Genomic DNA, 116352 nt, shown 5'->3' on the forward strand with positions numbered 1-116352 from the left:
AAACCAAACTTAAAGCATAGAAGAAATTCATGGTCTTTTTTTAATTGGAAAATTTCAAGAACCTTCATAAACACTTTGACTCCTAGAAAAGTTTTTATTCTAAAATAGTTTCATAACTGAAGAAACACTTAATCACATGAATTTTTCTCAAAGGAATGTTTTGCTTAAGAGTTCGTTCATATAATAAATATCTCTAAGAAATCACTTTGTAAAAAGAAAAAAAGTCTATACAACTTCAAATGGTATCCATTAAATTTTAAATAAACATTTTAAAGTTTATTTAAAATATAATAATTTAAATAATTAATAAATTAAAATAATTAAATTTTGTAATAAAGATATATTTTGTACAAAGAATAATTAAAGGATTAAAGGAAAGCATTTATGTATATTAATATTATTTCTAGTTTAAAAAAATTCAAACAAAAATTATTATAAAAAACTTTTTACAACAAGCACATCATATGATATATAAAAAGGGGCAAAGATTCACTTGAAAATATCACACCAAAAGGAAGCATGGGAAGAATAGCATGTCTTAAAGGCAAAACTGTACATCATATTAATAAGCAAAACGAATAATCCAAAAATCATTCATCTAATCTAATTACAATGTGAAAATCTCTCATGACATAACCTTTGAGGATTGACAACTATTACTATATAGCTGCCACTATCTTCACATTTGAATCATTTACACACAAAATGTGTACTAAGACTCAAGATTTATTTTTAAAACATGGAAGGGGTACCATTGGGTCAAAGGCAATATTAAATATATTGCATAGTTCTCACTCTATTACGAATTTCTTTTGCAAAGCAGGTGTAAATGACATCAAAATTCTAGAGTATCCAAAAAGCTAAAACAACATACATCTCATTCTATAACAGGAATAATTCAGACACTCATTGAAAAACACTATATAAATTAAGATGCAGAGCTCTCTACATTATCAACATGTGAATTTGGCGCACACTCTAATTCCACTGAAGGTTGGCATAGCTTGCTAACAACAATATTTATATGAGTGCTAGTCTTGTTTTCTGCTGCAGAACTTACTGAGATTGAGGATTCACATCTGTCTTCGACAGCTATTTCATCGTCCTTGTAGCTGGAGCAATTTGCTGTAGAATCCCTAGCAGCTGAGTTAGAAAGAGTTTCATCAGTATTACCAGAAGCACCATTATTTTCTATCTCCTGAAAGTCAGGAGGTAATGAATGAGCAGAAGCAATATCTGGGTCAACATCATATAGTGTTGTAGTTATTAAAGCACACCACATAGAAGTTCGAGCTTGCCGAGATGCCTTTGTTAATTCCATAATACTTGCCGCCAATGCAACGACATCTGAAGAAAGAATATAAATTATACAAAGAATAAAGAAATCTTAAAAGCTAAAAATAAGTAATTTTATAGCTTATCAGAAATTTGATTTCATAGATTCTTAATTGAAAAAAAATTAATGTTTCTAAGTTTTTGCTAATGATTTTAAGAGAGTAAATTTTAAACTGGAAAAAATGTAAATAATTAATTTCATGCTTTTATTTTTGCAATACTTTTAATCTAGTTATCTGATAAGGTCATCCAACTAATAAACAACAGCAAAGCATACACGATCATCATCAGATTTTAAATAAATTTAAAAACATTAAAATTCAACAACAAAATACATTTAATGATTTTTAACTTTGTTACAAAACTTTTTCCACTAATATAAAAATTGCCACCAAAATTAGAATTTATCTTATACAATCTGCACTCGGTTCTTGTTAATTACATATTACAAAATACAGTGTTCTTAGTAATTTGTAACAGATTTATAACAATTTTTTAATTTATGAATACAAAGAATTCTTTCAAATATTAATTATTTAAAATCAATGAAAGTTTATGTTCTTAAAAGAGAAATTAAATGTTTATAAATTTAAAAATCTGCAATCTGCATAAGGGAAAAATAATGACAAAAAAGAGGAAATAAAGAACTTAAGCATTAAAAGTTTTTCAAGAATTAAAATTTCAATTAAAAATTTTACTAAAAAAAACTATATTCTACTAATTTAAAACACGAAAATTGCTTCTTTCAAATTTTACCTTTATCCTCTTGAATTCTACTAGCAGAAGTTCGTTGACGATTTGCAACATTAATTATTTCATCCCGTCTGCGTGCTTGGACATTTCTTATGGCTTCTAACCACTTTTCCATTGAAACATGAATGTTTGGGTGAACAGGGCTTTTCCTTAGTTGTTCCATTTTGGCTACTAGAGTAATTACCTAGAAGTTAAGAAAAAAATTATTAAAATCATATTATATATATATATATATATATATATATATATTTAATAAATGATTTTTACATTATAGGACTATAAAGATACCTTAATATAAATGGCACCAAGAATTATTGATTAAAAAATATAGATACAATCATACTAATAATCATTTTTTCATTAGTTTTCCGTAATTTAAAAATACCACTAAATCTGGAACTATAGTTTCCCTACAAAATGGAAGATTCTTAGTAAATATTCATAAGATAATATATAAAATTTTATAAGCACATTAAAAAAATAATGTTTTTCATGTTAATAAGAAACTTAATACATCACGGAATAAATTACAGATACACATCATAAAATACCTTAGCATGTTCTCGCAGTTCATCTATAATCAAACGATCAACTCGAGATGGATTTGCTGTTAAGCGAGGAATTGGTATAGTGTTTGTACTGGAGACTTTTTTACCAGGGTTTTGGCGAGCAAGTTCGGCTTCCGTCTGTTAATGGTGCATAACACAACCAATTAATAAAACAAATATTTTGTAGAAATATTAATATTTTAAAATAATTGAATCACTAAAAATGATAAACGTGCATTTGTTATGCAGTAAAGTAATCCATAAATTAAAAAAAAATACATAAGTAAAATGAAAAACTGTACATTCTAAGCAAAACAAAATTACAGAGAGATGGAAATAACTCTATGAGTGATGTATATAAGGATTACCTTTTTCCTTTCCTTTTCAAGATGCCTGAATTGTTCATAACATTCTTCTAAACGGAGATGCAATTCATTAGATGGTCCACTGCGTCTGGGAAAAAATGTAGTGTTAATAAAATCGGTTGTAATAAAGTTATTTTTGTGAAAATATTAATGCAATGGAGCTAAAAACAAAAATAATTGCCCTTTCTTACCGCAAGGGACGCATTCCAATGAAAGTAGGAGGAACAGAAAAAAATGATGAAGATGCAGGGTCAAAGAATACATCATTAGCTCCATAAACTGAAGATGCTCCTCTTCTATGAACAAATTCATATGGATGATAAACTTCAAAAACTGAATCAGAAATTGGAGAATTAAACAAGTGTGATGGATACTTCATTCCAGGAGATAGAGATACTGAGCCACCATCGCAATCTGCATGTAGCATATCATGATATAAACCAAATGCATACAACCCAGCAATAGTACGAGCAGATAAGTGCTGTAGAACTTCAGGAGATATCGGTAGTCTGTTTGAATTAATTGTACCCAGTACAGATTTTTCATATTCTGAGAGAACTGAATTCTTTTCCAAACAAGAAAAATTATTTCCACGGATGTAATGCTTTAACAGTTCTGGTTGTTTCATACAACAAAATCCTGGGTTAGCATTAGTTTGTGTTTGATGTGATCTTTGGCATGGTAATTTATTTAATGTATGTCCGTTTCTAACCGAGGATGAGCCCTCAAAACTGTAAGAGTTAGCAGCATTATCATACAGAGGACAAATACAATCGTTATCAGAAACAGTTTGTGATGTTGTAATTGTTTTTTGAAGATTGTGATAGCGTGAACTGAGATTTCGAGGAAAATTTTGATAAGCCTGAGAAACTTGATTAGAATGACCATTACGATTTATCTGCAATACAGAACTTTTCATGGCTGAACAAGAATTTATTCCAGAATTACAATGAGAGGAAGCAGGAAATGATTCATGACCTTCCGATATATTTGCAATGTTTAAAATGTTTTGACTTAATGTTGATGTCATAACATCTCCTTGAGACTCTGAACTTGAACTTGATGAAGAAGAAACTGGCCTAAATCCCCTATTATTCTGATTTCCAGCATCTTTGTCATATTGGCTTTCATTCGACAATATCATTTGCGCATCTCCATTAACAGAGTTCTCTCTCTCCTAATGAAGGGGGAAAAAAATACATATTTCAGTGATCTCAATTTTCAACAAAAGTAACTAAATGCAATAGACAAATAATTAAACAAGCTTTCACAACATCAAATAACAAAATCTTAAAATAAAGTGTAGCCAATTTTAAAACTGTAAATGTCTTATCTTTTATATTGTTTATCAAATTATATTAATAGAAATAAATGAAATATGTTAAGCAGTCATGTTTGAATAAAATCAAAATGAATTCCAACAGAAAACGATAATGTTTTAAAAATACAATAAGGCTCTTTGAAGTGCCAATCTAGATTGGCTGCTATCGTGTTAACGACATCTGATTTAATATCTGTTGGCATTTTCTCTCCCTCTATCATGCAATTCTCTGTGTTTCCTTGCAGGAGAATCTTTCCTATACATAACGTTCATGACACTCAAATCAAAACTAATTATTAAAGTCGAATTGAAGGAAGTAACGAATCTAGTAACAGAAAAAAATACAGTGCCAAACACAAAATTTAAATGAAATGTTGAAAGAAATAACAAAAACTTCGAATTGGTCCGTTAAGTGAGAATATAATGAATCAGCATACATACAACAAAAATTGCAGGTCTCGGCTCTTACTTTTGCTACAACCCAGCATAAAAAAAAGGAAATGAGAAGTTTACGATCCCATTAATTTTAGTTCATGAATAAAAAGTTAGTTACGGGATCGTAAGCTTTATGGGAATTTTGATAAACAGCCAATCTAAGCATGTATATTCATAAGACATTAAAATGCGTGGCACATAAATCGTTCCTATTACTTATTACCAAATGGCAACAGCCAAACGTAAACAAACCACTATACAAATGGTTTAAACCGGTTTAAAGAACTTTTATAGAGCTGCACTTAATTCAATGCTTTGCTTCGCTAATATTAATGAAGCCTGCAAAATATCATTAGAAATGCCTGTAGAACAAATGTACAGATTATCGAATGATAGCTGCTCATCAAACATTTAACTTCTCTGTTAAAAAAGTTCATACAATTTCACAGATTAAGCGGCCCGATTTAAGATTAATATCCGGTCAACAAACTGAATTACTTGGGACGAGTTTTCTTTAAATGTGGTAGCCTAGCAATTTTTATTGCAATTCTAATGCCATTTTTATTATTTTTTCTAGCCTTCCTAGATGGCAGACTCTTGGAGAGTTCTTGGACGGTTGGCAAGATTTTGCCGTCCTTGGCGACAGAACGGACACTAACTTGAGTTTCACTATACTTGATTAAACAAATATTTTAATAGCTTACATATATTAATTCTTCCTTTTCATGTGTACGATTTTAAACATACAATATTTATTTCAGGATTTGATTTATAATGTAATATATATAGTAACAGCTCGTCAATTATGAATTTCACAAAGCCCGAAATTATTTTCACATTTCATTTTTTTAAATCAAATCTGTTTATTTTCCCACTCTGAGATTTGATGTTCCCAATTTTCTTTTTCAACCTGAGGGTTCGATGAGCTACAAAAAAAAAACGTAAAAGCAAATGAATCTAAAAGTAGGTAAAACGCAGATCGGAGCGTTTCGTCGTGGAGCCCATATAAAGTCCATTGTATACGCAATCTATTGAAGATTTTTTTTTTTAAATCAACCTTTTTCTCCCTTTAAATTTAGAAACATGAGAGCTACAGATAAGAAAACCGTCTCGGAGTACAGTAAAACTTATCCATTTTTCTTTATTTTTATACCTGAAAATTCGCCTTTGTTCTTTTTATCTTTCTTCCACTGGCTGTTAATGAGCTTCGGTTTCGATAATTAATGCCTCAGCCGAATCTCGCGATTTATATTGACTATTCATTTTTCTTTTGTTAGAGGTTATTCTGCAAAAAAGGTATGTCAGTTATTCACTAAAATGTTATTCGGATGGAAATTTCAATGAGGGATCAGTTACTAATTATAACAAGTGAAAACGATTAATGCTACAGATAAATTACTGCACCTCACTTGACACTAATTTTTGGACAAACGTTGTCGACTGTTTGAGCGAGGATGGAAGTGTGTACAGAGAAAGAGGCATTTATAATTTTCTCTGCTGAATTATCCCTTCAATATTCAAATATATTTAATTAAAACTATAAGAAATTTATATCATTTACTAGGCATTTAATATGTTTGAAATGCACCAAATTTCATTTGTGGCTTTAAAATTTAAGATTTCAGGTTACATATGGGCACAGAAGTTTTAAAAAAAAATACAATCTCTTGATAAATGTTTTTAACAGCACTCCTACTTTCTACTGCTGACAAACCATCATTGGATGCATATAATTTGTACATGAGAAGTACTGATGGTTTTCATAACTTTAAACCGCATTAATATAATATATAAATTACTTAAAGCCAAAACGAAATTTGGGATTTGTAAATCCGATACCACCGCAGATCACAGGAGTGAGGAGCTATTTGTTACAGATGTTGTTGGAATTTGGCATTATTATTAAATTCATATATAATAATTTATCTATAACTGCCAATCAGAAATATAAAGACAAAATAATATCAAATTTACAAGAAATCATTTGCAATCTAAAATGAAATTACCTGTTTCCTTGATAACTCAGTATACTGTGTTTGACTAGATATAGAAGGATTTGCTTGACTAGATGTTTGCTGAGGAAATGGTAATGGGGCAGGAAGAGGAGACCATGAAGCAGCATTAGTAGCCATGTTTAATGCTTCTGATACTTGTTTACCAAAATCTTGAGTCCAAAAGCACTAAAATTATTAAGTAATTAAAAAAGATTCAGAGTTCAACTGAACATTCTTTTTTATTGAGCAAAGTTTCAACTGCATACCTGTTGATCTATAGGCTCACAAGCTGGATTGCTATCCAAATCTGGGAATCTAAATTCCGATTCATTAAAGAGATCATTTAGCTGGCCGTCTGACTTTTGTAAAGCATTAAATGCTTCCCAGTCTTCATAATTACAATTATTTCCATCAGTAGGAGTGAAAATTTCACCGGCATGTTGTGGAATCTAAAAACAACCCAAAAATAAATAAATGTATTAAAAATTATTCATGACAGATAACTTTTATAAAAACAGTTTTGAATTTTACAGCTAAAAACTAAATTTTAAAGTGCTTTAGAAAAACCAGTTTGGTAAAATAATCCAATGCAAAATCAAAAATATTGTATTCTTATTAATGAAATTCAACTAAACCTCAACGTTTTCCAAAAACGTGAATAATAATATAATGGTAATGGAAATAGTAAGCTCAGAATCAGTAATATTTAAAAAAAATAGCAACTGGTATAGATTAATAAGGAATTTTGTCCATTCTAATATATTTTTAAAAAAATAATTACATAGGTAAAAGAATGACTCGGATTTGTTTTATTTTTGTCTCATTAAAGGGTTTTTTTTTTAAATATTTTTTTCCCTAAGCAACAGAGAAATTCTTTTCAAAATAAAACCAAGTGTACATAATTTCCTTTAAAATTGAGCTTCTCTCATGCATATTCATTCAGTAAATGAGATATTTGTTACTTTTCCAGGGAAGCTCTACAAACTGCTGCATCACCAACCAATATAACAGTTAAGAAACCATTTAGAGACTGGACAAGAAGTCCAGTAGTCGTTTTCATTCTCAGAATATTCAGTTAACACATATTTGTTGGATAGTCAGAAGTTATAGATAGTTTCCAAGATAAAATGACACAGAAATATTTGAAAATCCACAATGAATGTTTAATGGGTTTGAAACTATGTTTCATGAAGATATGCATAAGACTTTTTTTTTTTTTTTCTTTTTTCAAAATAATGGGCATGTAGATATTCTTTTTATTACCCTCTAAAAATGTAAGTTTCCTGAAAAACTAGACATTTTCCATAATTATATGCACAGTACTATATCTTCCATTTTAAAACAACTATATATTGTACTGATATAAATATATTTACAAAATGTCACCGATCTTTAACATCACTCAACTGCGCATACAAAACTCTAAAATTAGCATATTTTATATCTTGTCTGCTTCACGTTTTAACAATGTGACTTAATCCAAATATTCTTCGTATCTGTATATTTTTTACCATAATAATTCTGATAGTAGATACATTGTCAACAGGATACAACTTCAATCAACAGATCTGCATGTATGAATCGAATATTACATGTATATCAAAAAATAATTGAATCAAGAAAATGTAACGTCAGAAATTCAACAACTATTCGCATATAATTTCCAAAGCCATATAATTGAGCTAAATAAATGCTCCAGTAATTTAACTACAACCAATTTCCTCAGGTATCAAAAGCTGAGCCTTCAGGCAAGTGAGTAGCTATGAAACCAAGCGAATGCATGGCTATGAAATTTTTTCCATAATGTTCTATTTTGATGAATTATTTTAAATTTAATATTTGTCTTCATGTAAGTTAGCTCGTAATAAACAATTACTGATGCTATTGCCATTCTAATTATTTCAAATGAGTCCATAACGATCTCCAACACAAATGACCCTCCGAAAAAAACCTTGATTTCAATCCATTTTTCGCTTTTTTTTTTTTAATTCTTATTTTTTCAGCACATAAAAGAGTTTCCCGTCATATTTCACACCACTGGAAAATTCGTGCATTCTGGAACCAATATCCGTTTGCGGATATTGGCTCCAAAATACACGAATAAAAGTTTTAAACAGCAAGTATAAAAGTTTCATGAGCGCTTTATAAAAACATTTTGAAAATTCTTACTCAGTTTTATGTTTATGATAATGAATAAAAGGAAGGGATGAGAAATGATATGATAAAACATTTTATAATATAGATTACAGATCTTCTACTTTAGTATTTAATAATTACTAAGTACAAATGCCAAAAGCAATTGCCAGTGCTTTCGTTTAAATAAAGTATGAGCCACCTGCCGATAGCTTAGTATGGCTTCGAAAGGATATTATGATAATCATACATTTTTGCGGCTGAAATGTGAATGTGCATTAAAATTCAGAGATAGTTTTGATTAGGGTTTGACGGTTTTTCAAACCCGGTTTTAAAAAACCGGTTTTTTTAAAGTAAGTTTGTCACGTTTGAAAACCGGTTTTTAAATTAAGAAAACCGGTTTTCCGGAACGCCTGGACATTCCTCTTCTTCAATAAAAACAAATATTTTGAATTTTATAGGTTGTGACCGATTCTGAAGGCTTAAGGCGACGAGATGCCAATATATTGCCAAGTGAAGGTATATTTGAATTTCTGTTAAATGAATTAAAAAATTTAAACACTGAAATAAGTTTGAAATTATTATATGCTTTAGAAGAACGAATTCAAAAAAGTAGAATTGGCAGCTCTTTTGCTGTATTTGCAAAATCCACAAAACATTTCTAGTTCAGCTAAGAAATCGAGTGTACTTTCTTTAACTTCAAAAACCGATATTATCAAGTTATCTGGAAAGATATTGTCTAGAATATTTCCAAATTCTTACGTGGAAAACGATTCTGATGAAGAGTAAATCGAAGAAACTACTCATCAGAGTAATGCTTTTTTAAAAGAAGCCCTAGAAAAATCAGCTCAGAAGTTTTTTGAAGACCCTGAAGAAAAACTTACAAATCCAAAGACACTGAAAGATGAATTTTCATTATTTGAGGTAACGAATGAAAGAACAAAATAAATAAATTAATTAAATAAAATAAAAAATAGACTTGTTATTTGATGCTATAAAAACTATAAAATCAAGCTTAGCAGCTAGTGAACGAGTATTTTCCATTTCAGGCAATATTGTGTCCAAAATAAGAACAAGAACTTAGCCACCGTTCAGTGGATATTTTATGTTTCTTAAAATCCTATTTTCTTAGGAGAAATTAAAATTAGTGAAAATAATATAAATATTTGAAATTTTTGTTTGAGTTTTCGTTATTTTATGAATATGAATCCTTAATTTTTTTTTTATATTTTAACTTTGACTTTGATAATGATTTCGTTTTTTGTTATTTTACATAAATTAAATAAAATATTTTTCCTTATTCTATTTTTTTTAAACAAAAATTCGAAAACCGGTTAAAAGCGGTTTTTTGGAAATATTGAATTAGAAAACCGGTTTTTAAAAAATCGGTTTTTGTATAAACCCTAGTTTTGATCCTCTTTTTGCTAATTAACAAGAAATATATTGAAAAAAAAAAGATAAGAAAAGAAATATACCACTTTTGCTTGTGCCATAAATCTGGCTGAAAATTAATGAATGCGTTTTGTGTGAATACTTTTTATAGTATTATGTAAACATTCCCTCAAATATATTTTTTGTTTTAACCTATTCAATAAATGCTGCTAAATATTATTCGATTGAAAAGTAAAATGTATGACTATATTATTTTTAAAGTTGTGCGTTTAAAATAAAAGTGAAATAGTATTTTCTAATTTTATAATAGTAAATTTTATAGTAATGATTCTGTTCATAGTTAAATGTGAGTTTTAAAAGTGTTTAATGGTGAAAAGTGGAAAAAATATATTTCATAAAGCAATGAAATGTAGTAACTATTTCATTAAGTAACAAAAAAAAAAAAAAAAAAAAAGACTTTAAATTGAGTATTCTGGGTAAAGGGGAAAATCGAACCTCATGATTTAGCTAAAGATATGGGAATCGAAATTCTTGGTGATGCACATGTTCTTGATATCAAAGAATTAACTATAAAATATGAAAAATATGATGAGAATTTTTTGCGTGAATATTTAATACAGTTATCTAAAGAAAAGCATTTGAACTGCAGAAACATCTTCTGTACATAGTAGCTTAGAAACTTATGTCACCGTCCAATGGTACCAATGTTACTTTTAGCAACCAACCAAATTTACAATTAAAGGATTTGATTCCCAAACTCTGATCCAGAAGAAGATTACATGCCATTATTTCTTAATTTATTTCAACGATAACTCAAGTTTTTTAAAGTCGGTAAAAAAAAAACTGGGTCGCATATATGCTTGGGGTATTCGTATAATTAATAAGGCAACTCTACGATAAAATTCAAGATTTCGACAATATTAAAGATATGCTTTTGCAAAGACTTAAACAGAGCGCTGAGAAATTAGTCCGTTTTTTGCTACTCATAGAAAAATATCAGACAAAAAATGGAACGATTTCCACTTCGAGCTCTGAAACTACTTTGAACAATCAGGACTTTGACGAATTGAAAAAATTGAGGATACTAGACCAAATTTAAAAAAAAAAAAAAAAAAAAAAAAAAAAAAAGTTTCCCTCCAGACATAAATGGTCATTTTCTCGCTCAGTGTTGCAACTGAGTTACCTCTGATGAGCCAGTAGAGCAATCAGATAATTGCGAATAAGCAAGAAAGAACCACAAATGTCAAGCGTGGCTTCTAAAACGAAATCTCAGTCGAAACAAACTGAAAAGAGACCCAATAATCACAAAAGAATTTTTTATTCAAAAGGAACTTAAGTACAATATGAATAAAAGTACGGCCGACAACCTCTGTTTGAGGTTCCCGAAAAGAGTAGGTGGAATTCTGGAGTTCCAGTAAAAGTAAGCGGGATTCAATTACGATGACAGAGGCCACAAAAGAAGCACTGACAAATTTAATGAAAATAGATCTTCATTGATGTGTTATGGTAGTTTAAAATCGATTTACCAAAAAAAGTGCCTTACCTGTTCCTCATACAAGGGACAGAAGTGAAATCAGCGTTAAAACAACACTGAAATTCCCTTCAACATTATTACTTTTCTTCCTATCCGAGTCAATCAGATTAATGGAATCGTTTATGTTGATTCAGAAACTACACGCTTCATTGTGTGAGAAAGTTTCTACAAAATTTTTTAAATACAAGATACTTAATTTATCAAAAAATTGATTAGTTTGACTTTTGCTGATGGAAGATTTTCTATTGCTGAGGTCGTCACCGCCCAAGTGAATGTTCAAATAAAGAACAAATCTGTATCAACTGAATTCATAGCTCTGTTTCACACCAGAGGTAACAGAACATTGTTAAGCCTTGATTTAAATCAAGATGCAAATTTGGTCCTTGACTTAAAGAGACACATGGCATTTTTATGATACCATTTTGATAAAGATATCCATGCATATTCAACGCCAACCGGTATGGCGGTAGTCTCGGTAGTTCTTTCGAAGAAACGAAGGAAATGTGCTTGCCAATCTGCGGAGAATGAGAATATGAATATGAAGAAATGGAAGACTAAGAAGAAAACCTTAAACCTTATCTGGAACATCTTACTGATATATAAAATGTTCAATAATGTGAAGCAATTATTAATTTACCCTCCTGTGCTGAAGCAGTGTGATCCTACCAAACCATAAATAATTTGCACGGAAACGAGCAATTTTATTCTGGGAATAGCAGTTTCTCAGGGTGAAATTCCATATTAACATCCGCTTGCCTTTGCAAACCATCTCCTGAGCTCCATAGAAAAGAATTATAATACAAAGAAACGAGAAGCCTTAACTGCGGTGTAGGCTCTTCAGAAATTTCGTGGTTCCATAAAAAGTGTCAAAATTATTCTAGCATTAGATCACCAACCTCTACGCTGATTGACGAATTTGAAAATCCCCTTCAGGTCGACTAGCGTGATAAATGGAATGTTAAGAATATGTGTCCAGTCACAGAGATTTGGGATTCTATCTATTGAAATGTTCAGCGCTTTAACCAAAGGGACAAATGACAAATATTGAATACTTACAACTGAAAGTGACTGAGCCATTCGATGAACAGAATTTTTCGTTCTCGAATCAACTACTACAAAAAAGTATGTCAACACGCTTGTGGAAGAATTATTTATCAAACATGGCTATCCCAAATGAATGACAACGATAACAGTCAACAATTTATAAGCCCTGTCACGCATCGGGTTCGTTTCATCTTTAAAATCAATAAGTGTCTAATGATTGTTTATAACTGTCAAGCTAATCCCAAGGGATGCAACAATTAATTGACAATTCTCGTAAGCAATAAACAGGAAATTCAGAAAAAAAAAGAAAAAAAAAAAAACTAGTGTATTTGATTTGAAATGAATACACATAAATGTAAAACCACAGGATATACTCCTTTCTTGCACCTTTACAATTCGCTCGTGAGCTACGTACCATTAATGATGTTGTTAATGACTTAATCTGCGCTATAAAAACATTCCTGAAATGATGGCATACCCAAAGAGTTTCTCGAAACTCTCAAACGGAATCCGAGATACATCTGAGAAGAAACAGGATCAAACAAAATAACAGTGTAATTGGCAAAGAGGACTTTTGTACTTTTCTCCTGCAGGGAACGGGTTAACACAGATCTTGTTAGCAAAGTGTATTCAAAACATACTGTTAAATTTATACCAAAAACAAATGGTCCATATTTGATCTTTACACCCACCACCAACATATATAGTGTCGACTTGATTCACCTGAAGATTATCTTCGTAACTATTATATATCTGCCTCATATTTTGTTCAAAACTTACTCAATCATTGATTCTGCTAAAACATCGAGGACGTCCAACAAAAACTCATCATATCCCTCGTTGTTACAATCGTATAAATTCAACACTATATATAATTTCTAAAACCGCATACAAGTGCTAATAATTACTAAAGATAATTTAATTGCAACTGATTTCTCCAGGTATCAAAAACAGCACCTTTGGGGTTTAAAAAAAACAATGAAAACCAAACAAAAAGCGAATGCGAGGCTATGGAGCTTTTCTTAGCAATGTTTTGGTATCTTTTCTTTAATTTAATATTTGTGCTTGAGTAATGTAATTTGTAATAAATAATTGTTACACTCATTGGATTATTTCAAATGAACACTAAACCATTCCCACACCAAATACATAAATTTCAATGCTAATGAAAAAAAAAGATTCTTTTAATACAATGAATTCAAGTTTTACATTAAAATGCCAGAATTAGTTTCTATATATTTACTCACCTGAAACATTTTGTTTTGACAATTCAATGATAATGCATCACCATTTTCATGATCAAATGATGAACTGAAAAAATTTGGACCCAATGGTTGAGATTGCCCGCCTTTATCAGAGTAATCCATGGTGTCATTACACACTGTATTACAATGATTTATATATTCGTGATTGTTCCTTTTGCTGTTAATGCACTTATTTTGAGGCCAGACATTATTTGGGGGTGAAGCCAAATTGCTGCAATAGACAAAATTCCAAATTAGAGATGTATAGTAGATGATATACAGGAAATATTTCCTTACAATTTCACATGATTATACAAATATTTCTCAGATACAAAATTTTAAGAACTGAATTAAAAAGAAATTAAATTATTTTGAAAATTAATAGGTCATAGGTCGTTATATACCTTATTGACACAGGGATAATACATAAGCAAAGAGGAATGAAATCAGATTGTACCAGTCAGTAATATATTTTTTTAATTACCCGGCACCTATGCCAAGGACTATAGATACAGGGTAACTAAAATTAAACTGGCGGTACTCAAAGACTCATAGCTCAGTTTCTACCAAACGGATCTGAATGAAACTTCACATATTTGTTACTTAGACAATGGGACCGAGGTTTCCATCGGGAAAAATAGTTTGAAATTTTGACGTTGTAACGAAATCATATGAAAGATAGCAGTTCAAAAATAAAAGAATATTTTATGTATTTTCACACCTATGCGCTCCACGTGCATACTTTGTAAGTCAGCAATATGCTGAAAGCGAAGAAGGAGGCATTTCGAACGATGATGGCTATAAAGTTCCCTTCATTAGTTACACGTCCTTGATAAACGCGTTCTTTGAGAAAATCCCACACCCAGATGTCGCAAGAGTTCAGATCTAGTAACCAGGTCAGGCAGGTGGGAAAGTAAGCGCGATGACACTTTCATCAGACAATGAGCTTGAATACATTCGTCACACGTCTTGCCATATGAGCAGCTGCATCGTCTTACATTTGCATTGTGATGGCCAAACAGCTTCTTTGCCGTCACGCCGGGGCAATATTATCTTCCAGGAGTGTGTTGTTTCAGTCACTGGTGACTGTACACCTAACAAATTTATTCACTGTGATATCCTCGAAGAAATGCGAGCGAACAATAAGTTCACTGCACCATCTAAATGAAAATGAGCCTCTTCTGTGCATAGAGTATGCGATGATTAGTACTCATTCTCATCAGAAAATACAAGACGCACAGAGTAATCTTGCGATTTCAACAGTTGCACAAAATGCATCTTGTTAAGGGTAAAACTTCAGAATTTTGCGTAAAATCATGTGCACGGTTTCCCATGGTATGTTCAGTGTTCATTCTATTGATCGACCGCTTACAGCAGTATTCGAAGAACTTGCAGATACTTCAGCTGTTACAACTGCAACTCCTTCCACAAATGCCTTCTTGCTACCTCCTGTTGCACACTATCTTTTTCCTCATGCAACATCCAGAGTACCGCTCAAACTTACGCATCAACTCTTTAACTAACTTTACGGCCATGGGTTCTTTCTTTAAAGTTTTTCATCTGCCAGTAAGTACGGAGTACTGCTGAAGCATTGCTCGCATTCTGTTAAAGGAGTTTTACGATCAAAATGCGCTCATTCATGGGCAGTGACATGTTCACAGCGAGTGAATGCTTTCTTTGAATCATACACATAGCTTTTATAACGAAAGTAAGATGAGTTACTCATTAGCGAATGATTTTAAGCAGTAGAGCGTAATCAACTAGCCAAATTATAAACCATTCTTTTTTCCGAGAGAAAAATCGCCCTATGGTTTAAGTAACAAATACATGAAGTTTTATTCAGATCCATTTAGTAGATATAGAGCTGCGAGTCTCTTCAGTTCAGAGTACAGTCAATTTAATTTTAACCACTCTGTATTTAAAAGTCGAATGACATGAAGAAGATGCCTTATATACACAAACTTTTTTAAAAACCATAAAATGTGTAACTTAAAAAAAAAAAAAAAAAAAAAAAAAAAACTTGATTCACAACATTTAAAAACTTTAATAAGGAAAGAATAAAAAAACTTTTATCAGGGAATTTTCAACAAGTTCTATCAGAAATTTTTAAATGCAAGGAAAGATTAACAAATTTCCTTTTTCTGTAATTTTCAAATTCCTATTATTCTAGTAATCAATATCGTTTCAATTTTTGATTTCGTTATGGGGCTGGTAAAAAAAAGATGAAATTTGTTAATAAGACTATTTGTCTTTTGTATTACATTCTAATTCTGAATGAGCTAAGCAGCCTGAAATAAAAATATCAGTGCGCAATCATTCAAGTGGTGCACAGAACAAAGCGAATTGTGTTCGATCCATTTTAAAGTATGTCATTTAAAACAAAAATAAAATCTAGCAAGAAAAACAATGGGATAGGCAAAAACATTAATAGGATTCGCTTCGTTTCACATTCTTCAATATTTTTAATCAAAAAAATTTTTAATTAAAAAATTTGAAAAAAAAATGCATAAATACCAACTTTTTACTAAGTTTTAATTTATGATAAAAATTCTTTTTTTTAAAAAAATTATTTCCCCCCTTCAGATTACGATTAAAAGAAATTCAGCAGAAAGTTCAGATGGGAAAAGGTTAAGAAATCCTGGTCACAAAATTTAATTTATGGTCTAACAATACAATAAATAGACAAAAATTAATAACCAATAGTAATATTATTAACTAATACCATACCACTAGTAAATTCAAAGAGTGAAAAAAAAAAGTATACGCACTGCAAATAAAACTAATAAAATAACAAGTCTTTAGAACTAAATATTTTCTCTACTATATTTTATGAAATACAAAAATTAATTAGAATCTTTGTGATTCTCAAACATTTTACAGCAATCTTCAAAATATTGTCAAAGTGAATATTTAAAATTCGCTAATAAAAGTGTTCAAGTATTTAATTAAATTATGTTTATTAATAAAGATACTTTACATCAGAAAAACAGGCATAAATGATTTTCCTCAGGCATATATTATTCAATACGATGACAAGAAAATAATTTTCAATTTCATAGTATCTCCCAGGTGGCTAATACAACAAAAGCACACAAGGGTTCGAATCTCACATTTATTACGTTAAACATAACAGCGATAATAAATTTATAGTTAAGTTGCAGGAGCGCGGTTAACAGTTAAAAGTGGTAACTGATTTATCAAAATGAGATAAGCAGATTTCAGACAATGATAGAAGAACCTCGCCTGTTCACACCGATCTCATCTGATCACTGCGCATACGATCGATTTTGTTACCATCTTCTTTTTGATAAATACATCGTTTTCTCGTAAACCGTTCGGAACAAGCAACTCTTGAACTCTGCAGGGCTGAGCTGCAGCCGGAATTAAAATTTTTTTTGTTCATTTATTTGCTTTTAATTCTTTGAGCTGATACTCTGCTTCCCTTTTCTCTATCCAAATTTTCACACATTTTTTTCTTTTCTTTATATTTTTCATATTTGTCTCATGAATCCTTCACACTTAAAATGAATTGTTTTTAAACTTTAAAATTACTTATTCCACTATTTGTTTGAAAGCTGTCATAAACAATTCTTTTTGCAATAAGCTTTTGTTCTTTTATATTCTCCATAAACAATGAAATCATAAACCACTCTCAAAAATGTTGCTTCCATGAGAAAATATCATTATATTATTTACTAAATATATGGCGTCATTGCAAGGTTTTAAGTTGATCAATCTACAATTTACTCTCACTAATTATTTTTGAAAAGGAAAAACCGATCTTTTTTAAAGTTTCATTAAGGTTGCTGCTAGCAATATTCATCAGATTATCGCTCTTTTTATAATGAAATTTTAAAGAATTTTATCATGAAAGGAAGCTATCCTGGATTACTGCTGATACGATATTTTTGGCCATACAAGACTTCGGATCTAATGAAATGATAAACACGAAACTCCCTGCTTTTTAGATGTTTTTATGAATTTCTCTGATTTTTCCATATCGATAAAAATCCTCGACTTTACCCTAAAATTTCTGATTTCCCGGTTCCGTCACAACTATGTAGCATCTTTAAAAGGTTGGATAAAGAAATATGGAAAGAAAGTGGAAAATATGGACTTGTTTTAATATGGCATATGTTTTTATTTATTTTACAATTATTTGTAACTCGTTAGAAAAAAAGGAAACTGCCATTCTCAGGAACTACAGTTAAGATAAATAGCTATCGTATTGCTTCGATTGTTTTTCTGGTATTTATTCAAAATTCTTCAGGCCATTTCGAATGTGCGTAAACAGCAATGAAATACAAAGAATTCATAAGTGTTTTCATGGCTTCAAAACGGCCATTCTCAAAAATAGACAATTGTTTTAAGATATATTTTTGCGCATCTAGAACACAAATTGCTGGTGCGATTTTAAAGCTCTAAATCGTTGTCAGTTATTAGTCCTTAGCAGTTATCGATACAGTATCAATTGGAATAATTTCGAACAGATCACCAATGTGGGTAACAATATCGGAAGTTGCTATTAAAGACAATCGCGATAAAGCATCTGCATTCCAATGTTTTTTCAGTTTCCTGATATAAAATATAATTAAATTCATTAAGGAAAATCGTAAAATGCAATAGTATGTTGATCGAAAATAGTTAAACATTGTTTAGGGCAAAAAATATGAATTAAGGGTTCATGATCCGCTAATATAGTTTTTTATCTCAACTATAGATAAAATGTTCTATTTCCCAAATCATTGTAAACACCTCTATTTAGTTGTCTGCAATTATGTTACGTTTTTCAGAAAGTTCTAGATGTAAAAATAATTGTTGGTCTCCATCAAAAATATACGAAACTATAGTCCCAATCCTACAAGGTGAAGCGTTCTTCATGATAACATCACATAATTCTGAATCATAAAGAATAGAAATCCATTTAAATCCAAAGCCATTTTTAAGAAATTTACTTAAAAGATGCAATGCTGTAGAAATTTATTTAAAAACTTAGTATAATAGTTAATCAACCCTAGGAAAGATTTTAACTGAATAACAGTTCCCGACTGAGTTGCTTCTAAAATAACATTTCTTTTTGGTCAGAAGTAAAACCGTCTTTAATAAATAAACTACTGCAGTAATCGATTTTATCAATTAAGAAGTGACTTTTGATCAAATTCACATAAACTCCACGCTGATGAATGTATTTAATACAGTAGGTTTTCCAACTATATAGAACTTTAATAATATTTAAAACAAGAGCAAGTTTTGGTCTTGTTCCATGAGCAAATATGTTTGAGGTAAATCAAAAGGGGGAAAAACTGAAAGTTTAGCACAAATATCCTCCGTTAGAGATAATGAGTAATTTAAAACTACTAAAACAGTTTTATTATCTGATTAAAGTCTCCACAAATTTTTATAGCACCATCGAATTTTATAACTAGAACAAGTGATGCAGCCCAATCACTTTTCTTTAGGAGTTTTAAATTCCCTTGTGTATTAGTATCTTATTTTCGACTTCAGCGCGAGATTAAAAAGCATAAGGGATACGACTTGGTTAAAAAATAAGGTCTACAGTTTTCTTTACTGTAAACCATAATTTAAAACCCTCTCATTTTGCCAGAATTATCTTCAAAAATATCGGAACATTCAGATAGCATAGAAACAATCTTCTCATTAAAAGGTTTACCATTAAATCTTTTACTTATAACCGTTGATCTAATACTCGATTTTTTCCCCCAGTCGAACTGAAAATCGCGAAGTTAATCAACACCAAACAAAGTTTCACATTCCCTATCACATAAATGGGGTCTTTATCTGATCTATATATTTCCATTGGTTTAATCAATTCACAATAATGTAATAGCTTTTCAAGGTTCTCAATTTTAACTGGAGGGGATATTTTGCCAAAATGTTTCATTGACACAACAGAAATATAAGTATGTATATCTAACTGTATTTTATTTTCATTAAGACAATTTTTTAAGTATCATTGCTTTTGACGACACAAACAGCATAAATCAAATACTTGATGCAAGTGTTTCCTTATTTTCGTTTTACAAAAACTTCGGAATGCCTTTTAAATTTGCATTTTTTTTATAGGTTTTATCCTTATCAGGACATGCATTAACAAAAATGAAATTGACTATTAAATTGGAAAAACTTCTTTCAAAATGTTTAATTAGGTTTTATAATACTGATTTCGGTTCACGGTTTTGTTGACATTTTGCAGAAATTCAGACACGATTATACTTATGTAGATATTTAAAATCACTTGTGGCATGCAGTTATCTGCATCCCTTGCAGCAGTTTCCATAACGAAAGCAATATTTCCTACCTTTTCGTAGGCGATGCCTGTTTCCGACAATACTACCTCTTGGTTGGCTTCATTGTCTACGCTATCCATGAATATATCTCTAAACTAACATTAATGAATTGTTCGTACTCATAAATCGTTGTGAATTTCTTCACAAAAGACGTTACAATTTTCTTTTCCATTTGGTACCGTCTGTAAAAACGAAATTGCTCCCAAATAACAAGTGGTTCCAAGTTCACGTGCTTTTTCAGAATGTCAGTTATCTTGAAAGTTTTTATATCCAAATTCCCAAATAAAAAAAATATGCAGATTTTGGCTGACAAAAGTGTAATCATAGCGGTACTTGCTTCGCTTCAGTTAAATAATTTGCTTAATTTTTTTTAGATAATCTAAGTAAGAAGTAGTAGTTTCCAATTCTTCCTTAAACGTTTCCATCGGTAACATCTGTGATAGAGGGAAAGCAATAGACATCCTTGTCATCAGTAATATATCTCTCAGTTGAGGCTAATCAAGGATGGGAATCATATATTTATTTTGTTGCCGGTGATAAAATAACGGTGAATAATGGCGGTGACAAATTAACAGTAAAGTTGCAGGCGCGCGGTCAACAGTTAAAAGCTGCAATTGATTTAATTAACATATTGACAATAACATATAGGTATATATTGTGACAATATACAACAAAAAAATACATATATTTACACAAGAATAGAGAGCAGAAGGATATAACAAATACCAAAGAAAAAAATGTATAGATAATGCTTACTTATTAGATGTGGTGAACATTCCGCCATTTAAATTCAAACCCAAAAGTTCAGCATGTTCTTGTAGTAATGATGTATTTATATTATCATCATCAATGATTTTTGATACTAAGTCATCAAACCCACATCCCTCATTTCCAATACGAGGAGCCGTAAAGCCCTCAGTCATACCATAAGGAACAGTTGTTCGAAGTGCCATATCAGTACTTTTGCAGTTGTCAGATATCTAAAAAGAGGGGAAGAATTACACATTTACACACAAAAATAAAGAATTTTCAATTAGTTTTTAAATAATCATTGAATGATTTAATTCATTATAAAAGTTACTTAGAGCGTCAATGAAATATAGATTAATAAAACACATAATAGATGAAAATTATAAACAAAATTATCCATCTTTTAATCTCAGATAAAAAGGATCTATATAAGTAGATATGTCATGAGACGGATCAAGTAATCCATTAAAAAAAAGAGCTACAGTGAAGAATTTTCCCCTGCGCTTTTAAATCTGAAAAATTATGAATTATTAAACTGATTTATTAATTTCAAAACTGACTATTTTCAGAATAGTCAAATTAATTCAAATTTGACTATTTTCAGAATAATCAAATTTGAAGTAATTTATCAGGGTGGATCTAAAACTTCGTGAAGAATAAAATCGAAAAACTATTTTTTTTTCTTTATTCAATAAAAAAATGTTATATAGTTAACTAAAATGATTTCATTTGATTTTTGTTGTTTGTTGTGTCAACTGCACAAATTAATTCTTATGTGTTTAACAGTCCTTGCTTGCCTTTTAATTACTTTATTTTAACATTGCAAAAAGTTCTCGAACACAGAAAGACATGGATTCAAAATATATTAACATTAATTACATGAAGATAACCACTGATCCATTTTGTTCTTTTAAATCGGCCATTTAACGATTCCACACTTCCTCGGCCATATTCTTATCCAGACTGGCTAAATTCCCCATCAGATAGGGAAGAGATGCGCTAAAATTTCTTTTTCTAAGGATTATTCTCAAACTGCGGCTTGTTATAAAGTTTCAACCTCTTCACAAGATTGATATTTAGTCGCGGTCAATTACTTCGAATATTTCTTACAAAATACGTCGTTCTTATTTTCAACAATGCCTTTCCTGTCTTTATAAATGTTAGCCAGATCTAACCCATTGAGTTGCGTTAATAAATCTTAAGAGTTTAAAGGGGAAAAAAAAATGAAAGAACATTAAAACTTCAAATCCAAAACATTTGCGCATCATAATTCTATACGTTGATTCGTCTTTAAAACAGGTTATTCTAGGCCATCATCTAGCATGATTGCATCAGCTGTGCATTGCTAGTTTTACCGTACACAATTTGCAGAAAGAATGCTAGCCTAAAAATTTTACTAAGTTAAAAAATATTTTAAATTGTAATAAAGTATTATTATCAATACTTTATTAGAAATAAATTGAAAAACCAAATACCTGTTTTCGCTTAAACATGAGACAGCTATTAAGGATGCTTTTCACAATCTTATTATTTTGTCAAATTCGAAATGTTAAAAAAAAAAAAAAAAATTACGTTTAATACTAACTTTGAAAAAATTGCTAAAATCTAAAGAAATGTACGGAAATAAAATTGAAATTGCTGAAATATTAAATTTTGAATATTAAATTAGTGTAAAAATGGTTTTTGTACGATAATAAGCACCAAACTTAGTGAGGAAACATAATTAAAAAGTGATTTAAATTTCTAGTTAGAAATACCATTGCAATGCAATATTTTTGGCTTGATTCGTGTAACCTTTAATTTCGTTAAAAATTGCTTTTAATTATTTGTCAGGAATAACTTAGACGCATTCACAAACTAATGTATTGAATATTGTAGCAAAACGTGTGAATTTCAAACCAGTCACTAAAACAATAAAAAGTATGTAATAATATATATTTTAACTTTATTAAAATAAGAGAAAGCGAAAGCATTTCATATTAATGCCCAATTTATTTAATGAAGCTTTGCAATTTGAAGTATATGTCTAGGCGCAATATTTAGGAAAATAAAAGCATGTTATATTTTTTAGGGACATCTATGTATCTCAAGAATACAGTGCCCAGTCTCTTTTAACAGATAGGATTAAAAATTACAATCAGAAGTTTTGGCCAAAAATCTGAGCAAAATTAGTTGAAGTGGAGTAAATTCAGGGAAAGCTTCCAAAAAACGAATTCTCTATGATTAGATATATAATTTCCCGTAACTATCACAGGAAATATAAAAACTATTTCGTATCCTACATCAAATAAAAGAACCGACAGACCACAAAAAATAAAAAATAGGCCTTTGTAAATTGCGACACCAAAACTAAAAGACAGCGAATTCAATACATCCAAGAAATATTGAACAAGGAAGAAGTATCGATGATGGCTGAAGTGCAGCGTTGCAAAGAAGGCGAAAGAGATTGTACAGTAATTGTAAAAAAACTGTGGTATTTTTCCTTTCAGAAGCGATACTATTATAAACTAGCAGGAGTAGTCTCCCCAAAGTTTTCTCGCATACACCAACAAAGTTGAAGGATAACGATAAACAATTATAATACCCCCCCCCCTCGCATAAAATTGTGAACCTTGGATAAGGCCCTGAATGCCTTGAATAGCACTGGCGAACAACGGATACGAAATAAGATCTTTGGCATGAATTTCGCATTTTTACTGATTCTAGCGTGCGATTTTTTTTTTCGATTAACCCCTGATATGTGATTAATATACAAATACCCGAAAATCGATTATGTATTTTGGAGCCGTTTTTACAACCAATTTAAATCATAATTTCACAGAGAATTACAATTGTAGTCAAAAGATCAAATATTAAATTTCTTTTATGCAAGTCATTGTGTTTTTAAGTTATTCGTTTACGTACATGCGAACATGCAGACTTATAAACAGCAAGGAAAAATTCACAAAATTTCAAGCAGATCTATATTTTAGATGCCAAACTTATGCATCAAATTTCATCTATTTAGCTCTTAACGTTTCGTATGTATAGTGTTCACTTGTACTTACAGACTTTCTTGAATGGATTTCATTCAAAATTTGATAGAAATCTACAAATTTGGTGTAAAGTTCATATATCAAATTTCATCCACAGTAACTCAAATCATTTCTGAGTTTTCGTGTTCACAGACAGACAGACATAATTCCAAAAATGTGTTTTTCGAATTCAGGGATGTCAGAAAAAAGATTCGTTAAAATCTCGAGTTCGACTTTTTTGACGATCGCAATGCTTTTGCTTTGTGTCCTTCGTATACGAAAAAGTGAAAAAGCGAGAAATCATTTTTCAAGCTGAAATAAAAGTCTTTCGGAAGACCAAGCCCCAGCTGCGACTATGCACACATAAGATCAGAAAGCTTTGGTACTGTTTGGAATCACGGTAGTACATACACAATTTTTTAACAATTCGCAAATGTTCTGAAACTTGTTTCACATGCACAGGTTGACACTGGTAGAATGCATGCAAATCTTATCAATCTATTCATCTCGAAAAAGGCGTCAGCAACACATGAAGTATACCGTTAAAGCTTTAATAATGTTTTCGGTTAAGAGGCATCATGCTTCCATCCAAAAACATGACGTAATTTCAAAAGATCGGTTTTTAAATCTTATGATTTATTCCAAAAGCAACGATAATTTCTGTTCTCAATAATGTTTTTGAAAGTGATACCAAGGCTTTCATGCCTAACAGTATCCAAGATTTAGCCATCCATGTGTGAAATTCATCCAATCTCGTAATATCTCTGGTGAAATGAAAAAAAGTTGTTTATAGGGAGAAAATCGTAAAAAAGTCACAAGAAATTTTTACAAGATATAGGGGCACATCATTCTCGTCTGAGGAATGGGGGGGGGGGGTCCCTCATTAGATACATTTCTGCCCAATGGACAGGAATCGGTAAACATTATTCGTGAAGAGTCCTTCTTAGAATTGTGTTTATCAAAATAATATGGCCCTGCAAGCCAACAACTTGAGTTATAAAATATATTTACGAAATTTGAACCTACAGTTTTTGTTACTAAAATGAGTTGATTTCTGCTTTGCTTAAAACTACTGTAATAAATTTCAAGGCAAATTTATTATTTATTCTCTGTGTTAAGAAAGTCATAATTATAAAGAAAAATTGTTAAAGTAAAAATTAAGCGACTTTATATATTCGCACACATAAATTATCATGTTTCTTCTGTCAAACATTTTGATCAAATATTTATAATCATGATCAAAAATTAATATTTAACTTACACAAATAATAAAATTACAATATATGCTTCACAAAATATATAGCTTCTAATGAGATTTCTGTTGTTGAAGTTAGTCAAAATTCTGAAAAAAATGATATTACTTTCAATTTAAAATTAAGGCTCTTAATCCGATTTCTTAAAAGATTTATGTTTAAACATGTCCGTTCCCAAGAATATGTCGATCCGAAAAAGACAAAAAGCAAAAGTTTTTTATTGAATGTAAAATTACAAAGAGCCATAAATATACCTTAAAAGGTTCTGCATGTGATTCCGAGAAAGGGTTGTGATGTGAGGGCGAGTTCTGCAGTGAGCTAAATTTTCGGAAAAGGCACAGGAAATCAGAAATAAGAATAGAAAATTTAAAGAACTATTCACTAAGAAAACATCAATGAGTGATAAGAATACAAATTTAATTAATAAATCCTCATTAACTTCAGACCTTCTTCAAACATTAAACGTGAATATGGAAGTGGAGATGAGAAATCCAGCTCCAACTGATCAGGTTCTTTTGATTCAGAAGAAAATGAAAGCGATCTAATGTTGATTCTGAATAATCATGTAGTTCACATAATACACATAATATATATTTTCTTTCTTTCTTTTTACTTATTTTGTAAAACTTTATTTTAATGTGCACTGAATCTCAATCGTGATGCCCTTTTATCATTATGCTCCAATGTGTCTTAAACCTTAATCGTGCTTTTATATTTCAGTCGAAACCGTTAGTCTATCGAGTTTACGCTACATAATTAGGCTCTTTTAGATGATGAAAATGTAGCACTGTTGAAAAGGTAATTTGTTGAATTTTAACACAATGTAAAAAATAATTTATCTGCAATATTTTCGGAAGTTATTAACGAAAACTGCCAAAATTTTGCTTAGTTTTAACAGAAATTTCGATTTCAATTCAAATTTCACAATTCTTCCGCAGTCGCTTCAGCTTCGTTCATTTTTCTGCAGTTAGTATATTTGTATGGTAAATGAATCCAAAACGGTTGCTGCGATGTGATTTAAGTTCCAAAACTTCATATACTTAGGTTTAGTGGTACATTATTAGTTAACTAACTCTTAATGTATTTGCTAGCTAGTTAAAAATTGATAAACTAAACAAGAAAAGTAAGTCTGCGTAGCAAATAAAAAAAAATTATATATCAAGTGAATTACAACAGTTTTCATTACATATAAAACGGGATAAAAAAAATTCAGTAACAAAATTAAAATGTATAAAATCTTACAAGTGCTACCATTAACTATCTTAAAATTTTAATAATTCTGAAAATTATTTGACTTTGTTTGTAACAAACTCATTACAGCAGGCACATTTTTTTTGTCCCAAAACGAATCAAATTATTTCCACGTAGAATTTCTACGCGGGAAAACAAAGTGCATAAAATAAGATAGGACAAGATCACGGATAAAGAATCTTCAGTTCACAAGCATTTATGTTATTTCAATATCAACACTTGGAGAGAAAAAAAATTTAATAAGTAAATAGCTTTTTACTTACCGCATACGAAAGCGTTTTAATCGGCAAATAATTCAACTAAGATTCTCAATCTTTAAAAACTTATTAGTTAAGTGTAAAAAAAAAAAAAAACTATTGACTAAAACGACTATTGAAACTGCAAAAAATTGGATACATGAAATTTGATATGTAATCTATACACCAAAATGACAGATTTTTGTCAAATTTATGAAGAAATCTCTCTGTCCGTCCATGCATAAATAAACACCATAATTCAAAATCGTGATCGCAAGATAAAACTTGGAATATAGTTAGTTCTATTGGTACATAAAGAACTATTCGGTTTGAGAGTAAATATGTTCGTTTGTACACGCCGTAATTAAAACACGCAACACGCTCTATGGGTTAATTTTAGTATATGATTTTTACACTAAATTGCACATTGGTATCCAATTTCAAATTAAATCCGTTCATAGTCTGTTTGTACGAGCACAATAACTCAAAAACGCAACAATAAAATTCGGTGTGAGGATCTACAACTGTATATAAAAGAGTAAAGATCTGAAACGACTATCTTCTCTATGCCGTTCATAGTCTGTTTGTACGAGCACAATAACTCAAAAACGCAACAATAAAATTCGGTGTGAGGATCTACAACTGTATATAAAAGAGTAAAGATCCGAAACGACTATCTTCTCTATGCCAAAAAGCTGAACAATCCACTGGTACATTTATTTTCTTTTATTTTGCAGTGAATGCAAAGAAATCTCGAGTAAACGAAAGTTCAGAATATACCTATAATTTATTCTGAGAGAGAAATTCAAACTTCTGCAACGAATATTGCATTATTTCAAATCAAAAGTCCAAGATATTATTTGTTGGTTGCGTGCTTTCCTATCATTTATTTTTAATGAAACTGTTAATGATACTTCTTCAGGCAAAAGGTAATATTCGGATCTCATTTTCAAAATTGAATTCAATACATGTTTCCAAGAAAAGCTTTCCGTTGCTTAAATTATTTTTATTAAATACTCTACTTCCTTGAAGTACTGTTCGTTTTAGTATTCTGAGATGGCAAATTTTCGACGATTCTATATCATTAAGGGGTGACACATGGAAAGATGTGCACCATTTCCAGAATTTACTTTATTGTTAAATGTAAACTTCTCCTCCTTTCCTCTCACCCCTATATTGTCGTATTAAACCCATACTAACGCATGCGCAAAAGCGCGGAGGATTTTAGAATTCGTTGGCAAATAATATATGTTTTGCTTTTATTTTGTGAAAGTATTTTTTCAAAATATTTGAATGGAACTGATCTAGAAATTAAGGATAATTAGTCTTCAAAAAAAAGTTTTCATCCACTTAGACATAGATTTTTTAAATCATTTGTTATCGATTACTTTATTCATTATTCTAATCTTTCACAAAGAAAGTTATTTTCATTCTTCTTTTCGTTTCTTTAATCATTCAAATTGATCGATTTTAATTTACATACTAATGTATTAATAAGATACATGTTTAAACAATAAAATAATTTCAAATTATAGTAAAATTTCAAATCACTTACACTAAATCTAATATATAAAAATTAATTTTTGTTTGTACGTACCTTATGCGCTGCCGTACCGTTCAACCGATCGTGATATAAACTTTGCCAACTTATTGCTCGCACTTGCGCTAAGGTTATATTTTAAAATTGGCAAAAGACAAACGGCATATGTCATTCGGAGTTAATCACACACATATCAAACAAAATAAAATTATTATGATTGATGCCAATCAATGTGAGTGAGATGAAATCGAAAATATATAATGAAAGCGGTAATTTTTTTCTTCTCATTAATGAATAGTCATTGACACAGGATGGTGTCATTCAGCGTGCACAATATTTTGTATGCGGCAAACCACACATATTATTCAGAGTTTATCTCACACATACAAAATAGAATTATTATCGATGCCGATCAAGTTAAGTTATATATAATGGAAATTTTCCAGTACAAACAGTAATTTTTCTATTTAGTCAGTGAATCGAAAAACGATATTTCGCTTGTATAAGCGTATATCGTGTTGATTGCTTCGACAAAAAATATGTTCCCAAACGTTCGTCATTTAATAAATCTACTAGAGCAGCACGCAGTCATAAGCCAATTCGAGCTTCTCATACAAACGAGGAAAGACAAGCGAGCAATAAAGAGGATTGTTTACGAATTGCAAATTCACGTGCTTCAGAATCTCAAGATCAACATGCAGCAAGAATCGAAAAACGACGTTTATATGCTACCTGATCACGCGCATCAGAATCAAAAGACAATATGCGACAATAAGCGAGGCAACTATTCTTAACGGAAAATCGATTAGAGAAGATGTGCTCATTCCACGTATTCCCATCGACGTGCCTTTTGATTTCAAACGACTGCAATTACCCATTCGACTTGCATTATCGATGACCATCAACAAGACGCAAGGTAAATCACTTCAAGTGTGCAGACTGAACTTAGAAAAATTCATGATTTCCACATGGCCACTTGTATGTTGGTTGGACATGAGTCGGACAGCCAAGAAATTTGTTTTTGCTCAAGACGGGCAAACAAAAAATATTGCTTACGCTAAAGCACTTGAATAATAAAGTTCAAAAAAAAAAATAATAATAAAAATAGAATAAATATTTTTTTGTACTTCTCCTTTATATATCATTAAATTTCAATGAACGTATTCATTGCTGATAAGAAAATAAATATCATTTTTTCATCATTCCTATTTAAACAAGATAGCTATTTCAAATTTCAAACGATATTTCCAACATTATTTCTTATGCGGCAGCAACGCAGTTTTAAATAATAAACGCTACATAATCTACTATTATTTATAAAAAGTAATTTATCTTATTTTTACATTCATTTTCAATCGTGAAATTCATTTTATTTTTACATTATCTGTTTTCCATAGGTCCAATCTCTATTTTCTAATCTTTTTAAGTACATATAATACAATATAAATATCCAGGGAGCATTGAATACATCACACGGTCATGACAAAAAGCATTGAGTCTCATTCATCACTTTTTACGTTCTTAGAAGACTGCAACAAACAATTTATATAAATAGGAAATAATTATGCTTACAAGAACTTCTCAAAATTAGATATATTTTTAAATAAATAAAAATAGAATTGTTTTAAATTCATGTTACTGAATTTCGACCATTGCTTCATAGTGCTATGGGTATTGAAAATTAATACCACTAACCCCTAATTTTTCCAATAAAATTCCTAAAATGTACTATGAATTACTCCAATTCCTAACTCGGCAAATGAGTTCAGTTTTAAGAAAATTTCTTCAACAAACAGAAAAACGTTGAAGTATTTTCGATTAATATTTCTAGGGAAAAAATATTCTAAAAGATTATTTCTTCAAAATATTTACTTTCTACATCTTCCATTTTCTTCATATGCAGAGATGTAAAAAGAAGTGAAGGGTAGCAGTATCCTTCACAAAATTTCTTCTGGGTCAATCAACTGTCTTGAATATTTAAAGGGATATGGGAACGTGACATTTCATTATGCATATCGATGACATTTAGATATATACACTGGAAACTGACAGTAAAATGGAAAATAAAAACTCAACTGGACTGGAATACGACGGAAAATGAAATTCCATTATCAAGAAGAAATCATTTTATAGGAATGAAATTTAGGTAAAGCATTTGTCTTGGTATTTATTAAAATTTTAAAATCCTTCGTTATAAAGTATGTCCGAGAAGAGCCATTTCAAAGGGAAATAATGACACATTAATAATCATTGTGTAGCCACAATTTTGTTTGAAAGATTTTAAACGCATTGTGTCGTACATGGACTATATATCATTTTGTGGAAAGAAATTCCATGCCTACTGCATTGGTCAATCAAATCAGCAACAGTCCTTGCCAGTTGTGGATAGTACTGGACTTGTTGTCCATTAATGTCCCAGATGAGCTAGATGGGAGAAAGATCTAGTGATCTCGTAGGCTAAAGGAGCATGTCAACATTCTGTAGAGCACGTTGGGCAACAGCAGCGTTATCCTGATAGAAAATGTCCCCTGGAATGGTGGTCAAAAATGGCAGTACAACCGCTTCTGTCAAAATTTAATATACAAATTTGCTACCAATTTGCGTGGGATAATGACAAAATTGTTTTTGTCTTAGAAAATTACTCTCAAAAACCATATCTTCTAATATAGGTGCCCAGTGAGTCTACTCCGTAGACAACTTAGTTCCAAGCACGCGTTTCGTCTCTTTCTAAGAAACATACAACTATCAATGACAATAAGATAGATGATTTTCATATGAGGCGGTGAAAAAGATCTCCAATGAGTTCTAGCTGAATACCACTGAAGTCACAGTTGGAGTTAGTGCATTCCCATCAGTGCAATAAAATAAAAACTACGAATTTCCGGATATTAAATTTCAGTTCGAAATAAACGCACATAAATTGCACAACTTCAATACAAGTTATAAACGCAATGTGAATAAATGCTAATTCGTGGCTAACAAAACAGATTACACTGTCGGTTAGAGGAGGTACTGATGTTCCTGGTTGCCAGTTTTTAAAGGTGATGAGAGGGAAATGCTTTTATTTAGTATTATTAACATCAGAAAACAAAAATGCCACTGATATTACCTTCAGAGTTAAAAAAAAAAAAATGCTTAGGCATCTTTCATTTCCTACAAATTATATACAATTTAAAGTGATACTTGGCTAAAATAGAAAGTAACTCAGTTCGTTGGTACTTTGATTTTTTTTTTTTTTTTTTCTGATGCGTTGAATTTCTTATTTAAATGTTAAAATGTTGTCCATTATTCACAAATAATGTTAAGGGAATGTAACCCAAAAAGTAGGGTACCTAAAATATTTTTTCTACAATTTAGGTCAAATTTGCTTTGTTATGTAGTGATTCAATGTAAACTGAGCAGAAACTGAAATTTTAAAATTTGTAACGTTTAAAATATTTTTAAGTTAATTTTTTTTTAAATCTAAGCTTTTAAATTTCAAAAATTTTACAATCAAACAGGCTTCTATTAAGCAATTATTTTCCACAATATATATAAGACAGAAGATAACAATTAATATGTGGTTATCATTTCCATAATTAATAATAGCTCTATTTCAATTTAGCAATAATTAGAAAATTTTTGGAAAAAAAAATTCAACCTTTTTTTATTTATTAATGTTTTTCTACTTAACACATTTAAGAAATAGTGCTACATTCAGTTAAAGCTCATTAATACATAGAAATAATTGTTAACCATTTAAGTAAAATAAAAAAAGAAAAGACATCTTGAAACAAATTTTCCAGGAAAACTAACTGAATAAAAGAGGTTTAAAAGCATCTGTACAAAAAATTTTTAATCTCAATTTTTTATATTAAACAAAAGTATATTGTTAAAAGCAATTTTAAATGTTAAAAAGTTTGTGAAATTAAAATGTTCAAGTGGCATTCACAGAGTCATTAATTTCGGTTTCACTGACGAATTTGACAGTCTAATTAATAGTGGTATTCGAAACGGTTTCGTTTAGCACATTCGATTTTCGCACATTCCATCCCTTGCTATTCACTAAGTTTGTGCGGCTCTCTGCTAAATCGTGATATGTTCAAATGTATTAAAATTAAGGCAAGCATAAAAAGCATCAGTGCCTAAAAAAGTCACAAACTTGAGAACTAAAAATTACAAACAAAAAGTGTTTCGATTAATTTCACAGAAAAAAAAAATTTAAATTTAAGTAAGCAGTCGAAGAGGATGCGAGTCGGGAAAAACGTGTTTATCAAAATGATGTCATATACAAAATTTCAGAGATAATTTTGACCTCAAAATTCAGAAACTGACATTTTCATCTAATTTACGGAATCAAGTGCCCATTGTCTAAATTTCGAATATAGTTTTATTAATTCAACATATAAATTAAAAATTGTACTCATTTTTAATTGTTTTTTATTATTTAAATATCGTTCATACATTATATTCTTGGTGACTGAAAGAGAATCATTTTGAATTTACTTGAAAGATCGCAAAAGCGACCAGCGAGATCAAAGATTCAATGACAGTCAAATTTCTCTCTTTCACTTCCAATCATCACCTATGAACTGTAATGATTAGAATTCGATTTTGCTCAATCCGTTCAACTAAAACTTGTGTAGTCATTTTTTATATGTTATTTCATGCTGCATTATTTCTGAAACATGATATTCGAAGAAGCTATGAATTGCTTTGGAATTGAAAAGAGTTCATTCTTATAGAATCAACAGGTATGAAATAAAATCATAAAATGATTCTGGAAATATTATTCTTGAATTGGTTTTCTTTGAAATGTAAAAACATTTCTAGTTACAACCTCGATTTAAAATTAAACAGAATAAATATAAAGAATAAAATAAGATTTACAATTTAAATAATGGAGTGCATCTCGCACGTTCTTTTACATTTGCAGAAAATTTATACAAATAAAATATATGTTCAAGTAAAGTCACAATTTCGTCTTTATTACACTTTTCCTTATTTAGATATTTCAATAAAAGTTAAGTATATGCGATTGTCAAGATTTTATCGCCATTAATTCTCTCTTTATCCACTACAATTAGGAAATTTTTAATACATAAAGTTGATAACCAAAAAAAGAAGAGAAAAATCATTGTTAATGAAAATCTACTTTCACCCGTCTTATTTCTTACTATTTTCTAATATAATTCGAAAATTTTATTTACATTATTATTTGAAAAACAAAAATGCTTACATTTCCTAGGTATTTTAAAAACAGCATTTTAATTACAAAATTCTTCTACCTTCAACTTTCAAAATCATTCATACCGTTCTAACGTTACCTTTATCTTTAGAATCTTGTGAAAATGCATTGAAGTTGGCTTTCAACAATGTTCAAAGGAGCATAAGCAATGAATGTTTGGATTAATTAATGCTGAACTTTTTTTACATTGATATTCTTTAAACAACATTCATGATGCAGTAAACAAATGGCATTAAAATTTCGTAAAATAATGGTTTAGACCGAAATTTGCTTTAAAGAAAAACTTCAATAATCTATATATTGATAGATTTTTTAATTATACAATTTTCTAAATGCTTTTCACATTCTTTTGGTCTAGTTACTTTCAAAGTTCTTTGAGCGTACAGCTACAGAAACAAATGGCACGCAAAAGAACCAGTAAATTAAAAAAACCATAAAAATATGTGCTTCCTAATTCCGCAACATTCATCATTAAAATCGGCATTTTTATTGTCTCACCCTCTCCCCCCCCCAAAAAAAAAGAAAAGAGATAGTCGTCATGTCCCTGCTCAAATTTTAAAAGCTTATTTGATTTTGAGCTGCACAGCTTTTATCACGATTTCGAAATTTTTTTAGGTGTATCTCATATTCTCTATGTTTTATGCATAATATCAAAATTATTTTTAATAATTTCTTACTAAGAACTACATGTACCCACATCGCAACACAATGCTGTGGCTCAATTTGGTTAAATGAAAAAGAAAGCGCACGTTTCCAATATGTTAAATTTTACAATGCTTGTGGGTACACGATATTTCTGTTGCCCCTTGTCTATACATACAGAGATTTTCTAGCTTGCTGACTCAAGAATGTGCAACATATAATTGTGAATGTGAAAAACTTCTACACCGCACAGTTCTAAAGACTGGTCCTGACCTTTACTGATGCGATTGTAAACTCTAATCGAAACAGGAAATGCAATATCTTAAATTGAATTGGCATATCTGTTCGAATCATAGGAATAAACACATCTTTACCTTTAAAAGGTCCCAAAGGTTGTTGCTTCAAAGACGTTGCTCCTTAATTTTTCTTTACGGCAAGCCGCGTGGCATTGCAAAGCTTTGGTGGTTGTTATTTCGTAACACGATAATTGGAATGCCGGTTCTCAGTTGCAGTATCTGCGGTGGCATCTGGCAGATTGAATAATATCAAATTTGTCGGATAATTCACAGCTTCACCTTCTTTCACAATAGTGTCCACAGACTTGCATACTTGCTTGTGACTGCCTCACTCGGAATGTTTAGACTAAATTATATTGTCACCTTCGTAGACGTCTTTGTCCTGGGCCACAAAAATAACAATCACACAACCAATCTCGATTCTTATAATTGGCTTCAGTATTGGTGAATAATTTTTTTAAATCAATTCTACTTTTAACGTTACCTAATTGCAGAAGTTATACAATTGAGGCATTAATTAAATTCGCCCTGAGGTCAGACCAACTGTCACCTTTCCTTTCCTCGTTTCCAGCAGTTGATGTAAGAATATCTAAGCTGATCGATCGTTTCGCAGCTAGACATGTATACCTGTAGTTAATTTCAGTGCCTTTACGTGTCGCCCCAAAATAGAGTATTTCAGGCAAACATTTATTTCGTTCGCTGATGTCGATCGAAAAGTTACTGATAATATTTGAAATCTCCTGCAAGCAATATTAATGCATTTCCAAATGACCTGATGTTCCCACGCAAATCTAACAACGATCGATCAAGAGCCTCGAGCGATTTCTGTGTGTGTGTTTGCGTGCGTCATTGTGTATTTCTCTTACACAATGAGTTTGCCTTATTGCAATACCTTTTACAATGCCGGAAGCTTTGATAATGTTGCACGTGAGAGTTTCCATGTATGTTCAATGGCAATTTCAAAGCGGAATTAGCAGTTCTTCCACCTGATAGCAATGACGCATCTACTCTGGACGACGCAAGAGCTAAAGCTATGTCATTTTGAGATCGAATGGCTACCAGAATTAATCTAATTGAGAACATTTCACCAGTTTCTTCTGGAGCATTTACGATTTCTCCAACTCCGTTACTGACAGTTCGCATTATTCGATGGTAAAGGTCTTTTTTCCTCAAGCGTTTGTTTAGGAATATTTGATTGCACGTATGACAAAAAATCACCTGTGTTGTAATTTTGTTCGCGAAGCAATTCTTTATCGAAGAAAGCAGTAACAGATCGATTCGGTTCGCGATTTCAAAGTACAAACCTTCAACCATATCCAACGCTTTCTTGTAGATTTCTGCTGTGAAATCCATGTTCATATTTGAATTTTCCTTGCGTATTAAACGAAAAATACTTTCAGCCATGCGCGACTTATATTTCACCCATAACTCGGTTGGAGATGAATGAGAACAGGCAGGCAATATATTTGCAAATAATGCTCGAATTTGATTTAGATGTGATGCGTTGCGAAGCATATTAATGTAAACATCCCAATGTCGGTCGTTCTCCAATAAATTCAGAGATGGGCATGCACTGCGGAAAGTGGCATGTGTAAAGCTGTAGACAATTCTCATTCGCTGGAAAGGCATTGCGCCAGGCACATTTACCGACAACATACGAGGAATGAAATCTTCATCTTGGTGGGATAAACGGTGGGTCTACGTATCATCTTGGTGGGATAAACGGTGGGTCTACGTATCATTTTGGTGGGATAAACGGTGGGTCTACGTATCATTTTGGTAGGATAAACGGTGGGTCTACGTATCATTTTGGTGGGATAAACGGTGGGTCTACGTATCTTTTTTTTTAAATATGGCAGGTTGCAACATATAAAAGTGCAAAAATTAAAGAAAAACTAAAAACTAAAAAACAAAGCTAATACAAAAAATAAAAATACTACCGAGGCATTTCAATTTAAACGCAGATCAATTCCAACGCACAAAGAAACAAAGTATTTCAACCCGATTGATTTTTTTGCACCCTGATTTGCCGAAATTTGAATTCAAATGAAAATTAGTCAACAGAACTTAATCCCATCGTGAAATCGCATTGCAAAATAAGGAAAACAATTTTTAAAAAAATGAAAAAAAAAAAAAAAACTATACTCTGGAAATGAACGCTATGATAAATGGCAGCTCATTTCCAATGCAATGCCATACTAAATAATTAAATCAAAATATATCGAAATCTATGGAAATTAAAATTAAAAATGCAATCGGAATTTGAAATGGAATCATAAACTGGGAAATTGGAAATACTGAAACGGAATCGCAAAATATTTAATATAACACGCGTTGCTTTTACGTCCAATAGATAGCGTTATTTCTTAAAGCATTTTTTTTTTTTTTTTTTTTTTTTTACCTGCCACAAGTGTGATATCTATTTAACAAGTATATAAAAATACGCATATATTCGAATGCAACATTATTTCATAGCAATCAGTGAAAAACTTTCGGAGATTTAAAATTTTGAAAAACGAACATTTACATTTTTATTTATAAAGATTTACAATGAAACATTACTAAAAAAAATGTATTTTGTATTTATGAATTTTCTCCACATTTCATTGTTTATTAAAAAATTCCCATTTTGTTTTATGTAGTAAAAATTCGAACGTCAGCTTAAAACATAAAATGTGAAAAGTATCCTTTTTCATAAATATTATAACAAGAAAAACTATTACATTTTTAGAGAATAATATTGGATTTATTAATTGATTTTATGCAATAAAAAGTTTAATTTAAATAATATTTGGACAAAATTAAGAATTTTTTCTAACATAGCTGAAACTTATTTAAATTAATATAACAAAGAGTCATAGATTTAAGTAGATTGATCTAGCTCAGTTTAATTAGATTAATCCACGAAATCTGATGCTACATAAGGGCCTTTCTCAGATGAAATTCGTAATTTTGAGCCGCGATGAGATGTCGAGGATTACATTTGAACCGGCACCCCCCACCCCACCGCCTCCAATCTTCTATGCCGTACCATTGAGAGTACGTTTGATTGTAGACGGTAGTTATGGCGTGCACCAAGTCCACATATATGGAGAATCTTCAGTGAAATTGTATCTTGAACCTGCGGTCTTCCAGCTCAGACCTTAACATTTGGGATCTATATCGTCATACTATCAATATCCAAGCCCTATTCTGCATATATTATTCAGCTAAAATCCGAAAAATTATATACATGCCTTTTTTTTTTTAAGCAGAGAGAAATATATCAGCTAAACAAGAGCATCGAAAATACATAAGTTATAAATTACTTTTGATTACTGATTTAGAAATTTAAAAAAAAAAGACTATTTCAAATTTATAAGAATATTAATTCAACTAATATTTAAAATATTACCATATTGAAATAATTTTCTTAGTACAATAATCTATCAGGTATCAGAACTTTGGGAGAAATGATTAGTTGAAATTCATTTTCATAGCAGAACCTATGTTTATGACGCAATATATATTAATTTCAATTAATAATACAAGCGAATGCGTGTCTGTTGACAGTCTAGGACAGGCTGTTAAACATAAGATATCAAATTCTGCAAAGATATACTTTTGAGGATGGAAAAGCACCTCTTCGAAATTATCATTGATGTTTAGTTAGTTTAGAAATATATTAACATCCCATTTTAAAGCAACACTAGGGCTATTTTGGAACAGACCTCGAAATTTTGAACCGCGGCCAGAAGACGAGGACGACACCTGAGCTGCCCCTCTTTCCCTCCAAACTTCTACACCACACCAGCGGGAAAACTTTTGGTCCCGACGTATTTAACGTGCACCAGACCCGCTTACACGGCTGTTCTTCGGTGGAATCGGGTCTCGAACATGAAACCCTCCGGTTCCGAAGCCGAGACCTTACCACGAGGCCACCACGGCCCTAAATTATCATTGAAATTATAATTGAATTAAAACTGAGGCAAAATTTGGGCGTTTCTTGTCCATAACTTCCAAAAATATGACACAAAAATCATCTTAACACAATTTTAAAATTTAAAAAAAAAACTATTTAAAGATACTAGTTATTCGATTTTTAAAATTAATTTGAATAAATTTTTAAAAATACTTTTAACCATAATTGCTGCGATAAAATGCAAAGCATTTTCATTTATATAAATATTTGGTCGACGGAAATAGCTAGTTTATAATAAATATTACAAAAAATAATTTGAAATTTTACTGTTTACGTCGCACTAAAATCACTAGGCTGGGTTCACTGCTTATTTTAAAGAATTTAGGATAATGATGGTTGTAATTCAACAAGAAAATATTGCTTTGGTTGGTTTAATTCAGGTATATTAACGTCCTGTTAACACAAGGTTTATTTTGGAATGAGATTCGTAAATTTGAATTCCGGTTAGATGATGGGGGCGTCATCTGAGTTGGTAGTCCCACTCTCCAAAGTTCCGCATCATACCAATGGCAAAACATTTAATCCATGACATACGATTTGTTAACGTGTACTAGACTTGCATACAGGATGGATATTTAGTGAAGTCAGGTTTTGAACTTGGGGCCCTGAAATCGAAGATCACTAGGCCACCGAAGTCCAGGGAAATGTTGGCTATTAATATTCTTATTAATTGAATTTATTCGTTATACTCGAATCGAATTTTAACTAAGAACTAAAAATTTTGATTCACATGTCTTATTGTTGATATTCCAATAAGAATCATTTTTACCAGTGTGATCAAAACTATAAATTAAAACCTAGACCACACGGCGGACAAACACATTTAATATATGAAAACTCTCAAACAAGGAAGTAAACATATTGATTCATGCGAAACAATACATCATTCTGATTTATCAAAATGGGCAATAATTTAAATAACTATTATGGGGATTTTCCTATTAGTTAAAAATATAAAATATATATAATAAAGCATTTTTTTAAAAAAAAGAATTTTCTCTCTACTGATTACGCAAATTATTCTGTTCGTGTAAAGCTACTTTCACAAACGGCTTACTTATAAAAATTGTCTCTTGTGATGACAATGCCATATGCAAGAAAATAAAAATTTATTTAATATTAGAATTCAATGGAATATCTACACATACACATTGTTTTAAAAATAAATATAATTTTTTTTATGTAAAATATTTTTATCTTCTATATTATTTCAGATGTCAATTTCTTTTTCTCGACTAATATAAAGCTAAAGTGAAGAACAAATATTAATGGACAGTTACCCCGCCCCCACCCCCTTTTTTTAAACTAAATTCTATCATAGCACAGTGTTTAGTCAAATAATTATTCATTTAAAATGTAAGTTAACAGAAGAACATGGTGTCCCCAAGTGGCCCCACTGCCAATATGTAACTGAGGTGATTGAATGAAAACTGGTACAGAGTCGCATGCGTATCGCGCCCAAAAAACCTACAAGCTTCCCTTTCTTTTAACCAATGAATAAGGAACTAGTAAATAAGAAATTTTTTTATCGACTTTTGATGCTACACATTGTTACTGAATGTGAAAAAGTTCTTCACGTTTACTGGCATGAAATAATAATAATTTTAAATAAAATTATAGAACATGAAATCATCTTATTTTCTGCAGCTAACATCTTCCAATCAATTCACGTAATATTATCATTTGCACTAAACAATTTCTAAAATCAGCCTCAAATTATAATTTTATAGGTATTAATAAACTTTAAGATGACAAACATTGGCAATGGCAATTTGGAGGCAAGCAATTAAATTAATTAAAAATTTTAATAATTTTCCTGTTTAATAGCAAATGGAACCATACGATAAAATATTATTTACGTGAATAAGAGTTTTAAAAAATAAACATTGAATTATTTAATGATTGGAACAAACTAAGCTCTTGAATGGTTAAAATTAAATCATTTATAAGAGCAGTACATTGGGAAGTAAATGACTCATTCTTAGTTTTTTTATAAAAATAAAAATCGAATAGAAGTACAGTTTTCTAAATTTCTTGAATTATCCACTTGAAATTATAAGCATATCGATTCAAAAATAAAGATCCTCAGACAATGAAAAATAAAATAAATGTATTGATTGTTGCAAAACTCAATCATTATAATTGGTAGAAATTAAATTAATCATATGTACGTTCAGAAAAGAATTACCTCTAATGAAAATGCAAATAGTTTTCTCTATGTAACACAATGTTACTTCAATAAGCATTCACTTATTAAAAGAAGTAGTCAAGATCATGTGAAACGATTCATTCTATAATTTCCATATATCATTATCTCTTGAATCATATATTATCTTATGAATAATTTTTTATGATATTTTAGTCCTTATGCTTATGTTATCAGGGTTTTTCCCCCTAAGTTTTGGATCTCATGTATTGGCAATTTCAACAAGTAAGCAAGATATAAAAGAGAACTTTTTATATATATTTCATTAATAAAGTAATATAATTTATGTTTTATTAAATAATTTCCTAAATATTCTTAATGAATTATTATGATAGTTCTACTTAAAGAATAAGTAACAAGGTAACAGTAATTAATTGAATTCTCTTTTAAAAGCCATTATAAAAGTTACATCATAAAAGGTTTTTTTAAAAAAATTATTAAAACTTACTCATTCTGTACAAAAAAATGCTTTAAATAAATAAGATTTCAAATTAATTGAAGCTTCGACAGTCTTTAAAAAATTCCAACTAAAATAAAACATTTTTTTCAATTTCAATATTCTGAAAAAATATATAACATAAAGCCAAATGTATCACCATTGTTCAAAGGATCTTTTACAGTAGCAGTTTAAATTCCTTAGAAAATCATCAGTACACTAAATGTTAAAACAGCTAACAAGTTTTTGAACATTTCGTAACACATAAGCTTCATCTCATAAAACTACAAAGCTGTCTCCTATGAGACAAGCTAGTGCAGAGTGTTCGAATTAATTTTTGCAATGTATTCACCAATGTTGCTTCGATTGCCATTCACAAAGCAAGAGACTGCTGAGTTATTACGACGGTCAAATCAATAACCAAAACAGTGAAGAACCTGAAAACTGATGAACTTGGCATTTCAGGCAATATATATATATACACACTGATGGCAGATTTAAAATATTAATTTTTTCCTAATAATACCAAATTATGCTGCTTGACACAACAATAATACTTCTAAAGGATGAGTCAAATGATTTAGATCAATAAAATTATAATCCTAGATTTTTTTTACAAAAATGTTATCTGATAAATGAACATCACAAAATCTGATCTCCAGGACTCAAATACTTTTGGACAAACTACAACCATTTAATGATATTAATAAGTTCTCCTTATAGCGCAATTTGAAAAATTTTTTCATTATGTAGATGGCATTCTCCAAGTCACAATTCATACAGTACACCAGCTACCACATTATCATGTTAAAAGTCCTCACTGCTGTGTTTGCTGCCAGAGGAATCATTCAAAATATTTTTTAAACTGCCATAGTTGTACCTATTGCACTTTTCAGCAATTAATTCTAGTTTCCTAACAAATACATTTTCATTTTATTCACCACATTTCAAACCTTAATTTTAACTGAATTTAGAATTTTTAAGAAAAATGCTTCAAAGTTGCTTGAATAATATTATAATTACTGTTGTGGGTCGCATTCTTTGAAGATAGAAATAATACTTTCAAGAGGTAACATCCAAATAAGTTTCAGCGAAGCCTTACCTCTAATTTGCAAATCAAATGATCAACTATAGAGATACATCTGAAATAATTCTTCAGTACTGCCTACATAAAGAATCACTAAACCTGCAAGCAATACTGAAGAATTTATTACTAATATCATTAGACACTTTTTACATAAATTAAAATATTCACAAATTATAAAACTGTATATCTTCTTATGCTTTTTTAAAACCTCAATCATAATTTTTATGTGGATCAATGAAGATGAAAAATCCAACTTAAGATTTTATAGCATTTCATCAAATATCAGTGTTGAAATAAGCAATACTTGATTACTTCAAAGCATAGATTCTCTTGTTTGCAAAGCTAAACCATACATACATGCTTCAGTTCATGTTTCACAGTCTGTTGCTTTTATTACCAACCATCGCTTCAGATAAGGTCATGACCAAGAAGAATATTTCTTTAAAAATAAGAAGAGTATCTTACCTCTCAACCCATCTTGTTAGGAACATTTCTTTTCTGTGTTTTGCGATTCAGAAATAACTTTTTAAAAAGCATTTGACCCATTAGCTGAAGCAGACAGAATAAGGGAGGATTCATCCACCCATCGCTTTCTATCGTCTTAAATATAGATTTGAATATAATCTTTTACTATATTATAATTACCTTTTTGGAAAGACTAGATAAGTTTTTACTTAAAAAAAACCACAGATAGCATTCCAGACAATGTAAGTTTTCGGATTTGAAGAGGTGGGGTTTTTTCATCTCTCTTAGATGCACCCTGCCCAAAACCAGTGTTTATGCAAAAATACCTATATTATATTAAAGTATTGAATTTTTACTACTAACAATTTTTATTGAAAATATTATTCTGATTTAAGAATATTTAAATGAAAATTAATCCATATGCCAACTAGTAAAAATGCACAATATACTGCATATATTGATTTCATTCCTAAAATAGAAATGAATTTTAAAATCGCAAGATGATAAACACACTATCCAGTTCTAAAGTCATCATCCATATAATCCAAATTTAAAACATGGCATAGTTCACAAAATACATAAATAAAATGTTCGTTTTTACTTTCCACAAAATTTAAATGTAAATCTTATTTAAAGTACTCTGTAATATTCCGATATTAAAAATAAATCTTTTGCATATCTTGGAAATGTTCATAAAATTCCTCTCAAAAGATTAATACATTTTGCAACAAAGGAACATATAAACAGCAAATTATGTACATCAGTACGCACAAATTAAAACTTTCATACAATTGTGTTTCATTGTACACTTAGTTGAACAAGAAAGCAAGTTTTTCGTACTGAAAATGACTATCTGTCCAATTTAATTTCTATTAATCCTCAACTGGAGAGATGCAGTCTGACAGACCACTAAGGATAGTTTTCCCATCTCCTTTCTCTATACTTGGATCAAATGAATGGATTCAGCCTATAGCTTCTCAATTTGTGGCCTTAGCTATAGGTATACATTTTCTTTAAGTCCCTTTGCTTGCTTTTTTTTATATATATTCCAATTGTTTGCTTTCACATAGTTGCACATCTTCCTGCTAGTGATCTAATAATGACCAAGCCTTAGAAATTGGTACTGAAACATGGTCTTCCAAATAGAATCGAAACTTCTGATCTTCATTATGATGGAAAACTTAAAAGGCATCTAAACAAATTAGGAAGTGATTTAGTAATGGAAAATAAATATAAAATAGATAGTAATAAATAGATTTCTTTTATAAAAGTCTCTTAGATTTATTTTGAATTGCTTACATTTGAAGGAGAAAATCAACAAGAAAGTGAACCATTTTTATCCAAAAATTATTATTCCAGATAAAAAAAAGTTTTAAATGATCATTTATTGAATTAAATTCTGCATATCCATGCAAAAGATGAATAAGGTGATGGCCCTTGACTATTTTCTATAAACTAGTGGTTATGCATATTCAAAGTCACCCTATAAATCTAGTTATGAAAAGAAAGTCATTTTCAAAAGCCCTCAAAAGAGAATTAATTATCTATAAACTAAGAAGAATCAAATACCCTTGAATATATCAAGAATTGTTCATAGTAATTTGACAAATTTTAGAAAGTGATGTAGAGATTCATGAAAGGTAGATAATTCCAGAAGAAACCAAGATTTAAAGCATGCTATTTTTGTGGACCAGAAAAAAAGGAATTCTACATATTTATACAGATATTGTAAAATTCAGCATTTTCAAAATTGATTGGAAATTACGTTATATATGCACAAAAGAATGTAATCTGAAAATATTTCAGCTAAAAATAGGATTGTTTTATCCAATGCCAATTTTTTTCCTTCTTATAATGGAAAATTTTTACAATCTGTGACCTTACTAGATAAATTTTAATTACACTATGTTTTTAGTGTAAGTGTTCTTGTGTTTTATTGTATCCATTAAAGTCAACTACCAAAAAAAAATTTATATTGCAAATTAATTCATTTTTTCCTAGAAATATTTTGTAAAATTAAAAAAAAAATATATTTTTTTTTATAGTGATAGAAGTATTACAGAATATATAAGCAGAATCCCATAATAGTACTTTTATTAGAGAATTTTATTTGAATCCTCAAAAAGAATAATGGTCTTGTAAACAGTACCTCTTAAATCCAGAATTTTCACCTTCCCAGTAAAGAGTTAAATTGCTGCTTTTTATTTCTCTAAGAGTCACAGAACAAACTATAGCATTTATAAAAAAAAGCTGTGAAAGGGGGGAAAAGAATGCCTAATTATAATTTTAAAAAACGCTATAATTTACCGATTGATCATAAAATGTAGATGACTGTCTTTGGGCAAATGCTGAATGACTCCATGATGTGTAGGTATTTCTATCACAGTTATCATACTCAGAATTAGTTAAGTATTTTCCATTTGGTTGCCCTTGATGATTGCCAGATACAGAACTTGACACCACCACATGGCTATTATGAATTTGATGAGATATACATTCTTCATTAGTCACTAAATTGTTCTCAAATATATAATGAGAACTATTTGAAACATCATCATCATTATTTGATACTTTAATTTTATGAGAGGATTCAGAAGGCTCGAAAACATTCAACACTCCAGATTGCGGAACATTACTACTGTTGCTAAACTGATGAGAAATGGAATTGGCTCTTTGAAGCACAGAAGCCTGAAAATAAACAAAAAGCATATTAAACAGCTTAGTATTAAAGTGAGAAATTGATACATAAGTCAAAAATGACATAAAAACTTGTCATATGACCTCAAAACATAAATGATGAAAAAATAAAAAAATATATATTAAGCATTTCAATCTTCTGACATATTAATTTTTATGCAATCATACATGCACCAACAATAATTGAGTAATGTTCTCATATATATATGTGTGTGTGTGTGCAAGTTTTAAAATAAGTCTGAATCTACAATCATGTATGCATTAATAATATTTTAATAATTTGCTGATATATATGCATATAAAGACATTTCTTAATTTAAATCCTAATTAATTTCCTATTTTTATCTTAAATTAGCCCATGTTACTTTATCCTAAAATTTCTCTTATTTCCAGTTCCAAATCACACTTTATTTCATTACTTTTAACACATCCTCTATGCGCAAAAAGGTGAAAATCCCTAATACCTAAGCATTCCTTTCAAAAATACCCAACATTCCCTTTCCTAAATCAACATGTGTCAAAGAAATCCTTGTCAAAATCTCTAAGTAAAACCACTAAAGCGAAAAATTTCTATCCCTTTTCTCTTGTGTTCTGGTGTGAACAATTGTGTTCAATCTCTCATTCCTTGTACAAATAAATTCATATTTAATTGATGTTCATGATAAAATAAATTTAAGTTCATTACAAAAGTTTCTTCTTTTCACCCAAGCATTTGCAAAGTTGTGTTTATATATATATATATATATATATATTGCAATTTTTTTTGTAAAGATTTTATATTTTTGTATTTCTAAATATATTTTGATAATAAAATTTCTTAATGCTTTTGGAATTTCAAAACTAAAGACTGGATTTGCAATTATAAAATCTTCTGCTTCTTATCCATAAATGGAGCATTGAATAGTCATGATTATAACAGCTTTTATTCTTTATTGCAATTATTTAAGCACTGGTTGATGAGCTGGCACTGCACATTTCAGCTGCTGCCAAAAAAATAGTTTCAAGTATTTAAAAATAGTTTCAAGTATTTATTGGGTAACAATAAATAAATAGAGGAATGGAGCTCATTTGGCAAATATAAAAATTATAGAATCCCTAAATTTCAAATAATGCAAATGCAAAAACATAGTCTGTATTTTATTAAATAATTAAAAATATAAAGAATCTATAAATTCACAACACAAAAAAACTGAAAAAAAATGTACATATTACCTAAGTACAAGAATAAAAAGGCTGAGCATGATATTTTGAATAGGATCAAATGTAAATGAAGAAATTGAGCAGTATGTACAAGAGTAATTTGAAGAGTTCGTAAAGACATCCGAGGTTAGCTTTACTGAAAATGAAAGCCCAAATAGAAAATTCTATCAAATGTAAAGACTCTATGGGGAATGCATGCAAAATCTTTCAGCAGCTGGGATTTCTTATCAATTATATAACTTTCATAGATTTAATTCAGCCATTTAAAACAAAATCTAGGGAATTCTGAGTTTTGGTCTGGTTTTTGGATCACCATTATGTTTGCACACAAGAAGTTTTGTTGGAATATCTCCGATGGTAATACCTTTATACATCAGATTTTATGCTAAAAATCTTTCACTTCTTCAAGTGCATGAAACTGTGGCTTGTGTCACATTGCTTTCACGATGAGAAGCAATCCACAATATGTCAAATATTTTTAGGAAAAAATTTTAAATCTTGAAAAATGGCATGACAAGTTCCTCCATTTGAATGATAATTATGTCATGAAGAATGTAGTTTTCAAATTTATATCATAAATAATCCATATCTACAGGTATGATAGTGATCACAACAAAATACCATTTTTCAAAATGACTAAGTAATAAGATCCAAAATTAAGTATACAAACATTCCTTATAAAGATTATCCACAAACATGGCTAATTTTCTTCTTAAATACAAAAATTAATAAATAGCATTTCCACAAATAAAATATTGGGTTATGAAATCCAAATTATATTTCTAAAGATATTTTAAAGCACAATATAATAAATGTAATACACAAAGTTAATGGCAAAATACCTTAAGCAGAAAAGTAAATACTAATTTTAATTTCAAACATTACTGATTTAATAATACCAATTAATCAACATCAATTTAATTTCAAAACATTCTTAGCTAATAGGCATAAGCATATTTATATCATCCTTTAAGGTGCAAGATCCAAAATGAAAAACCCTCCAGCTTAACTGCATTTTAATAGAACATCATTTATCATGCATTATAATAAGTGGCAATTTGTTAGTGCCAAAACCATATTTCACAAGAGAATATAAACAAAATGCAAATCTTTCAAAACAGCTTTATTTATAAATTGCTCAAAATTTTTAGTATATTAGAAAAGATTAGCATATTAGATTGCATTTTAGAAAAATATTGCCAATCTTTTTTTCTTCTGATGAGTGACTTCTAGTAAAAGAAAACAAATAAATATAAAAGCAGACGAGTTTTGGCAGAAGACAACATGAAAGCAACACCAGAACCAAAGCGAAACAAGAAAGAAAGAAAAGAAAAAAGAGAAGGAAAACAAAAGCAAGTCTTGCCTGAAGGATAGATAATAATAAGAACAAACGGCATCGCACAATTGCTTATATATATATATATATATATATATATATATATATAGAGAGAGAGAGAGAGAGAGAGAGAAAGAAAGATTAATCAATTGTGTGTGTATATATACACACATACATAAATATATATAAATATACACTTAATTAATAAACAAAAATCCAAAGCAGCCAAAAAATTAATAGTAAAATATTTTGGAAGGAAAAATTCATTTCATTAAATAGATTTGAGAAAATCACAATTTTCAAAAGAGAAGTCAGACAAAAAGTTCATTTTCCAGAATTTACAAGTGATGAAAGAATAGGAAAGGTTAAAAATAAATAAATAAAAATGAATTTTCAAACCACACATGCACATATATTACACATCATCATTAAAACTAAAGGAATTAAAGTTAAACCTTGAACTCTGAACACCTTTATCAAGAAAATAAAATTTTCTGGTAATATTTAAATAATAAAATTGCAGATATTAACAGAAAGACAGGAATACGTTTGAGAGAATTTTATTTTAAATTAGTTCTAAAAAATAACATTTTTAAATTTAAAAAATTATAAAAATGCTACTAGAATTAAACAGCTATTAGTTAATAAATGTTTTAGAAGGCAGCTACTTTATACCTATATCAATTACAACTAACCAAGATATATGTTGAATGGCAATAAAATCTATTACAAAAAAAATTTAATCGCCCTACAGTTAGTTCTTATTAATTTATTAGATTTGAATAATATACTCCACTCTATTCACATCAATGTCAAAAAGTATTTCTGAAAACATGGAATTTACATGAGTTAGAATTTCAATTATATATATATATATATATATATATATATATATATATATATTAATGATATTCATTTGATTGGGAAAAAATTCCATTAACTATAATGATTTTAAAATACTGAGAATAATATTTTTATTTTAGGAATACAATTATAATTTTGACTGCTTAAACTTTCTTTAATCCTAGCAGCTGTGTGATAAATAAGATGCAATAGTTTTTTAAGTATATTTTCTAAGTAATGGCTAAAAAGTAGACTTTTTTTTAACACTAAATGCACTGCTACTTTAATGATATATTGAAGTTGCCAAAGGAAAATAATTTGATCAGTTGCGACGAGTTTAGTGTTAATTTCGTCTTAATAGGAAAGATTAAAATGCGTAATTTTTTTTCTGTTCAAACAATTTCTATTTTTAATAAGATTTTTTAAAGGTTAAACCAAGAAAATATTTAACCTATTTCACTTTGCATAGGGTCATTCAAAGAGAATCATTTTCTTTATAGAAGATGACACAAAGAAAAAAATAGAAACGTAATTATTAATTAAATGGTAAAAGAAATTTTCTTTTCTTCAGTGCCTCCCAAAATTACTACGTCAATGAATTTTAACATAAACCCCACAGATGCATCATTATAATAATTATAAGCCAATCAGTTGGCAAGAATGTTTTCTGAAGCATTCCCTCAAGAAGTCAAATTATCTTCAACATGTAATTTATAACGCAAGACTTAATTATATTAGATGTAACTTGACCTTATAGCAAGACTGCATGTTTATAATTTTAATATTTAATAATTTTTAGTTACACTTAATTATAATTATCACTGTATTTATTTTTTTCTATGCTATCTCAAATGCATGCATACATATTGTTTGCCAAGATACTAAAACCTTTTGTGCATGCATTAGGATGGGTTTAATTTGTCAAAATAAGGTTGAGAGGAAAGATGAAAGATGGAGATGTACATTTAACAATAAAGATGTACATTAACAATGGAGATGTACATTTAACAATAAAAATGTACATTAACAATGGGGATGTACATTTAACAATAAAAATGTACATTAACAATGGAGATGTACATTTAACAATAAAAATGTACATTTAACAATGGAGATGTACATTTAACAATAAAAATGTACATTTAACAATAAAAATGTACATTAACAATGGAGATGTACATTTAACAATAAAGTAAATTCGAATTACTCGCGGATTGAATAAAAATAAAATAATACAATCAGGAACGACACGATACTGACATACACATGCAAAAAAATAAAAAAAATTAACAAAGAAGTATTTAATAGGACAGAATCAAGGCAAAAGAATGATGAAGAATTCCGGAAATGCTCTCATTCTTCTGCATTTCACCTCTTAGTGAGATAGAATCTTCGAAAAGTAATCGTCTTGGGAAACTGAAACGAATAGTAAATATATTTATTTTCATCTATATGACCTTTTGAATATTATAATATTAGTAGGATAATTTCATATTAGATAATGTTTAGGGACAAATTAATTCCTAGTAAATGAAAATTAAAAGAAATGCATGTGTATTCTGGCACAGGCATGACTTTAAATCCAGATAGAATTTGCTCATTGAGACTCTTATAGGTTAGAACTACTGCAAACCAATTTTGACCATTATAAAGATACGAGTTGTAGAGTTGACAAGTTTCTGAGGTTCTATTATTAATCAATTAGATAATTATTTAAGAAAGTTTAATGAAAAATTCTTCAGGAGTTTCTAGTTTGATGTCATTTCAGATATTTCACTGTGTTAATAAACCAAAGTGTTTACAACTTAATCAAATAAAAATTTATTACTGATTGCCCAATCAATAAAAATCTTTTCCAATGCATTTTATCAAAATACTTTTTTTTTTATCTCTCTTTCATACATACATAACCAATAAATCAATATTTACCTTCAAAATTCGCACATCCTACAAAATAATACTCTTTAAAAAACCATTTTGCAAGGTTAGTTGAATACCAGAGGTAATTTTGGACATAACATTTTTTTTTTTTTTTTTTTGCCTCTTTTTAAAATTTTTCTTTATAAAAAATGGCATAAATGAACTAATGTTTTGGCACTACCTAAGTGTAGAGTTCAGGACATTTATGTCTTCCCTTGTCCCTGTTCACAAGACATATGCTAAAACTCATAAGAATGATTTTTAAAAAATACTATTAAATTTATCAGTATATTAAAAAATAATTGCATATTCTTTGCCTTTTGAAGACCTGCAGTAAACATATCCAAATTAAAGATAAGTTTTAATAAGCCTAGATAGGTTTTTTTTTTTTTTTTTTTTTTTTTTTTACTCAAGGATTAAAAAAAAAACTTGATTTTTTACAAAAATATTCAATATATAATGTGAATTACAAAAGACTGCATTTACCACTTTGTTATAAATAAAAGTAAGATGAAGCTTTTAACAGATAACAAATAACTCTCTTCAGCTTAAAAAAGTTATTGCTTATCAATACTGCACAATACAGAAAAAGTATTTATTTTGAATTTTGTGTTGAAAAGTAATTATAATCAGAATATTTGTTGACTTCAATTAAATTCAACATTACAAGATTAAGATTTAATATATATAGATTCTTCCACTGGAATTTAAACTTTTTCTATATGGCTAGATGACAAAAAAAAAAAAAAAAAAAAACTTTTACTAATACTTGGTAACTATGATAAACCATAAAGCCATTAACACCTCATTCTTCGTACAAAACTGATTTGTTAGGTTCCTAATCACTTTCTATATAAATGTTTTTTCCTAGCTTGTTTGTAATTTTGCATTCATAGTGAACAGATTTACTGCTAATAAGGACAAATAAAAAATCCACAAATCTTATCTTGCAGTGACTTGAAGAAAAATTATTAAAAATACTTCCTTGTTTTTCTAACAAAATTCCTACCTTAAGAAGAGACCTTGGATTTAAAAGTTATAGAGAATTAAGAAAACAGAAGCAAAAGAACTAAGATAAACAAGATTTCACGTCAGTTTTTAAAAATGAATATAAATCTCAACATATTAGAATATTTTGCATATTTTAAAATAGCATATAACTTAAATCAGCGGCATAATAAATATAACTTTGAAAAGAAAACTTAGAAGAAAAAAATTAGCAGATAATAGTTTTGAGATTCATTTTTAAAATTACACAAAAATTAAATTTACAATAAAATAGATCTGATAAATAAATTCATATGTCTTACAGCAAATAAAAGAATTTTAGTTAATGCATAGTTTATTCAATAATGTTAAATATCATGTTTATTACAATATTATAAGATGCAAATATTTGTCATGAATAACAATGTTGACAAAAGAATATATGAAATTGCACTTTGTTTTTCTGACAGAATTTTTTGAATGTTTTAATGAAATTGCTGATAAATTAGAGTAACAATTTCTATAAAGCAATCAATATGTTACCAAATATGATGTTTGATGTGTATAATGAATTTTTTTCAAGAACTATCCTTTTAAAATTAATAATACAGATCTACTTTAATACAAATCATAAATATAGCATATTTGATACTGTAAAAAAATTTTAATATTTAAATATGCTATCGCTATGAAAACATGTTTTAGTAAAAATGCTTCTTAAAATGTTAAAAAGTTTTTGCAATTTACTTTTTTAAGTACATTTTTAATAAACAAAATATATTTTAGTGATGATGAACCACTATATTAAGGCATTTGACGGTAAAACGGCTTGTACCACTAATATGACGGCTAGAGGTTACAGCATTAATTTTAAATTTTACAAAAAAAAAAAAAAAAAAAAAAAAGTCACTACTATCTTGAAAATTCTACAGAGAATGCAAAGAAAATTTTGCTAAGCTGAATTACCACAATAGCCTTTCCTATGGATGAAGAAAATGTGCATTTGCTTAACCTTCAGATTGATTGTTCTTATAAATGTACTTTTTCTTCATATAATTATTGTATTCAAGAAATGTAATATACAACAAAATCTAATAGGATTTTCAATGCTCTTCAAGAATATGTGTTGAATTTTGCCAGAGCATCTTCTGATCCTGATATGAATTGCAACAGATTTCATAAAGCTAATTATAAAAAAAAAAAAAAAAAAAAAATAGACCTTAAAGACTGTACCTGCATTCTACTATTCCTTTAAATTTAATAACTTACGGACAGAAGTATTTAACAGCAAATATCAATTATCTTGTTTTTTACAATAGTTTAAAACTTTATTTAAATTTTTGGTTATGTTTAGGAAATTTATTGTTTATTCAGAAAGTAATTTTTACTTCTATTTGAATTATTTTAAAAAGAATATATATATAAGCTTTCTTTATAAAAATTAAAAAAAAAAAAACTATAATTTTTTTCATTAGAGCTTTTTGCTTGAGATAAAACTCAGTAAAAAAAAAAAAAAAAAAAAAAAAATAACTAGGAAAGTAGCTGAATTGCCTTTCACATATCATATTGCCTTCAAAGAAAGGTGTTCTACAAAATTTTAAACAGAAAACAGAAGTAGATGAAAAAATCTTTTAAAAACTTGAACAGATGAGAAAACACTAATAAAAAAAATGTTCTACAATATAGCTCCAAGTAACACAACTTTAGTTTGAAATAAGAATTACCCACAGGAATCTTAATTTTAGAGAGTATTGAATTAGTATATCTCTTAAAAACTCGAATGCTCAAAAACAAGTAAACAATCATCATAATTCTAAAATGGAAATAAACAACATATATTTTTTTTTTCCAAAATCTATTTCACAGCTAAGACAATAAATCAGCTAAAATAATGCCACATCAATCGTGATTCAAATGCCTTCAGCAGCTTTAACCTATTTATTCAAGTAACAGGTGCAATTACAAACTTCAAAATCAATAAAATAATTAATATTATTTAAATTTAGAAATGAATCTTTTAGATTTAATTCATAATCATATCAAAAAGAAATAAATTACTAGTTTCCATTCAAAGAATCAAGCTTTAAATACTCACTAGGACAGAAAACAAGAACATATAATATTAAATTAATTGTTTCAAATATAATACTTAAATTAATTATTCCAAAAAAAAAATTATCTGCTTTTTTATACCATAAATTAAACCCAATCTAAAATGTTTCCCGATCTGACTGTTAAAATATGTATTGCACAAAATTATTCAGATTTTCCCAGCTCAATCATTTATTTGGGTATTTAAAAAAAAATAAAAATTGTCCTCATTGTATGAAAATTATGTATTTTAACTAAAAACCTCCATATACCAGTTAGGAAATGATTTTCGTAAAAAGTTATACATACATCACTTGTTTACGAATCCCAGATGAAAAATATAAACGATACATTATTTGGCAATTTAAGAGCTCCTTTTAAATAGATGATATTATTAGACATTCACCAAAGGAAATTACTTAAAAACTGTTAGTTATAGATACATCACTTGTTTACGAATTCCAGATGAAAAATATAAACGATACATTATTTGGCAATTTAAGAGCTCCTTTTTAAAATAGATGATATTATTAGACATTCACCAAAGGAAATTACTTAAAAATTGTTAAGTCAGATTATAAATTGAAAAAAAAAATATTATTAGTTTCATAAAACGAGACAAAAAAAAGACAATCCTCTTTAAAAAATAAGCATGTAAAAAAAAATATATTGACAGTTTACGCACGGGAATCTAACTTATAATACTGAAATATTACAGACACAAATATTACATAAATAATAGAAATCATTCAAAAGAAACATGTCATAATATACCAATTAAACTAAATACAAGGCGTTTAAAAACATGACGAAATGTCACACTACTATTTCTTCCATATTAATATTTAGAAGCAAGACGGATCATGGCGGTGCGCGTTTGACATTAGATAGGAAGAGTACCATAATTAATGTTAAAAAGAATGATAACGAACAAATAAGACAGATAGTAAATCTATTATTTACCGAGCTTTCGGATCTTTTCTCATCGAAATTGTAACGATCGTCACAACAATGATTATAATTTTTGCCAGTCACGGATGGCGAAAGAGCCATAGAAATACATTATGCGCGGAAACCTGAAGATATGGTATCATCCAGGATTCCCATTCAAATGCGCATGCGCTCAAAACAAATTTGAGACGCGCCGATTGCCGGTATGGGAAATATAAAGAAAACAGCTTCAATCTGTAGTTAATTTGTCTCATAATTTACTATCAGTTTTATATTCATATCCTTTACTAATCATGTGACAGCTGAATTAATTTTCTTCTTATGTTTCAGTAAATTCTAAACAACAAAAAAATTGTCAATATAAATACAGATATCCAAGTAAGGAACGAAACCAAAACTATATTCGCATCTCTCATGTTGATGCCAACACGAAAATCTTAGATTGCAAACTGAGTGGGAGATAGTAATTCCAAAGTTAAACAATTTTTTTAAATGAGAACATTGATTCACATAAAAGAAAAGAAGAAATACAATTTGCATACATATTCAAATACCTACAATGCTTTTTTCAGAGCGAAATATGACCCTTCTCTGACTATCAATCTCAAAATAGCACTAACAGCTCTAGTATGATATTTAAATGAGAGTTGCATACTTATGATTTTTAAAATAAGAAATATTTTTGATTTTAATATTATTAAACAACTGTGCAAGATAAATATAAATTTCAACGCCGTCTTTAATCTTATTTTGTTTAAGTCTTGTTAAGTATAAGTGAAATGTTTTATGAAAAAAATAAAATAAAAAAGTGCTATATCTTTTATTGCACCTTCTAGAGATGCATAATCCGCGATTTTTTTAATAACAAATAATTTTGCTATTGTTATTTTTAAATATTTGTTCCAAATATCTGTTATTTCAATCATGTTATTAATTAAAAATTATTACTAATATTAAATATAAAATTTATTAATTGTAATTAATACTTAATTTACTAATTTAAGTAACGTGTGATTGAATTAATTTATCTATTTCAGCTTGTTTCTTAAATTTTATTTTTTTCTCAAAACTATATATTTAATTTATTTATTGTAGTAAACCATTTTCTGAAAAAGTTGAATTAAAAATATATGTCATTTCTTTAAAATGTTCACTTTAGTTCTATATTCTACCAATAGATGGCGCCAGTAGTAAACAGAAATATGCAATCAAAGTCAATCATGTCACAAGCAATTAAAAATGATCTGTATGGAATAGTGCATCGTCAAATGCAAATATCGGAAAGTCAAGGTCACTTCCATAAAGTGGAGCGGTGATTCGCACTTTCCAGTGAAGCCTCACCCTTTCTGGTAAAGTCACCGCTCCGATAAATTTCAGTGATATGCAATTCAATGATACGATAATTCCAATAACCGGTCAGTTTACTTTTTAATCCATTCACAGATTTCTCCTTTTCTGTTTTGTTCGAGAGCTTCCATCGGACAGATCGTATCGATTATTACTTTCCAGTGAAGTCACCGCTCCGGCAAATTTCAGTGATATCGTATCGATTGTTACTTTCTGTCGTGATCCAAAACCTGTAATCGAAATATAACCAGTAAGATCGTATCAAGGGTTTGAATCACACCTCTCTTTGAAAAGTATTGACCACTGGTATTTGTGACTTTTTGATATTTGTTACGTAATAACCGCTCGTAAAATATTCGTCATCCCTAGCACCTTCTACAATATTTGAGCTTTTCAGTATGTATAAACTTAAGAGTAGATAAAGTTCATTAACTTCTACTTTGTAATGTTATAAACTACAAACATAGAAACCGAATCATCTGTATCAAAGATGAATTACGACTTTCGTAGTTTCAAATAGGGATGACGAATTTTTTAAGAACTGCTATTATGTAATTAAAATCAAAAGGTCACCTATACCAGGGATCAATATTCTTCACGAAGAGGAGTGTTCAAATAATTGATATGATCTTAAAGGGATCTTTTCCATTACTGGTCTTGAATAATTTCGATAGAAAGTAACAATCGATTCGATCTGTCCAACCTATTGATGTTCGAGAACGAGAATCCACTCATGCATAAGATCCTTTACATATTTAGCCACATTCCAGGGAAACGACATCCTAATAGTAGCAGACAAGCCAGTTTGCCAATTTACCCAGTGGTGGTTTTTTACATGCGTTGGAGGTGGTCGACTCGAGACCTTGCAGGGCCTGAAAATCTATATCGCAATGCTGAGTTAACAGCCTTTTTTTTTCTTTTTCGTTGTTTACTTGTTCCCACTAATTTTTCCCTTATTCTTAAAAGATGGGGGGAATGGAAATGAAATGACGATATAACGATATATATCTTAAAGAAATGACGACATATATCCTTTTCTCCATTCAACAGAGAAAAGGGTGTAACATTGACCTCCCCCCCCCCTCCTTTGACCTCATTACGAGGGGATGACACTGTTCTGACATTTCGGTGAAATTTCGTTTCCTATCTGTACACATTTTCATTATCCATGAACAAGATATTGGCACTTTTTTAGCTGAATTTTTGTAGGTAATCAGCTTCTAGATATCTTTTAAAGGCGACAAACAAATGCAGTTTTTCTCAGTTTTAATAAATATAAGTAATTTGATTTTTCGAATGATTTAAAGAAAATTCATTCGATATTTTCGATTTTAAATTTTTTTTGAGGAAAATTGAATATAATTTATGACAAAATGTAATGAATAATAGCTAAATGATGAAATTATAATTTTAATGTTGATGTTTGCCCTCAACTTACTTTAATATTAAATTAATACTTTTAAATGAAGGAAAACATGCGAATTATTTTTTTTAATTCCTTATTAAACAAGGAATATATAATTATTTAAATTCTTCTAGTATGAGATCCCACTAAAAACAAAAGACCGTGAGACATATCATTCTTAGAACTTATATAATGGATTCTTACGATTGATTCCCACATAAAATCATTAAAAATAAGTTTGGTGAAAAAGTTTTCATGAAAATATATATTAAGAAAATGTCATTATTTTGATGTAAAAATTACATGGACGGTATTTATTATTCAACAGAAAAAAAGAATTACCTTTAACTAAATAGTTGAGATTTTATTAAAGTGGATCTATTTATTTAAACCCTAACATTTATTAAAACCAATTATAGGCACTTAGAAGCCGTTTATTTAACCTTTTCTTTCTTGGGCTTTTTTTAATACCTTCCTCCCCCCCCTCACTAACTAGCTTATGACTTTTTTCTTTTGTTTTATAGAAATAGTATTTATATTCAAAAGAAAAATTGAGAAGGATTTAAGTTCAGTAAGTTGCATCTAAACAATAAAGCATCTTAATTAGAAAAATTTTGAAGTATTAGTCTAGTCTTTTTAAATATAAATATACGTTCTAAATCAATACATATTGTGTATAACATGTTAGTGATTACAATATTCAAATCATAAATTGTTTCGGAAAATTTAAGAACTGTCACATAATTTAGCATGAATACTTCATTCCTTGAAAAAAAAAATATGAACAGAAATACGGAAAAAAAATTATGGAACTTTTTGTGTCTTAGTATATGGGCATTTTTTTAATAGTTTTATCAGCATTAAATATCTTGAAAGCACACTAAAACGCTTCAGAAAAATTGCATATTTAAAAAGGGAGGTTAAATATTTTTAAAGAACTACATATATATATATATATATATATATCAATCTGTGTCAAAATTTAATATTTTTTTGGTATGTCTAATGTTAGAAAAAAATTATGCTGTCTTTTCTTTTCTGGAAATCCTCTTAAGTAAAATGTGCGTATTTCTCGAATAAAATTATGATAACTATTTTCGGAAGGATTGACAATAAGCCACTGAGGCAACGAAAGCAATTTCTACTTTCTGCCCTGAAACTGACTGAAAGGATCTTGTAATTTTATGATGACTCTACATCTGTGAAAAAGGAAAATGTTGACTCTGAAAGACTGTGGAAAGGAAAAAACAGATTAGGCGGATTCACAGAAAATGGGGGAGGAGAAAGGACCCTTGTAAATTTATGGCCGAGGAAGAATGCAACAGCAACGGCAACGTCGTGAAGTTTCGGAGTTCCGCGGTGTGACAAAGTGGTCACGAGCACCTCCACATCATAATTTGGAATAGTTACTTTAATTTGTAAGTTTAAGGAAATATTAAAATTAATTGAACTAGTTTGGACGAGCGCGTAATGCTCTAACGTCATGAAATTTGGTAAAATTGTTAGATTTGAATTTTTATGATATAATTATTAATTTAAAATAATATTTAAATTATTTGCGGGGGAAATAGAACTTTAATGGAATTAGTTACACGTGCCTTATACAATGGGGCCTGATTTAACTATGGATGCACGATTTAATGTAGATTCAAATTTATTTATTAATACTTTTTGTGTAGATATTGGTAATGTCATAAAAAATATGCGAAAGAAAATAAAAAGAAACGAGTTCACATAGAGTCTTTTGCTCCAAACCGGAACTTTTTCAAATGCTTTCAATCAATAACAAATGAATGGAATATTCCTTAGCACATGTAATAATCAAAGAATCGGACTAGGTCTGAAACAAAAGTTTGACAGTGTCTCAAAGAATCTGTGAAGTACAGGAGTTTAAGTATGAAATACTTCTTCTTTTTTAAATCTTTAGATTGTTTAAAATCTTAAAAGCTGAACAAATAATAATCTTAGCACCTTGAAATAATAATAATAATAAATTGAACTCCAAATTAGATGTCACATTTTGGACCTTTATTGCTATTTATCTGCATAAAAGAGCGCAGAGGATGGGTTGGACCATGTACAAGTAATATCAAATTTTAAAATAATCTTTAACATGAAGATTTAAAGACTGAAAATTCTATAATTCGATGCACGAGTCATTTCAGTGCAAGGGGTTAACACAGATATTTGGTTCATTTCTTAGTATTTCAAATAAAGCATATGCGGAAGTGCATGCAAATATTTTAAACTGTATTTCATTTATCATTTATTATGCTAGCAAATAAAAGAAAGCTTATATGGAAAACTAAAAAAAACTATATATCAAAGGACTTAAAGTAATTTTAAATTATTTTTAATGGAGGATATAAAAAAAATCTATAACGTAAAAGAAATATATAAAAGTAAAAAAAAATTGCAATCATTGATATTTTCGATGTAGAAAAATATGTTCTCTCTATAAATCTTCCTACATAGATACAGGGTGATTCAAATTAAAGTATCCCTGCTTGGGACGCCTTGGCGAGAGAACCATTCAACGTAATGCCATTATATTTGGGCGATATACATTTCAGGATATGGAAAATTGATTAATTCAATTTAAAAAATTAGTTCAAAAATGGCCGTTAGGTGAAATGTAGCGCTACGATCGATTTTAGGTAATGAATATGAAACATGACTCCAGCAATAGAATACAAGGTATCTGTAATAAACTCAATTATTGCATTACTAACTCACAAATATCACTAGCCAGATGAAAATTCGAATATTCGACATTGCGAACTGCACTGGAGAACAAAATTTGTGTAATAGGAAAATAAAAGGACGTTCGTACCTTTATTCTCCTATTACCAATAAGGTAAAGATAAAAAGCTTTGCGTACAGGCTCCGAGCCTTCTTAAGCCAAGCACGATGGTTCTCTCTTTGTCGGAACGTGCGATCCTACTAAATTTATTTTACCAAATCAGCAATAAAGTTGCCAAAGCGCTTCGCTTACACCGATGGCAGAAATTCTTGCGTACGGTTACAATAACACCTTGCGCTCTGCGGCGAATCACCAAACGTTTCCAGAAAACAGACAAATTTGCTGTTAAACCAGACCGTGGACGCAAAACAAAGATACCACAAGTGATCGAAGACGTCACCACCGCTATCGTTAAGCAAGCCAATTCGAAAACAGCAGGGATATTTAGGGCTCGCACCGTATCAAGGCAACTGGAGTTGTCATACAATACAGTTTGGAGGTGCATGCAGAGAGTACTCTAAGCCTACCCGTATAAGATTCACCGCTTGCATTTGTTAAAACCAGCCGATGCAGATGAGCGCGAAACGTTCGTTTTAACTTTCTTAGCACAGATGGAGCTGGAATAGAATTGGCTGTAGAACATCCTATGGATTGATGAGGCTCACTTCCATATGTGCGGAACAGTGGACACCTAAAACTTCCGTATCTGGTCCATTGCGAATTCTCACCAGGTTAAAAAAATGCCCTTGCTTTCACCGCATGTTACTGCTTCGATCGGCTGCACTGCGACCTTTTTGCGTGGACCATTTTTCTTTGAGGAAATCATTCCGCAGGGACCAACAACCTGTTCCGTAACCGCAGCACGTTATCGGGACATGTTGCAAACTTTTGTCATTCCAGGATTCCAGCAGCATGGATGCTTCACTACAACAATATTCCAACACGATGGTGCTCCTCCTTATATAGCATGTGTGGTTCAACAATTTTTGCAACATCATTTTATTCAGGATCACATTATCATTAACGCATTTCCTATAAGATGGCCTCTACATTCACCTGACCTAAACCTTATGAATTTTGGCGTTTTGCTTAACTCAAAGATAACGTTTATCGAGGAAGCATAGGTTTGGTTTGGTTGTATTAACGTCCCGTTTGAAGCAACACTTGGGCTATTTTAGGACGGACCTCGTAATTTTGAACCGCGGTCAGATGACGAGGACGACACCTGAGCTGGCACCCCCCTCTCCACACCACACCACATCAACGGGAGGACATTTGGTCAGGACGGATTTAACGTGCAACTGACCCCCTTACACGACGGTTCTTCGGTGGAATCGGGTCTCGAACCTGAAACCCTCCGGTTCCGAAGCCGAGACCTTACCACCAGGCCACCGCGGCCCAGGAAACATAGGAGCTGGCGGATTTGAAGAACCAGATCCTCTTGCACGGACGAAATATCGAACCCAATCTGTTACATTCCGCTGTGAATCATGTTATAACACGGAGTAACATGTTATCCCTGAAGCAAGGTGGGCATATTGAAAACCCTCTGTGAAACTTTTGTTTGCTGTTTTTGCTGTTTTTTGTTTGTTATTATCATTGAAATTTCTGTAGTAACGAAAGTTTGTGTTGTATAGCAAAGTTTATGATAATTTTACCTCGTATTCTGTCCTTTATTGTTGGTGTCATGTTTCATATTCATTACCTTAAACCGATTGCAGCGCCACATTTAATCTAGCGGCCTTTTTGAACAAATTCTTTTTATTGCACCAATCAATTCCCCATTGTCTGAAATGCATATCCTCCAAATAGATTGTCATACGTTGACTAGTTCTCTCGCCAGGGCGTCCCAAACAGTGATACTTTAATTCGAATCATCCTGTGTTTAAATACATCTTGATTAATGCAGGGAAATTCAACCAAATGTAAATAGTTTTTAAAAAGCATAACAGAAAAACTGAAAGGATGGTATAAAGTGCAGGTCAACAATTTTTATATATTTTTCATTATATAATTAGCAGTGTGGTGAAGAAAACTGTTCTGTTTATTAAAATTTCTAACTTTTTATTATAATATCAATTTCATTTTGAATATGTTATGGATATCTTCTTAAGGGAAAGAAAATTATGGTACTTGCCTTATTTATTTTTACAACTCTCTTTTTTTCTTCTAGTAAACAAATTTCTTATCAGAGATGCAAATAAATAAATTGCTACTTTAATATTATGTTTCTTTTGCTTTTTTTAAACAACAAAGTTTAGAATTAAAATTTTAAGTAAATGATAGTAGTATTTTAATGTGCTAGTAGTGTTAAGTGCCTGCAGTCAATGGCTGAGAAGTGAACGGATCGATTAATATTCGAATTCACATATTACTTATCCTTCGAACCCGCATATCACTATAATTGTTGGCATTCGCTGGAAAGTGAGAATAAATGTGAAGTCATTGCCATAACCGATGTCAATGGCTTCTTGAAACGATGAATACTTGGGAAAAGTTCGTTAACCAAGTACTAATATCTTGACTCCTAATTGCCTATCATGTCACCTTCTATATGAATTCATTCTACTGGCGGCATCTTTTGACAGAATATAGAACTAAAACAAAAGCTTTAAAGTCATGCATTTTTTATTTTAATTTTACACAAGTCTTTACTTTAATAAATAAATTATGCCAATCACATTTTACTCAAAATAATAAATTAAATATTAATTATTAGTAATAAAAATTATTAAAAATAATTAATAATTTTTTGAAATTAATAGCATGTTTGAAATAGTAATTATTTTTATCAAATATTTAAAAATAATAATAGCAAAAATATTTGTTATTTAAAAAAGGGAGGGTTGTGCATCTCTCATTTCTAAAAGGGATGACGAATATTTTGGCAAACTGTTATTTTTTTAACCAATATCAAAGATTTACAAATACCAGTTATCATTTTTATTCGAAAAATATATAGTATAGTTATTTAAGCTAAATATAGTTCAACTTTGAAAACTTTGCTTTTGAAAAGTTCTCTATTTCATCTTTCACTATAGATAAAACATGCTAAAATTATAAAATTATTACGTTTAAGTAAAATCTTAAAAGCTTTGATGAGCAAACCCTATTTAATGTTTGGGTGGTGAAAGTTCGTGGTATGGATGAGATTATTCTCAATATTCCAACAGCAATATTCCAATGAGAATATCGAGAATAGTTATTCCTTTTGGTAAGAATTAGGCACTAAAAATCGTCGATAAATCGAATTCTTTCATTTGTATTATAAAGCTGATTTTCAAAGGTGGATAAATTGTCTTTAATGAAAATTTAGATTCAAACACTATTGTAATTGTTAAAAAATATGGAATTCGAGATTTTGATGAATATTTTTGTTTTAAACTATGCTTATATTTTTTATTTTTGGTATTTTTAATTTTTTTTTTTTTTTTTTTTGGTTGCCTGAGAAAATATTGCGATTGTCAAAAAATCCAAAATCAAGATTTTGATGAATTTCCACGTTTCAGACCTGTATGATTCCGAAAAACACATTTTTGAAATTATATTAGACTGTCTGTGAACTCGATAACAGATAAATCCAAAAATGCTTTGAAACTAGACGGTTGGAATTTGGTATATATACTGTTACGAAATTTCCGGGGTTCATTTGGATAGTGGGAGTTGTATGGTGTGGAGAACACTCAATCAGCAGGTGGCAGTAGAAAATGAAACAACGACGTTTATATACACGAAGACACACAGGACAGCACAAAGACGACAACTATATACAGCACAGAAGACAATTATCTTCAGCCGAGACGTGCAGCATACAACAAGACTCTACTGCATACAGTAGCGCACAGCTTAGTTCAGCACTAGCTTGACTCCGTCGCTGCTCGCTTATCCCTGGAAGACCAGTTCTTCGCCGTCGATTCCGACTACTCTCCTCTGTCGCTTCCGACTCCTCTTCAATTCACGACGACCCCGGCAGCTGCAGGCTGCTCCTTTTATAGGTCTCAGGAGGCGGGGCTAGAAGCCTCTCAACCAATCAGGAACGTTCGAGGCGTATCTCGGTTCCTACTGGACGGGTCGGGAAAATTCTCTATGTTTCGGGTATAATCTATTTTGGCTCCAAAGTCGCCAAATTCGTCGCCAAGTCGCCAAATGGTCACCAAGTTTGTCGCCAACCACCGGGACCTCCTATGGAACCAACTATGCTGGGAAGCCACATCACAGATTCGTAACAATACTTTACACCAAATTTGTAGATTTCCATCGAATTTTGAACGAAATCGATTCAAAGGAAGTCTGTCTATTCCGCTGTCCGAGTACATGTGAACACGATTACTTCAAAATATAAAATAAAATTTAGTACACATATTTAGCATCCAAAATGTAGATTTTTATAAAATTTTGAACCAAACCCGCCAAAAATTGGACATCTGTTCGTCGGTACTTTCGTATGCATGTAAATACAATTGCTCAAAAACGTAATGATTTAAATAAAAGAACTTTGTATGTGATCTAGTGATTACAATTGTAACTCTGCATCAAATTTGGTTTGAACCGGTTGGGAAAAAAGTTGTCCAAAATGCAAATTCAATTTTGGGGAACGCGTGTATTAGCAGCATGCCAGGAATTAACTGCCAAAAGAATAATCAAAGATCATATGATAGATTCACGCTAATTTTGTACCTATTGTTCGTCTGTGTCCTAAATTTGTCGCCTTGCCCTAAGTACGCAATTTTTTGGACATTACATAGATAAACATTTTATAGACAATGGATTTCATGCGGGGGAGGGAATGTCATCTTTATTAGAGAGTATGCGAGATCGTTTTGAGAGCACTCCCGTTGGTTCGTATTATGTCTTGTCTGTTAACATGATAACAAAAAATTGCATTGAGCTAGGTGGATGAAATTTTTTATATGATCTTAGTGCCTATATTGTAGATTTTTATTAAAATTTGGACCTAATATATCAAAAGAACCTCTGGTTGTCTGTCCGTGTGCATGTGAATATCATAACTAAAAAATGAAAAGTGTTATTTAGATGAAATTTGGTTTTTTTTATCTTTAGAAATGTAGATATGCTTCAAAATTTGTTTAAATGGTAGGACCATTTATCGGTTTATAAATACGAATGTACGTGAAATCATAATTTGAAAAACAACTTAAATAAATGGCATTTCGAATAATGCGGTTTTGTGAATAAAATTAAGATATGTATTAAAATTTATGATCAAATTGGAATAAAAATCCGAAAATTCGTACTCAGTATTCTTCATTATATTAAAGAAAACTTTTCCAAAGGAACGCATCAAAAGTGGTAAACAGAAGAATTCGGCAGGGTGATTGTTTGTCGCAGCTCTGGTAGGTACAGAAATGATGTAGAAGTTGGCTATCAACTACGTGCCGTGGTGTTGATGGAACCATGGCTGTTGATGGTTCTCAGCACTCAACTATAGTTGCCGTCTATGCTGTCGCGGCGTCTGATCATTCAATTTATCCGAATGCCTATGGGTGGGTGGAGTAGCCGTTTTGTGGCTATACTACAGAACACAAAACGCGCTATGTTAAGTCACTACCCGAGGAAGTCGAAGGAGAGAAGACACTACTGCTTCAGACTATTCCGTAAATTTCGAATGTTTGCCATCTGCCTCTCCAAGCCTCTCGACATACATTCCATGAGAAAGGCGAGGGAAGAATACTCCCGCTAGTAAAAAAACGTCTCTTGTGTATGATTGACCATAAAATTTAATGCTTCAAAGAGATATTTTTCACTTCAGAATTGCAGTTTTCCAGAATACAAAAAGAAAAAAAAAAGAAAAAAAGAAATGAAAGCAGAACTTACATATATATAATTCTTGATAGCTTGATTCAGTATATATATATATTTATTTAAGTACCGAAGCAAAACACTGCTTTTTCTTCTACAGTTTTTCAATTTATGAAAATAATATTACATATTTAAAAAATAAGGGATGAATATATTATACTGAACTTGGGAGTTGGGTACATATTTATAGGTCTCTAAAAATTGTATTAATAATGAAATAATCATAAAAGGGTAAGAAAGATATTACCTTAAATGAACTTAAAATAAAACGCAAAATTAGCAGAAATGCATAAATTCCTATTCTGCTTTTAAAACTTATTTTTATTTTATTATTTTGACTATGTAAAATCGAAGAAAAGAGAAAACGTGTTTAAAAAGAAATCATGGACGCTAATTTGCACAGACGGAATTGCAGTAAGTAGGGGCATTTAAACATATGGTTTCAATTTCATGCGTAATGTGCATTATTTTTATTTATATTTTAAAACGCTTTTGATGCAATCACATATTGGTAGATCTTTCTTATTTCTTCGTTTATGGTCCATTTTAAAGCTCTAGTATGATACTGATTCAATAATGCATCTTATATACTTCAATAATTGCCATTTAGATTTTCTGAAATAAAAAGAAATCAATGGAGTTAATTGCATTTCAGAGTCAGTTAAAAACAGGTTATATTGCATTCTTTCAGAACTTCAATATCTGCTTGAATGATGAGTATGTCTGCTGGAATATTTGAAAATAAGAAAGGTATATTTTAATTTTTTTTTTTTTTTGTTTCGTTTTGAGTGTTTTGCAAACCCTCTTTTAAAATGTGTATGTCTTTTCATTTGCTGAAGGTTTTCGCTAAGATTTCTTTTGCATTTTGTTGTCGGGCTCATGGGAAGATACTTGAATATGGAAGTTTGTGTATTTCTATAGGTTTTATTGGTTCAAGAGACGAGATGCTTTAATTATCCTGTTATGAAATTGGTTTTTGTATGTCGTTCAAATCTACATTTTAAAGTGAAATTCTGTATATTTAACTCAAATAATCTTTTAAATTCGCAATCTGATATATATGTTATCATAAGGTGCTGTCCCTTTCTTGGATCAGTTTCTGTACCCGTTTTCCCTGTTCTTGGTTTAATCAGACGGACACTACAAAATGCAGTTTCTTTTTATACACATAAAACACATTTTCGTAAGACGGTAGAAGCTGTAAATACATGCATCTTCTGATGCACAAAATTCGTCTTTATTTCCGCCCAAATTTCTTTCCTCATTTAATTAACTAAAGTTATGAATCGCTTCCAGCATCTTTAAATACCTCTAAAAGGATTTTGTTCGATCTTCTTAATGTTACAAAATCGTAAAAGCGGCAAGAAGACTGTTTAAACTTGATTAAGAATCGGTGACCTAAACTTGTTTTTATTGCTATTTACATGAACTATGGAAAACTTCAACATTGTTCATTGGTGGAATTTTGCTACCTCTATCAATTATGCATTTTTTTTTTTTTTGTTGATTAACTGATCTGGTTGTCCAGATATTAAAACCCCCCTCTCCTTGGGAGTCTAAATACTGGCCCAAGATCGAATATTTAATCTTGCGAGTGGCTAATACAGGTGGGGTTTCTCTCCCCTCCCATAAAGATCATTTTCTCTCAACTTTTCTTTTCCTTCCAGATTTCCTTGGTATGAAAGCTCTCTTGTTTGCCTTTTTGCTAATCAGTTTCGTTTCACAAAACGGCTCCACTATATTAGCGGCAAAAGGATATATTGCATCTACATCGCCTATAAGACGCTTTCTTGTTTCTTCTGGTTTCGGCAACTTGGTGAGAGATAGTGGTACCTCGCTTTATGATGCAAGTGGCTTCAGATTCATAAGCGACCAGGGGACAAATGTCAGAAAAGCGACTATGAAGAATTACACTCTGGTTGAGGTTGAGTCGGATGGATCTTTCATGGAAAGAAAGGGTGAAAATTTGGCCTTCAGCAAAGGAATGTTGGACGAAAGGCGTATCAACTCGGAGCGTTTATTTGGCGTTTTGAATAAAATGGATAAGAACACGTGCATTTCTAAGTTGCTGTGTGAAATTGGTGCCAATCCAGCATCCTTCGGAGCTGTAGGATTCAAGATTAATACTTATATTACGTAAGTACACTTTAATAACATTTTCACTCGCAGGTAAGAGAATTTCTACGAATAAATGTCTTGAAATCCTAGTTCTCTTGACTCTATTTCCAAGAGCGCACCAATTTTTGCATTGCATTGAGTTATTTCTTTAATGTAGAATAAAACCGTCCGCAAAATTGATTTGCGATCCATTTTAAACTTCCGATTAAACACAACATGAAGCCGCTGAAATAAAACGTGACCTGTATCGGATCCTTCTCGCTCAACTAAAATTTTAGATGAGCCATCCTCTATGCAAAGAAAGACCAGCGCCGTCATTCTCGATGCGTTTTTAATAGACGAAATCTGCCTTTTCCCAATTTGGATCAAACTTGAGTGTCGTCAAAATAAAAATGTGTTCAGAATTTACTGAATGGATTTTCTAAAAATCGTTTCGGGAAAACTATTACAATCAAGAGGATATTAAGGTTTCCATGTCTGTACGATTGCTTTATGTAACCAACGTTTTAATATTTAGAAATCTTTTTAATCTACAAACTTGACCTAAAATCTCGCTACTTTCTAAAAATTCTTTTTTCTATGCAGCTTGGTTATGCTTTTCTGAAACTTCGAAGTTGCTTTTTACTACAGTTATTTCTAACAATCTCAAGTGATTTTTATTGTCAATTAGTTGACTCGTGCTGAGGATATAATTTCTAGCTTTTAACGACTCGAGAGAAAGCTGGAATAAAATTTAAATACTGATAAATAATTTTTCAATTCATTTATTGGCTTAATTTCTATTTTGATTCAGAGAACTAGAACCGTATTCAAGTTTATCAAATCTTCGCAATGTTTTAAAATACCTGAAGAGGAGTGTTCAGACAATCGATATGAATTCTGGCGCAAGCAAACAATAGTAATATAATTATTCCCGCTTTGTCGTATGTACACAGGCAATGCAGTACTATGCAGAACAAAAAACGGTTATTTTTCCTTTGTAAATGATCATTAACACAAATTATTCGTTTATTTTAGATCTGTGCCTCCGGTGACATGGAACAGTGCAACTTTTCCATACATAGAAGCATTTCAAGCAGGTTCTACTGAAGGAGTTAACGTATGCCGACATTACTCGGACTGTATTTACGATCTTCATCGGATTGTGTATTTTCTATGGAGTATTATTAATCCTATTCATGTTTGAGTGCTGCTCTATGACGATTTCTTGTATTCCATTTTGGCTTCGAGGAAGAAACTGCCTACAATTTTTGGGCACTAAACAAACTTTACTTTTAAAGTAGCTATGTAAAATAAAGAATTTTTTAACCTTAATGTGCTGTATGTACTGAAATTATCTTGAATATTTTGTAGGTTTTATATTAATGTATGATCTTGATATTGTAAACTGAACTAAGTTTGTGAATAAACCAAGGCTTCTCGTGCAAGAGCTTAGTTAACTTATACCTGCAATTACAACTTGGCTTCTTCCTAAAAATGTATTTAATTTTGGGTAATTCGCCATCTTTCTTGTGCATTCTGATAAATTTTAGTGCGCACTTTTCAAGAGACTTTACATCATATGAAAATCGTGCTCTAAAGTTTTGTTCTGCATTCTAAAGCCACTTTAGGTTCTCAACTGTCCGAAGTTTTTATACTTGTAGCAAACTTCAGTTTCGGTATCCCCTCTATTACAGGCTAACAAGTCTCTTCAAAAAGACAGTTCTGCTTTTATATCGGAAATCATAAAACGTTTATTAAAAATATATTGGAGTAATTAAACTTGTTGCAAAAATTAACGAAAATAATGTATCTAATGACAAAGGAACAAGGAAAACGATATTGTGATATATTGTGGCAACGTAATCGTTAGGATCGGCAATGTTTATGAAAAATCCCAAGATTTCCATTCCAATGCGTTTTTAGAAAACTGTTTTCAAAGAATGGAAGACAAAATTGATGCAAAGAATATTGCGTTCGATAAACTTCTTAAATAAAACATCAACATATAATACTTGAATGGATGTTTTCTTCCCAGTAAACCATCTGGCTTTTGAGGATGACACAGCGATGGTACTTCGATAAAATTCATAAATCTTTTGTTTTTTAACTTTAGCTTCAGTTTCTTATGTTATGATGGATTCATCGAATTTTTAATTTGGATGAACTTTCCATATAAATGCACAGATTTAAATTCTTGATTAAATTTTGCACATCCAAAAACTTGTTCTAGATTATTATTGTAAATGTCTGGAAGTTGATCTTCGAATGTGTTAATATTGTTTTGACTATGTATAATACACGAATTTTCGTAATTTTTATAAGGAACTTTAAATTATTTATTCTCCCTGAAGCATGAATCACGGCTGAAGTGGCCGCATATTTGATTTGCCAATAAAGCGGAAACTTTCTGGTGTTGAATCTCCAAAGATTAACCAAAATTTCCATTCGATCATGTATTGCTTTCTTTTCTGCGAAACGGACGACCCAGTTCAACTCTTTGGCAAGCTACTAAGTTGATTCGAAATGTCTATTTCTCAAATCGCAAACTTTAAACAATCTTGATATTCCAATCATTATTACATTCGGTTAATATTAACATTTATTTGCATTGCGTTCACTGTTACGAATATTCTTTTTAGAGATTTATCGCAACGACTATAACCAAAAAAATGTGTTCTGTTTTTTTTACGATTGATGTGCAATGAAGTCGGAAAGATTTTTCGAATGCACGAAGTTAAAATCTGCATAGTCTTGAATATGATACTTCTTTACTACGGACTTCAATGAAAAGGAAATTAACGACTTTATTAAAAGATTTTGATTAATTTGACAGTTGCACTGTATTAATAGCTACAATACATTACCCATATGTGCTTCGGACATTATGTATTCTGATATGAATTTAATATGAAAAGTTTATGATAGAGGAATATTCTCTTGGAGAAATTTCAAACTGACTTTACTTTTTAATGCTACTGTTGTAAGCATGAAAAATATTCAATTGAAATAATTCGCCACTCTTTAATATCTCCGTTTCTTAAATAAAATAAATGTTAGCATTTTTGGTCAGCAGAATGCCAATAGCTAAAAATATTAGTTACAAAAATGTTTAATATTTTAATAAAAGGATATGTCCATTCAATTTTTCTTGATTCAGTAATTAAATTTTGAGCGTTCACACAGTAAGTGAAATTATTCAAAAGATGGTAATGTTTATGAGGAGTTCCTTACTTGCTACCATGATATCAGATTATTTATTGACGGTAACTCCAGAGCAAGATTATTTCTTAAAATAAATCTGTAGGCTTTCCGTACTTTTTATGATTACACGAGTTAAGTTGTGAAACTTAAAAATTCTGTATAAGGATAAAATTACGCATAGATTTTCTTGCAGAAAATTTTCTAAAATTAAGATGTTGATTATGCTTGTAAAAAAAAAAAAAATCAGATACAGGAGCTGCACAAGAAATTTTCAGGTGAATTTCAACTTCTCTAAAAAAACACAATTTCTCTAATTTAGCTTCAAAATAATGCAATATTAACTCAAGTTATAATCAATAATTAGCCAGTTGCATGACATTTAAGTAATAATTGTCCGATAGAAAGATGAGTAATAATGAAAAATGAATTGATCCTTTGTACTCGGAAAAGTAATTCGGTGCAAAATTATTCACCTAATACAAGAGCTTGTTTATCGTTCCGGATATATATATATTGTTTGAAGTTGAATTTACCCGAAAAATTACTTTACATCTTTTTACCCTTTTCTAGGTATTTTTAACAATCAAAATTGAAAAATAAAACGTCAAAATGATGCACTGTCTTGAATGGTGTTTGAGAGGCACCATCTGAGTGCAAAGGGTGACATAATGTGATACACATCACGGATATTGGAAACTAAATCCCATATTTAAATTTCACGATAATATAAGTAAACAAAGGAAAATTAATTTTAAGCTCCCACCTGGGGGGGGGGGCATCGCGGACATGAGGATGAGAAGCTTGCAGTACAATAGTTGGTTCTCGTCAACCAGGTGGATACGTAAATGGTGTGGGAGTCGGATACTCCTTACCGATAACGGGATGTGCCTCCTACGGGAAGGGTTATACAGTGGTCGAAGATGGCCCTTAGGACTTGTTCCTGTTAATGCTATTGCGACGGTTCAGTCATTCAGATTCTTTCGTGCGCCTTAGTGCCAGGTTGGAGTAGCCAATGTGCGATTATTAATTTTAAGTAAAATAAATGAAACTTTTATTAATGCAAAGGAAGCGGTTTGAAATGAAATCAATGGAATAAAATATTAAAGAACTTTTCAAAATCAAATGGTGATTGTTTACAAAAGTAAACCCATTTGTTGTTGTGATTGCTATTTCTAGTAAATAAATATTTAAAATAAAGTAACTTCTTACTGAAAACTGAAGTACCTAAACTTTTTAATTAAAAAAAAAATAGTTTCGGAAGAATACTTCTACCGATTAATACCTACACAAATCTATGAATTATAGTGAACATTACGGAAAAATATTCAAATTCTGCAAACCTCTTCAACATTCAAATAGCTTAAAAAGGTTTTCCCATAAGTTAAACGGACGTATTTTGAAAGGTAAAATTAAAAAATATTTAGTTTGAAAATTGTAATCACAATTCTAAAAAGAAATTATTACTCAATAGCATTCACTCAATTATAGCATAGCATTCACTCAATTATAGCATAGCATTCACTCAATTTGTACATCCTATTAATTACTCCTCTAGAACTGGCAACGCAGTTATTCAAACTTACTTATGCTGTTAATGAATGTAATTATTTCGATGCAATAAATGGTCAAGATTGCTAATAGCTGATGATAATTGGTCAATAGCTGAATTTTCCATTGAAAAAAATGGCTTTTCTTTAGAAGAAATTATTTCTTTCCTAGAAATGAAGAATAAAATTTACTAGTAAATTTTAACGTGTTAGATTAAAATATCTTACCTGATTTGACCCACAGTGACTCTGTTAAGGGCGAAGTAGCAGAATTAATTACTTCGAACAAAAATTTTTCAACTAAATAATACTATTTAAAAATGAGCATTGTTTTATCAGTTGAGATTTCGATAGTTCGAAGATCAAGTCGTCTCTTTTAGCTTGAACAACAAATAGTAGACGAGCAAATTAACCAATGGCTTAATGACGGTATGATTAAATCCAGTGCTTCCAATTGCGTTACTCAAATCGTTCTGGGGAAAAAGACGGTTCTCAATGTCTCTCTATAGAGTTTTGTCAGCTTAATAAGAAAGTTATCAGAAACATATTATTATTGGTGATGAAATTTGAGAAATTCTAAAGTATTAACAGCATTAGATAGGAAAAATAGGTTTTTATTCAAGTGTCCATACATCAAGAGTGTGAAAATTTTCATTTATTATTCCAAATGGTTAATATGAATTTCTCAAAGCTCCATTTGAACTTTACGTTCCCCAATATTCTTTCAAAGTTTCATTAGCCACATCATCTGCGTCATCTTGGTGGAAATTTTTTTTGATGTATCTGATTTCCCTACACATTATAATTCTCAACCAAGATGAAAAAAATCTGAAGATTTTAAGAAATTCAAACGAATTTTACAAGTTGCAAAAATAAGCTTCAAAAGTATTCTTCTTTACAAAGGTAAATCGAATTTTTGGATTACATAATATTTAATATAAAAGTAAGTTCCAAAAACAGACCTCACTTCCAAAAACAGCTGCAGTTCAGTTGCTTTCTCTCTCTTTCTTACTCCCTTTCGGAAATATGAGAAGAATAAATATTTTTGAATTTGTCATTTTCCGGTTTGTTCAAATTTTTAATTTAAATATTTTTTTTAAATAGTGTGGTGTTAACTAGGGTTACAATTATAAAGTGTCAAGAGCAGGAAAAAAAGTAAATTATTGTACATTAAAGTAGTACTGGCACAACTGGAAGTTGTGGAAATTTCACTCAAGTAAAACAAAGTTTATTAGAAACCTCAAAAATACATCTTTTGGCTAGAATTTACGAAACCAAATAAAACTTTTCCTTCATAATATTTTTCATCTGCTTTTTAAATAATTTTTTTTTTAATTTTAAATCCTTTCCATCTCATATCCTTTTAAATCAATTATAATTTTTCAATCTTCATCTTCATCGCACACATACAGCAGTTTCAAACATTCACCTGGCAACACCCACAAATAAATTGACCCCAAAGTTTCGTAACTTGATACTCCGTAAACATCGGGTAAACATTTCCGCTCAACATTGAAAAAGGTAAAGTATTCGCATTTTTTTTTTTAATCTTTTGTGATATACATTTTCTTTTAATTTTTTCATTTTATATCGGCAATTTATTTTAAACATATGGTGGAATGAAGATCATTATGATCCATGCAGTGGAAGCAACAAGACGTAGGTTTTTAGAAATATTTCTTTAATGATCACATTTCACACAAAAACAAATACAAACACGAAAGACTAGACAAGACATTAACACACGCACCTCTTAAACAGAACAGCAACTCATTGCTTTCTATTTGCAATCGCAATGCACTATGGGATGTGTACCTAATCAGGCATCGTCATCTATTATCCAAAAAAGAAGATAGAGTAATGCAACTGCTACAAACAAGAAATATATGGGGTTAAAGGTGAAATTAAACTTTATTATTCTGTTATTCTCAGCAAAATGGAACTATTACTAGATGAGAAACGCAATGAAGCTTTATTGGTAAGAATTTCAGAGCAAGAAGAAACCGAAAGAGGCAATAGATAGCTTTTTAACAGCACGGAAATGGGAACCCTCGTTTCAGAAGTGGAATTAAAACAAAATTTAAAGAACTACTTCAGAAACATTTAAAAACAGTTCAAGTTACAACTATTGGATCATAAGAGCTAACAAAAACTCGTGCAAATCAGAAGGCGCTTTTTAAATAGGAATTTAAGTGGATATAAAATAATTAAATTTAAAAAACTCGCATAAATTGAATTATATATTATATTTGATTTTATAAAATTGAAGGCTGATGTTGCTTCCTGGACCTTCTTGCATAGTTGGGCTGTTTTTAAATTGTATTTACTTTTAAATCTCGTGAATAGGTAGAAATATTTTTGCAGCGAAGCGTGATGCTACTTGTATGCGATCCTACTATAATTTAATTCAGTGAGATAATTGTGTAACATGATTCAATTAAATGTCTAACACATGTAGTCCACGGACTCACTGAGAAGTGATTTCTGTCAGTACAAGAAGGTTAATAAATTACAAGCATCCTTATAGAAAAGGAACCGAAACATACTCTTTAGAGAGAATGTTAAAAAAAATTTTAAATAATGTTTAATGAATTTCAAACATACATATGTTGAATTACATTAGCATCACTATTTCCTAGATATAATTCTTACAAGTAGATATCATTCCATGAAAACTACGAAAAATATTCTTCCTATTTGAAATCTTATTTCAAAATATTTTTTTTCTTTTCCACTTGTTCATTTTGCAATGCACCATCCAGGACTGAAGCTGTGTCCCCACAATTTTGGTTCACCTCTTTCATCCACTGGAGGATCATCAGCTGGTACCATATCTACTTTCAAATCTTCAATACGTGATTTAAGCTTCTCTACTATCCATGGAAATGTTTTGGCAATGTTATAGCGCTCCAAAGGATCTTCTGAGAAGACAAAAAGACAATTATTATCAAGAAGAGTTTTGATTTCACTACTTTTAAAGGAATGTTAAAATTTTCATAATGTTCAAGCATAAAGGAGTCAGTCAGAATTAATTTTCTAAACCTTCCTAACTGCTCAATTCACAATGCTATTACATTTTGTTAGGTGATTAAACGACCATAAGTATATTACTTCTGATCACTCTGAAGTCAAGGCCTTCAACTTCGAAAACTCCGATAAAAAATAATTTAATTTACATTATTAAAAAATAAAAATAAAATTTATTATTTGCAAAATTGATCATAATGATACTACTCAGTGTTGGATCATCCATCTGGGCTGCAGAGCTGCAATATAATCATGTAATTAGTTAAAAGAATATTTTTTTCTTGTTCCATAACATTAGCCGACATTACTGATATCTTCCACCTACTGTGCAAAATCTCTCACGCTTTGGGTACCCTGGATCGACATGGGTAAAAGAAAATATAACACTTGTCGTGATTTCGATGATATACAGCAATTGAAGAAAAAAAAGGAAGAATTTGTTAATTGCATCCTACAGTCGCAATATAAAGCATAAAACATTGTAACTCAATTTTAAATCGTACCGATGAAGCATTTCGAGATGTTAGATAGCCCGAATTCCTGCTTGAAATCGCTTAGCGAATATGAAATATTACGAAGAAACTCATACTTTTCCAATATTTACAATCACTTCGGCAATATGAGGACATAAGTGCTAAATTAATGAAATGCTTCCAAGTAGGAAAAACCTATTAATTATAAGAAAGCAATTTGAACAAAACTTATTGGTGCTTTTAACTTTATCGTTGTGCTTATTTCCTAATACTCGTTATTTAATTTGAAGGCAACTCTCACATGATTATTCACCACATCTCTAACGCTTTCTTCCCTCATTTGTACAGTGAATCTACTTCATTATTTATGTACTTTATTCCACTTAACCACTTGCGGTCAAAAAACGTGCCACGCACTTCGAGATGCTTTCGTCACAGAATCGTCAACGACGTGCTCAGTGCGTGTTGACTAAAGTCCCGTTCCGACGACCTGTAGCCTTTACGGATATGGCAGTAAATCTGTCAACTGACCCATTGTCGGATCACCCCCCGCCTGTGGACGCCTGTCAGGAGCTTCCCGCAAATTGTCGGTAAAATGAACAGACATCAAAGAACTCCAGTAAATCACAAGGGAAGGGGGAGAAGAAGGCAAAATGTACCAGACTCAAGGTGGGCATACATCGTCGAAACTGGGCTTAAGATTAATTAAGTTTTCAGTTAAGAAAAGACGGGATTCTTTACATATTTTCCCTCATATTACAACATATGTGTTTATAAAAATATAAAAAAGACAACCACAGCATATTCATTTTATACATTTCAACATAAAACAGACACATATGTTGTGGATGGCAATCAAATTTCATTGCATTCAATCGGTTCCAGATTTAAATAAAATTTCTGGTATTTAGTTCATAGCAAGCAGAGGATTAAGTAACTGATGCAATAACAAAATACAAAAGCCATATATATATATATATATATATATATATATATATATATATATATAAATGCGAAATGCGCTTTTGTATGTATATACATATAGGCTTGGTTTTTATCTTCGAACATCTGATTTTTAAAACCCCCAGCATTTTTACTTTTTGTTTATTTTTTTATCCACTATTCGTATGTTTTCCAAGACTATTTTCATACCAAAGCAGTATCTTATCAATATTTCAGTTCTCAAAATGTAGCCAAATTGGTTTAATAATTATTGTAATTAATAATAATATTGTTAATAATTATTGCATAATTATTGTGGCATATAATTGGTTTCTGCAATCTTGAGCTTGTATCACATTTTTTATGGTTAATAACAGCAAAGGAAATGCCCAAATTTCATTTAAAAGAAAATACTCCTCATAATAATTGCAAAATTTTTTTTAAATATATTTCGAATTCGTTCATATTGCAATGGTTCAGTTTTAAAACAAGTAAATATTTCACAGAACTAAAAAAATACCCGGTTTCAGATAATTTGAAACAGTTCGCATTACCTTCCTACCATTTTACTTTGTTAATTTATTTAATATTATTGAATTTATTATCGAATGCAATGTGTTTGTTTTGCTCATGCTAACAATCTGTACAGGTCGTGAAAATGAACACATGAAGAATACTTGACAATTATTTAGCTGAATGCTCCGTTCATTAGTGATAGTTCATATATAGCATGTTTCTCAATTGCTGTCAAATCATAGTTAACATTTCACGTTCCGTTCAGACAAAGTAAATGAACATTATCATGAATATCTTGCAACAGGAGGAAATAGTTAAACTTTCAATTTGATAATTTTTATAAGCTCAGAAATATAAGTTTAAGTGAGAAAAATTGCTTCAATTTGTGCAACATAAATGAACCATTTTTTGAAATCCATTTAAGTGTTTCGTCATTTAAAAACTTCTTTTGTAAGTTTGGTTAAATTCATATTTTTTGAAGCATTTTCTCATATCTATAATATTAGAAGAGATTTTGATTAATGAGAAAATATCTCTTCTAAATTTTAAAAACTTTCGGAAACATAATTTTAATAGAAAGTTGTTAAATAATAAAAAAAAAGGACTCTGTAGTAAGCTGGATTCTAGGTAGTAAATTTTTCAGCTGATACTTCGAAAGCTTGACAAACTAAACTCAGAAATTTTTTTCAAAATCGTTTCTAAATTATTATCGTTGAAGGCTTATCGCTCCATTTGTAAGAGTTATGCGGGTTAATGAACAGAAACGCTTATTCATTAATCAAAATTAAAGTTAAGATTTAAATATAGATTGCATTATTTACAGCGAGTTTTTAAAAAAATGTGGGGTGCATTTGTTTATATTTATGAATGAAAGAAATAACTGATTTTTTATCATAATTAAAGTACCATTCTTTTGATGTTTGAAATTTTTTAGAAATTTTCTTTTTGTCTCTCATAATTTCATCTGAAGAACAGGAATAATTGTCGAAAATTAGAAGTACTTTAGTAAGAAGAAAAATCCTACTTACTTTCGAGGTCATAAAGCCTCAAAAACTCTGTTGCATTTTCTAGGGTATCATTCTTCTTTAGTCTACAGTGAATACTTCGGGTGAATGATCCATCCTCAGGAGCTATCCAGTCAGATGGCTTTCCTGGAAAACCTTCGATTAGCTTATAGTTGTCAATCCTAAATGGAATATCGGAAAAAATAGTGGCGAATTAGAATGAAGTTCAACATTTAAATGATATAGAGGATTCATGAAAATCAATAGTTCTTTCTTATGCAATAACATTTCTTTCATCATCCTTTCTCGTGCTTAACACAAAGGAAAAATATTTATAATTTTCCACAACACTTAAAAATATCTGCACAAGGTGACAAAAGTCATGGAATAGCAATATGCAAATATACAGATAGAAGTAATATCGCATACAACATGTATAAATGAGCAGTGTATAGCTAGGGTTTTTATTTGTATTTAAGTGAGTCATGTGAAAAAGTTTTTGACGCGACTATGGCCGCACTATGGGAATTAAAAGATTTTGAACGCGGACTGTTAGTTGGAACTAGAACGAAGGGACATTCCATTTCGGAAATCCTTAGAGAATTCTACATTCTGACATCCACAGTGTTAAGAGCATGCAGACAGTATATAATTTCAGGCATAACCTCATACCATGGATAACGCAGTGACCGACCACTTACAATTAATGACCGAGATACCAACAAGTATGTGGAATTGTCAGAAAAAACAGACAACCAATACTGCTTGAAACAATCGCAGGAATCAATGTGGGACGTTTCATGAATGTGTCCAATAGGGCAGTGCTGCGAAATTTGACTTTAATGGTCTATGGCAGCAGAAGACCGACTTGTGTGCCTTTACTAACTGCACGATATAGCCTACAGTGGCTCTCCTGGCTCGTGACCATGTCGGTTAGACCCTAGACACCTGGAAACTGGGGCTTGGTCAGATAAGTCACGATTTCAGTTGGTGAGAGCTGATAGAAGGGTTCAAGTGTGACGCAGACCCCCCGAAACCATGGACCCGAGTTGTCAACAAGGCACTGTACAAGCTGGTGGTGGCTCCATAGTGGCGTGGGCTGCTTTTACGTGGAATGGACTGGATCGTATGATCCAATTGAATCGATTATTGACTGTAAATGGTTATGTTCGGGTACTTGAAGACCACTTGCAGCCCTTTATAGATTTCCTGTACCCAAACAAAGAGGGATTTTTTTTATGGATGAGAATGTGCCAAATTAGCGGGCCAAAACTGTTCACGATTTATTTGAAGAACATTCTGGACAGTTCCAGCGAGTGATTTAGCCACAAAGATTGCCCGACGTTAATCGCATCGAACATTTATTGACATAATCGGAAGGTCAATTCGTGGGCAAAATCCCGCACCGGCAACAATTTCGCAATTGTGGACGGCTATAAAGGCAACATGACTAACGATTTAGTCTGACAAGATTGTCTTTTTTAACATTGTGTAGAATAAAGGAATCAATATCATCATCCATCTAAAAATTGAGTCATAGAAAAACTGAATAATCAAATTCGAACTTATATTGTCCTGCGACTAATACTGCACATTTACAAATGGATGTAAAATGTGGACTTTTCTTAATATTTTAATACAAAATTTATGTGCATATGTGTTTATTACTTTGTGTAATACGATTTTGTAATCTCTTAATTCTTTTAATGACTTTAAAAAAAAGATTCTGAGCTATAAAGGAAGGGCTATTTTACTTTTCAAATGCCAAAAATAATTTCATACTTATAAGCCTTTGTTTTCATAGCTTTTCTGAAAAGGGGGAAACGAATTTGTCAGATGGGAAATTTCTGTGCGTCTGTTTTTTTTCTGGCCAGTATATTCAAATATAAAGTACTTTAGATTCAAACCAAGTGTTATTAAAAATTAGATTTAGATTTGCGATTTTGAGATTAAGAAAATATCAGTTTCCTATAGAACTGCATTGATAGATAGATATTTATGAATGATTTTATAATTAATATACATTTCTCTGTGAGTCAGTCCAAATTAGACTGCTCGTAGCATCATAAAAGTAAGCCTTTAAAAATAAAAAGTGTTCAAGCAAGAGTTACCTAATAGCTGCTCTTGGTGAATCGGAATCGTAAATATTATACACTATTTCATTTCTAACAGCTTCTGCATCCTCACTAATGACATTCCATTGATCAACGCCATCAATACCTGAAACTAAATTTTTTTTTGTATTTAATGCATGCCTTTTAAACAAAATAAAAAATGACAAAAAAAAAATTCAACAGAATCTAAATATTATTTAAACTCAAGATTGGACAGTTTTTAAATTAGAAAACAATGTATCGTGCTAAAATTTACGGAAACATACGATTTTAATTGGCGCTCCTTCAGCTTAATATTGACTCTGAACCAGTCGAATTCCATTACTGCAGAGATGCACGTCAGTTTATTATTCTTTATACTGTGCCTAAATATTCAACAATACATTTATAACAAAGCATTTCGTCATCAGAATGGGAATTTTTAGAATACTCTGCATGTTTTTAGTACAATCTTTTTTTCAGCTCAATCTTAAACGTTCTTTAGGATAGGAAAGCATTTCTGCTGATTTAGTTGCATTTTATCCCCCACTTTTAAAATGCCATGAATTCATTTGATCATTTATTTCGTTGTGTGAGCGGATGGAACTGAAACTATTGTTTGCCAACAGATTCTAAAACCTAATTCCTAATGCGTTAGGATGAATTTAATTCATCAAAAAGGAGGTGATAGGAAAGATGAAAGGTGGGATGTTTACATTTATTTAACAACTAGCCGCCTTTGGCGACCAGCCGGTTCGCCAATCTTAATGTTCGTTAAAATTTTAATAATTAAATATTTTATGCAATTTCTACTTTAATACCTTCTTCATCAAAATATTTTAAAACTTCAAATTTTGATTATCATATAATTCATTCATAATATTATAAAGGCCTTCAGTCATAACGTAATATGTATCTCTCTCATTTTCTGTTAGCACCCGTAGAATTTATGCTTTAAATTAAAGTGAAAAGAATTAATCTGCAATTAATATAATAATATTTTTTACTGAAACAAAGCATTTTTTTATAATCTGATTACTGAAAATAGAGTCACTCAGCGTTTAAACTTTATGGGCACTAAAGAATATCTTTTTTAATTTATGTAATATCTCAAGAGTTGGTCAACAAAATTTTCTTAGATTCATTATGAGCAGATCGATTAATTAACAATGTTTAAATTTAAATGCATCAAACACTAAGAAAATAAAACGAATCGTTTAAAATAAACGGTTGAAAACAGGTTTTAAAAAAACTACTTAAAAAACGATGTACTTAAAACTATAAGCATATACAAAAAATATATAACTAACATAAATACAATTTACTTACAAAATCATGCAACTAACCCAAAAATAATTTAAATCATCCATTGATAACGTTGTCATGGCAACAATCAGAACAGAATGCGCATGCGTGAATTTTCTTCGCCGGTTACGTAACGCAAATACGTGATTTTTTCTACGCCAGTTGGGGTAACGCTATGCGTATTAGAAATTTTTAATTTCCTTTATTCTGTTTTATTTTAATTCAAAAGTACTTCAGAATGAATCTGAAAGATTGATTCATTAACAATGTTGAATTTTAAATGCATCAAACATTAAGAAAATAAACAGAACCGATTGAAATAATCCGCCGAAAAATTTTAACCCTAGCCTCATTACTGTTGGGAGAAAAAAAAAACTGAAGCCTTTCTCGTTTGGCGCTGGGGATAATGGAAGATTTTTTTGGCGGAAAAGTTGGCGGTGGGGAAAATGGAAGATTTTTTTGGCGGGAAAGTTAGTTTTTAATTAATAATTAAAATTCTAATTAAAAATTCGGAAAAAGAAACCCCAGGTGCACATTCCCAACCTCCAAGGTATACATGTATCAAATTTGGTAGCTGTATGTCAAACGGTCTGGCCTGTAGAGCGCCAACACACACACACACACACACACACACACACACACACACACACACACACACACACACACACACACACACACACACACACACACATTGAGCTTTATTATAAGTATAGATAGATGAAGTAAAATCGGATTACTTGCGAATTTTTGAGACGTAAACACTGCAGATAATTCACAATACTATCGGAAAAAGATACTAATTCACAATAAAATATTTCAGAGCAATTTTTATTTGCTGCAAGGGACATGAATATTAAATAATGATGAATAAATGGTGATGAAAAATAAAATAAATATAATGATTTCTAAAATTATGATGATTTTTGTTCTTAAAATTTTGTAACTTACTTTTTATAGAAAATAATACTGATTTTTTTAACGTTAAAATGCTTCTTTTTTTACTTTATTGAATTTTTTGACAATATTTTCAACCGAGAGTTTGCTCTATTTAAATTTTTTTTTTTCCATTTAAGGAGTTGTAATAAATATGGAACGTTTTAAAAATGTTATCAATATTATTTTTAAAATATGTGGTATTTTGAATTATGTAATTTAATATTTTTAAAAAATATAATTAATAATGATTTTTTACTATTTTAAATATATTACAAGAAATAATTAGCAAAATTTGAACCAGCACTTGAATTAGCCATACAAGCAATTAATACGCAATTTTGAATTAAAATAAAATATTTCAGTCAGAAACGACATACACGTGAAAAAAAAAGTGAACGAAAAAGTATCTAATAAGACGGAAATAAGGTCAAAGAATGACGAAGAATTCCGAAAACGTGTTCCTCCTTCCGCTTCTCACCCCTTAATGAGATACAATCGTCGAAAAGTGGTAGTCTCAGACTACTGAAACGAACAGTACCTGATTTCACTCCAGCTGCATGCAGTAAAGTTGGAAACCAATCGACAGCATGGAACAGTCTGCAAAAAAATTTTCAAATGTTATATATTTCTTCAAAAGTTTCCTTTATATATAATCACATGCATTCAAATGAGAATATTATGAAGATATAGGATTATTACTTGTCATTTACGTAACCTTTTTTGAATTGTGGACCATGAATAAAAGTGACAGCTCTCGTTCCACCTTCCCAAAGGGTTCCTTTATTTCCTCTGAGGGGCCAATTATTGCCTCCTGCCAATGTCTGACCTCCATTCTGAAAACAATAAATGAAAGGATTTTTTTAAAAAAAGAATGTCTCATTTAAAGGATCCCTGAAAAGGAGAATTGAAAATCAAATTCATTTTCTGACTAAGAAAGCTGAGTGTGAAGAAGAAAACAGTTATACTTCGAGTTAAAATAATTTTGATATACATATATATTTCCGATTTGTAAATAAGAAGCAAATATTTTTCTTTCGAATTGATTTTTTGTTTTGTAGATATGCTTTTTATATAAATTGTGCATTATTTTTGGCTGCTTATGTTTTTAGGGTGATTATTTCTTTTATGATTTCACTCTAAAATTTTATTTCGAAGCCTTTAGCATATACGAGGGGGGGGGGAGGGCACATATAATAACTTTTCCTGTTGGGGGGCATCTGCAGCTAAAACGAATGAACGAAACGAAACCACATTTCATATAAAGACTGTGAAAGGCATGGAAAAATAAATTCCGCAGAAGAAAAAAAATTACTACTAAAAGTTGCCGACAGGGGAAATACTGGCGCTGTGGGAGAACAATTATGAATGAATTCATGTAATTCGTAGTAAATAGTCTTTTATTCATCAATATTAAGGTCCCCTGGACGCTATGCAACATTTTCAGTACTCAGACCTTCCATGTGTACAACATATTGCATACGGTGTATGACGTTCTCCACTGCGGCGTGTAAACTGTTAATTTCGATGTTCATAATAGTCTGCGTTATGTTCTATTTCAAGACATGCAGGTTTGCTTAAGAGCAGCCACGGCATTACACTGTCTGGTGTAGAATAGTTTTACCAGTAAAGCATGCTGAGGTAAGATAGGGCCCATATTAAGCACACATCAACAGTCAATCACGAACAACAGTCAAAAACACATTAATAGTCAAGAAGAAATTGCTAACAGGTCGTTTTCTCTTCCCTTAACAAGGAATGTATGGTGCTATTGTCACAAACGCACTAGGAATTTTGCGTAATCCATCTCGATATGCAAATTTCCTCTATCGTACGTGACATCAGAGCCAATATTTCTCCTATTGGCAAATTTTAGTGCTAATTTTTTTTCCTTGCGAAATTCATTTTCCTATGTCTTCCAGTCTGTATATGAAATGTGGTTTCATTTCATTCATTCGTTTTAGCTGTAGAAGCCGCCAAACAAGGAAGTTATTTTATAGCCAACCTGTATTTTCAATCGAAAAAACTTCCTAAATGAGGTAAAGAATTATATTTATGTTGTTTGAATCAATAAATGTACACTGAAAAAATTATGAGGTTTAATTTTTTTTCTGGTTTTTTAGTTAAACGTTAGTATTTTAACAAAATTATATATTAGTATTTTAACAAATATTTTAAACAAAAATATTCCACTCTTTTATTAAAGCTGACTGAACCATGCAACCTCGAGGAAAAACTGTGAGTTGATTATCAGATCTTCGAGACGGTCATTAAAATGATCCAAAATTATTACATCCAAAGCATCTTGCTTTAAACGGATTACTGTTTTTTTTAAGAAGCAAATCTCTAGAATAAATATTCTACCAAGCAATATTAAATTTTTCGTTGTTAATTATCAACATTCTTGAAGGTTTGCCGGTGCTCAGATGAATAAATCATAGATCACATCGCTTATCGTTTCTCTGATGTAAGTCAAATTTTAAGTCAATGAAAGTCTTGATTATTAGATTTTGAGAGGCATGAAGAGAATTTAAAAGTTTTTTGAGATGTAAGTTATAGTAGAAGTTGGTTTACTCTTAAAAATTAAGCAGTGTTAAAAAGAATTTATCATATACATTTTCACAAATCTGTTACCATTATGAATAAGGATACTTTGCTCAGTGGCTTCTCTTGAGCAAAAATTAAGAAAAATGGTTTTTAAATAAATAAAATTATTTAGAATTTTTAATTTAAACCCATTTTGAGATGAAAGGAAGTTATTTCTTACATACATTGCTTACCAGCACTAATTTATCTCTTGAATACTGGCTGCTTATTTGTTTTACGTTTTAATCATTTTTCATAAGTAGTTTGCAATCACTTTAGTTATCTCCTGGGCATTGTTTAACAACTTCATTTGCAATTTAAAGGGAAACTTCCATCGTTTTGAAGTGCTCGACAATGAAGCCTTTGATTAACACCGAAATTCTAAGTGGTGCTTCGAAAAAGAAAGTTCTTATGTTAAGTTTCCCGACAGATCATAACTTACTGTTCAGATCTCTTCTTAATAACTTCAAAGGCTCTAGCTCTCTTTCAATTTTTCTCGGCTATTTCTACCAGCCAATATGTGTTATGCTGTTGATACTTCAACTCTAGTGTTCCTATCACTTTACATTTAGGTTTTATTTTAAAGTTAAATATGCTAAAACTCTGTTAAATTCGGATTTTATTAAATTTATTGAATCCACACGCCACATTTATTTCATGCTGAGTCAGTTTTTTTGTGAGATAATGTAAGCAACAATTTCAGGTGCAGTTTTTCTTCGAACAAGAAAAGGAAATTTACTATCTTAGTTTTCTATAAGATTCTCCACACCTTAATAGATGAAAGGAAAATAGATATTTTTCTTACGTCTGTAGTAAAGATGAATATACTGTTATCCCAGAAGCCTTTGTCTTTCAGAGCTTCCACAACGATGCCGATTGCTGCATCCATAGCTGTCACCATTCCTTCAAAAAAAAAAAAAATATCGGTAACTATTTTTTAAAAAAGGTTGTAAAATTATGAATATATCCTCTCTGTGAATTGAACTGAACATTTACTGAAAAACTTTGAAAAATACCAAAATATCGTATCATACTGACTCAGAAGCTTCTGATTAGTTTTCTAGGTTAGTTCAATTTAATTTACTTAACATCCTATTCTAAAGCAACACAAGAACTAATTTAGATAGACCACTTTATTTTGAACCTTAATCAGATGACTAGACTATGCCGGAATAGACTACCTTTTAGAAAATTTCTGCACTAGTACAGGGGAAGGATGTTTGACCCGAATGGCTTTACCATATCCTGCGTCCGGTACACAACTGATGTTAAGTGGAAACTGAAGCCTTGACACTTCATTATTTTCCAAGACTACTAAAAGCCTTCTTTTTCATTTTTAATACATAAATGATAGACCAAGTTGATAATTAATAATTTAAAAAAGTGTCTTCGAATTGATTAATCAAATTTTATCAGTGTAGGCTGGCTTCTATAAGAACTTTTGTAATTGGGTATAGAATCCCATTCACTATATCTTGGGCTTTCAAGAAGCTTGAGATAAAATTGCAAGAATGGGGAAAAAGGGTGGCTGCTCATTAACTCTACAGACAGAGATAAAATCATGAAATTTCTGCTCCACTTTTTCCTTTCGGCGACTAACACCTACACAACAACCAAAAAACTCATCTTCCCCATCATCAGATAATCTAACTTCAAAGCCCTATAAACAGCTCCCGTCGAAAATGAATTATTCAATGTTTCATGTGAAATAAATTAGTTTTATTGACAAATCCATTTGTGAAAAATTTTCAAACATGAGTTGTTTAAACAAAATACAAAATTTGAACATCGAACAATGTTTATAGGCATCTTAAACATCACTTCCAAAGCCTTGGCATAAGTAGTCTTACTCAGTATAATAATAGACACTTTATAAAGACAATTTATAAAGCATAGCAATAGACAATTTATAAAGCATATGGTGGTATTTCATGAAGCATTAGCTACTTTATGAGGGGTTCTTTCAATTAAAAGAATCATATGTTGAATGATATTCTTAGTTTTTGTTGTTTAGATCATTACATCCAAGTTTATGTATCACGATTATTTAGAATTTAATTTACTATGTCACTAAAAAAAGATGAGATTTATTTGTTATAGACAAACTCTGTTAATAACGTAGATCTGCGATGGAAAAGATTGTATTAAAGATAATGAGTATTGTTTTGCAGATTTTTAGATGCTAATTATTTGAGAAATAATTTTTAAAAATTCCATCGCGTACAGTTTTGTCATAAACCCCCCACCTAACATGTACGAATTTTATATATTTAAGAGCAATGTAATATAAATTTTATAAATGTATTTATCATAACATTTTAATAAATATAATTTTTATTATAACTTATGAGCACTGAAAATAATGTAAAAAATCAACTTAAAAAAAAAAAAATTCAGACAGGATTTTTTGTGAACTATGTAATATCTTTTAAAACGAACAAAAAATATTAGTCAGTAAAAATTATCTCTACCTGATAACAATAGCTTTCTAAAAGTAATTAAATAAAACGTTTTTTTCTGGTACAAACCTTAATGAAGGTTATTTCTTACATTATTTTCAGTTTTGTTATTCGTGAAATGCTAGGCATTATAGCTCCTTGTTTTTTACTAATTATTTTAATCAATATCCACGATTATGAATAAAATTTAATAAGGAAAAACTCTCTGAAAAGTTATATTAATTGTTATATTTCGCGATTATTGAGTTTTATTGTTGCTAATGTAAATAATAATTAAATTGAAACAGTAAAAATATTAGCTAAAACAAATTTGATATGATATTAAGAGGTGAATGCTACAAATATATCCACTTTAATTATTAGTTATGAAAATTATAAGCAATAGCCAGAAAAAATTATATCGTATATTGTAATAGCACTTAATGTATAATTCACCAGCTTCGTAGATATGATTGTGGAATAACATTTCAAGTAATTGTACGAGGCATTTGAAATTTTCTACACATCCGTAATCTCTATGAAATTGCATTTCAATATTTTCAAAATTTAATTATCAGTTAATCGATTTCGTGTGAGTGGCGCTACTTGGTAATAGCAAATTATAAATCAAAACGGAGGAGTAAAAATACTTATTATAAAAAAATTCTATACTTTTGTATACCAATTAAAGTATATTTTAATAAAATTTATTAATTAATATTTTTCAATAGGACTTACCACTGTACTTTCTGCGTTTTGCATCTTTAATATGATGATAAATATCCTCATATATTTTCGGAACCTATAAACATAACAGGACTTCATTAACTAAACTCAAATGACAATGATTTATTGATGCAAGATAAATCAAAATATTAATACCTGAAGTGGACTATGGACGGCTTGAAAAGAGAGAAAAAGATACAGTGGTTCATCAAGCGAGTGAGAAGAAATCAGTTCTTTTGCTTTTTCCGCAAGTAATGTCTATGAGATTGAACAATAAAAGATATTACCGCACAAACATTATGCTTTAATAGAAAAATGAAAGCCTTACGACTTAAACTTTTTTGAAGTATCTTATACAATATATTTTTCCCAAACGTGTCAAATATAAAATCTTTTGTTGTTTATAATTTGTCACTACATTATAATGATAATGTTTAAAATGATATCACTACAAGGCTAAATCATTTTATAACATAAATGAAATTATTTTTTTAAAAAAAAATGTTATATGTTTTATTAATAATTTTTTCCTATGTTGGAATGAAGATTCATGTGAACTGTTCTTTTATTTATCATCCAGAAAGTAAGTTCCGTTGATAATCGTAAGAGAACGTATGTCCACCAATTATTTATTCAAGACATTCACCTCGTCCCTCTACGACAACAGTAATGCAATGACTTATTACAGACAATGGTTAGGAAATATTTCTTTACAGCCCAAACCACAATCGCTCTAATTTCCTTATCCTTTGAAACTTCTAGGTTTTCATTTCCAGCAAAATGTTGACAATGCAGATATATTACCACTTGGCGCTCATTAACAGGCAACATCGTTCTGCGATACGAAGATACAAAATAGACACATCGACAAAGATGATATTACTTTTAAATATAGAGTATTCTAAAATCAAATTTTAAGGGTAGGCCAGGCATGCAGAAATATGTCATTTATACAATAAATCAGGAGACAGGAAAGGTTGGCCTCTGGATTTCGAAAGTTGCACTCAACAAGTAAGACGCAGATCAATAATTAACAATAGAACTACTTAAAATATTGGCGCCCGCGTGTGTATTCTGTCAGCATTTCTCTTTTCCATGGTCAAGGGTTTAGCATTATTTGAAATTTTTCTTTAATTGTACTTAAATACCCTAAATATTCACGGCACCTCGGGCCAATTTGCGGGACGAAAGGACTTAGACGACATTTTAGTTCTTAATTAAGGACTCAAATGACATTTTATAACATCAAGTGAATTAATGATGATGTTGTGTTCGCGTTATCATGGAAAGAGGGCGCAGTAGCTTCTGAGGATAAAGGCAGAAGTCTGACCTCTAGCTCATATGAAGATGACACTCACTTGCACAACCCATTCTTACAGGGTTTTTTTTCAGACACCTCACAGATAGAACACAGGGTTAATAACAACCATGCTCGAACTAGGACTTGAACCCGGGGCGCCCAGAAAACGGGGAAGACGCGCTATCCCTAGGCCAGGACGCCGACAATCGGTTCTATTATGTAAATATATTTTAAACTATATTAAATTATTTTTCAGAGATTTCGTTGACTCTAGAAGATCATAGAATTCTTCATTTTTTTTTTATCACAGCTAAAAAATAAGCAAGAGGATATCAAGCTCAAAATATTTTATTCAAGGCTGACAAGTTATATGAAGCGAATGTAAAAGTCGTTGTACATGTGCACATGTACATCAGCAGCTTTTATTATGATTGCATGCTACATGATTTCTACTTTGGGGTGGATCTCATCCTCTTGAACCGAGCTGCCGTTATATTCTCTTAAATTAAATGCCATGATAATGAAAGACCTTTTGACTTATGACGTAATATTTAAAGAAACGTGCACATATGGCAAAACCGGGATTTGTATCTGCCATTACAGAGTCACTAATTGTGCATCAAAGAAATGACTCTGGAGTAATATAATTTAATTTGATATCACAGGATAATGAAATTTTATTTCATAAATTCTCGCAATGTTTTGACTTTAATATTCATAAAATTAAGCACATACCGTTGAGTATTTTCCATTGTATTTCCGAGATAGTTTAGTATTGTCTCTGAAGTCAAAACCAATTTCTTCCTCAGCTTCATTCCCTAAAAATTATTCTTGTTTTAAAAAAATAACATCCAAATATTAGAAATAATATTGGTATAAATTAGCATAAAAAGTCTTACATTTGGCATTTGGGCTTCTCTGTTTAGAACTTCTTGTATAGCTAAAATAATCCAGAGCTCCATTATAAAATCCAAAAAACGTATCGAATCCTCGGCGTGTTGGAGTATATGACAAATTGCAAAAACCTAGGTGCCATCTAGAAAACAAGAAGCATTTTGTCAGAAGTTTTATTCAGATTGAAGAATAAAATAAAGCTCCATGGGAGAAATGAAATTTATTAGTAGCTAAATGAATAACAAGTTCCATTTTCCTTTTATTTCTGAAGCGAACTTTATTGTCACGCACTTTTATGTAGTTCTTTTCATGTTTTTAAAAATAAAACTTTGCAATCGATTTTCCATTCATTTTATAATATGTTAGAATTTTTAAATTTTGTACGATTGTGTGCTCTCTGTGGCAATGACTATATTATTTCCATAGCGTAATTATCAGTTAATCGATTAATTAAATAAAATTTTGATTCCAAACAAGAAGTACTATTTAGTAGTGCCAAGTAGAAAATAAATAAAAAAATATTCTACATTTTTGTACACTACTTGAAGTGTCACTTTAAAGAATTGATTTTATTCACTTGTTAAATGTCAAGCTCTACTACAACTCATATGCCATCCTATTGCAAATTCCGATCCATTCAATATATTTTATAAAGAGTTGTTTCTAATAATATTTGTTATATTATTTGATAATATTGCAAAATAATTCCGGTGCCAAGGAAATTTTAGTGGTTTTAAAGTATTTTGGGCTTTTTATTTCAAAAATGATGTTACGTTTGTAGAACTGGTTCGCAATGTTTCAACTTTAATATTCATCAAATCAAGCACATACCGTTGAGTATTTTCCATTGTATTTCCGAGATAGTTTAGAATTGCATAACGCCTATTCTGTTTCAGTTTCAGTTTCTTCTGTATAATGCATATTCTGTGTGTACAGCCTCTGATACACGCTACTGATATTGAATTTTAGATATATTTTTACTTTCTTATGTTTTTCATTTTATTATTTGATTATTATTATTTAATAACAATAATATTATTAATACCATATTATTATTTAACGCCATAATACAGGTTATCCAAATCAAATATTCCAAATCAAAATAATAAGAGACCTTGCAATTATTCAACCTTGACTTGGCAACTATGATAAGAAAAGTTTTCAAGTTGGTGTATCAATTGTATAAAGAGAACCTATTAATCACCCCATTGACTATTAAATTTGTTTTGTGAATATAAAAGAAAAGTAAATGGCAACACCTTGATTTGGAATCAGTTAGATGACCTCCACCAAACAATGAGGGTATTCCTATATCAGTTTCTGGTATTCGTCCGCCAGACGAAAGCACACAGAATACTAAATTTAATAGTAGAAGTAAATATCACACAAGGATTTGAGCACCACATTAGTTTTCTGATGGAGAATTTAATATAATACTTATATTGTCAACGAAAGGCTAAAGCTGCTAGTATCTAGATAAAAGGGAAGTCATATCACTGACTCTCCGACCCGCCCGAAGGCACACGGATAATAAAACTGAATGACTGGATCGCCGCTAAGGACCATCACCGGCCACGGTACAACCCTTCCCTAAGAAAGTACGTCCTGTCATCGATGGGACGAGCCAGGCTCCCAATTTTTCGTGTATCCTCCATGGTAGCGAGAGCCAACCACCACGCCGGAAGCTTCTCATCCTCATTTCGAGGTGCCCCCCGGAGGGATAAATAGAAGGGGAAACTTTTTTAAAATCGGATGTTAAAATAGTAGGTTATAAAACAAGGAAGGAGAAAATTCTTCAATGCTTTAGTCACGAATTCTTCCATGCTTGAATACTGTAATAATATTCCTCAGCTTCTTTTCCATATGGGAATCGAATACGAACAAGAATATTGAGGACCTTTCATAGAGAATTTCACCATAAGTTTGAAATGTGCATTATTGTTTAACGTCAATCATTTCCTAACCGGTCAAGAAGTGTATCAAAATATAAAAATGGTTTTGGCAGAATCTCTGCTTTCTACAATGTCAATGGTATATTTTGTTCATGTAAAGATAATCATCTTAATCCACAATCAATAAAGAGGACATACGAAACCCTACTATTTTATTTGCGTGTGGGATAATAGGGCACAAAGAGGCCATAAGGAAAAAGTTAAACAGCTATAAGAGAAACGTTGATAGTAATTGCAGAGAATATTATTAGGGAACCATTGATTGATAGAAATCAAATAATTCTTCCAACACTTCATACAAAACTTTGCCCAATGATATAATTCTATAAAGATAGTGATGAGCTTCCAATGCATTTATAAACTGTTTTAAAGAATAATGAAAAGCTACAAACAGGATTTTTGACTGTCCTTATTTTTACTAACTATGGAAAGATTTAGCATCTGACTGATATTGAATCTTGTGCTTAGTCGTATTTAATTTTAGCTACTAAGATAATTTCTGGTAAATGCAAAGCAGAGAAATATAAAGAACTGATGTAGGTATGCTTACATTTTTTTTTAAAATCCTACGATCACATTTATTACCTGGTCTTTTGGACAAATTTTCAGGCAGTTTAGATTGTTTTAGTGAGGAACTGGAGCATAGTAATAGTTAAAGTAAGGGAACAGACATATCAAGGCAGGTGGGGCATACATATCGTTAGACACTACATCATTTTTGATTCAGAATCTTATTTAGTTATTTATTTATTCAGATCGGGTGTCTCTAAGCAATTCCAGTTTTCTTGCGTTATCTCAAATTAACTTATTCGAACGGGATTAGTATATAGTAAATGGGAAACCAAACTTCGCTCAGCATGTGTTTTTTTTTTTAATTTTTTTTTTTTTTTTTTTTTTTTGTGGGAAATCATAAATAAAATTTTATCCTATGGTTCGTTTAAAGTTATACGCGAAATTTAACTGAATTGCAAATGCGGGATCGAACATGGAAAAAATGCATGGGGTCCGAAGTTCTAACTACCACTTGATCTCGGAAACGCTTTTGCTGCTAATGTATAGCCACCTGCTAATATTTAGTTATTAAAAAAAATCGCGCGCGCGTGTAAAATCCATTGTTTTTGGTTTGGTTTGGGTGCATCCCATTTTAAAGCAACACTAGGGCTATTTTCGGACAGTCATCGTAATTTTGAGTTGTGGTCAGACGACAAAAACGACACCTGAACTTGCACACTGCTCTCTAAACTTCCAAGCCACACCAGCAGCAGGACGTTTGGTCCCAATGGATCTAGCGTGCACCAGGCCCGCTTACACTAAGGTTCTTCTATGGAATCGGTTCTCCAATCTGAAACACGCCGGTTCCAAAGCCGAGATCTTACTCCCAGGCCACCGCGGCCTGTATAGCATCTGGGAAAGCGAACCTCACTCAGCATTTTTTTTTTTTTTTTTTTTGTGAAATTGTAAATAAAAACTTATCCTAAGGCTCGCTTAAAGCTATAGTAGAAATCTAATTGAATTGCAAACGCAGGATCGAATATGGGAAAAATGCACGGGAGTCCGAACTCCTAACCACTACTACATCTCGGAAACGCTTTTCCGACTCATGTATAGCCACATGTCAATATTTAGTTATAAAAAAAAAATTGTGTGTAAAATCGCATTTTTTCAGAAAAGACACCTATAAAGATGAACTTAAAAAACGCAAACCTTATCTAAATATAAAATTTGATCCGGAGCCGTTTCCGAGACACACAAAATAAATTTATATGTATATAAGAATTGATCGTTTAAAGTTATAAGATTTTAGACATTTGCGGGTGACAACACTAAAATGTCAATAAAATAATGTATTTAAAACCTAGTGGCAAATTCCCTTCTGATCTGGCTCAAGATCAAAATACTTGTATTCAGCTTTTAGTCGAAAGTTCTTTTGACATTAGCGAAATTGCTGCTTATAAAAAGAAATGCCATGAACCTATTGTTTGCTAATGGATTCTGAAACCTTCTGCGCTTTCGCGTATGCGTTTGGATGGGTTTAATTCGTCAAAATGGGGTGAGGGGAAAAGATGAAAATGAAGTAAATTACGGAAATGAGCACATCCTTTCACGTTTCACCCCTTAGTGAATTGGAATCGTTAAAAAGCGGTCCAATGAACTGAAACGAACAGTATTTTCCAAGCGCAATGCATTTCGTTCCATAATATTGTTTTTCATTTTATTCTTTATATCTGATATATATTTTGAGATTTATGTGTTGATTTAACATTAGGGTTAAGTTGATTTATTTTATAGATTTAACTTTAATTATTAACTTGCATTTGAAACCCTTTTAATGCGAATTGAAAACTGCATACAGATTATTATAAAAAATTTATCTTCCCTTTATCTCAAAACAAGAGCAAATTTTATATTAAAAAATGCCCGATTTAGAATCAGCAATACAAATATTGTAGCCTAAAATCATTGAAATATCATTGACAACAAAATAAGAATAATTTTGGGGCCCGGCATCAACGGCAATGACGTGATGTTTCGGACTTCCGCGGTGTGTCAAAGTGGTCGCGAGGGTAATGAGTTACACGGGCCCAGCATAGTAATGAGTTAAACGTTTCCACAAAACTAAGTATTACTCAAGTGATCAGCTGAAGAAGTATGAATTTTAAAACAACTCAAAGAAATTAGAAAATCCCTCATTTTAATAAGATAAAAATGAATTATAATACACTTAGTAGGGTATAATTTACTGTTTTAGGCTATAAGATCAATGCGATTATTATTTAACCGATTAATACATTTGCATTTAGTTTTATTTAAAGTGAAAAAGAATGTTTCCTATTTTTTTTTTTTTTTAATCCTTTTGAAATTTTTTACATTTTGTCTTTACGTTTTATTTCGTTCTTTATGCTGAATGATTGTGCTTACTTTCCAATCAAATGTGTGCTGTACCCAACTTGTTTCAGTTTTTCAGGTAAAAACGTTAGTCCAAGAGGAACACCAGTTGGCACCAAAGGATTCAGCACATGGTTCTAAAAAATAGAAACAGCAATAAAAGCAGTCATGCTTTTTGGAATGCAGCATCTTTTCCTTGCAGCTGAAAGAAATGATTAAGACTTTGCAATCACATTTGACTCCCTCGCTTTACTGTATCACTTATTGTACATCAAATAAGGAACAGGAGATCGAAAGGGAATACATATCTTATTGTGTAGTGATTTGAAGGAAAAATTTATTTTGTTTTTGCGTCGTTTTAGAACGACTGTTTTTGATTTCATCCCTGTAATATGGAGGTTCAGTTGATGAATCATTATCACTCTAACACACGCGCATCTTTACTGAATTTTTGTTTCTAAACCTTTTGATACGGAACATAATAGAGAATCATTTTATCTTTCCTTTCTTAACTACTTAGCTTATTTTTACTAGTTAATAAGACAAAATCTTTTGTTGTGTGAGTGTCGTTTTGATTTAACTTTAAGATGTTTCTCATTTTATTTAGCTTAGTTTAAAATTGTTATATCTACATCCCATTTTAAAGCAACTCCAAGGTTAATTCTGAACCATAATTCTCAACAGTAACCAGATAATGATGACCACATCAGATTCCGCAATTTTATCTTCAAACTTTCGTGCCGCACTATTGGGAGGACATTCGACTAGACCGGTTTAACGCGCACCAGGCTGCAGGTGTTTGCTGTCCAAAAAAATCCAACTTAAAAAATGTTTTTGTTTCTAAATAACTTTGAAACATATTAACTGATTCTGTAATGTAACATAGGGACGAAGAGGCGTGCTCCCCATCTGACGTCATCAATGCACCCGCTCTCTTCTTACCCTACTTTACATCTCTCAAGTACTAGTAACCTCGTCCTATTGCCTTGCACATTTGCTAAACAACGTTTTCCGGTGATTGGTATTGATTATTCATTGGTCATCCATTGATCATCCACCAGACTACGTTCCTCCTCAAGCTTAAGATCATTCCACCATGCGTGAAGTCATCTAGCCATACTGCATGCCTTTCATCGTTCTTTGGATTATAGCCTTACATTGTATGCATTAAAATGCACACATTTTCCTTTCCCTCACTTCACCTGTCGTTTCTTTTTCCTATTATTTGCATACAATCACCTTTCTTCTTAATTGGGTGGTCAGTGGAGTAATTATAATAAGCCCTTTTCTACCATCTCGATGATTTCTGCTAAAAAGTACACCGCTACTTAAATTTTACCTGCAGTTGTATATAAATAGGCTGTCCTTTATTCGTATATACAGGGTGTTGCCGAATTCGACCAATAAATTCAGAGAGGTGATAGTAGGCACCTTATCTCGCGATAAGATAAGAAAAACAAATTGCAATTTCATTAAAAAAATATTGTAAAATATTCAAATAAAATTATTTTTTACATTTTATTGACGAATTTCTAGCTATGACTGAATTCACAGCTGATTTCATGTATTAATCATTTAATAATAAAATGCAAGATAAATAAAATCATTATTTTAATCTTTGAATAAATATATGTAATTAATTCTCATTGAATAGTTATACATAATATGAAATTTTTGCATTAATCGAAATATATTTTTAATATTTAAAAAAGTACCTGACGTCCAATTCTATATGGATAGTAGCCAGTCATAAAAGCAGCACGTGATCTAAAAAATATACACATTATTGATATAAATATGTTTCAGGTTGTTATTCTTTTTTTATGATATTAATTACAATGATCATAATCTGATAAAAAAAAAGTCAAATCATATCGGAATTAGGTTTATTTCTCTTGCTGTTATTTCGTCTTTAAAATTATTAAAATTAAGTTTCAAATCAAATGCTCAAATAGATGCTCAGATAAGCATACTCAAATAAAGCAGAAAATAAAATAATTTTGTTCATCTTCTGTTATTTCATCGTATTCTTAAAGCTATAAGTCCGTATACCTGAAGACATAGTAATTACTCTGTGCTAAATCTGTTCTACTTCTGTTATTTCATCGTATTCTTAAAGCTATAAGTCCGTGTACCTGAAGACATAGTAATTACTCTGTGCTAAATCTGTTCTATAAAGGGCATACCAACGGAGAATTTCATGTTATGCTTAGTTGTTTGCAGGGAAATGAAATCCTATTAGAAGAATAGAATTTAGAAAATTTCCCAAAGTTTGTTTAGTATGCTTGCGTGCATAAAAACAAATCGCACGCAAAATTCCTATTGTTGCCTATATTTAATATATAACGGGATTTTTTTTCGGTGTTGATTTTCGATTGATCTAGCGGTCGAATTAATTGCAACAAGTCGTTTAGTCTGGAATTGTGTTTTGAGTGCAATGAATATACATGACAGCATTTTATTACTTTTATTGTATTTTTATTATTCAACTAGACATCTAAAACTTGTCACTATACCATAAAAACGAAAATTGTGCAATATTACAGGGTAATTACAGTTTTTGAGCGAAAATAAAGGGCTATTAATCTGAGAAAACTTAAATTCAAAATTTTAAGAATAAAAATATTCTATAAAATCAACCATTGGATGTTATGATAGCTTAATTAGCTCAGAAATAACTTTTAATGTAAATTTTGAAAGTTTTTTTTTAATTAAAAAAATTTAAACATTACTTTTTGAAAAATTAAATTTTTTCGAAAAAAAAGGGGCTTTTTGAAAAATGCTTTCATGTATTTCTCATCTATCCAAATTCACAGGGGGAAAAGCTACTTTTAAAAGTATTGTTCTGTTTTTTCAAATGGCCTCTATATGGACGTTGTTCAGAAGAGAAAAAAAAATGGTGAAAAATCATTTTAAACACTCCTCAACGATAGGCCAAGCTGCGCATCAAAAAATATTGTTAATGGTTGTTAATTTTGTCAACGTTAGTAGCTTTCTCTATTTATCCATTTAATTTTCAGCACTTTTTTCTAAACAATGACCACATAACAACCATTTTTAGTTTTAGAATGATATTTCTCTGTGTCTCTGTGGGAATTCGAGCAGATTGAATAGCACATAAGAATATTTTTCGTGGAGTTTTTTGAAAAATAACGTAGATATTAGTTTGAAAATTTTTTAAGATATTCCCTGCTGTATAACTGTATAACGCACTTTCTTTTGGAATTACAAAAATTGTATCGAAATTCAAAATATTTTTCAAGCTCAGTTTAGTTGTATTAACGTCCCGTTTTAAAGCAACACCAAGGCTATTTTGAGTCGGACCTCGTAATTTTGAACAGCGGTCAGATGGTGAGGACGACACTGGATCTAGCACCCCCTCTCCAAACTTCCATGCCACACCATAGGGAGGACGTTTGGCCCTGATGGATTTAACAGGCACCAGCCCCGCTTACTTGACGGTTCTTTGGTGGAATCGGGTCTCAAAGCTGAAATCCTCTGGTTCCGCAGCCGAGACCTTACACCAGGCCACCGAGGTACAAAATATTTTCAAAATTAATTTTTTATGCACTTTTGACATAATTAAGCTATTTTAACATTTTATGGTTTGTTTCATATAGTTATACGTGCCATTTCAGATTAATTGCCGAGGAAATTTTATTTAAACACGAAGAACAGATTTTCAACTCCTCTCCCCCACCCCAAGCTTTTCTTTCTAACCCTGTACAATATCCATTTGCGCTTTATTTTCAATTTGTTAATTTCCCAGTTACATTTAAACATATTCACGAAACAATTCCTTTTTAGGATGAATTTTTTTATCATTAGGTTGATGCCTGGTTTTGTTGCAACAAGTACAGGTTCATACTGATACTCTATTATACCTGATATTTTTGTACCTGAAAAAGCCAGTAATCATTTTCCTCCGTCCAAATGAAACCAGGTATTGGTTCTCGCTAGATCGGGATTGAGTTGAAACCCAGTTTTGTAATATCAGAAGAGAATGATACTGTTAGTCAATTGTACCTGACTCTTTTATCTGATAATTTTAAATTTGATACACTCGGCAGCCGATCACTTTTCCGTCGATAGGTATTAAAACATTATTTGTTTATAGATATTAGCTTTAAAAATTGTTTATTTTTACCCAAACTGTTCGTTACCTATAATTTCAGTTATTAATTTTAATTTTGTACTTTGTTTGTTACTTAAAGCGTTATTAAAAAGTAAGAACTTTTATAAAAATTAGAAGACTGATAGCAAGTGTTTAATTTTTGAAATTTTACTTTGTCATACATCTATTAAGAAAACACTTATGTTTTTAGTTTTAAAAATAAAAATATTTTCTTTTGAAGAACGTTTTCTTAAATCTCTATATTCTGAAAATTCTATTCATGTTCAACGCTTAATTTTTATTTGCTTTCAATTACTTTACTAATAATAATTCTGTTATTTAAGTTGCCTATTTATTTAGAATAAAAAAAATATTTAAAATAAAATACACTTATATTTTTCATAGAAAATGACAAGAAATTTTATTTATAAATGTGTAGAAAACATAAACACATGCGTATAGAGTCGTCGAGGTAGAAATTAAGGTAATATTGTAGATCCGATACTTTGTTTCATGTTGATATAAAGCTCACCTTGATAGTATCATTTTGATATATCATATCAACTTGATAATAAGTATTCACCCTTTATACATCGATAGTACTTAAAAGTATCGCTTCAACCATACTGATATCTTCGTAACATATCTATTTTTTTTACGATATTCAAAAGAACAACACAAAGAGCGTAACTTCGATAGCAAGCAGTAGTATCAGCTAAAGACAGAAATAAAAAATATTTTTTATTAATTAAATTAATTAGTTTAATTTAATTAATAATTAATTTGATTAATTTAAGAAGTTTTTTTCCTCTTTTCTGGGCTTATTATGAATAAAAACTTTTATAATGATGCAAAAATAAGGTCGAAAATTTGATTGTAAAATAATGTAGTATATAAATGGTTAAGGTGGTAGTTGTATCTGCTTGATACTGAGTATCAAGTTGATAATTGTATCAAATTAATACAAAATAACAAGGTGATACTTTTATCAGATTGATACACTATAATTCCAAATTACGATATCGCTTTTTCAGAAAAAACATCAGTGACGATGAGTAGATGCTTTGGTTTCTACAGTGTTTGACGGATGGAGATTTTGTTTATATCGTTAGTATACTGAAAGGCTGAGATTCCTCTGAGATACGTGCATTGCTACATGGGATAAAGAGAATTATGGCTGTGTACGAAAGCAGGTCATTTATTGAGAAGGTATTAGTGTGTTTTCTATTACATGGAAAGTCTAAGCTGTACGTTGGTAATTTTTATCCGTTTGTTACATTTATTAAGTTAACTGGGTTTTTTTTTGTTGTTTTTTGCTGAAAAAATTGATAGAAAAAGGCATCTGGCTTGCGAAATTTGGGACGAATGAAGTCGTGAAGATCATCAATCAGCATCAATCGAGTTCGAAAACTAAGACTGAATACTTGATACTTTCAGTCTATATCAATTTGGTGTACCTGATGTGTTTGCATTCCTAATAGGAAGAAATGTCAAATTGATCCAGTATCACCCAACCGTAATTCGTTTGTATGTTTTTGTTATATGTACGTTTTCAATAGATTTTCTTTCCCTCTGACCATCAAGAACTTAGATACCTGAGAATTTTTCTTTGATTTATTTTTCATACAAGAAATCTTCTTAAACAAAATTTTAGATTTCCGACGAATAAAACTATCTGTATAGATAGTGCATAAAAGGTTAAATAACGTTTAATGCTCAGTTTTTTTTTTCTCATACTCATATTAAAAAGTATTAGATTCTAAATGTGATATTTATGACTAAGGACAGAAACTTACATGATGGTAACACAAAAAAAATTATTTTCTCCCCCCCCCCAAAAAAAAACCCCCACAGATTTTAAGCAACTGTTTGTGTACGTGTGTGCATGTACAGCAGGAAAAAAAATCTCCGTGTGTGTGTTTGTGCAAGAGAAAGAAATGTTTAATTTAGACAGATCTTTTTAACGCTTTTACAGACTATATCTAGTTTTCAGAATAGTCACCAAATTCCTAGAGAAAATGGAATATTCATTATGGCTGCCATTCTGAATGCTTAAAATTTAACTTACGGTGTACATACTGGCTGCACGTAACTTTGATTTAAAATGACTGCATCTCGAGCCAGCTCTTCCAAGTGAGGTGTGAAAATCTTCGGATTGTGCCAACTCACGTCATTCCAACCTATGAAAAAATACGCAAAAGGAAGTTATTAAAATACTGGAAAGATCGTTTAAAAAGTTTCATGCAACAAACCACTACAGCAATCGCCTGATGATAATGTTTCATTCATCTTCAATTCGTTCGACGTCATGCAATAACGTTACTAGGACTGACCAGGTTGTCAGCTTGTCCAATGGCAAGTAAGCTTTTGCCGATAATACGGTGAAGGCCCCAGTAATTTTTGTTAACTCAAAAGTTTCATAGGCAGAAAAATTAAAAGTAATTAATATTGCGGCAGTGGACCTTGGTTAACCGTGTCAGAGTAAAAATCTTCACGAACAATTTGTCTTCCATGCGAATATAATAAAATGCTGCAATCAAAAAGAAAATTTATATTAGATGTAGACCCTCATAGAAAGGATTGAACCCAAAATCTTGTCAGTCTCGATTGTATCAAAATGCTTTTTGGAGACTTAGGAAATGGACTGATACACTATTTTGGTTTGATGATTTTAATAATCAATATAATCATTATACATATAATACACCATCGTAACTAATAAACCTTGCATTATACCCGAAAGAAATTCTTTTTCATATTTATTTAGATCTGATTTAGTTAATAGTCCTAATTATGGTTGTGATGGTTTCTGTGTAATACTGAGAACCATGCATGGCTTTGATCTAACACTCAAAATTTTCTGTTCTGTGGATGGTGAGAAAACAATGAACAACGAGTAGAACGCTGCTGTTTTTCCTGTCATAGCTTGTATTTTGCACACGACATGTAGGAGGATCGTAGTACACTTCCGCTTCCAATGTCTTGGCAATGTTGCTAATGCAGCACCTTGCCTTCCTCATTTAATTACTATAAAAGGAAATCAGGGTGGATAGTACGGAAACCGGACAGTCGCGAACCGGATACTCGGGAGTGTACTGTATTTAAAATATAGACTTATTAACACTATTTGTTTGTTGGAGCCTATGCCTAGCTCTTTTGCTTTCAAAAACTTACGAAGTCCGGATAATAGCTCAGACGCTTTAAATTACTTCTGTAACACATAAACACACCTCAAATAAAACCTGCTAAGATTATTGTTCCCTTTTTTGTTGTCATTTAGTAATTGAGATATGTTTCTGTATAGTTATAGAATTAACTGTTTCGTACTCTGAAATTCTTCGCATTAGAATGAAAGAAGAAAAAAAATATCGGAAAAGTCAGATAATCCTGCAGTGAAGCTGAATTTTTTATTGTCTTGAAGAGTATTAAAAATTTAAGGATGTTTTTTGAATAAGAAATTTTAGAAGAAAAAGTAGAATCTAGTTTCCTCTAAGAGCATATAACAAATATCATATCAATGAAAAAAAATCATTCAAATGTAGTTCTGATTGAATAATCAACTAAAATACAATTAAGATCAAAGTATTTCATTACAGAAGCAATTTTCAAACAAAAATGATTACAAGATGCATTTAAAAATTACGGAGATTTGTTGTTAGCAGTACACAAGGAAAAGGGCCAGTGCAGGAACAAAATTGAGAGCCTTGGACTAGAGAAATTTGGTTCTCCATTAGAATCTAACTAAGAGTTATAACATCTGTGGCATGATGAAAATATATGCCAAATAAATAATGGAGAGATAAGAGATAAAAAAGTGACCCAATTTCTGATTCATGTGGCACAATTTTACAAAGCTGCTTTTTTTTCAAAACAGGATGTTGTAAATCAACTTCTGCCACTGATGATCGTATACGTAATTAATTTTAACAATAAATATCTAAAAAAATTATTTTGTGAAAGCTTTTTTTAACACTGTTTGCAGCGTTTTTATTTTTTCATCCCGTATTCTACATAATTTATTAAGCTGAACTTCCCTTTAACTCTAAAAGATTTCCATCTACTTACAACAATTGAAATTAAAGCTAAACGAAATTGAAAGAAAAACTCTTATTCTAAATTAAGAAAAGAATAGAAATAGTATTAACATATGACAGACCAAATAGAGAATTTTCGAAACTAGGAAAATTTCGAAGAATCAGTGAAACAGTCTTTTTTTCCCTTGCTTAATTCAATTCCTTCTTATGAATGAGATCAATAACCTTTCTTGATTAAAATTCAGAAAGAAAAAATTCTTCCAAAATTTTTTGTTCGAGATATAGTGATTTTCGATATATCAAGGGTTCCACTATATTTAGAGAATATGATATATAAATTAATATAAAAACAATACGTGTATACAAGTATATAAAAAATGCACTTTATTAACAATTTTATAGTTCTTTATTTGATTCAATGACATTTTTTCACTTTAATTTACAAATATTTTACAGCATTTCTTTATAGTAAATTTAATAATTATTTTGGTTCGATCCATGTTTTCCAATATGTCGTATTCTAAGGAAAAAAAACCATTCAATAATTGTCCTAATGACAAACTTGAAAACATTGAATCTCGTATTTCAGAAACCCCGTAACAGAAAAATTATATGAAAGTTCAGCTTTTACTGGTTTATTATATTAATCGTGCAAAGAATACACTCTTTTCTTGAGTCATCATATAATGCTTATTTTACCTGTACAACATATCTGAAGTTGAAATGAAATATTATTTAAAAGTCATTTTTTAAAACCTCAGTTGCTGCAGATATGCATCTCTATTTTAGGTATCCTTTGCATTCGGGAATTTTTTCCTAAAAATGTATCAGCTATTAGAAGTTTTGTAACTATAGAATTTCTTAAATAAACGATTTTTTAATATACAAATTACTTTTCTCCTCTCCCACAGTAGTTATGTAAAGTAATTGCTATGTGGGGGAATGTATCTTCTATTTAAATTTCTATTTTTCATGAAAATGATGTCAAAACGATAGTTAAATTTTTACTTCTTTCATTCTATACTATTCATAGGTTTCTAGAAGCAACAGTCCTCCAGACAGGAACTATTGTAATAGTAGGTATCAAGGTGCAGCAGCATATTTTATCGTTGATAATGTTTTATCATAGTAATTTGTATTAAAAGCAAAATTTAGAAATTTTTCGCTTATTGTTCCTATATAAATATTTTTGAGCAGATATAAACATTCATGAAACTTTTCGAAGTCGCTGATTATCTATTTACAAGACCTTATCCTATTTTTACTTTTAAAATATTTAAAACTATAATAACTTAGAAGAACATGCATGACGTTGCGCGGGATGAGATGAATTAAATTATTAAATTACTTAATTCTTGGATAATTTAATAATTTATTTTTTTCTAATTTTATGATTAATTTATTTAATAATAAATCTCCTCAAGTGAATAGTAGAAATGGCACCATTTATTTAGACTATAAAGTGCAAAGTATACTGAAGCAAGGCTTTAAAAAATGGCACCCTTCAAATGTCATTGATCCAAGAGTACTTAAAAATTTGCTACGCTGATTTTATTTTATCCAATAAATTCGTATAAAAAGTATATGTGTCTGCTGTGCCCAGACAAATCTATTGCTCTCACAACCAAGATTTTCCGAATTTTAAAATTGGAAAATCTTGTAAATGATGATGGAAATGGAAAAAAGTGGAATGTGAATGAATGATGATGAAGTGATATGATGAATTTCAGTGAAGTCAAAACTTTTTTAACATAAAATAAAGCAATGAAAACGAACATAAGGGAATAACATAGGTTTAGCCTATTTATTTTTAATTATGTCACCTGATTAACTACAGATGATGAAAATCGAAACAAATAATTGAAACTGAAGACGCGCTCAAAACAATGTGTAGAACGGACAATGAAAGAAAGTTTTGTTGCAAGCCATGCTGCTGAAATTATATGAAAATAATTTTAAGGATTTTCACATAATTTCTATTTTAATAACATGGTTTTCATAGCATATGATTTCTTAATTTAGTTCCTTGAAAAATCAGCGAAGAAAAACCAATGAGAGAACGTATTTTACTCCTTCTCTTTAAAATTAGAGAAAAATATTCGAATAATAAACAGAAAGAAAAAAAAAGAATTAGAATATCAGATGCTGGAATTTTTATCTTACTTATGAAAATTTTTCAGTAAAAGGGATTTTTTTTTATTTCGCAAAATTCAACAAATTATGTCAGAAATGCAAAATAAATTTTTTTTAGAACGACAAGTGCTTCTTCTCTTCGACGGTGCACATTTTTTTACAATGACTAGAAAAATAAGTACAGAAAAACGTGAGAAAAATCATCCAAAACCTCGCAAGATATTAAATAGAAAATTTGCTACATTCAATTTTAAAATTCGGAAGATCTTGGTGGTGAGAGCGATAGATTTGTCTGGGCACTGCAGACACATTTCTTTTTTTATATGAATTTATCAGATAAAATAAAATCAGTGTAGCAAATTTTTAAGTTCTCTTGGATCAATGACATTTGAAAGGTCCCATTTTTTAGAGTCTCGCTTCAGTACACTTTAAGCTTTCTAGTCTAAATAAATGGTGCCATTTTTACTATTTACTTGTGGAGATTTATTATTAAATGATGCTGCCTTGGAGGCGAGTGTCGTTCCTGGTCATTGCAATGGTGTTACACATCAAATGAACCATGCCAATTTAATTTTAGCAAGCATCTTACAATGAAAAAACGTTCAGATGATACGAGAATCTATCGTTGCGTGAGTACCATTTCCCAAATTCCTCAATCTATTGCGACAATAAGCTTATAGAATATTTTTCAGTTCTATTATAATACATTTAGAGATGCTGCATAACTGTTCGAAAATTACAAAATTATGCATATTATAAAAATTATCATCTGATAAAGGCCAACGTTTTACAATTTGGCAACCCATTTATTTGAAATGACTTTTGCATTTGAAACGCATTTAATTTTTGAAACATGTGAAGGCAGTAGCTTTTAGGTTCATATATTTCTTATTATTCGGAATATATACTTCTGCATGATATTGTTATAACTTAATCTAATTAGAATTATTAAAAAAAAATGGAAACATAAAGTCAAACATTTACGGAACGTTCTGATACATAAAATGTACCCAAAGGGTTAGAAGCCAAAGTGAGTTGATAAATAAAAATTTTATGTAGATTTAATATTTTGAAACAAATTTATTCACGAATTATTACGAAATTTATTAACTTTTTTTTGTGACTTTATTGCTTTATTTTAAACGAAGTATTTCGAAATAATAATATAATCTATTCAATTCCAGTGAAGAATGACATAAAATTTTCTGCAGAAATACAAATGCAATATATTTACTTTGGATGACTATAGATCATCCAATAACATCAAAAGAGAAAAAAATTAAAAGAAGAAATTTAAGAAATGAGCTTTAAAAATGTTTACAGAGGAGCATGATCAAAATGCTTGGTTTTAAGTGAAAAAGATTCAAGCTCAAGAAAAGATAATCTTACCTAAATCATCAGCAACAGTAAAAATGATATGTGGCTGTTTTTGCCCTAAAACATAATAAATTTTAAGGAGAATGAAGATTTGAAAAAGAACAGCCATTTCTCATTTTCTTCATGGGAGCGCCATTGCGAAGAAGTCGTCGATTCTGCCCGGAAAGTCCAACTTCCTTACGAAAGAAAATGGCATAAAACTTCCTTCCTCAGTTTCCCGATTATGACGCAAAGAATGAAAATCAAATGTGATCTACTAAGGAAATGAACCAATCCAAACACAAATATGATCATCTTGCACATATAGGTTGCTTTCAAAGTCCTTTGCTAGCTTTAACAATAACTATTGTTTCTCGCATGAAAAATATGCTTCAGTCATATTTTATTCCTTTATTCAACTCAGAAACTGCAATAAACACTTTTAGCATTACAGTACTTTTGATTGACAGTTCATTATTAAAAATATTATTCTCAAATTCACTACTATTTGTAAGGAATCAGAACTAATCGAATAACAAATAATCAAGCATCTTAAATATATCGATAATACACATCCTAAATAAATCGATAAAAACTTTTAAGATTAATTTAAAATAATTTTTTGGTCTAATTTATTTTTAATCAATCTTAAAGATAAGTTCTTGTGATCGAAAATATACAATTGTGTAAAATTTCTAGCACAATAGAAGTTAATGAAAAATATTATCTGAATAAAAAAGAAAACGAGTCAAATAAAATGAAAAAAAAAAAAAAAACAACTTTCAAATGAATTTTCATTTAATTGTGACCAAAATTCACAATGCTTTTGCCAGCTTTAACAATAATTATTGTTTCCCGCATGAAGCATATGCTACTATCATATTTTATTAATTTATTCAACTCAGAAACTGCAATAGACACTTTTATCACCACAGTACTTTTGATTGACAGTTCATTATTAGAAATATTATTCTCAAATTCATTACTATTTGTAAAGAATCAAAACTAATCGAATAACTAATAATCAGGCATTTTAAATATATCGATAATAAGCATCTTAAATAAATCGATAAAAACCTTTTAAGATTAATTTAAAATAATTTTTTGGCCTAAAGAAATTATTTTTAATCAATCTTATAAATAAGTTCTTGTGATCTAAAATATACAATTGTGTAAAATTTCTAGCACAAGAAAAGTTAACAAAAAAAAATATCCCAATGAAAAATGAAACGAGTCATATAAAATTAAAAAAAAAACCCTTTAAAACAAATTTTCATTTAATTTTTGCCAAAATTCTTGCAATCAGTGCCTGATACCATTTTTTTTTTTTTTTTTTTTAGCAACACAGGAGAGTTTGTCTAAAAATATATTCCAAGGCAGAGTTATTTTCCTCTCTGATTTATAATAAAAGAAACATTTTCATTACGCATAGAAAGTGGTTTACTAAAAAGGTATCAAAATAAAAAGCCAAGGGAAACAATTTAGGAGAGGAAGAAGCAGCTCTGTTGATGGTGATGGTAGGTTTTAGTTTTGAAATCTATTGGGAGAAAACCCTTCAGTTTAGATCTGGAAAGATCATACGCATCACCCTTCTACCAGGTGAGTTTTAATCGCAGAGTACAAATTTGTAATAAAAAAAGTTTTTTACTGAATAAAATTATATTTGAAAAACAGCCATTAATGTTAAATATATATATCCAAATGTTGTAAATTTTTGGTAAGATGTGTACTATCATATTTTCTGAAAATTAAATTCACAATGTTTCAAAGTTTTGCTTCAAACTCGTTGGAACAGAAAAATGTCTACTTTGTCCAAGAGGCATTCGCAATCAGACCGAATCCCTTTAAATACGTACAAACACTTTTTCTTCAACCACCGTAACCTTCATTATCTTATCTGAACTAAATATCTTTATCTTACTGTTTATAGATAGTAAAAATTTAAGTTGAGTAAATGTGACATAACATAGGATATTTATAACTGAAATAAAAATATAAACTTTTAGAGATTTTACGAAAATTTAGATGAACAAGCATTTGCTTTTCGGCATATGATTTCACGCGGTACTGCCATTTCACTGTGAATAGTTGAAGATACAAAATTAGACCCTGAAAAGTGTAGGAAAGTCAGATGCTCGAGCAACTCAAACATTAAAATTAAATTTGAATGTTTAGAAAATAATAAGAATGGGAATAAATTGAATTTACTTCATATATTAAATGATATCACGGTTTATGCGATATATATATATATATATATATATATATATATATATATATATATATATATATATATATATATATATATATATATATATATATATATATATATATATATATATATATATATATATATATATATATATATATATATATATATATGATCGAAAGAAACTATGTGAATCCCATTTTTATTACAATTGCCGTTTTTTAGCAGATTGCCGTCGTAGATATAACAGAGTTGTAGGACAAAAATGTTTTCTTTAATGTCTTGCGACCATCCCGAGATTTGATGCCGATTAACATTTCATGTAATTTAACACATGTTGAATGTCAGCTATTTATCTCTTTGTGTATGTGTTTATAGTGGCACAACCACACGGATGGACAAATAAACACAATTTCTGTAGGCAAAGTTCGTCGTTAGGCAAAATTTTCAGTTTTGGTGCAGGGATCTCATATCAAATTCCTTCCGTTTAAAAAGTTCTTCAACTTTCCATTTTGATAAATCTTACACATGAAAATTTATCAAAATTTCGAAGTTGATTATTTTGAAGATTATATTTCATCTTTTTTATATGTCTCGTATAACAAATAACATTTAAAATTTATAAAAATTAAAGAAAAATATAAAAGAAAATTTAGACAATGTTATTATAAAGCTAATTTTGTCATTAAAAGTTAAACTTAATTTTTAATTGATTAAAAATCTTACTGTGACTTCTTTCTTAATGAATATCTACGATTTAATAACCAAGTCTTTCAATAATATTTGCCATTTATACGTATAAAGAGAGGCAGCTTTATGAATTTTGCGGTCTCTGGCGATGCCTATTTTGAGATATCTCTTTTAATAACTAGTCAATTTAGTTTCATATTTTTAACATAATCAGTTAATTTTTGAGTTAATTTTATTATTTTAATAATTTTATGAATACATATATGTAAACATAATTTTTTAAGCAGAGGCCGTAGAGAGAGGAGACATGTTCGACTTTTTAAACTTTGCTTTTATTTCATCCCGGAAGGCATAATTTATGTACAAGCAGATGCGACGAAAGAACGACACAAGAGCAAAAAGAGGAAAAATTTTCCAAAGTGTTTGACTGTGACATTCTGATAGGGATTTCTTTACACGTGTCGATTTAGGTAGGGGAATCTAGGTATCTTTTAAAAAGAATTCGTTTAGCTAGACAATTTTTTATTCCTTCGCTCGGAGTGTGGGAATTTTAGAACTCGCGTTGAATTAATTAAATAAAAAAAGGTGGAATTGAATCAGGAAATAAGAGAACATTTTAGAATGAATTCAATATGGACTAAATTAAGCTAAAAATTGGAAAATTAATTAAGTTTAAATTAGATTTTAAAATATCATTACACACATACACACACACACACACACACACACACGCACACACACACACACGCACACGCACGCACGCACACACGCACACGCACGCATGCACACACACGCGCACACACACACACACACATGTATATATATAATAGAAATAAATCTATTCATTTATTATAAAAGATTATAATAAACACTAAACACCAAAAATGATTTTTTATAAGCATACAGCATTATCAATTAAATTAATATTATAGTCAATTCATTATGTTTTAATTTATTTAATAATGATTTTAATTATTCACGTTGTAATTTTAATATTATAAAAATCCTAAAATTTTATTTTTTACACATTTAAGCTAAGCTAAAGACATTTTTCCATAAACAATTTGCGTCTCATTCCCGCCAATAAAAAAATCCTAGGTGATTATCTAATCGGATATACTCCATTATTATGAGATCACAAATTAAGAGACTTCTGCGTAATCATTTACACCGTTCATAAAAAATAACTAACTATCTTGTTAATTAGATAATTTTTCACTTGTATTACAATTTATTATTTGTAGCTTGTACTTAGAAGAAACTGGTGCTGCTGTTTCTTTGTCCTATGCAATTTTCATTTCTTTTTGAAGCACGTGCTGCCATCTGTGATCTAAAAAAGGAAACAGTAATTAAATTTTTTCAGGAATTAAATAATATTGGACGACGTCTGAATGATTTTTTTTTCTGCGTTGCCACATCTCTTTCCTGCCCTCTCTGATATACCCTGAGGGACATAATGATACATGCATCTGCTTGAGTGGAATCACTATTGTGTATAAACAATCGAATAATTTTAGCTCTTTACATCTGTCGTGTGAAAACTAAAATTTGTAGAAGAAAACTAAGAAATAAATTCTAATAATCCAGGAGCTAAATGTGGGAAAAGCCATTTCACTTGTGTAATTTACCTATTAACTACTCGTTTTGATGTTGAATTTTCATCTATGCTTTTCGACTAATCTCTAACAAAAGTAAATTAAAATGACGGGATTTATAATTCAGGAGGTACAAAATTATAATAAACCATGAAAAATATTGACATTTAAATCTATGCAAAAAGAAAGCAAGAAGGTATAAGACCCTATATCACTTTTATGTATATCCACTTATCAATTTTTGAAAACTTACTCGTTAAATGCTGTCAATTTATTACTTAACATAATAATTTAATCTTTCTAATCAATAGTATTTTCTTTAATTTCTTATCTTATCTATTTTACAAATATATAAATATATATCTTATCTATTTTACAAATATATATTTCTTATCGTATTTTACAAATATATAACTATTATTCAACTCAGAATATATTCTTTCTTTCCATAAGGTGAGTTTTTTCATAATTCTATCTTGAAAAATAATGAAATGATAGAACTCTGATTTCAGAAGCACAGATTACAACTTATTTGCTTATGCTGTTATGTGCGCTTTATTTCAGGAATGAACCTTTATCTTCCCATTTACATTATCATTAATAAGAACACAACATAATTAATAAGAATTAAAATATAAGGTTAATCTTGGAAGTACTGATAATTCTTCAAACATGACGGAATAATAAATTAATAACTTTTCACCTCATTCAACTTCCATTATCGCACATATGCTTGCCCTTTACGTGCTTCCCCCCCCCCCTGAATTGCGGGAAAAAAAAAAAAAAAAGATCAGAAGTGCAAGAGTTTCACTTTTGCACAAAAATTAATAAGAATGACCATATGCCAAGTGTAAACAGAAAATTGAAAAGAATTCGTCAGAAAATAACTTTTCTGTAAACTGAATCAATAAATATTTTTATTGTAAGCCGTTTACATAAAAAAAAAAAAGAGTTACATCATTCAAACCACAGAATAATTTACAGTCCAAACTTATGAGTAAATAATACCTAAATTTTATTTTATTAGCCCAAGAACAATATTCTTACGATACTCTCATTATATTGTATGACATTCAGAAAAATCGAACATCATAGATATATCGAACAATGTTTTAGGTTATTAAGGAATGCTGAAGCAAGTATTACTTCACTGCGACTAGTAATCGTCTTTCCTTCATGTTTTACTGCGAAACGATGGCATTGCTTGCTTATGCCTATAGAATGTCTTTTTGGAGGAAAGCCTGAGGCAAACTATACCTCCTCAGGTGAACGAATTTTCACCAATGACTGGTCAATCAAGGCAGACGAAACTAACTCACCGTAGAAATAGCTTAGCCCATATAAATGTTGCAACAATCAGCTGATGTGCACACATGACTGACTTCTCATGTTTACTTCTAGAAAACAAAGTGTATTAATGTATTAATAATGTTAGTTACAGAAATCCGAGATTACAATTTCTGGGTGATTTTATCCGGCAGAGGTGATAATGCATTCAGTAAGATGAACGTTTTACGAAAATCTATGTGAGACCTTGATCTTCATCCCATTGAATGCTTATTCCTTCACTTATTTTTTTGTTCAGCTTTTCGTTTTAAACCGTAATATTTTATTCTAATTCGAAACTTCTCATTTAATATTCACATAGCTATTTCAATTTTGCACACTTGCTATACTGCCTGATTCTTCTGATAATTGGGGTTTATTGTATTACTTAATAACATGCAAACACCTTTATCTTTCATTTCATTCCTATTTTGACTAAATCAACGCTCTTTGACGCATCCACAAAATCCCAGAAGTTTTCTGCATCTCAAAGAGTGTGTTGTGGTTTATCTGTAAATCAATGACCATACTCTGCTATCTCGTCCTATTAGCACACAGAAAATACCATATTTTACACGGGAAATGTTGTGGAATGTTGCATGGAGGCATTCTTACAACATTCGGCCAAATTATGATGTGCTTGGTGGAAATTTTTCGTTATGGCTAGACCTCCTTTCTATAACTCTGAGAAAAGAAATCACTCTCCGCCCTTCCTTTGCATGAACATTTCATTTCAGATCAAGTATAGAAGAGTTGAAAAGTAAACATACGGTCAGTTGATGAAATCCTCGACAGGAAATTGACGATTTGACTTTTGATTACTTTTGATTGACAGTTCATTATTAGAAATATTATTCTCAAATTCATTACTATTTGTAAAGAATCAAAACTAATCGAATAACTAATAATCAGGCATTTTAAATATATCGATAATAAGCATCTTAAATAAATCGATAAAAACCTTTTAAGATTAATTTAAAATAATTTTTTGGCCTAAAGAAATTATTTTTAATCAATCTTATAAATAAGTTCTTGTGATCTAAAATATACAATTGTGTAAAATTTCTAGCACAAGAAAAGTTAACAAAAAAAAATATCCCAATGAAAAATGAAACGAGTCATATAAAATTAAAAAAAAAACCCTTTAAAACAAATTTTCATTTAATTTTTGCCAAAATTCTTGCAATCAGTGCCTGATACCATTTTTTTTTTTTTTTTTTTTAGCAACACAGGAGAGTTTGTCTAAAAATATATTCCAAGGCAGAGTTATTTTCCTCTCTGATTTATAATAAAAGAAACATTTTCATTACGCATAGAAAGTGGTTTACTAAAAAGGTATCAAAATAAAAAGCCAAGGGAAACAATTTAGGAGAGGAAGAAGCAGCTCTGTTGATGGTGATGGTAGGTTTTAGTTTTGAAATCTATTGGGAGAAAACCCTTCAGTTTAGATCTGGAAAGATCATACGCATCACCCTTCTACCAGGTGAGTTTTAATCGCAGAGTACAAATTTGTAATAAAAAAAGTTTTTTACTGAATAAAATTATATTTGAAAAACAGCCATTAATGTTAAATATATATATCCAAATGTTGTAAATTTTTGGTAAGATGTGTACTATCATATTTTCTGAAAATTAAATTCACAATGTTTCAAAGTTTTGCTTCAAACTCGTTGGAACAGAAAAATGTCTACTTTGTCCAAGAGGCATTCGCAATCAGACCGAATCCCTTTAAATACGTACAAACACTTTTTCTTCAACCACCGTAACCTTCATTATCTTATCTGAACTAAATATCTTTATCTTACTGTTTATAGATAGTAAAAATTTAAGTTGAGTAAATGTGACATAACATAGGATATTTATAACTGAAATAAAAATATAAACTTTTAGAGATTTTACGAAAATTTAGATGAACAAGCATTTGCTTTTCGGCATATGATTTCACGCGGTACTGCCATTTCACTGTGAATAGTTGAAGATACAAAATTAGACCCTGAAAAGTGTAGGAAAGTCAGATGCTCGAGCAACTCAAACATTAAAATTAAATTTGAATGTTTAGAAAATAATAAGAATGGGAATAAATTGAATTTACTTCATATATTAAATGATATCACGGTTTATGCGATATATATATATATATATATATATATATATATATATATATATATATATATATATATATATATATATATATATATATATATATATATATATATATATATATATATATATATATATATATATATATATATATATATATATATGATCGAAAGAAACTATGTGAATCCCATTTTTATTACAATTGCCGTTTTTTAGCAGATTGCCGTCGTAGATATAACAGAGTTGTAGGACAAAAATGTTTTCTTTAATGTCTTGCGACCATCCCGAGATTTGATGCCGATTAACATTTCATGTAATTTAACACATGTTGAATGTCAGCTATTTATCTCTTTGTGTATGTGTTTATAGTGGCACAACCACACGGATGGACAAATAAACACAATTTCTGTAGGCAAAGTTCGTCGTTAGGCAAAATTTTCAGTTTTGGTGCAGGGATCTCATATCAAATTCCTTCCGTTTAAAAAGTTCTTCAACTTTCCATTTTGATAAATCTTACACATGAAAATTTATCAAAATTTCGAAGTTGATTATTTTGAAGATTATATTTCATCTTTTTTATATGTCTCGTATAACAAATAACATTTAAAATTTATAAAAATTAAAGAAAAATATAAAAGAAAATTTAGACAATGTTATTATAAAGCTAATTTTGTCATTAAAAGTTAAACTTAATTTTTAATTGATTAAAAATCTTACTGTGACTTCTTTCTTAATGAATATCTACGATTTAATAACCAAGTC

The 116352-nt window shown here is 30.3% G+C and overlaps 3 protein-coding genes across 3 annotated transcripts; 1 reads left to right on the forward strand and 2 right to left on the reverse strand.

Moving 5' to 3' along the window:
- Positions 1 to 482: 482 nt before the first annotated feature.
- On the reverse strand, positions 483 to 54916 carry LOC129959939 (uncharacterized). Its single transcript, XM_056072855.1, has 11 exons — positions 54808 to 54916; positions 45078 to 45458; positions 21163 to 21386; positions 14102 to 14330; positions 7018 to 7200; positions 6764 to 6937; positions 3193 to 4178; positions 3005 to 3089; positions 2640 to 2774; positions 2092 to 2272; positions 483 to 1347 (listed from the first exon to the last, which is right to left on the reverse strand). Exons 1-11 carry the CDS (start codon positions 54895 to 54897, stop codon positions 929 to 931), a joined length of 3087 nt encoding a protein of 1028 aa, XP_055928830.1. The 5' UTR covers positions 54898 to 54916; the 3' UTR covers positions 483 to 928.
- An 11819-nt stretch (positions 54917 to 66735) lies between these two features.
- Positions 66736 to 69655, forward strand: LOC129960618 (uncharacterized). Its single transcript, XM_056074157.1, has 3 exons — positions 66736 to 66860; positions 67778 to 68246; positions 69246 to 69655. Exons 1-3 carry the CDS (start codon positions 66821 to 66823, stop codon positions 69412 to 69414), a joined length of 678 nt encoding a protein of 225 aa, XP_055930132.1. The 5' UTR covers positions 66736 to 66820; the 3' UTR covers positions 69415 to 69655.
- Positions 69656 to 74622: 4967 nt separating this feature from the next.
- LOC129960922 (arylsulfatase B-like) lies at positions 74623 to 107879 on the reverse strand. Its single transcript, XM_056074666.1, has 14 exons — positions 107704 to 107879; positions 102216 to 102327; positions 97749 to 97800; positions 96067 to 96170; positions 91201 to 91337; positions 91037 to 91119; positions 89158 to 89259; positions 89014 to 89077; positions 86643 to 86740; positions 83954 to 84087; positions 83793 to 83851; positions 81032 to 81146; positions 78945 to 79102; positions 74623 to 75879 (listed from the first exon to the last, which is right to left on the reverse strand). The coding sequence occupies exons 1-14, from the start codon at positions 107798 to 107800 to the stop codon at positions 75698 to 75700; spliced, it is 1497 nt and encodes a 498-aa protein (XP_055930641.1). The 5' UTR covers positions 107801 to 107879; the 3' UTR covers positions 74623 to 75697.
- Between the last annotated feature and the right edge of the window lie 8473 nt (positions 107880 to 116352).

The sequence above is a fragment of the Argiope bruennichi genome, chromosome X2 (genome assembly GCF_947563725.1).
Source record: "Argiope bruennichi chromosome X2, qqArgBrue1.1, whole genome shotgun sequence".
Classification (NCBI taxonomy): domain Eukaryota; kingdom Metazoa; phylum Arthropoda; class Arachnida; order Araneae; family Araneidae; genus Argiope; species Argiope bruennichi.

Excerpts from the sequence above, each read along its gene's own strand:
- LOC129959939 (XM_056072855.1), bottom strand. The coding sequence starts at position 54,897 with ATGGCTCTTTCGCCATCCGTGACTGGCAAAAATTATAATCATTGTTGT. Across the intron at positions 4,179-6,763 it reads CTGAGTTATCAAGGAAACAG|GAGAGAGAGAACTCTGTTAA; the intron begins GTAATTTCATTT and ends CCCCTTCATTAG. Across the intron at positions 2,775-3,004 it reads TTGAAAAGGAAAGGAAAAAG|ACGGAAGCCGAACTTGCTCG; the intron begins GTAATCCTTATA and ends CACCATTAACAG.
- LOC129960618 (XM_056074157.1), top strand. The coding sequence starts at position 66,821 with ATGATGAGTATGTCTGCTGGAATATTTGAAAATAAGAAAG. Across the intron at positions 66,861-67,777 it reads AATATTTGAAAATAAGAAAG|ATTTCCTTGGTATGAAAGCT; the intron begins GTATATTTTAAT and ends TTTTCCTTCCAG. Across the intron at positions 68,247-69,245 it reads AAGATTAATACTTATATTAC|ATCTGTGCCTCCGGTGACAT; the intron begins GTAAGTACACTT and ends CGTTTATTTTAG.
- LOC129960922 (XM_056074666.1), bottom strand. The coding sequence starts at position 107,800 with ATGGCTGTTCTTTTTCAAATCTTCATTCTCCTTAAAATTTATTATGTT. Across the intron at positions 102,328-107,703 it reads TACTGTTGCTGATGATTTAG|GTTGGAATGACGTGAGTTGG; the intron begins GTAAGATTATCT and ends ATTTTTTCATAG. Across the intron at positions 81,147-83,792 it reads TGCAGCTGGAGTGAAATCAG|TTTCAGGTATTGATGGCGTT; the intron begins GTACTGTTCGTT and ends AAAAAAATTTAG.